The sequence below is a fragment of the Aphidius gifuensis genome, linkage group LG3 (assembly GCF_014905175.1).
Source record: "Aphidius gifuensis isolate YNYX2018 linkage group LG3, ASM1490517v1, whole genome shotgun sequence".
Classification (NCBI taxonomy): domain Eukaryota; kingdom Metazoa; phylum Arthropoda; class Insecta; order Hymenoptera; family Braconidae; genus Aphidius; species Aphidius gifuensis.
The window spans coordinates 8,004,586-8,114,572 of NC_057790.1; the positions used below are offsets into that span (position 1 = coordinate 8,004,586).

At 27.1% G+C, this 109,987-nt stretch overlaps 5 protein-coding genes and 1 long non-coding RNA gene across 8 annotated transcripts; 4 read left to right on the forward strand and 2 right to left on the reverse strand.

Moving 5' to 3' along the window:
• Positions 1–15,430: 15,430 nt before the first annotated feature.
• Positions 15,431–22,683, forward strand: LOC122851823. The gene is made up of 2 exons (XR_006373745.1): positions 15,431–15,526; positions 22,344–22,683. It is a non-coding gene; the product is annotated as an uncharacterized LOC122851823 (long non-coding RNA).
• Positions 22,684–22,984: 301 nt separating this feature from the next.
• Positions 22,985–76,692, forward strand: LOC122851822 (DNA N6-methyl adenine demethylase). Of its 2 annotated transcripts, XM_044151291.1 has the most exons (10): positions 22,985–24,726; positions 51,968–52,042; positions 60,190–60,462; positions 65,057–65,294; positions 65,385–65,623; positions 65,921–68,597; positions 68,945–69,120; positions 69,239–69,592; positions 69,688–69,915; positions 70,006–76,692. In XM_044151291.1, the coding sequence occupies exons 1-10, from the start codon at positions 23,584–23,586 to the stop codon at positions 72,673–72,675; spliced, it is 8,073 nt and encodes a 2,690-aa protein (XP_044007226.1). In that variant the 5' UTR covers positions 22,985–23,583; the 3' UTR covers positions 72,676–76,692. The 2 variants fall into 2 exon arrangements, with proteins under 2 accessions (XP_044007226.1, XP_044007227.1); XM_044151292.1 differs by lacking the exons at positions 22,985–24,726; positions 51,968–52,042 and adding an exon at positions 56,071–56,562.
• A 2,056-nt stretch (positions 76,693–78,748) lies between these two features.
• LOC122851824 (L-ascorbate oxidase-like) lies at positions 78,749–82,975 on the reverse strand. 2 transcript variants are annotated; one of them, XM_044151293.1, is made up of 9 exons: positions 82,633–82,975; positions 82,232–82,545; positions 81,446–81,656; positions 81,074–81,354; positions 80,769–80,892; positions 80,351–80,586; positions 80,085–80,271; positions 79,517–79,951; positions 78,749–79,391 (listed from the first exon to the last, which is right to left on the reverse strand). In XM_044151293.1, exons 1-9 carry the CDS (start codon positions 82,700–82,702, stop codon positions 79,045–79,047), a joined length of 2,205 nt encoding a protein of 734 aa, XP_044007228.1. In that variant the 5' UTR covers positions 82,703–82,975; the 3' UTR covers positions 78,749–79,044. The 2 variants fall into 2 exon arrangements, with proteins under 2 accessions (XP_044007228.1, XP_044007229.1); XM_044151294.1 differs by lacking the exon at positions 82,633–82,975 and having other exon boundaries at positions 78,885–79,391; positions 82,219–82,399.
• Positions 82,976–85,027: 2,052 nt separating this feature from the next.
• On the forward strand, positions 85,028–87,142 carry LOC122851825 (SAC3 domain-containing protein 1). Its single transcript, XM_044151296.1, has 7 exons — positions 85,028–85,276; positions 85,367–85,558; positions 85,679–85,840; positions 85,920–86,147; positions 86,238–86,378; positions 86,440–86,629; positions 86,738–87,142. Exons 1-7 carry the CDS (start codon positions 85,218–85,220, stop codon positions 86,858–86,860), a joined length of 1,095 nt encoding a protein of 364 aa, XP_044007231.1. The 5' UTR covers positions 85,028–85,217; the 3' UTR covers positions 86,861–87,142.
• LOC122851826 (mediator of RNA polymerase II transcription subunit 4) lies at positions 86,198–88,559 on the reverse strand. The gene is made up of 4 exons (XM_044151297.1): positions 87,980–88,559; positions 87,437–87,843; positions 87,193–87,309; positions 86,198–87,055 (listed from the first exon to the last, which is right to left on the reverse strand). The coding sequence occupies exons 1-4, from the start codon at positions 88,045–88,047 to the stop codon at positions 86,889–86,891; spliced, it is 759 nt and encodes a 252-aa protein (XP_044007232.1). The 5' UTR covers positions 88,048–88,559; the 3' UTR covers positions 86,198–86,888.
• A 344-nt stretch (positions 88,560–88,903) lies between these two features.
• Positions 88,904–90,991, forward strand: LOC122850832 (F-box/LRR-repeat protein 2-like). The gene is made up of 3 exons (XM_044149894.1): positions 88,904–89,054; positions 89,280–89,743; positions 89,835–90,991. Exons 1-3 carry the CDS (start codon positions 88,904–88,906, stop codon positions 90,894–90,896), a joined length of 1,677 nt encoding a protein of 558 aa, XP_044005829.1. The 3' UTR covers positions 90,897–90,991.
• Positions 90,992–109,987: the final 18,996 nt, after the last annotated feature.

The following is a 109,987-nucleotide window of genomic DNA, read 5'->3' on the forward strand; positions in this document are numbered from 1 at the left end:
TGAACAAACGATTGAGCACCTTCTCCAGGCAAATTAAAACATCAAAGAAGAAAAAAAAAAAAGAAAGGAAGTAGAACAAGAAGAATAAAAAAAACGTTGTTGCAACAACATTTTATATTTTATTCATTATTTTTTCTTTCTATTTGAGCTAAGTAAATTAAAATATATATTTTTATTTTTTATATTTACATGAGAAAATATATACCTACACTCATATCAATGTGTAAATAAAATTAAAATTGCCTTAATACATTGATGGAAAAAGTGCACTTGATGTGCTGCACTTTTGTTTCAAAAAAAAAAAAAGAAAATAATAATAATAATAATATATAAAATGAAAATTTACAAAGTAGAAAAAGGTTAAAAGATTGATTCTATGCACAATGTACGTGGATATTTAAGAAGTAAATGTATATGTGGATTGAAACACGAATAAAGGGATGGTGTATGAGTTGTTGATGAGAAGGCAGGGGAAAAATGCTTGAAGGGTTTCTATTATGTGCGTGTGTGCACCCCTATATACGCATCTCGAGTTTTACAATTTTTTTATTTTTTATTTTTACTACTTGGTATTATACTATACAGGTCTTGCCAATATCTGCATATACGTATATATATTTGTTATATATACCTGCGGGTCTTGCACTTTGCAATTATAATCCTGAAAGTGGTACTGAATTGTTACTATGCTGTGAGGTTAATCATGCTACAACTTCAGCTTCTTATTTTTTTTTTCCTTCTTCTTCTTTAACAAGGATTGGAGACCTATTTTTTTTTTTTTTTTTTTTCATTATTTTGAGCTCCTGGATAAGAGTGCAAATTTTCAAGTACACTTCTTAGTCTCATGACACTGCACCAAGGGGTTTGACTTTTTATTTATTTTTTTTTTTTCATATTTTTATTTCAAACGCCCTGGAGATTTTTCCTGGATGTCATCATGATCCCTGTGAGTTTGAGTTGACTCTGTCAAGAGCCAAGTCCTCTGGCTCTTTAAATCTTCAGGAAAATGAAAATAATAAATTTTGAATAACATAATACAAAATGAGAAAATAAAATACAAGAAAATTAAAAAAAAACTTGAAAGTTAAGAGTAGTGTTTTTTAATATTTTTAAGTACTCAAAAAAAGAGGAAAATAAAATTTACCTGGATTAAAGGTATATTTTTTATTTTAAAAAACATATATATGCGAGTGGATATATTTTTTTTTTTTATATTTATTTACTATTTAGTTATTTACTTTTTTTATTTCGTCGACAAGTGTCGAGTTCAGTCTGGTACGGATAAAGTCACGAGCAGTAATTATGAACGATAGGGTAGAGGAGAATCTAATTGTGATTGATGGAGAGACGGAAGATGAGGGAAAAGAGGTAGGAGGATAAACGGAAAATAAAAAAAAAATAAAAAAAAAAAACAGGGAGATGACTTCCTTTTAATCTCGGGGTCTAACCCTTACACTGTCACATTGGTATACGCGATTTCATTACGTTCATGAACATTGCTTCAATCTCAACAACATCACGATGATATAATGATTTTTAAACTCATCATACTTGAGAGTTTAAATTAAATATAAAAAAATAGGAAAAATAAATTTTACTTTTTTCGTAATCATCATACTTTTTAAATCAACATTTATTTAAATATTATTTTAAAAAATTACAAATTAATTTGACTAATTATTATTCAAGTTATAAAACTATCACAAAATTTGATAGTTTTTTTTAAATTATAATTATAAACTTTAAACTGTATTTGAAATTATTTAAAAATTTATGTAAAAATTTTAGCGGAAAGAAAATTCAAAAAAACATGATAGTATTTACATATTTCCTGCTTTGAGAAGGTTGATATTTTGCCTTTGAAGAATAATTTCAAAACAAAATTCAAAACATTTTATAAATTCCATCAAATTTTTCCAAATTCAGTGACATCGTGTTATTGAAAATAACATGTTAAACATAATGAAAATTTTAGAAATTTCGTTTTTTTCCACAAATATATTTAGTATAGTAAATAAATTTTATTTTTTCATCATTTTCATTTTATTTATACAGTTACGTTCACGACCCTTTTCGTGCCCAAGTTGAGATTTTTAAAAATATTCTCCCTATCTAGTCCCTCAACCTTCTCATCCTCATCCTCAAATCAACCAACCTACGCACTTATCCACACTTGTCCTCGTGGCAAACTAGAGCCTCAAGGTATATTTCTACACATTTTCTCTCACCAATATTTGCTAATTCTTTACGCCTCTGTGGTTCAATCACATATATAACTATCCAAAAAATCATTTCAAATATCTTTTCCCATATTATAAAGAAAAAAAACAATTTAAAATCAAAAATAAATATAGAAACAAACTAATAATTTATTGATTTACATTCAGTCGAGTAAATTGGCAGTTTTAATCGATCGAAACCAACACGAAAAAATTGTGTATAAATTCGTGAACTAAATTTTTTTTATTTCAAATAAAGAAAAAAGGCTTTAGTTGCGTACGCAAGTGTAATTTTTAGTGGATAGTGAAGAGGGTGGCTTTTGTGGCGCGTGCAACGGCCTCGTGCTGTGTATGATAGTCCATCCATATGTATTCTTGATGCTGCTGTTGCTGATCCTACTACAACTTTACTCATTTTTTGCTTTCAGTTTTGCTCTACTATATAACGTAGTATATATATATATATATATTTAAAAGTGAGGAAGCGGCTTTTTCACATCGTAAAATGGGAGAGAGAGAAACGCACCAATGTGCGTTGCGCATAACCGCGTTGTCACCATGGCAACTAGGGTTGGCAGTGGGTACGCATTGATCGCAGAATCCCAGTGCGTTTAGAATTTCGAGTTGAGTTGAGTAAAATAAGACAAGTATATATATATATATATATATATATATACAGATGAAGAATATTCACATATACCATGTACTTAGACAAGTAGTGGTGGTTATGATGGTGGTGGTAGTTCAGAGAGCAATCTTGTCGAAAATATCCGACGTACCTATATATTTTGTAATATACATACATCCGCATGTGTATATGAAGAAACCAAAAAAAAAAAAATAAAAAAAGGAGAATGAATGTAAAAAAAAAAAAATGAAAATGGTCATGTTAGAGCAAATGAGATGGAATGATGAAAATAAAAGAAATTTAGTGTATAAAAGAGCGCGACAATTAAAAAATATTATTTTTTAATTTTTTTTTTTTTAGACAAAATGGCAAGTAGTTTTTTGTATTTTTTAATTTTTTTTTTTTCAGCTCTTAAATACTCATGCACACATGCGAAATTATAAAATTTGTTTGTGGTTTGTTGAAAATCATAATGAAAGCAGAATTATTTTTTTAATTTTTTTTTTTTTGGACAAAAAAATACAAAGAATTTGGGATGGAAAAAAAAATATATGTATGTTAAAATGTAAAATCATAAATTTAGTATTGTGATGACTATTTATTTTGGAAGAAGGATACATTTTGAATTGCTTTTTTTTTTTGAAAAAAAAAGTTGTAAAATGTAAATGTAATTCATATTTGGTCTAAATGTTGAGCTGGAATTTTTATTATTATTATTTTATTTTTTAACAAAAAAAAAAATGTTAAAACTAAAATATAACATTTTAATTATAAATATTTGATTAACATCTATTTTGAAGCTTAAAAAATGTTCAATTTACATTTTTTTTTCCTTCAAACTATGTGGATTTAAAAAAGCTCATTTTCGATGATATTTAAAAATGATAATTTTCATTCTATATAAATTATTCTTTAGAAAAAAATCATCTCCTGACGAAGAATATTAATTTTACAAAAAAAAAAAAAAAAAAAGATATTTACAACAATGAGAAATATTTAAAGATGGTTTTTGTATCTTTTAAGCATCGAATATCGATTTGAATTTTATGAATAACAGAAATTTTCATAAAAAGTTATTTTGCAATTATTTTGAACGAATAGCAAGTGAAAGCGAGATGTTGCAAGGGGTTGAGGGTAAATAATAATTGAAAAGAATATAGAAATAATAAAAAAAAACAAAAATTTTCATGTAGAAATGACGATAAAAAAAAATACATATATTTATTCACAAATGCAATCAATTTTTGTTTTTGTTATTTTTGTTATTTTATAGTATTCATTTTATAAATTTTATTATTATATACTGAATTTTATGAGAATTTTTTTTTTTTTAACAAGGGGGAGGGGTTATACTCGTTGCATTTTCGATCGATTTTACTCGGGCGACTAGTATAGTAGTAACAGTAGCGTCATCGTAAATCGTATGGACCCGGGTCAATTTTCAACTTTTGAAGTTACGTGGAGCCGGTTTATTCACTGGAAGATTCAAAGGCTGAATAACTAATGTATCCACCAATACAATCATGAACACATAAAGTATAGACACAATGATATTGAGAAAAAATAAAAAATAAAACTCGACTGGATACTAAAGTCAGTTTTCATATACAACAATGCACATTCACAAATAATTTCTCTCTTGTACATTTACTATAAAAAAATGTAATAAATGTATCGAAAAAGCTTTTTTTTTTTTTCAAATTTTTCACTGTCAAGTGACTATTTTTTTTCTGAGAAGAAAATAAATTTTCTATACCTGATTTTTTGTCTTGACGTGACTTGAATATTTGAAAAAAAAATATTCTCAATTGAGTTTTATTTTTTTGAATTACAAAATTTGGATATTAATGTTTATTTTTTCCCTCAATTTGAGCATCAGTTGTTGAGCTTCAAGAGAGATATTTTATATTTTTAAGTATCAAATAAAATGGGTAAAAAAAATAATAAAAAGTGAGAAAAAAAAAATAAATAAAAAGTGGATTGAATGGTCGATTCATTGGTGGTCAACTACCGGAAGAGCACGTGTTCAATTTCCGCCAATATATAGACGTGTAAAAAATCAAAAAAAGGAAAAAGGGAAAAAGGAAAAAAATGAGATAAACACGATAGAAAAGTAAAAATAAAAAAAATAAAAAAGTAAGAAAAGTACGTGCCAGTAAAATTTAGGACAGCTGGGTGATGGAAGCTATATGAGAGATCAAGAGTGTAAGAGAAAGTGTAAGGGTGTGTTTGTATAAGCTAGGAATAAAGGTATAGAGGTTAAAGCATTGAGAGAAATGGAAAATCCTAACACGTTTTATTTCCTCTTTTGGCGCGGAAAATACGACGCATGGCACGTGTGAGGTATTTTCACGAAGGGATTTTCATACTACTGTTGGCGCATATAGTTTTTTTTTTTATTTTTACACCCTCTCAACTTTATTCTCGTTTTTTATTCTTTTATAAATCTGAAAGCGAATTAACCCTTATTCTTTTTCTATATAACAATTGTTGTTATTATTATTTTTTCAATTTTTAATATTTTTTTCCATAAATACTGTTGCACTTAAAGAAAATAGATTTGCTATTTTTAAAACATTTTTTTGCATATGATAAAAAGTATATTTTTTATAAATTTTGTCCACTTTTTTTAGATTTTCAGAGACTTATTTTTTATTTTCAGAGAATTTATTAATATAGCCAAAAGTGTATACCTATGGAGAAAAAAATCCTATGTGGACATTACAGTTTTTTTTTGTAAATTTGAACACAAGAACGAAAAAATATAAAATAAGGGTGTTCTGTTAGAAACTGTACTATATTATCAATTTGTATTCAAGATCTTCTTAAAAAAATTTGTTTTTGCATTAATAAATTATAAATATAAAAATAAATTAAACATAAATGTAATGGTAAAATTAATTACAAATCTAAATTAACTTGATATGATTTAAAAATATAATTATTGTTGTTATAATGCCTATTTTTAAATTTTTTTTAACGTATAATTGTGATGAGTTTTTTTTACTAATTGTTTACATTTTTGTCATGGAAATTGTCTAACTTTTTCTGTATTATTTTCGTTGTATTATTTAAGAATATATGTACAATGGGTTAAAAATATACAGATGTATCTTTCTAGCATAATTCTAATAATAAAGATATGTTTCTTCAACTTTAACACAATCTTTTCGTGACACTTACACTTTTTAATAACTAATAACTAGTATGATAATATTGATTGTCGATTGACGACTATTTACTCACGTTAAAATTTAACTTTTAATAAACTGTGAATGTTTTTTTCATTTGAGTCATCAGCAATATTGACAATGTACAAACAATTTCCATGATTATTTGAAGCTGCACTTGGTGCAATACACTGTGTTCTGGTTCCACACAGTGAAATTTTGATGAAGCTTTATGTTTTTTTTTTTCTACGTGGTTAAAGTGAAACACTGATGCTTTCCGCGATAAAATTAATCAAGTCATTTCAAGTCTTAAACATCTGTTAGAACATCTGTAATGTTCTGTAATGAATCCTGTTTATCCTCAATTTTAGAACTTAGATCTTCGAAAGACTATAAAATTAAACTCGAAAAAAGCTTGCAATTCGAAAAAATATCTCTCTATATTAATTGTACAATCAGTTGTTTAAAAAAATTAACTAAAAATATTTTGAATCAAAAACAAATATATGCAATAAATAACAGCTTTTCCTAATGTGACAATTAGCAAAATATAAATTACTCTTATTAGATGTTGTAGAAACTATATATATAATGCATGAAAATACATGTGTCTTGTGTGTTATCATGTCCCCTATTACTCTTGTTGAATGTTGGACGCCCTTGGCCTTTTACCTCTTAAACTTACTCGTCATTATTGTCGCTTTCTTCGCCCTCGCAATATACTGTAACATAGTTCCATTCGACTAAACTCAAATCTTTATCTGTTCTATTCACATCTCAAGTTCGCAATTTCCTCATTGACATTGCTTTTATTTTTTTATCTTTTTTTCCTTTTATTTTCCTTTTATATCCATTTCAATTGACAACTGTTAGTCACTCTTTTTTCATTCGTCTTCATGTGATGAAGATATCTTCAAAGAAAAAATCAATTATTACCATACGATTAATAATTCATGAATTAAATAAATTTGTATATTATATGTATAGAAAATAGATAAATAAAAAAAAAACAATAACACGCTTATAATGAGACAAGTCGACAGATTTTTTCACACATCATCTGTCGGATTTTTTTTTTTTTTTTGAACAGTTGACGAAGCTACCTTTTTTTTCTTATCTTCAATCATTTTTTTTTTGAGAAATAAAAGAGTGTGTCAAATTTCGAAGTTGAGTTATTCAATTTTTATTTTTGTTATTTATATATTTTCATTTGAAAAAAAAAAAATAAATATTAAAAAGCAAAAGGGAAAATAAAGAACAATAAAGGTATAGATAAATAAAAATTGATCTGACACGCGCCAAAATTTGAACTTGAAGATGGCAGATGTTATGTTGCTCGTCATTCAGTTGAAAATTTATCATGATAAGTCGATGAAGAAAAAAAAAATGATTTCAAAATTTTTTAACATTTTATAATTTTTTAAAAACTATTATGTTTTTTTTAACAATTTATAAAAATATATGATTTTTTAAAATACAAAAAAAATTTATACATTTTATTGAAGTTTTTTGCTGATTTTAAGGGTGGGTGGTTTTTTTTTTCTAATATTTTTTTTCCAAATAATAAATGAGCATCGATATAGGATAGGGGTAGAAGTTATTCACAAATCTACTCCATTGAAGAGGGCACGCGTTATAATATTTCAGGGTTCCCCACGACCCCCGAGTGAAACACCTAGACCTCGTGTGTGTTCCATCAGAAAGTTTCACCCTCGCCCGGGGGTCTTACAACTGTGCGTACATATATTGAACGCAATATTACGTTTAATACGTGTGTAGATTGAATATGCACGTATATATATACCAAGTTGACTTTTCGTAGACCCCGAAAAAACTCATGGCACCCTCTTTCGAGTGCTTGAAAACCACTATTCACTATGAACCGAATAAGATGCAAGGTGGATTTTTTTTTTTACTTTTTTTCATTTAACCCCTTTTACGTCTTGACATTTTTTTTTTTTGAGCTTTAGATATGTATTTTTTTTTTTTTTTTTAAATATTTTTGATGTATGTTTTTTTTACTGCAAAAGCAATCGTTTGCATTCAAGTAGCCACAAAGTAGTATGAGGGATGACAGTAGACAGAATTTTTTAAAATTTCCTTTGATGTTGGGAGGTTTGTATGACACAACCACTTGACCATGGCTTTTTAACCACATAAAAGTTTTAGTTTAACGAATGTGTAGAAAAATTAATTGTTTTTTATGAAAATAAAAAAAAAAAACACATAAAAACCGCATATAAAATAAATTACTATTTAATAAAAACAATAAAATATATTGTTTTACATTGAAAATAAAAAATAATTACTAAAAATATAATTAAGAAAGTGTAATAGAGTAAATGACTATAATAAAAATAAAACACAATTGAAATTAAATTAAAATAAATAATTAAGCAAAAGACATATTGAAACATTAAAATGTTATAAACCACTAATCAAAATTAATAATTAAATATTTGATAAACATATATATAGAAAATTGTGACTCTATTTTTTTAATCAACAATTTAATGAAATGAATTTTATTTAGTTTGAATTTCATTTTGACGAATTTATTTTTATAAATAGATACATTTGCAATTGAATGGAGCATTAAATACCCATCGATTAGGTTTCAAAAAAAAAAAAAAATTTGGATCAACTGAATGTGTGATTCTTTTGGGATCAAAAATATAATAATGTATATACATGTATAGTTTATAATACGAGAGTACAGAGCAGGATATAAATAAGAGGGGGAAGCAAATATAAGACCCAGGTGAATATCCCGCACTAGACGATTTTTCATTTTTCGATGCTACCGAAAAACTTTGACAATGGACGCGTGTCACTGAGGCTGAAGCAGCTGCATTTGCCACTGTTTGTCGCAAACACATGGCAACTACGATGACGATGAAATAAACTTTGTAGATCTCTTCGCGAGATCAAAGCTCCCAGACATTATTTCTCATTTATTTTTTTTTTTTTCAATTTATTTATTTATTATTTTTTTATTTTGCTTAACGTGTACTTGTTTTATATAGTTGCGAAAGACGCAAAGTATATATAAGATCGAAAAATGTATACACAAAAAAAAAAAGCAAAAAAAAAGCAAAGATAAAAAAGGGGGAAAAGTGTATTGTAATAAGTGAACAGGTGATGGTAAAAACATGTTTTACTGTTGAATAATTATTTCTTGTCTTTTAATTATCAGAATCGTACAAACTTTGTTAAAAAATAAAAAAAAAACAAAATTATTTCCTTCTGTTGATTTAAATAATAGTAAATTTAAATAAAAAATTATTACTCTTTTTTTTTCACTTTACTCATTTCTACTAATTTTTTAGTTAAATGATCGAAAATTATTAGAAATTAAAACAATTAGAACACTCAAAAGATTTTAAAATCACTCAAGGAACATTTATAATTTTTGTATAACAGAAATATTTTTTTCATAATAAAATGTATTCTATTTTACTCCACATGTATTTATAATTTTTATGATAACTTTATTCGTTTTTTAAGTAAAAAATTTCATTTTTTTCAAAATAATAATATCAAGATGTGATAAGAAAGTAAATTTATAGAAAAGAAGAATTTTAATATTGACTATTATAGTTACTATTAGAAATAATAATTTATAATATAATCCCATATGAAATGTATCAGCCGAACAATAAATTAGAATTATATTTGGTATATTTTTCCGGTTGAATTTTTTTTTTTTTCCCTTTAATAATGGCAGCTGCATCGTTTTATATATTTATATGTGACGTCACATCGATACATGGTATATTCTGAAGATAAGATCTCGATCCCAAACTGTGTTTATAAGGAAAAAAATAAATAAAATTATATTGTATCGCGGTTTTGTTATGTAGAAAGCAAAAATGTCAGGTATACTTATATATATAACTCATTGAATTCACAAGCTAAAGACACAGTTAGTGTGTTGCCAAAAAGGTTTAGTAAATAAAAGTTTATATATATTTGGAAAACAAACTAAAGACTTTTAGTGTAGTATATATATATATCGAGTGACTTTTTAAAACAAAAATCGAAGCTCCAATAAATTTATAAAAATAAAAACATAAATTTTAAGATGGTCTTCGGGGAATCAGCCGATCGATTGAAAGTTATATACAACTTGGCTCTTCTTTCGTGTTTAAACTTAGACAAGTATTTTGATACAAACAGTATCAAATTATTGCTCTATTTTTTCTCATTTAATTATAATTTCTTTTTTCGAAAAATTTCAGCTTCTGGTAGTCTCCAATAAATTAAGTTGATTAACCAAGAAAAATAGCATAGCTAATATATTTTTTGAAATAATTTAAAAAAAAAAAAAAAAAAATACAGTTGGGGGCGTCATGCTCTTGCTGTAAATCAAGAAAACTTTACAAACCCACCCAACTTTTATTTCTATTTATTTTTATTATTAATTTGTATAAAGGTTATTCTTTATTTCTTTTTTTTTTCTAACTGAAAAGTTTTTATTTAGATTATGACTTTTTCCATTTATCTAGGTTTTTAAATATTGAATATGGCTTATATTTCCAACGTTGGGAACCTCTGTTACAATGTGCGCACACGCAAACACAATAGGACATGGGACAAAAACTTCAAGGCATAGGTTTCTTCATTCTTTACCTGGTGATCGTCAATATAAACTGATTTATTTCAGCATCATTGTGTCCCTTCGCATCTGTTCGCAGTTTTTTTCGTTTTTTTTTTTTTTTTTATTTATATTTTATTTTTTTTCTAAACAATTTTCCATGGGAATATAAACATTTTACCTGAAAAATGTCTTGACAAGTATTTTGCATCAATGGGATACAAAAATACATTGAAATTCTTGCGATCATATCAAAATCGATTGTAAATAAATTGTTGTATTTTAAATTTTAAAATCTATATATATTATTTTTTGTTTTTATCGTTTTTTTTTGCTCATAATTTCGAAGGGTTGTAAACTGAAATAAATTTAAAAACAATAATTTAATTTAAAAAACGAAAATCCGTGACAATTTGCAATTTACAATTTTAGTAATTTTGTATAATATTACGAAGCTTACCCGGAGAATCGAGCTCCACCCTTTAACCTTCGAGTTCCTTTCCATATTTGTTTTTTTACGCTATGAGTTCTCCTTTTTCCCTTTAGAGCAGTTTTGTTGGCCTTGGGTGGTAAAACACCCTCAACTCTGCGAAAAGTTATTTAGAACTCACTCGGGACATAAGAAATTCAGCATACCCCCGGATTTTTCACAAGGGACTTAAAAATAAAAGAAAAAAAAAAACATGCTCTTAGTTTTGCTCTTGATAAACTTAATTTGTATTTGCATTTTGCAAATTATATATATTTTTAGTTTTATATACTAAAAATATAAATTTTTTAAAATAAAACGAATAAATAAATATTAATTTAATTTATAATTGCAACATTATTTTGTATAAATAAAAATTTCAAAAAAGTTTTGGCACTCAATTGGAACTATGATAAGAGCAAACATTGTATAATTTATGTTTTAACGACACTTGATGTATAAAATCTCATATATTCTAGTCACAGCAAAATAAAACTGATCAACAATTTAAATAATAAAGCTTATAAAATAATTGAAGTCATGCTTTTTTTATATTTCTTTAAAATTTTTATGTATATTTTCTATGTAATTGAGACTTCCATAGAAAAATCCAAGAGCAAGTTGCAAAAAAATACCAATGATGACTCACCATGTTGATAAAATTTCAATTTATTGTCAATTAATTAACAATACACAGCACATTTCTAAAAACCTTTGTAAAACAATTACGAGATATATACAGTTTTCTGAGCTATACATAATCAAAACGTTGAATAAAAATATTTTATGTAATAAAGGATATAATTCTTGCGAATAATATATAAAACAACATGCTTTCTAAAAATAGAACCTATATTCTCGAAGACAATTAAAGGCGCAAACAAGAGAGTATGAAATATGTCAATTATATTGTCACAAACAATTCATATATATAAAGTTCTATTATATCATTAACAACAATAATAATATCACTACCATTATTATTTATTATTAAAAATAAATTTATATTGAAAATCAAATTCCTGGAAGTTTATTAAACATCTCCAATTATCGATAAGCATTATAACGTCGCCTGGAGAAGCTCATTGATTTCTGTTCTGTAATATCACATCATCAACTCTGCTAGCAACCCTCTCTAATATTCCAGAAGCAAGAGATTAATATCCTCATTAAAACCATCTGATTTGCAAATAGAAAAAAAAAATAAACTCGCTATATATATGAATTGATAAAAATTGTATATAAAAAAATAAGTAAATTTATATAAATATATAACATCAATACAATTAAAAAAAAAAGCTTATAATAATAATAATTTTTAATAACGATTTCAATTGAAGATGAATGATAATAATATTATATAAAGTCCAATCACAAATTACGTGCATTCATCCGCGATTAATCCACAAGTATATACATCATGTAGAAAAGCGAGAGGGTTAAAGTAGTAAACGATATAAAGATAAAAAAATAATAAATAAAGAAATAATAATAATAATAATAATAATAATAATAATAATAGTGTGTGATTTAGTTTATGTTAAAAATTATTTAAACTCACACACTGTGTCTATACAGGATCAAGGCCGCCGCGGTTGATGCATCATCTCTTTTTTCTCTATGTTGTCATTTGAGGAGAGCACGTTTGCGTATATAAAAATGGATGTATGTATATAACAACCCCTCTTAAATATAATATAGAAGAATACGCATTAATTTATATATCTGCATACGCATGGTATAGGCTATTGTCATGATAATTAAGTGTAGTGAACCAGAGCTTTAAATATAAAAGTATAAAAAAAAAATTTTTGGACCAGATCTTTTTGCTTATAAATTTATTTGTGGCAGGAATAAATATTATATGTGTGTGTATTGCATATTTAATAAATGGAATATAAATTTTTTTTTTTATTTTTTCTTTATACAGTAATCAAGTATACATGCGGCCACATTTATGTGAGTCGTCGTGTCAGTGGTGGTGGTGATGATGATGTGCATGCGTGACCGGGTCTTGCTAGCTGCTAACAAATGCAGCCAGGAAAATCTACCTGGGAAAATCGGACTTATTTCTGATGCCAACTGACTGACTGAAAAAAAAAATATATAATTTTATATATATATGTGTTAATATGTGCAGACCAAGAAGAACAACACGCACTGCATGTGTATAAACGGATTCAAATTTTTATCATGTCTCATTTTATATACCCTTTTATTCCATTTTTTTTTTGTATTATATATTATTATAATTTTTCATCTACCTTAACGCCTTTATATTGTACGCATTATATAGTCGAAATGTTGTTATTATTTTTTGCCAAACTCCGGATGCACAATCCGTATGAAGCGTTAATGTTAATTACATATAATGTGTGCCACGGATTTTCTTGTTTTGTGGAAATGAGAAAATAAAAAATATAATTTTTGACGTCTTGATTGTTACGTTGGTGTTGCAAATTAATGAATCTCCATAACATCTGGATTATAAACTTTATAAAATTAATTTTTTCATACTTGTTGGTTTTTTTTTTTTTTTTGTGTCTTTCCTTTTTAATGAAATGTTTTTTATCAAGAACAACGTGAGAACGACTTGTGAAAATTTAAATGTTTTTTTTTTTCATTTTTAATAACAGAAATTCAAGTTGGATATAATTATAATGGTTTTTTTTTTTTAAGGCGGAAGATATGAAATAAAAAATGTTGAGCCGAAAATGTTGTTGAAGCATATGGCATTTTCCATGCTTCATAATGTCCCAACACTAACACATGTCTGTTGTGTTACATGAGGGTATTTATATATCCTTATGTTGAAATGAGAAGAGATGAAAAAAAAAATAATATAAAGTATATATTTTGTGTTATTTTGAATGTAATACGGTAGCTGGTCTTGACGTTGTCACCTCGGATAAGCATCTATAAACCCTCATAATCATCACCAGTATATACATATATGCTTTAATGTTCCCGAGATATCTTGAATCTCGAAGAACCTGGACTTTTGGGCCTTTTATTCAAACTCTTTTTCTTTTTATCTTACGGTATATATTTTTTATCTTTCGCTACCAACACTTTTCAAGCGACCAAAATATAATAATCTACAATTACAGAACTTTTTTTTTCAAGAATCCAATGTATATTTACAATTTAAACTTTCTAACTGGTATTTTTTTGCAACGAGTCTACTAAAATTCAAACTTATTTGTGTTGTAATTGTTGATAAATTTTGGTAATTGACCTTGAAAAATAACAGTAAATTGAGCAACAATTTAAATCGAAATTGTCTTTCAGTAATTGTTGATTTTTGTTGTTTTTATTGTTGATCAATTTTCGAAATTTATCTCAAAAATAAGTCTGCATTTTTCCAACCTGTTGCAAATAAAAAAACTATTGAAATTCTGTCTAATTGTAAAAGTAGAATCACTTTTTTTTTTTTTTTTTCATATATATAAGGGTTGCAAAAAAGGTTCCCTTCACGACTGTAGTAAATTCAATGGAACAAGAATCACACATAGGTTTTAGTGAAAGAAATTTATCATCAAAAAAGTCTCAAATTTTCTCCAGATTTTTCCAAAATTTCTCGGTAAATTAAAGGTATGTTTTTTAATGAATGAAATGCGAAAAAAATCTCTAATTTTTTTCTAGTTTTGTTAATGATTTTTCCAGAAGTCTCAATTACGTTTAGCTGATGGAAAAATTCCGCGAAAATACGGTGAAAATACGGAGAATTATTTTTACCAAGATCAACTTTTTTTTTTTGATTTTCTTTTATCACACTATTTTGACAAACGATTCCGCAACGATTTCTCTCTGACTTCCTTTGATTTTCCGTAATTTCGGAGTCAAATCACGATTCATTCATTATATTAAAAAAACAACAACAACATTAGTTATAAAATGATTAAAAAAATAAATAATTTACCTGTACAGCCATGCTGTGACAATAATAAAACAAAATAATAATAAAAAAGTAAAGGGGGTATGTTTTAGCGGGGCATATCCTGCAGACCGGGGGTACAATCGCGATAAATTGTGTATATATTTATAAAGTATACATATAAAATATATACCCCTATCTCTTTTTAATGTTTTTTCCCTCTTTTATTTTCTATCCACGCCCCACCATCATCATTCGTTCTATAACCACCGCTATTGCAACCCCCTTACCTCCTCTTATCATGACTCTCTTGATTCCCTTTCCACCATGAATATACTACCACCTTACTGACAAAACCCCATATAATATAAGTCCTTATATTTCTTCCCGCCACATGAAAAAATACACCGGGACAACAAAAACGATAATAACCGAGCTTAACCGAATATTAACGAATCAAGTTAACGCGGGCCAGCTGCAATTTCATTTGGACAAAGAATACGTTTGGATTGGCATACAGTGACTGCGCGGCAAGCAACACAGCACGGCTCAGCCCGCAACCAAAGGTACAAAAATTGTTGTTGTTGTTGTTGTTGTTTTTTAATATATATTTATTTATTAATTATCATCGATGATAAAAAGTGTATACCAAATTAATCATTACTTTAATGGATAAAAAAAAAAAATTAATTAATTGTTTTAAAAATAAATTATTATTATAATTTGAAGCAATTTTTTTTTACTAATTATTATAACAAATATATATTAAAAAAAAAAAAAAAAAATTATATTGTCGTGTTCAGTGAATGGTTTGTCATTATTTTTATATTTTTCATGTATACTCATTATTTTATTTATATTTTAAAAATTATTTTTCATTTCGGAGCTTTTGGAGTAATAATATAAATAAAAAAATGTGTGTGTTCGCGGGGGATCGTTGCGAAGACGGGCGTAAAAAAAGAGGGACGTAAAGGGCGGCATGGTAGATGTGGAGGGGAAATAAATACGAGGATAGAATAGTGGAGGTGCGCGCGCGGGCGCGTGCTAAAGTTGCTGTACTGTGTTGATCCCCGAGGAGAGACGAAAGAGAAAAGAGAAACGACAATTTAGTATTCCACGATCCGGTGTTGTGTGCGTGTATGTTTGGCTGTGGTGTAAAAAAAAGGAAAAATAAAAAAAAAAATAAATAAATAAATATAAACAATAAATAAATAAATAAATATTTAATAAAGTTTTTAAATTTTTTTTTTTTTTTTTTTTTTTTTTCGTTTGTTTTTTTTTTGTTTTTTATGTTTTTTCATTTTTCATTCAATTTTTTTATTACGTGATTAATAAATACATAATTAGTTTATTTTTTGACGTTATTTTTAAATTAATTATTTAATACGCACACACACATGCACGTGTGTGTATATATATCAATAATTGTTTAACCGCGAATTAAAAAATCTATGGGTGAAGTAAGGAATATTACAAATTATAACATTTGACTGATAACGACATTGTTGTTAGTTTTTTTTTTTTTCTTTTAAATTAATAATTGCATTGTAGTTGCTCGATATGCGGGTGAAACGGTGTGTTTGGTTTAAAAAAATTGCGTGACAACTATTACACATCTATAAAAAAAATACTAAAAAGTACGGGTAAAAAGTATAGTTGTTTTTTTACTTAATAATTATTAATCGTCAGCCAATAAGTGACACAACTAAATAATAAAAATGGATTTTATGTGTTTGTGAATATTTTAAACTACTTAATATTTTTTTATGGTGTTTAAATATATTTTTAACCTAAATTTTTTATGAAAAAAACACGACGTTTTTATCTACAAATATAATAATCAAATATCAAGTCAATCAATTGTGATTATTTTATCAGGGTATTTTGTTTTTTCATACAAATATTACTGTATTTATATTTTCAATACGTATATAATTAACAAAATTTAATTTTGGATTAAGTGATGGTTTTTTTTTTTTTATAAATAAAATAACGTTGATCACGTAAATATGTATTCGGGAATAAAAATGAAAGTGTGGATGTGGTATGATGATGATGATGATGATGATGATGCAGAGAAGACAAGCAAGGATGATATGTAGAGAGTGCACTCCACTTTTGCTTTCGTTTTCTTTTATATACAACACAAGTATACAATGCATGTGAATAGGTTTGTCTCATTCTGGTGCATTAACACTGGATCCAATCTGGCTCGGTTTATTCGCGTCGTTCCTGTCAACGTAATCTTGTGTAAATGTGGATTGAATGCGTGTGTACAAGCCAAAAAAAAATAGGGAAGATATACGTACATCAAGGCACAGCAAGTGTGACGAAGATATGATGAGGCTTTTTATATATTTCTTTTTTTTTCTTCCCCTTTTTCATTTTTTTTTCGCACTGGTGCATATGCATACCAGTACATACGTGGAGCTTTTTTTTTTTTTTCATTTCAAAAAATTCTTTTTACGTTTATTTGGGAGCAAAAAATATCGACCTGTGACTCATGCTGGATAAACCCATAAAAATATATTTAAAAAATGATAAATTTAATATTATTTTTGGTTGACAATTAACAAAAAAAATGATAAATATCATTTGCAAGCTTGATAAATAATTGAAACATCATACCAAAAGTTGATTGAAAATTAAATAATAATACATTTTTTCTCTAGATTGATAAAAAAAAAAAAGCTCAAAATTATTATCTCGAGGTCATGAAAGAGAATAACGCGATAGAAAAAAAAAAAAAAGCTACTGTTTCGTAACCGCAGTCAATTTATTTATTTATTTTTCTCCTATCTTTTTTTTGTTTTTTGTTGTTGAACCCTTTTTTTTATATTTTGGTAGTCGTCTTCTTTCATTCGTCGTGTTTTTGGGTTTATATCTTTTTTTGTTTTCCAAGAAGCAAGACGACTTTCGGCACAGTTTAGATCGTGCATACAGTGGAGGTCTTCTTGGCGAGAACAACGGGTACCGCGATGAGATTTATGGTCTCGCTGGTCAACCTGGATCCTTTCGCGATTCTTTTCGGTATTTTTATTATTATTATTATTTGTTTTTTTTTTTTATTATTTTCATGCAAGTTGTGTATTGCCAGGGTTCCGGAATTGTTGTCGATGTTACGAAAACGAATTTTGGCTAGACTATAGTAATAAAAAAAAAATAACTAAACAACTTGAAGTTTTTAATTTATACATTAGGTAAAATGGAGCAATATAGGTTTTACATGATTTTGTTTGTTGACAGTATGCATTTGCCCTTGATTATATTTAAACCTACATCAATTTATCTTATCTATTTTTATTTTTTTTTATTTATTTATTTCACCTTGGTTAATATTTAATAATCATGATTACCACAGTTTTTCATGTTCACTACAATGAAAGCAATAATTTACAAAAAAAACAAACAATTTTTATTATTTTTGGCCATAAAATGTCATATGATAATTATACGATTTAATTTATCATTTTTGTTTGTTTGATTTTGAATAATTTCCTTTGCTCCATTGTCTTTTCAAAGGTTTTTTTCTCTTATATATATATATATATATATATATTTTTTTGTAATTCAAAGCGAGAGCAGATCGAAAGAGTAAAGTTGTGTTAGCCAGGCACCGGATGTGTGTTTCGAGGCAACGAGGTAACGACCCTGGATTAACTTCAAACTCCAGGCTTTTTTACTTCTGTGTATATATACCTAGTTGTTTTTCACCATGATAAATAATAACCAATGAAACTCGTTTGTTTTATTAAGTTTTTTAAATATTATATTTATATTGTGTTCATGATTATTTATATGACATGTTCATTTCCTTCCACACATCAAGTGAACTTTTTTTTCCCAAATCAAATACGTTCAATGTCAACAGACAAAATCATGAGAGACATCAACCTTGTTAATATGGAAAAAAATAATATTAATTACAATATAAAAAAAAAATTTTAAACCAATTAAAATATATATAGATTTACTAGATGAACATGCCTTCGGGATTTTTCGTTATTATTCGGCTAACATTAATCTGTGGTTTAGCGAACCAATTTAAGTATCAGTCACGCAATCGACGCAATTTTATATCAACTATATATTTCAAAGGTGTATGGGTGGATTGAAGGGACGATAAATTTATTGTGTATATATTATTTTATGTATAAAAAATATCAACAGTATATGTGTGTATGTTATTTTGTTAATATTATTTACTGAAAATTCCGCGTGTAATATAGAGACATGCGCATCATCATCATCATCATCGTCAAAATGTTGACGGATACCAAGGGACCATTTTCAACTTAATCACACATACATTTATAATATTACAACTACTATCATAATGTATGTTTTTTATATACAACATTTATGAATCAATTTTTCAATCAATTCGTATTTTTTCAATCGACTCAATCATTTACTTTATTTCATTAACTATTTAAATTCGTCAACAAAATTTTTTTTTTTTATTTTCATTCTCTAAGTTTAACATAACATTTTAAATTATATTTAAATTAATTTTATCCTTTTTTTTTATTTAATATATATATATATATTTCAATTACTAATAAATTATAAAATATTAAATTCATTTACAAATTTTTTTAAATAATAATAATTAAAAAAAAAAAAAATCTTTTATTATTATTATTATTATGTGTAAAGGGTTGAATTGATGTGAATGTATATACGTAGGTAAAATATTAAGGTTTCTAAACTACCAAAAACCACGTAGTAGATTTTGGAGTAGTAAAAAAAAAATTCCCTGTTTGAAATACATGTGAAATTGTTATTGTGCGCGTGCGTTTATATGTGGCTGAATTGTAGGCTTTGAATATATAGCCAACTAACAATTTATATATATGTACTTTTATAAGTTCATATATATATACACCTATATATATATTATAATGGTGTTTGAGAGTTTTGGTTTTGTTGAGTGAAATAGTATTAGTGAGACCTTGAATCAAGCCAGCCTTTGTCGCGCGAGACTCTCCATCGCGGCACCACGAGGTCGGCGAAAGTCTATATACGCGAAAGAGCTTTTTTTTTTATTTCTTTTTCATCAGCTATTTACTCTTGTAATATATATATCAAACAATGTACTTGATAATAGTCTAAATTCATCTATCATTGATTTTTTATTTTTTTGTATTTTCATGTTTTTTTTTCATTTTAGAATTTTAAAATTATTTCAAAGCATTAAAACATTAAATTAAATAGAATGATATTCTAAAAATTCACTGAAGGGTTCTTCAAAAAATCTATATACCAAATAAAGACAATGAAATATTCTTTACTAATTGATTATTATAATTATTTTAAATTTAAAAAATTAATTAATATAAATTTTTTTCTTAAAATTGTGCATTTATCATTGAGACAATATTTCCAGGAAGCACATTTGGAAATGCTTGTAATAAAGTTGTGTTATATGCCAAAAAAAAAAAAAACACATGTTAATATTGGACATAGTATGTCTTAAGGACAAGTACTATATAATATAGAAAAAAAAAAAAAACAAAAAAACAAACAAATATTCAGAGGCAAAGTCATTTCATTCGTTGCACTGGGTATATAACACGACAAAGCGTGCACTATTATAATGGGCCTTCGCATATCTGCAATCCTCGCAAATGTGAACGACCAAAAGAGAGTCTGTATTGAATTTTTCGTGTATTTGCTACGGTCGATTCAGCGAAAGTGCATTGCTGCTAAGAACCAGCTGCTTTGCAATATACACACAGCCAAACTGCCCGGATCTTTGCCCCTACTTTCCTTTTTTTTTTTCATGTACCACCATTCTACACGCTTTTTTGCTCGTTAACGTTAAAAAAAAATATTGCCACTTCTCTATAGGTCGAATTTTTTTTCTTTGTCCAAGAAAACCTTATTTTTTTCTATTTTTTTAAAAAAAAACCAAAAAAAAAAATAGAAAGCGAAAAATAACAATTATTTACACAACTTTTTTTTTGTCTTGTAAAAATTTTAAAATGAATATATACATGCTTTTCCTTTTTTTTAACAATAATCTTAATAATGATGAAGTGTTATATTATCACAAAAAAATAATAATAATACTAAACTATCAGTCACGCTGATATCGTCGCGACGAATGAGTTTTGCGACCTTTAAAGACTAAAGTTCGCGATATATTTGAATTTACAGACATTTTATTAACAGCTAAAGAAAAGTTCAATAATCCCTTGTTGTTTTTGTCATAAAATTAACACTAAAATATTAATAATTAATATATATATTCAAGTTAAATTTATTACCATTACAAATTAACACCTAATTTAATAATAAAAAAAATGCATTTTGATGCATTAACATGTACGATCAATGCTGTCGTGCACAGTGCGTGTACATATATATTATTATAGTATACACGACATACAGAATGACTATTCTAGAGGGTAAATATCGACCAGCTTTGGCATCGTGTATTTTGAGAGGGGTGTGAGACACCATGTACACACCAAAAACGGGTCGATAGTTGGTCCTGGTCGAGGGCTATTCCGATTGCCAGTCATGGCTCTAAACTATGGTAGAAAAAAATATTTTTCAAAAAAATATATATCAAAAAATATATTTTCATTCATTATATCTAATTTTATTATTATATTTTTTTATTTGTTTAATTATTTTTATCTAAAAATTTATATAATTATATGTTGATTTGTTTTTGGGCAATTTAATGATGAGTAAAATAGAGAGAACGATAGTGAGGGGATATAGATAAATTTAGTAGTTCTAAATACGATGGTTCTAGTCTCGAATAGCGTTTGTTTATGTCAAAGAGTGAGAGCGTGAGAATAGGTGGGCAGTTGTGAGGAGTATATATAGTAGGGAGGACTCGTAATAGTAACCTTGAGGGAAGAACGGTCGAGAACGCGTGGTCAACGTGCGCGGAAGCCCATCACAACACACGTGGGTTTTATATGCGATTGCGTGCTCTGGATACGTCTTTTTTACCCGAGCGACCCACTGAGAAGACACCCGACCGAGAACATCTTCAAGCAATAATTTAAACAATATGTTTAACCTGCTTTTTATATATATGAAGACAAAAAAAAAGGAAATAAAATATTTTTTATTATATTTTATTATTTATTTTTACAAGAAATGAACAAAATATTCAAATATCATTATTCTGAACGCATGTACATCATATGGATAAACACTAATTTATTCTATTTATTTTTATTTTTATATAGGTATTATCAGAGTAGCAACACAGGAAGTGTTGTAGCCATTTTAAAAATCACAAATTGCCAGACAATTTTTGAATTTATTAAAAAAAGATTTAAATATATTATTAGTAATTTTTTTGTTTGTTTGCATATGATAATGTTAATTAATTTTGTTTATTTTATATTTTTACAGATCGTACAAATCAACAGCCTTCAAACAAGCCACATTAACCTCAAGTGATTTATATTTTCTTACGAATCGCGAATCACAAAACTAGTGTCTATATTTGTCATTTAAAAAAAAAAAATCCCAAAAGCTTAAGTTTGAAAAATAAAATTGAAAGAAAATTAATAAAAAAAAATTGAGATTCATATATTGATATCTTAATTTTAAGTGTACAAAATTTTATTTAAATATATCAGATACAAAAAAAAAAAATCCGACAGTGCCAAATCAAAAGGATTATGAACAAGTGAATAATTATTGTAAAAAAAAAAAAAAAGAAAATTTAAGAAATAAAAAATCAAATTTGTGTCAAGAGGATCAATTAAATACAAAACGAGTGAGCTAAACCATAAACCAAAGAATCTACCATTTTCTACTAATCACTTCAACGAAAGAAGGGCAATTGCTCGAAGACAGTGGAAAAATTAAAATTAAATTAACAAAGTTCTCCGCACACCGTTATTAACAAAACAAAAAATCAAGCTAGTTACACAGTCTAAATAAAAAAAAAATACAAAAATTTTAATAAGCTTTAAAAAGCATAGGAATTTATAAATAACATTATAAGTATTTTACATTTTGTACAAAAATAAAAAATTAAACTAAAAACAATCAAGAAAAAAAAAACTAAATTTTATCAAATTTTAATAAAAAAAAAAAAACCATAAATTGTGAAGAATTTCGCTCAGGAAAATAAAAGTGTTAAAAAGTAATAATTAAAACAAAAAAATAAACCAATCTACTTCAGTTCGTAGCCTAAACCTGTCGAGTACAAAGCAAGATTAGCAAGAAAACAAAGTGGAGGCCCGTGTCTAGCTCAGTAAAAAAAAAAAAAAATTTTTTTTTTAGATAAGCAAGTGAACCGTAGACTTTTTTTTAAAAAAAACAACAAAATACATAAGAAAATCTTCCAAAAAGTGTTTTAAAAAATTACGTGAATTCTCTGATTGACATCCTGTTAGAAAAAAAAACAAAAAAGAAACCACAACACAAATCAGAGTTAAAAAAAAAATCCAAGTTTAACAAAATCCATTATCGAAATTGCCCAGAGTCACAAAAAAAAAAAAAACGGTGGTGAATACAAGACAAAAGTGTAGGATTAAAGGCGGAAAAAATTATTTAAAAAAAACCAATAAATAAAATTACAAAAAATAAATAAAAAAATTTACAAAAAAACGATGACGGATTTAAGGATGCTGTGTAGAAGATGAGCGTGGAAGTGAAGAAGGAGCCGGCCACCGAGAGGGTGAGCCCTCCGGCGGCATTAATTGCATCACCATTAAATACTGGTGATTCAATACGTAATTTGCCGCCATTCAGTAGCTTTTCTGGTGACGTAACAATGGATAGTGGTACAACATTGACAACATTACATAGTCAAGATATTGGCTTAGGATTAACATCACCGTGGGATTATTACGAAGGTTTAACTGGACGTTTAATTGATTCACGTGGTGAAGTTGTATTAGCAAGTCAATATCGTCCTTGGGAATCAAAACACGGCGGTATGCCACCAAATAGTGAAGGTTTACCTTCATTCGCAAGTCAGTTTGCACCACCAAGTGAATCAGAACCACAATTAACAGCATTAACACCATTATCACCAGCATCAATATCACATTCACCACCAGTAACATCAGCTGTTGGTTTACCAAGTTTTCATACACTTGGTTCACCATTACCATTACCACCACCACCATCATCAGTTTTACCACAATCATCATCAGTTGTAACACCATCATCACATACACATACACATCGTACAAATGTTGGTTATCCATTAGTACCAGCACCAGTACAAGCACGTGAAGTACCAGGTTTACAACAACAATTACTTGATGAAAGACATATACAATTACTTGGTCCAACAACAGTACCAACATTTGCACCACCACCACCAGGACATCCACATCATACTGTATTAACTGTTGTTAAACAAGAATATCCACAATTACATCATACTAATTTTCAAAATCCAATGTCAACAGTACTTGATTCATCACCAACATCACGTACAATTGGTGGTGTTGATGGACGTAAAAAAGAACGTAGAAAAATACGTGCTGGTTCAATGGAATCTGAAGATGGTGGTAATGTTGAAAGTTCTGGACAAGTTGCTGCAGTATCATCAACAGCAAATCGTGGACAACATCATATGAGTGGTAGTATGGGTGATAATGATAATGATGGTAATATTGGTGATAAACCAACTAAAAAAAAACGTAAAAGATGTGGTGAGTGTATTGGATGTCAACGTAAAGACAATTGTGGTGATTGTGCACCTTGTAGAAATGATAAAAGTCATCAAATATGTAAAATGCGACGTTGTGAAAAACTTACAGAAAAAAAGGTGAGTCACACAATTAACATAATACAAATTATTATTATTATTTATAAAAATTTAAATCAATTAGTCGCAATTTAAACATACATTAACTCATTACAAGTAGTTTATTATTAAATTGCAAGAAAAGTGTTTGTTATTACATTTTTTTAAAAATCTTTTTCTTATTAAAATAGAGTTATTATTATGTTTTCTCACGAAGAATCACGATATGCGTGGTTTACTCTAATTTTCAATGGAAAATTTTTTAAATGCAATATGAAATTTCCATTTTTAAAATGCGTGAATAACAAGTGTGTATATATTATATACATATAAATGTATCAATTTAGATATGGGATGTGTGAGCGTGTGAACTGTATATATTTTGTTGTTGATGCTTTTAAAAAGAAAAAGAAATAAACATAAAGAAGTTGTGTATGTATATATATATACATATAAATAAATATATTTCATAGAAGTTTAAAAGGGCTGTTAAGTCAGTGGGTGGTAATGGTATAGGTGGGTGGAAGAGAGAGAGGCTATTTGAAGTTTAAATGTTATTGTTGTTGTTAAAGAGATATTTATCTGTGTGTATTATATGAGTGGGGAGTTTGCGTGAACTTGGCCTCGATGTTCGGCCTGAATGTGCCAAAGAGGAGGAGGATGAGGAAGAAGAATGAGTGAGTTGGTTGGTTGGTGTGGCAAGCAAGAGGGGTGCCCAACAAAACTGGGGAAAAAATTGAGGGTTGAGGGAAAAGCTTAGTCGGAGGGTTGAGGGAAAAACAGCCAGGAAAATATATATATATTTTCCCAGAGGGAAACGGATAAAACGAGAGAGGTGGTTTGTTATTGCCAGTGACATTGAATTTGGGGTTGGTAGGTTGCTATTCAGAGTTCACGATATTACAACAACCTACATTTACACGTGTTTCTTGTTTACCTGGTTATATAATTGTCCTTATTATTTTGGATATATATATCTTATTGATTGTTATCACATTAAATATCAATAATAATTTTTTTATCATCAGTATTTTATTAAAAATATATAAGGATAATAAAATTAATATAATTTTATTTTTTCATTTAAAAATAACATATATATTCAAAAGTATAAATTAAATTATAAAAATTTACATGTTTGAGAAATGATATTGCTACAGGTCTTTGGCAATAATAATCGAGACAAGTGACGTTTATCGTAGAACAAGTTCAAGGCTTTGACATGGGTCACAATAATCATCATTATTATTGATCAAATTTTTTGAATTTAGTAAAAATTAAAAAATATATTTTATATTAAAAAAATAATAATAATTTTAATTATTTATTTTTGTCTTAAAATAATAAACAAATAAATTATTATTTATTTTCTAATTTTACATTCAATTATTTATATTTATTTATTTATTTTTTTTTTTTTTTGTAAATATCATAAAGTCGATGTACGAACAACGATCGCGTGTATAAACAGAATTTTTTTTGCAAACAAACAAATCAATTATCCCTGACGTTGTGGTACGACGTTTGACCCATGACTCACACATGAAATATCATGTGCATTAAATGTATAAACAATAATTTTAAAATAATAAATGAAAAATTATTTTTATATATCAATATAAATTTATCATTGATACAAACACATACGAATGATTTTTTTCTTTGTTTGATGAATTTCGTTAAAAAAAAAAATGATAGAAAATAAAAGTTTTATATATAAAGAAAAGGAGCAAGATGTCATCTTGAGTTACAGCGTATAAATCAATACATATAGCTAAGAAAAAGAGTTCAAGCTCAGATGAAAAGAAGATAAAAAAAAAAAACTTACAAGTTGAAGAAAAGAAAATAAAATACTAGTAGGCTTCCGCCTACGTAAAAGAATAAAAAGGGATAGTAGTAGTAAAAGTAGTAGTAGTAGTAAGTATAGTATCAGACAGAATGACGGATGATACGGTTATGACAATACGAGGAAGAGGAAAAGGGCCAATATACGTACTATATATTTCGACCTCGCCGTCACAACAACTAAACTCACCCTACTTTTTGGTCCCTCTTTTCCTTCTTTTACTCGCGTACTCTTTGTGGCTCCACGTGCAGCTCGACGAGTATCTTACAACCCCCCAGATATTTTGGAAAGAGGGAGGAAAAAATAATAAAAATAAAACGCACGCGCCTACACTATCTACGTATTACTCTTGTTCCCTCATTTTTTGTGCTACATAATATATCCTCCTCTTGTTATATATATACATGTATATAGTATTTACATGTGTACCTTTTCTTGAACTTGAGCTTGTTTCTTATACCTTTTACCAATGATATTTTATTTCCAAATAACACACTGATATCAGTGGCACACAAAACTTTGTTTTTTTTTTCATTATTTATTTATTTATATATATATATATTTTTTTTATCAATAATCAATATTTTTCTCTCGTCTGAATATTATCTGTTATTTTTTTTTTCGAAACGCATTTATCACTTGAAAACTCGTTAACACAATTTTTTTTTTCTTTTTTATCTACTTTATATTTCTTGTCATAGTTGGAGATTTTTTTTTTTTTTAACATCAAAAAATTTTTAAGGTAGATAAATTAGAATTTAAAATATAATGCCAAGGGGCATTTTGACAATTTTCAAATAATCTGATAATAATCGTTGTGGGGATGATGTTTCTTGAATATTTTTTACCACAATATCGATAATTTATTTTTCAACTATTTTGATTTTCATATAGTGGATATATGTGTAACTTTATATACGATTTTATCAGATGTGTAAATCACCGTTATCAAGGGTATTTCAGTGGAAAAAAAAAGTCTTTTTTTATTTGTTAAAATAGCTTTAGTCATATCTGTATTTTGTCAGTCAAATTTAAGCTCAACATCATCATTTTAATCCTTCAATTTTTTTGTTCAACTTTTTTTTTCTTTATTAATTTTCATAAATATTCAAATGTAATTATCATATCTTATTATTATTTATATATACATATTTATAATATTATAACAAATGTGGATTTTTTTTTTCTTTAACATTTGCGAGTATGGCCGTCACGGGTTTGTTGCCCTGGGACACTGATAACCCTGAAGAACTCGGCAATACAAAAACTTGTTATCGGTCAAGTTATCGCTTCAAGTAAACACATCGTCGCAAAAACTATTCAGTCTCATTTCGAAAACATGATATCGTGATTAATTTTCAAATAAATGTTTACGGAAAATGTTAAGACGGTCGACAAATTATTATTTAGAGAATTTAAATTTTTTTCATCAATCTATATTACATATTGATTATTTATATTTTCTATTTGTTATATTCTTTTTGAATTTGAAATTTTTTTAATATAGAGCTTTGACTTATATATTATTCTGAAAATATCTTTATTTTCAATAACATATAAACATATTTATCTGGAAGTTGAAAACAATTATTTATATAAATGTATTTAAATTGCTGAAATATATTTTCACATTTTTTTTTTTTCTTCAATTATTTGTGTGAATTAACATTAAAAATAAGTTTTTAACTAATACTTATATCTAATAATTTTATTAACATTTTTTAACACAACTTTGTTGATAGCAAAGTGTTTTTTTTTTTTGTAGTTTGTGATTACTAACAATAAATTACTAACATGATTAAAAATAAAAAACTAATAAACTTGAATTATTAATAACAATAGAATTAAGTTGTTGAAAAAAATTACTAACCAACTAATAAAATAATACAAAAGTTAAAATTGAATATAATAACAAAATTAACAAAAACATATTAACAAAATGATTAAAATTTTTATTTTTTACCAATGTGCAAAAGTTTTAATAAAATATTATTAACGTTCTTATTATTACTAACATATTATTAATAATAATTTCAATTTTATAACAAAAATACACTTTGAATGGATAATTTTCTCAAAAGATTTTTCATTTTAACAATAAGGTATTTTATAATGAAAAAATGATTTTTTTTTAAAAGTTTTGTTATAATTATAGAAGAAAAACTTTATTATATAGAGAAAAAATCTTTTTGGAAAAATAACCCATATAATTATAATTTATGAAAATAATAATATACTAAACTAAGATAACCATAGAATAAAGTTTGAATTGAAGAAAAAAAAAAATTCAAAAGCAATTTAAAATTCCAGTTTATTTAAATTAAATATATTCGCTTGATAATTCAAGTTTTTTACTATAGTATATTGCTAAGGACTTTCTTATTTTCTCATTTTTTCCTATAGTTTTTTTTTTTTTTTTTAATTTTTTTTTTGGCTTTGTAACTGAATACTCGTCTCTACTTTTTTTTTTTGCCCTTTTTAGCCTGTCGCATACATGGTCGCTCTTTTGCCACGAAGCATTGCATAAATAGGGATATCCTCTTTCTCATTTCTTTATTTATATTTTTTTCAAATTTTTTTTTTTTTACTTTCATGGGCTTCTCCGTTTCGATCTAGCAAAGGAAACCGGAACTGCTGTGCCGATACGAATTATTTGCCAATACCGAAACCATGTTCAGTAAATATAACCTCAAAAAAATAATTAAATACTTGTTGTTTAAAAAAAAAGACAAATGTAATTTGTCTTTCAAAGTAGATAAAATTCATACATTCAGTTTCATTTCCGATTTGAAAAAAAAAAATATTACTAAAAAACTCGAAATTATTCTCTTTGATTCAATTGTTTAAGTATGAAGATAACCAATTTAATAAATTATATTTAATACGTGTGAATTTACAGATTTTTTAGAGACGCACAAAGTTATCTGAACATATCCCCAATATATGGGAATGTAATTTCACATTGCAATAAAAATTCTAGAGTAAAACGGAGTACTAAAAAAAGAAAAAAACCGAGAAAGGCAAAGTTATCCGGAGAAATACTTCCACCAGGGTATAATAAACATAATATTTGAGCAAAATGTTTGCTTAGAATCAAATAACTCATAAAACTTCAATTTTTTTAACCATTCCAATCTAGTTATACTGTTAATTACATAATATAAAATGAATCCCCTATTATCATGAGGTTATGTTGAATCAAACCGAGCAAAGTCAACGATATTTGACTCATAAATCACACACACATGAGCAATGGAGCCACAGTCGTTTGGCCAAACGTAACTAATGTTGTGATTGGCTGTCACTACTACAGTACAAGACAAATTATTCGAGCTTTTAGTTAATAAACTTGTGCTTTCGTTTGATATTATTTTCAACCTTGAATTATTTTGTTCTATTACTGACAATGTACTTATCGAAAAAAAAAAACAAAATCAATTTATCCAAAATTTATTGAAAAAGACACGGTGCGAGAAAGTATGTCTTGAACGTCGAAATCTTTATCAGGAAAAGACTTTTCCTCTTGAAAAAACTCACGACTCGATTATCCGACGTTAAATGGCAAAAAGGAAAAAGACTATTCTAGCATTACACTGTCAATCGCATACGTATTTATATTTTTAATAAATTTTCGTTAGAGGAAATTCAACACCAACGAAATAATGTATAAAAAGAAAAAAATATAAAAGTATATATATAAACAATAATAATAAAAAATCGAAAATTGAAGTAAAAAGGATATATAAAGGGTGTGAAAGAGAGTCATATATATATATATATATACTCTCGATTGTATATATATACATTTTTCTATACCTATACATATTTCAGGATTAACCCACCCTTTATTATTATTATTATTATTATTATCTTTTCGATTTGGTGAAAGGCGTAAAGGTCGATCGATTTGGAATTATCAAGCTTAGACAAATAATAAAAGTTCATTTTCACTGGGTGTCGCATTTCCACAATGTCTAATAAAAACAAGCCCACAAAATGAAGAATTAAAAAAAAAATATATACATTATTAAAATCAATACTGTCAATTTATAAATAATCCATTCGAATTAATTGAAAATAACAATCATAATAATATTATATTTATTGATGAAAAGAAAAAAAAAAATTAAATTGCGTAGAAAATTTTTCAAGCAATATATTTTTTCATTTTAAATTTAAGTAAGTTAAAAATAAAAAGGAAAAAAAAAAAGTCTCCTATAACTCTATATATAAAGCGTTATAGGAGAGTGTTTCCTCGAGTCGATATATCGATCCCCGCCCCTACTCGACATTTCCTGCCACGGGAACAGGACTCCCACAGGATGAGTCACAGCTTCCCCGGGTATTTGCTATTGCACTCAGGCACATAGTACAGTAAAATCATTTCTCTTTTTCTTTTACCACCCCCTCAATCGCTCTTTCCCTGAAGCCATCCACCCACCCACCCCTTTTTTATCCTCTCTCTTTCTCCCTCTTGTTTTATCTCTTTCATGACCAGTAGCAAATACACTGCGTAACGCGCCCCCGAGCGCACGCAGAAATGCGTTTCTACTACGCACTCGATCGATCGCGTGTTTTTTCAAGTTGTCGAGGTGCCACACGTACCACCAAGCCATGAGGTGCTTGGCAGGAGGAAGGGGCAGGGGGTGGTAGTTACTCCATCTTTAGCAATGCCTTCTTCTTTATCTCTTTCACGCATTTTTTTTTTAAATGAAAATAAAAGAGATAAATACAAAATGCAGAAACAAAGACTTTGTCTTTGATTTTTTTTTTTTTTTTTCTATTATTTTTCTGTTTCCTCTCAGAAAGAAAAGATGAAGTAAAAGAAAAAAAATTTTTTTTTTTCAAAAAAATAAAATAAGGGAATATATAAAAGGACGCAGGACATACAAAATTGTAAAGCCAGTTTTACATTATTCAGTACGTGTGCCGACATTGTATGTATGTACGTGTGGATATTTTTTTTCTTTATTATTTTTTTTAAATTTGTGTGTATGTGTAGGTGATTATTGCATATATATACATACTTTTGGAAGAAAAGAAAATACCAAGCAGGCAGCATAGCATTGCTTCTTGGTTCCTCTGAAATCAGAATTTTTTTCATGTCGCGAATATTTTCACTGGGATTTTATAATTCTTATGATTCTTTTTTAAAATATACAAAGTATAATAACAAGCTTTCTTATCGAGAATACTGCATATTTTTATTTTTTTCTTTCAACTTGCATACATATTTTTTTGCGGGTCTCTTTGTGTTTGTTTTACTTTTTTTTTTTTTTTGGTTTTGTTTTTTCTCGTTGAATACAGTCCTATGCAAAGTCTCGTCGACAAGCTAACACACATATCTGGTGATAAGAGACAATGATAAAGATTTTTTTATTTTATATGGGTATACGTACTTTTTAAAATATATTATCCGAAAAAGTATAATTTTGAATATTATTAAACATCCACTTTTTAATTATCCAAACGTTTGATTAACATTTTTTCAAAGTTCGATTCGAGTTAATATGAAAATAATATCTCTTGAATATATTTTAACAATGTTGATGTCTAGCTACACTAGTGTTAACAGAAAATTAAGTGCATAAACTATTTTCAAAAACAAATAACATCCCTTAATTTTTTTTCCAAGTTCAATGTGATCTTTTAAACAGTGGGAAAAAACTTAAAGTTAATTCATACCAGTATATTTGATATTCAACTGCAAAATAGTCTTTTAGCGAAATAACAAAAACTTTTTAACTATATATATATATAAAAATTTACACTGAAAAATATATATGTAAATACATCCTTAACATGTCACGTGCACGTGCGTATTTACTGACGCGCATGTAATGACAAGGTGGCTTGATACTGAAATATACCAAATTCAAGTATGCAATTACCACTGAAAAATGCAAAAATTCGTCACGGTTCACAATATTGAAGCGATGTTGAATGTAGATCATTTATACATAAAAAAAAAATTACAGCTGTACAACAAAAAAAAAAATCCTTAAACAACAACAATAATAAATTTCCAACTGCAATTTTCCCAACAAGTAAAATAGTGCGAATAATTACTATATCAATGTGCAATTAATTTGAAATATATTTATTGAACTTTTGAATTTTTCTTCTTGGAAAAAAATTATTTTTAACCCTTTTTTTTTTGAGTTAATAATTTGAGGGTTAAATGACCTTTTATATACCCAGAGTTTTGCTGAGTTGTATAGTTTTTTTTCTTTTTTTTTTTGTCTGCAGCTGTCATTTTCATGGCCAGTGGAACAAACATATATTTTTAGCCAACAATTCTATATATAAAAAAAATTAATCTAATGTACCGTCAGCCGAAAAATTCAATTGATGGTCTAACGCTAATATAAATCGATCATTGCACAAATGCGTACTAAACATTATTGAGTAGGTATGTACGTATGTATGTATATATTTAGTTGAAAATGTATAGGTGAAATCGAAACTCCAGTTTGCTTGGTTGCTTTATCGCTTGATCCAGCCTCTTAAGAACTGTCGATACTCGATAGAAGAGATGAGGCTGTGGCTGGTTGAGGGTTGCAGGCCAAGATGGAAAAAAAATAAAATATAAAGAAGGGAAGTTCTTCAAGCTGTGCTATATATATATATATGTTCAGTTATAGAGGGGATAACATCGCGGGAAGCCTCGTAAGGATATAATCCGGCTAGATTCGTCGTATCGATTTTCGTGGTGCAGCAACAACATTATAGAGAGGGCGCTCTTTTTCATATATAATTTTTTTTTTTTTTTATTTTTTAAAACATACACTGATGTGTGCGTGCGTAAGTGCGTGCTGCGTGCTGTCCCGAGATATATCGCTTCACTGAATATAATGCCCACACCCGTGACTCACTGAAAAACCGGAGACTAAAAAAAAAAAAGTAATATTAAATTTTAATATATAGCAAAAATTTTTTTAAAAATTATATGATAATAGACAGAGGGAGAAGTGATATTTTGATGGAAATATTTATATTTATTTCAAATTTATGAGGGTAAAATAAATATTAATTTACAAAATAATTTTTATATTCAAAACTATTGAATTTTTGTTTTGTTTTTTTGGTTTCTTTCGAAATAATAAGTTAATATTAAAGAGAAAAGTTAAGCGATCGAACGTAGTTTAGTTTTTAGTATATATGTATATATACAACAAAACAGGGTTGAAATTTGGCAAGCAAGAGTGAAAAAAAAGGGGGAGGGAACAGGGTGAGAAACACTCCCGAGGGCTGAATCGTTTCTCGAGGAATTAGAGAAAATTCAAGGCTTCTTCGATGCCGTAAATTAGGGGAGCCTTAGGGCCTCGGATTTCATTTCTTGAATATCACAGAATTTTCAGTTCAATTTCACCCAATTTCTTTCTATTTTTATTATATATTTTTATATATTTTCAAAATTGTAATTTCTTTTTTCATTATTGCTATAATTTTCTTTGAATTTTATATTTAAATTTGATATCAAATTGCAAGTAATAACTTTAAATTAAAAAATTATTTAAAAATTGGAAAAAAAACATGTTTTTTTTTTTTTCTTTTTTGACACGCGATATATATGGCAAAAAAAAAAATGAAATAATTATATCCAATGTTGTAATATAAATACTGTATAATAAAAAGCACGTGCTATTGATGATACAGTCATTTGTTGTCCCTGACCACTGCGTTTTCTTATTCCATTATTATGTCGCAATTCTTATAAAAAATTACGCACAAACATACACTAGTTATAATATATTTATTATATTTTTGTTTGGCTTGTATTGGCCAGTTGGTCAGAGAATTGTTGCTTGCATGACTGTTCAACACATGTGTATTTATAAATATATGTACCATCTATATATAACATTGAAGTACCAAGTTTACAATAAATATATATATATATAGTTGTAGGATGGACGAAACAGGTAAAAAGGAGCTTACAGCTGTCGAGCAGCTGCTCCCTTTCGATGTCCTACATACATCGTCGATCAAGCCGTCGTCCGTACAAACTCGAATCACGCATATATATATATATATTCAAAATTTTTGCATACAATAAATTTTCATTTTCTTAAACTATTATTATTTTTATTTAATATATAACTATTGTAGTATGTATTGAAAAAACAATTGTATAAATTATTATTTTTATGTCAACTGAAAATTAAATTTAGAAAATATTTTTACACTAAGTTTTTTAAGGTGGATTATTATTATTATTTTTATTGAAAAAATTATAAATAAATTATATATAAATTAAGTAAAAAAAAAAAAAATTATGATAGGAAAATTCATTGATGCAATATTAGACACGATGGCGACGCGAGAATTATGTTGCATCTGATTGACGGTTTTATTATGACGTCATATAAATAAATCTAGTTTGTGAATTGCATCTCGGTACCTAGCGCAGCCATCGACCATAATCATATAACTAATCAGTTGAGATTGCTTCAAATAAAAAAAAATAATACAAAATTCGAAAATAAAAAAAAAACTGTTTTATACATAATAATCTCTTTGAGGCAGAGTTTGATTTTTTTTATCTTATTTTTTCGATAATTATTTATGAGATGGTTATTATTAATATTGCAGTGATACAGCTTTTTTTTTTTTTTTTTATTTATTATCCGTATTATTATTATTTAAAAAAAAAAATACATCTTCTTTTGAATTCAGATGAACGATTTTAGTCTCTCGAATAAGCGCATGTATATTTAAAAAAAAAAAAAAATTGTTAGCCATAGAAAAAAAGGTCAATTCTCTTTCTAGCAATTTTTTTTACAATATACCATCCCCTATTTTTTTTATATTTTATTTTTTCTACTTGAAATTATTCCATGTGATGTATAAGTGAACTTGTGTGACCATAACGATTTTCTTTTCGACTTCTGAACAACTTTGTATGTCTCTCTAAAACATTAAAAAACCATATAAAAATATAATGTATGTGTGTATGCAGCATTTGTCGATGTGTTACTGGCCAAAAGCAAAACTAGAAAGAACATGATTTATTCGCGCCACAGGGGTAAACCCAAGCAAAAGACTTACGTTACTTTTGCTCTGTATATATATCTCATATTTCTTTTTTGGACATCATACACACATATACACATGCATATGTTACACAAGGCGACTTTGAAGTTTAATCGATCATAAGGAGTATGACTGAATTTACAACTACAACTACATATATAGGAAAAATTAAACCACTCAGAAATTTGACGCCTAACGAAGTAGAAAAAGTAATAAAAAAAAAATGTAAAAATATTATAGAGAGAAACAGAGAGAGAAAAATAAAGAAACCTTTTGCTACTGCTGTGTCGTTAGCCATAAAATTTTCCCTTCAAATTGCAAATTTCTAATTTTCAGTTGATAAGATTTACTCGTTGGCTTTGTTGACTGCACATGGTATATATATACATATAAGAAGGGAATATATATAAAAATGATGCTTACTACATCAACGATGATGTAGGAATTATATTACAAATCCCTGTAACGCAATTGGCTTTGGAGTTTGAAGCACAGACTGTCCCGTCTCTCTCTGTATATATAAAATATAAAACTGCACATGTGCGAGTGATTTATACATATATATAATACATTTTAACAATTGCTAATTCTAATTTTAATCTTTTGGCCTCTCTCTTTATCTATACATCCCTCTTAATAACAATTACAAATAGCTATTGGTTTTATTATTTGCAAGAACAAATAAAAATTGAAAAAAAAAAAAAAAAGACGCATCAATTGCTCTAATAATGTCAACATCTGATTTATATATTAATGCATGTTTGTATATGTGTGTGAATAGGTCCTGCCATTTGCAAGGATATAAGCCTATATACCACACCTACAGCCATTTTAACCCCCGCCACCTTTTACCCTTACTCCCTCAATCGATCAACCCAGGGTTTACCTTGATTTATGTTCCACACTAATTACACTCATTTACATGAAGATCGATCAAGCTGCTTGAACCAATTAAACTTGAAAACTTATTATTCCTTCTGCTTTTAATAATCCCTGGTATTATTATTTTTATATTTTTTTTATTTTTCATTTAATTAATTTTTTATTTACATGGAGAGAAATTTCAATTTTTGATCATTAAAAATGTTTAATTCTGAGATGTTATAGTTTAAAGCTTTTTGTCTTGTAAAATTTGAATGTTAAAATGCATTTTTTAACTGATCTAAAATTTGAAGTTTTGAACATTTTTTAAAATTATGGAGTATTGATTTGACACATAATTGACCTCAAACATTTTTTGTTTTTTGTTTGTGTAGACCATAGTTAAATTCTACAATTTTTTTCAACATTGTAAATAGAAATTGTCTTATTTTCTATCATTGGAAAATTTTAAAAAAGAAATAAACAATATCGTAGCTTTCGTTATATTTAAAAACTATAAATTCAATTGTTGTTTATTAAAGTTACAAATATATAAATACAAACCATATAATGAAAGGATAATATAATTTTAAATTGAATATAGTATATCAAAAATACATATCTGTGAATGAAATTTTAGAAACTAGATCTTCATACAGCTGCTGTGACAAGAATTTAAGTACCATATATGAAACCGGAAGCCGTCAGCCATCTTGTTTGCACAGTTGCTATGGTAACCCATGCGCTAGAAGATCCTACTCACTGTTTTTTTTTTAAAGGACGATACAATATCACGTATGACAAACTAACTATAACATCATTACATCAAATTTTTATTCTTTTAAAATTTATATATACATTTTTTCCTTTAATAATAAAACTTATAATATAAGGGAGAAATGTTTATATTCCCCATTGCATTAGGCCATCAATTGTTAAAATTTTTCGACAAAAATCACGAAAAATTTTTCATTCAAACCATGAGATTTTACGATTAACCATGGATACTGATTTTAGATTTATAAAATTTATTGGTAAATTTATGTTTTATATATGAGATTCTCCCTTATTTTTCATTGACGTCTGTAAAAATGTGCGTATGTCGGCAGATGGTGGTTTTTGATTGCGATTAATCCGATTACTTTCTTTTTTTTTTTTTTCTTTTTAAGGGCCCCCTTTTCTGTTTCTCTATCTTATTCTCTACGTGAAGTAAATTTATAAACTTTTGTTCATCTCAGAGAAATAATATTTGTCTAGTAATCTTTATTTTTTGCTTTGATAAAAATTTATAAATATATTGCTCATTGTAATCATTTTGAATGTCTTATCAAATCCATAAATCTTTATCGAATAATAAAATCTAAAAATTATATTGATGGTCAAAAAGGATATATATGTAAAATGTAATTTTATAAATTTTAAATTTATAATATTGTTTCATTTTTATGGCTTTTTTTTTTTTCGAAAACGAATAATTGTCTCAGATTATTATCAACATTGTGGCTTTTGTGTTTGTTGGGTTATGAAAATGAAATAAAAGTTTTTTTTTATTTTTTAAAGACAATTGGTTCAGGACATCTGCCGGCTGTTTGATGACTGATTGTTGATGGTATGTCCTCGTTAATCTCAAGGAAATGCACCTTCATTAACGACCATCAGTTTCTTGTTGGAGGCAATGAATATGGTGCATTTACCTTTCGTATATAGTTAATTTTACTATATATCTATATCCTCTGATGGAGGTGGTTGTGTTTTTTTTTATTTCTTTTTTTTTTTTGTTTTCGGGGTGCTTTAAAATTTTTTTTTCAGCCGCATCGAATTGCTCTTGTACTGGTTTGTATATAGCCGAGAAAACGGGGCTTTCGACTCGGACAGATGTTTCATTTTTGCTTTTAGATATGTAGTTTAGTTATGGGCCCAATTTTAGTTGATTTTATTCGTGGCTACTTTTAACACTCATACGTATATATGTATGTTCAAACGAGGACCACGTGTGAAGGAAATTCATTTCCTTTTTTAGTGCTTTTTCGAAGATTTACGAAAAAGAGACAAAAAAAATATATATATAAATGTCGGAAGTCATGAGAAGTACATATGACAGCTGCATCCAACTTGAATTTTTTTTTTTTTTTATATTCTGAATCTCATATTATTTTATTTAAATGTTGTGATGATAGAAAAAAAAAAAACATTATTTTACTTTTTTATTTGGAATAAGTATATATGTTTTTTATTTTTTTTAATGTTTCAATTTTTATAAAATAAAAAAATAATCCATTTTTTTTATTTTTCCACAACGCAGAATCAAATCAATCTAATGGTAGATGAAAATAAAAAAATATAAGGGAAAAAGAAATTTTTTTATTTTTTATTCCATGGCTTGGTTGGTTGTTGATGTGGAAGAGACAATGATCGACGGGATCTGAGGGTTTTTTATTATTTATAAAGAAAAAAATTTTTTTTTTATATTCAAATAGTTTTTTCATATTTTGAATGAATTGAAAAAAATTAATTATCCAAATTCACGTGTATATATTATAGCAAGTTGAATTTACCACGGTGTTCATAGATAAATATATGTTAAAAAAATAAAATAAGCCATGAGGATGATGTTGCCTTGGCCTGCTATGCAGCTGTCTCCAATTATTATCTTCCTGACCTGGGTTCCATCCCAGTTTCATACCTGAAAAGAAAATTTTTTCCTTTTACCTTTTTTTTTTTTCTCTTTTTTGCCTTTCCATCCAGTTTTCTTTTTTATAATCTAACATGGGTGCTACATAATTTTTTTTTCATTTGTAAAAAAAAAGATCGTTCAAAAAACAAGTCACCAAGTTTTAGCAGTCAAAAAGTATCCCCGTTTTTTTTTTATGACTGTAAAAAAATACAAAAAAAATTGTTATTGATGAATTTGGTTGTTGAAAATAATTTCGACTGTTTTTCGATTTATAAAATTTCTAAATCGAAAAAACAGCTTAGGAAATAATTAATTTTTTTTCTATCCCTATAATTATCAATTTTCCAACTTCTAAGAAATTTCTTTGAAAGCTGTTGTTCATTTTAATACAGAAAATTTTTAGCCAAACGTGATTGAAATTTTTTCTCAGTATAATAATTATAATATAACTGTTTGATATGTTGATATCCCAGTTTGCCAACATTCATAAATGAAAAATGGAAAGTGATAGAGAATGTGAATAAAAAATTTATTAAAATGATGGAGAGTAATCCTGTAAATATATGGACCGACGGTGTAAGACCGTTACAAACTCATCGTTGATTTTAACAATGGCAGATATATTTTTATAGCGATTCACCAAGCCAGCTACATCAACACCGACCGGTTTTCCAGGCATACATTTGAACATCTGCCGTTTCATTTCAGTTTGATGCCGTCTGGGCCTCTGTTCTTTTAACTTTTTCTCTCTCTTTTTTTTATTTAAAAAAAAAAACAAATTATATGAAAATAATAAAAAAAAAAAAAAAAAAAACTGTATATTATATACTCACACGAGTACTAATGCACTCGTTTTTCACACGTAATGCAAAAACCGTTTAACAATAATAAAATGATGCATGCTGCACTCAAGTATATAAATAAATAAATTCTCGTGATATCCAAGTTACACAGTTAAAAATTTAATGTAACAGATAATAATTTCAACATCAAATTTTTTACACATTTTTTAAGTTCTAAAATGTTAGTTTAAAACTTTTTAGTTTTTTTTTAAATGGAAAATTTATTACAAAATTTTGAGTTAACATAAAAATAATATTCCTCAAATATATTTTAAAATTTTCATTGTGTTAATTCAACACAAACGATCGATGTTGGATTAACACAAGAATTGAAATTTAGACCATCGAATTTATGTTAATTTTTCATATTTTTTTCTATTATAAATCAACCGCTAATACAAAAGTATAACTTGATAATAAAGCATTGAAAAAAATAAAATTTGAAGGTTGAATAATCATGTCATAGAAGTAGACAAAATAATAATCATTCAAATAAATTTTTACACCAACAATATATATATATTTATATCAGTACAAATTACAACTCAAATTCATACATCACAATTTATCCTGAATACATGTAATTTTATAAAACATGTAAAATTTACATATTAAGATGGACGAAAACGTTGGTCAACCACAAATGCATTATTAATATTTTATAAATACAACACGCAAACCTTTTAATAAATTTTTTACCTCAAAAAATAAGTTAAAAAAAAATAATTGGAATCTTTAATTATTCATATATTTTACATGTTATAAAGCTTTATTTTTTTTTCTTTGAATTTTTCAATATAATTATTTAAATATATATATTTTCTTCTAAATTTATTTATTTTTGTTTTATTTTTTTCTATTTCTAAAAGCTTACTTTGAGTGTTTGAAAAATTATGTACAATTTTGTTTGGATTATTTTACAAATTTTTCAAGAGATTTCCGGTGTCCCCTGTCTTATTTTCTTGTCTTAAATTTCCTTTTTTTTTATATTCATAGTATTATTTTTTGACAAAATTTCTAAATTAAAAATACTTGACAAAACACGTACGCATGTTAAAATGATCCATATATGTATATACTAAGTTGACAACTGTTCGTGATCACAGCTATTGCTTTTATATCCATCAACTTTTGCATTATGCATTGGCACGACTGAAAACCTCATCATGCATACGTCTAACAGATCATTAATAGTATTTATTTGCTACTCTTTGATTGCAATTAAATTTATTTTTTAACATCAAAAGTTATTAAGAACAAGTATACAAATAAATATTTTTAAATGAATATAATTATGGTAATTTAATTAAATCATAATTGATAAATTATCAATAAAACTATTACTTCATGAAATTTTCCAAGTAATTTTTCTCAATGTATATAAATTTATAAAAAATATCAATTAATATAAATAAATATTTTATCCGGAAGGCAATTCAATCAAGTAATACGGGTGATACTTAGTCAAAAAAACGTGGGAAATTTAAAAGATGTATCTACCCTTATGCATCTATCAACAACCAAAAACTTAAGATTTTTATTTTATATATAAATGTGTATATATTATTTTTTCTTTTTCTCTCGCACTCTTTGTATATTTATACTTTCAAAAATTTACACAGTGATATAATAATATATATATAAATCCAAGATTATCTTCTTATCCAAATTTTTGTATATATGCATTTGTTTGTCATGTCTTTTATCTTCAAGATAATATTTAAAGCTATAGTACTTCTTGAAGAAAAAAAATATGCCTCAAAAGTGTATCACAAAAATTTCTCTAAAACATAATTTTATCATCTTTCTCAATGATAATAATAAAAAAAAAAAAAATTCATAAAAAAATATCTTGGTAAATTCTTTGGATATAAATTTTTAAATTCAGGTGGATCCTTTATTCTTCCCTCGTTCATGAATCATTCGAAAAATTTAATTAAAATATTTAGAATTCTTGGTAAATGATGGTGTTGCATTGTCAAGAATTTTCTCATATATATAATAAAGTGTATGCGTATATAAAATAATAAATTAATCATTGAATATAAATACTTGACTTAAAAAAAAAAACATATGTATATATTCAACTAATTATAAGTATTTTAAATTGACGAGTAATTTAAAAGTTATGAATCTTGACATAATAAAACTGATAAGAAAAATGAAAAAAGAAAAAAAATTAATAATTTTAAGTATCCCAAACAGCAGCAGCTGTCTGCTCTGAACAAGATAGTGTCACCCTGCATAATAATCGGTTAACAGGTTTTTATGAACCTGTAACGGTAAACGACGGAAGCCGCACTCAAGCAAACCAAGCAATCCATGGCCATGCCAATTTACCATAACTCTTGTGTTGTGGCCCACGACAACACGTTCATTTTTTCAATATACATATACACATATATACACACTATTAAATATTATTGCCATTTTTTTTTTTTTTTGATATATACACATGTGCTGATGATGATAATGATGATGCTGATGACGATGTTGATGTTGATGATTATAATGTACTTGTTCATAATACACGCACATCAAGTAACAACATTAAATTGATTAAACCTAAAGCAATCATGTATATGTGTATGGCTCAATCGTGGATAGTATTAAAATCCTGGGAACAAGACCCCCCGACAAGAGGTTCCCGAGTGCAACCAATGAAAATAAAAAGGATGTCAGATTGGTCGCGACGTCGGAAGTTACGGATTAAGTTAGGAAGTGGACTGTTAGTCGGTTTGGCTTGTATTAATTTTATATATGTATATATATATATTTAAGAGTATATAACGAAATAAAATCAGTTGTGTGATATATGATAAAGACTCGGTAAATATAGCTTCATTTAAATCACTCAAAATGCTTAAGTATTATCATCAAGAACCGTCAATTTCAGTGTTAATAAAAATAAAAAAATAATATATTAATTTCATTTGACTATAAACATTAATAAAAGAAATAAAAAAATATTTTTTTATTATTATTCTTTTGTAAAATATATATGTGTTGATTAAATTCTTTATATAATTTTAAATATTATTATCAATTTAGTTGGTTAATTGGGATAATTGATTTATAATATTTTTGTAATTTTGGCATTTTGTTGTCTGTGGTCATCGTACGTAAGTTGGGTTCATGTCGCGACAAAACCCTCAGGCGGCATCGTCCTCTCGGGGTGTGAATAGTAGTGGGTGGATGATATGGCTGTATTATACGAGTCTGAGGGTAAAAACCTTGACCCAGGAAGGCAAAAAAAAAAAAAAAGGCTTGTTCATCCCACCCAACAACCCACTTTACTCCTGCTTGAGAAAATCTTGCACGCGATCATCAATTCAACCATGTGGCCATTATTAGAATTTATTTTTTTTTTCTTCTTCTTCTTTTTTCTATTTATTTTCATCTCTTTTATTTCTCTTTATAAATTATCATCTATTTGCTCTAAATACTCATCATCCGGACTAATCGTGTTTATGATAATTATTTCAATAATTTTTTAAATTAACTATAATCCTCAAATAAAAAAAAATAAAAAAAAGGTCGCTTAATATTATTTCAACCGTGACAAATTTTTATTGATGATTAATTAATGCATAAAAGCATATTGAATGGATTTGCAGCAATATGCCAGCAACATCTGTTCCTAGACGAAAAAAGAAAAAAAAAAAGAAAAATAATATATAAATATTTTTTTTGAAGGGATGAATAACACGATGTGTGTACAACTTGTTTGGGAAAAAAATTTTTCTTTTTTTTTCTCATGAATTAGGTTATTATAAATAAATATTTTTAACGTAAATTTTTTAATCATTTTGATGTTATTTTTAATCCTCAAACTGTCCTCTTGAAGATTATTTCCAGATTCATAAACAAAAATTAAATTATGCTACTAAAATTTTGTTTTTGATTTATAAATTTTTCAAGAGCTTCGCCAGTTGTTTGTTTTAAAAAATCCAATTTATACAACATTGCTTCTAATTTAATTTTTAAACTTGTCTCATTTTGTAGCGCACAGTGTTGATATTAAATTTTCTAAAATAATAATTATTTCAAGTCACAGTGTTGCATATAAAATAGACACAAAAAAAAGCTCAGTCAATATAAAAATTTGTCTATAAATTTATTCATTTTTTATTCCAGTTTTTATAAGTGAAGTTTGTTTTTGCTTGACCCCATCAAAACCGCTGACAAAATGTATTCATCAGCTTCAAAACATTAAATCTGATTGTCTTGTTATTTGTTATTTTTCCTGACACCCATAAGCCAATGTCCCGCAAACTTTCACGAAGAGTCAAGTGGATCTGATGAAGGGGTCTATATCAGGATACATTCAAAGTGTATATAATGTACATGGTATACATATCGTTTGTTAAACAACGACCCTCTTACTTTCTGTGTGTCTCGAAATTTGTGGAAAGACCCTTCGTGCAGTTATACAAGAGAGGTGTGCAAGAAGGGCGTTGATGTTATGACTATTATCGGGGTCAGGGTTACAAATGGGTTAGGGAAATCCTCCGGTGGTTTCTAACCGATCAAATGCAAAAAAAAAAAATAACCACTAAAAACATTTCCAACAATATGTGGGTCATAATCCTCCATACAATAGACTGATTTTTGGTAATTTTAAATGGACATTATGTATGACACGTCAACTGAGTGAATCCTTCGTTTCATCATTGGGGAATTCGGTGGTTATTTTATTTATTTTTTGTTTAAGAAGTTGACGTCCTTGAGTTTCTGCCTTACCTCAATATATCCAAAAGACCAATGTCTAGACACAAAACCATGCCGACAATAGGGCGGTCTTCTCTTTTTTTCCGATGGCTCGTGCCTATATACTTCCTCTTATTTTTTTTCTCTCCCTTTTTTTGTTTCCCCCCTCGATGGGGGAGTTAAACTTCTCGAACACTGACTTCAAGGGGTCCCCATACCAAAAACACGAAGAAAAAAAAAAAAAAAAAGGAATACTCAAGGTAGTAAAGGATAAAGTAAAAGAAAAAAAAAAAGCACACATGTATGTGTTGACGTAAGAGAAGACTTGAAATAATTATCTGTACGCTCGTGCCACACCCTCCCACTAAACACCTGGTCAGTCTAGACTATGCTTACAAGACAGTGTGCATTATATTCTTAAATGTCAATTTTATTAAGAAGCTATTTTTTTGGATTCTTCAATGATTCCAATCTAACATAGAGATACATATTTATTAAATTTTCTTTCTACATGTTATTTGAAATAAATAATGGGACTAGAAATTCTTTCTAAATTGATGATGATGATGATAAGATTGATCATCCTATTCTTTCGATTGAATACAACACTAATAAATATTTTTTTTTTTCTATTAGTAAAACACCTGGAGAAAATTTAAATTTAAAAATACATTTCTATTAATTTTTGGGAAGAAAAAAAAAAACATTTGATGGCTTAGAAATAAAATTGATTATAACTGACCTAAGATAAATTAAATTAATAGAAAAAAAAATTTACAAAATAGTTATTTTGTATATCGAATATAGTACTGGGGTGTTTTATTCTACCCTTATATCGTATCGAAATATCAAAATCCCAGACTCGTTATGTGCTCAAAATAAAGTCAATGTATATTATGTCACCACCCTTTTTTTTGTTCTTACTTGTTTCCTTTTTTCTTTATTTATTTTTACTCTCATGTTTGCTGGTGGTAGTGTATATCGTTTGGCCTACGGTACCAGTAGTTGAATCGAAGCCAACAAGAAACCGGGGGTGGGCAATCTGGGGGTCATGAATGAAATCCCTCCTGGATGAGGGTCGACTCAGGGGTATATGACCCTCTTTATCCATCTCTCATGGGGCTCCCTTCTTCGACTTTTTTGCCAAGGAAATATGTTCTTATATATATATATATATTCAAAACAATAACATGTCCACGTGGACACTGGTAAATCCACGTGTCTTTTACCAAACATGACAACACGTGGAAAATAATAAACAACCCTACAGTTATTTTTATACGTATATATATATATATATATATATATATATAGTTTATATTTTTATTTATCAATTCTTTTTCATCAACAAAATAAACTTTGTTTAAAAAAAAAAATATTATCTATACATTTATTTGATTCTGACAAGTGTCATCTTAAATTTGTATCAAATTTAAAAAGAAAAAAATAAAAAAAAAAATAAAACATTTGGGCCATGTGCTGGAGATCTGTTTTTCATCTCGATTCTTGATCTTGTTGGGGCTGTCATCATGCACCCTTTTAGTCACGGTGGTCCACATGTGGTTTTAATATAAAAAATACCAAAAAGCAGGATTAACAAAAACAACGAAAAAATGCATTTATTCATATCCTGGAATTTTGTTTTTTTAATTGTCATAAATAATGTTTGAGATTAGTTGATATTTATAAATTGCATTTGCATTTTTGAAAATATTCGACGACCCTTACTTGTAATAATTAAGTTGATATTTATAAAACTTCATTTTTTTTTGAATAATGCACAATATTGCATTATTATTCATCATTTCGTCTACACGCATATATTCATGTCACTTTTTTTTTTTAAACACATGACAATGAAAAATATAATCAATAGCTATATAGCATTTTAAATATATACCATTTGCAAATTATTCTATTCCAGGATAATACGAATAAAAAAAAACAGCAAGAATTTTAGAAAAGATTGTTTGAATACTTTCTTCATTCAGTCATCTTAGGTCGCGTGTTTGAAGTCAACCCATCGAGCTTTTGCTACCACGAATCCCAAAATACTAAAAGAAATAAAAAATATTTTATTCATTTATTATTTGTTTTATATAATTCATTTAATAACAATTTCTTGTTTTTATTTCCCATAAAACAATCATTAACATGCAATATAATATGTAATCATTTTAAATTATATTTTATCAAAAATTCAAAGAAATATGCTTGAGGGTTGTAAATATAATATTGCACACGAATGCCTGCTGCCGCTGCTATGTATATATTTTTTTAAAATTTGTTAATAGAAGTTTTTAAATGAAAAAAAAAAAAAAAAATTGGATTATTCACATAAACACTCAGCGTGTATTCGTAGTAATAGTTTGACAGAAAAAGGCGTGCATCCTGCTTACTAGTATATATATTTTTTCATGGCTTAAGGGCGTAGCCACGACGTTCGACGTGCATATAGACACCCTTAGCCCAACCACCACCACATTCTTTTTTTTTACAATTTATTATTTTTATTTATTCTTCAACTCACTTAGACACATATCGTATTTATCATGTCAACTCTCTTGTGAATCATATATATAGTGTACCATGATATTTTCGAAAGGGGCCAGCTGCAGAGCGCTCGAGCGAAACCGACAGAGAACGACGACTGCATATATATCCACAAATTCATATATATATATATACTTAGGAACGTTGTAAAAATAATTATTAAAGCCGTTACCATATATACCATTCGGGGCCACTCTCTTTGCGCTTATGGGTTGAGGTAAAGGCCTCATCCGGAGCCAATTGTCTCTTTTGAATTCATTTTAGACTTTTTCCATCGTAATAATAATTATACACATGGATATTTCCCATTAATTTTGTTTTTTTTTTTTTTTCGTTATTTTTTTGTTACCAATTATATATTGGCTTGTTTAACTAACAAGTCATTTTCATTTATTATATATATTTTTTCTTTTTATTTGATACATTGTTCAATAAATTATAATATTATTTTGAAGGTGGTTATTAGTTTGTGTATTTAACAAATAAATAATTAATATATATTATTAAAAAATATTTAAAGCATTTTTAATAAATATTTTGGTTGTTTTTTAATAATAACTTTTATATCTATAAAATTATTTAACTTTAATTGTAACATGTTTAACGAAAAAAATGAATGAGGGTGACCAAGATAGAAAAAAATTTCTAAATTAAAGAAACCTTTTATCTAATCAAGTATTTCCTGTTATTATCACGATCATTTTTTTAAATTAATTGTATCTTTGTATAGTAATTAAATAAAATATTTAACCACAAGCTTAATAAATAACTTGACATTAATTTATACTGTCAAATGGTGTAGTCAAATTTCGCAATTTTCTTTTGTATATATTTTTAGAAAATTAATGATTATTTTGAAGGGCAGAAAAATAACTTAATTTGATACCTTTGTATATCCATATTTTCGTAGGGTTTTATTTATGATTGATGCATGTGTTATGTACAGTTTTGCTTGAAGAAAAATGAATAATCTTCTTTTGTTAATTTTCGTTATATATTTAAGTGTGTCGAAGTTTCAGTCTATAGAGTATTAATCAATTTTTTTCCTGCACCAATGCGGGTATAATATATTAAATTATTATTCTCAGTATGTTGTACAAGTTATGTGGCTATGTGTGATGATCATTGTGTATCGTTTCTATTGTATACTGATATTTAATCATTTTTCTACAATATTGCAGCGTAATATCATGAACCCTTATGTGACTTCACACACAGTTGTGTTCAAGTGTCAGGACAAAATTTTAATTTCAAAATATTTAATTAACATTTGTTCTAAATTTAATTTTGGATTGACATAAAAATAGTACTGCCACTCGAATATATTTTACAAATTTCTAGTATTTATTTGACACATAATTGATGTTATTTTGGCATTTTCTTTGTATTAATTTAATCGACAAGGCTATAGTGAATTGAATTAACACAAAAACTAAATATGGAACATTCTAAACCTTGAATTGAAAACATAATCAATATATCATTTTAAAATTTGAGGGTTATTTTATTTGTTTTATTGTACAAAGTAGCATAAGGGATATTGTTTTAATTTTTATTTTAAATTTTCTTATTCTGATATGTTTTGGGAGGAGCAAAAGAGAAAAAGAGGGGGGTCGTTGACCGCGATTTGGCGGGAGGATTAAAAACACAAACCTTTGCCTTCCGGCGTTTTGAATTGCGGGCGGTAGAGTTGTAACAACCTGTTCTAACCGTCCATGGATGTCTAATGAAAGCAACGGCTCTTTAGGCAACGTTGACCATCTGTTGTCTATATTTATTAAAATGTATTGGTGTATTTTTTTTTATTTATTTATCCAATGAAATAGCTTGTTTTGTAAATTTAAGTCAGCTGAGTCTCGTGTCTGATCCTTAAAAACTTTTGCGGATAATAAATTTTCGACAAAATAAACACATTCATGGATTCTTTCTTTTTTTTTTTTTTTCATTTTAATAGTCTCATGACTCGGCTAAATTTTATCAGCTGTTACCATAAAAAAAAAAATTAATTAAAAAACAACATTGTTTTTTATTTTTTGTTCATTCAATGCGCAATGTCACTGTCACTCTTATCTCATACCCTATTGTCCTGATTATATTTTTCATGAGCTAAAACGAGGTGGTCTTGAAAAATAATAATAACAATAATAGTAATAATAAACATGGGGTGAAAAGAAAGACACAAATATTCTGCTTTAACAAATTCGCTATGTCACAGAGTTTAACATTTTTATTTTCTCAGTTGTGGGATATTTTCAATTGTTCATTCGTTTATATCATCAAGCTTTTTTTTTTTTTATTCTTTTTTCGATTTTTGTCTGGCACAAAAATGCATTGTATTCATTGCGTTTTGTCACTGTGAAATGCGGCAACAGCTGTTCTTCATTGATTCATTTTTTTTCTTTTTTTTGTTGGGCGGTTTCGATCAGTGATCGATTGTCACAAAAACATACAAATACATGAAATATGACTTTTTCAAAATGAAAAAAAATATATATATTTATCAAATAATGATTTTATCTGAATTTTATACATTCAGCTTTTTCATAATAATATATTTGAAAAAAACAAAATTTTAAAAATTGTTAAAATTATAGTTAAAGAATTTTTCAACTCCGACAATATCAATTTTTCGGCATCTGACGAACGATATGTTGTAAAAAAATTTTTATTTATATTATTATATTCATTGAAAAAAAAAAAAAAATTTATAATTTACAAAATATTTTAATTAGCTTATCGGTATTCAATCGTTGACAGCTGCCACGCAACACAAGCTTCTAATTGGCTACCGTTCTTACGTCCAAGCAACGTTCCATCCTCCATGAATCCAGTTTTTATTTTGAAATAAATAAATACTTTATCTGAGTATATATGAAGTACATGTATATATATATTGTTGTTACTCTTTATGTTTAATTTTATTTTTTTTATTTTTTTTTCGATTTAATATCCAACCATAGAAATTATACATATTTTTAACTGGGGACAATATACAAACATATATCGTAATATGTTGTCGTAAATGCAAGATAAATATCGGGCTAAAGAAACGAGCTCATGTTGACTGTCGATGAAGGGACGTTAAGTGCACAAAACACCAAGATTCAAACAAGATGATAATGTCTTTGAGTAAAATAATTTTTTATTATCCCTTTTTTATTTTTTTTATTCATGCAATTTTGCATTGTTAATTGATGAAAAATTATTCTTTATATATATAATCATAATACTCATTTTAAATCAAAGAAAAACAAAGTGTAAATATACATTCAATATCTTGAAGTAGTGTCGATATATTTAGATAAACATTTTTACATTTAATTTTCTTTCTTTTTTTTTTATCTTTACAATTCAAATTTTTTCCATTTCAAAGACACCGCACAATTGGCTTTTTCTATAACGAAGAATACCACAGAGGGTTGTGCTTAACGAAACCTATGAAATTATGAAACTATGAAAGAAAATTTTTAATATTCCAGTAAATTATTTACGCTCTATTTATCAACCCCAAAGTGCATTGAATAAACGCATCTTCTTTTGATGTATCAGCCTAATTGATTGACAATTGTCTTTATGTGTGTTATTTTTTTTTTCTTTTATGAGAAAGTTGAAAATTATATCTTTAATTGTATACATATAGGCTCATGTGTTAAATAAACCCAATAAAAATTAAAATAAAAAAAATTAACAAATATAAAAAAGTTCAGCAACTTTTGCCCCAAAAATTTTCATACTTTTTTTTTGTTTTTCACGCACTAAACTTTAACTGTGTGGATAAAAAATAAAAAAGTCACGAGAAAGAGAAAAAAGAAGGGTCACGGGGTGAAACTTATGATAAGGAAAATAAAAAAAAAAAGAAAGAAAAATATATTTCACCCCTCTTGGTGGAGCGTAGGTGTATTTATTGCTACATGTATAAACTTTTGCTTTTGCGGAAGTTAGTCAATGTATATACAGTGGCTCGTGGATAATATGTAATGGAGGGATGAGTGAGGATATTTATGGGAGTGGGTTAGCAAGGTGGTTGATGTAGGCACTTGGTTATCGTGGATGAGACTAACGCTTACAAGGGAATTATACCTCGATCATCCATGCGTGTATATCTATCACCGAGTTTTACAATTTTATTATTTCCGCAAAATTTTATAACGCCAGTGACTTACAAATCTTTTTTTTTATTTTCATTAATTTTTTTAAAATCACGTATTGTTGAGAAAAAATAAAATAATTCAACAATTTTTAGCAATGACAAGTTAAAATATGCGTATGTTATTTCAAGTTAGTCATTGTTAAATTTGTGGGATAAAAAAAAATGAACTTGAAACCTTATAATCAATACAAATGAATTTTTTTTTTTAACAATCAATCATTACGTTACAGCTCACTGAATACTTTTATTACTGCGTAATTTAATTTTGTGTTGAGCGCGTAAAAAAAATAATCAATTTTCATTGCTTTTGTGATTTACGCTTGCGCAATATAATTTCAAATTTTTTTGTTATTCATTTTTTTAAATTAAGAATTTTTTAAATTGCCTTTGGGAGTTTAGGTAGAAGTCTGTTGTATCTACAGAAGTAATTAAAATAAAAAACTGTCGGTAAATGAGTAATTATTTACTGTTGATAACAAAGATTTTCTTCAATATTTTTTTGGAATTTAAATTTTAAATGCTCGATTTATTTAACAACACACACGCACTCATGAAATATTATTAATTTTTGTGTATTTTATTTGTTACAGCATTTGTATCACCTGCAGACTGGAGAAGGTGCATTCAGAGAACGAGGCCGAGGCCGAGGGAAGGGTACAACGAGGGTAAGTTTCAAATAACAAAAAAAAAAAAAATAAAAATAATCAAGTTTAAAAAAAACAATACAAACTCACTTGTATTTGTTGTATTAAAATTAATTGTTAAATGTATTTGCACATCGTTAAAATATGCAGAGTTTAAACGACAAGTTAAAGACGTCGTATATAATACAGCTCAACCGCACTTGAGATATACATGTATATATTGTGTATATAAACTTGTTGTAAAGCCCGAAAGCAATGCTCGGTTTGCCTCAAGAGATACTTGAATACACTCCTTAACTTTTACGATCATTTTCCTTATCCTATTATTACATTACATTGCATATATATCACCATCAATTTTGTCGTTTTTAACGACAGGTTTTTTTTTTCTTTTTAGGCATCTCCCCCCTTTTTCCCCCTTTTTTTAATGTACAAATATAAATAGAATAATATAAATGAAATAATATTTTTACCATAATTTTATTCGCAAATAAAATTTTCTTCGTGAAACATCATATAATAGTGAAGGAAAAATATAGATATATATTTTTTTTTTAATGAGAAAATTGAGGGGGTTGGTACTGGGTGGAGGCTGTATAGAGTTTGAGAAGTGATATTAAACAAGGCGCTATATTGATCGATGCGTGGTGCGCCTGACTATTCACTAACCGCCATGTTTAAAATTTTCACTCCCACTAACTGCATCTCCAACGATTTTATTTTTTAGTTGGTTGGTATTTTTTTTTCATCCCAAAACAACATTATCTTTGTTCTTCCTTTTTATATCTTCCAAAACAAAACTAGCAAAAAAAAATTGTCTGAAAATTTATTTTTATCTATATGCATAATTTTTTTATTTGTCAAACACGTTTGAAACATGATATGAATATTTTTTTATGTGGATATATCGTTGCATATTGAAAGTAAAGAAGCGTAAGTGCTAATTTTTGCAATTTTTTTTTTAGAAAAATAGACAAAAGTAAATAAAAAAATATTTTGACAAATAAATTTGCAAGATATTGATATAGTAAAAAAAATTACAAATTTTTTAAGACTAGATATGTTTTTTTACTTTTGAAAAAAGCTCTTTTGACACTTGTGCTTTTTTTTCTTGACTTTCAATGGAATGATTTTCTTTTTCACCTTGAAATAATTGTTCAATATATTTTAGAGAGATAAAATAAAAATCCCGTCACTGCCAATTATTTATGGATAACTATAAAATTCACCAACTGCATAAAACCATCACCTGCTTTTTCAACAAAAAAAAAACACAGTCCCCCTTTTTTATATTTTTTATACTCTTCAACAAATTGAAATTAAAAAAATTAGCTTTTTCTTTGCTAAAATTAATGATGCCTTAAATTTATTCTTTTGTACATTACCATTGAAGGTTTTTTTTTTTTAAAATCTTTTAACCATTCGGTTTGGCAGTAGTAAAATAGGATAGGATAGAAAAAAAAAAAGGGAGGTATTTATTATGTTAAGTGTATGAGTCACGATGACAATCAACCCCCAATTCTCGATGACCGATGTAAGTTCACGAATTATGCGTTTCAATATTTCTTTTGATGAAAATTAAATACAATACAAAATGATAGTACACGTGTGTTCAATGTTCTGTATCTTTTATTATATATTTTTTTTTTTTAACATCCAAACGAAGCTCGATAAAATCGAGTCTTTTTTTTATTTATTTTTTGTTCAAACTCGATAAAACCTGATTTCGCTTGATCATGAATAGAAAGAAAAAAAGATAATAAAAAAAAAATAAATATATTTTATATATATGTGTGAGTTAAAAGACATACATAGAATTGAAACGAGATTCTGGAATTTAAATTGAACATTTTTCGTAAACTCTTAAGGGCCGTAGAGGGAACGGAAAATTGGGAAGTAAAATTGAACGTTGAAATTACGTTGGTTTTGTTTAATCAACGGTGCAATTGTTCGCTCAATTTGTAATCTCGGGAGTTTTCAAATTAAATTAAACTCGAATGGACCTGTACGAATGAAGTAGATAGAGTTTATAATATATATATAGATATATGAAAAAGAGATATTGCACATAGTGTGTAATTTCATTGTGAAATTTATAGTTTAGGAAGTCTATTTGTATCTCTTCCAACGTACATTATTCTTATTGATTCATGGTTTTATCAACAAAAAAAAAATAAATATATATATCATATAGTCAAGACGATTTCACTTTCTTTTATATTATATGTATACGTTTGGTGGTTTTGATGAAAAAAAAAAAAGAAAAAAAGCTCTACTTGGTAAGTGTTCAACAAGGTGTACGTGCAGTGTCACTTTTGAGGGTAACACGTTTGAGCAGGCTTTTGTGGAATATAAAAGAGATAAGAAGAAAAAAAATATATAAAAAAAAAAAAAGGAAAGAATAAAAGAATGAGAGTTGAATGAATGAAAGTGACTACCGTTTTTACGGATGATAAAAGCCAAGGGTTCTTTAGTTGCGGGACAGATAGCTGAAGCAAAGTACAGCATTTACAAAACTTATATATAAAACGTGCTTTACAACTTGTTGCCGAATTTTCAATTTTTATATGTATCAAAAATATTAATATGCAATTGTTTTTTTCAATTAAAAGAACATACTATTACCCCTCAGTTGAAAATTACAAAGCACTGCATATATATGTATACGGTAACAGTTGAATGTAATGAGGGTTTTTATTATATGCAATTTTAAACCTCCCTACATTTCACCCTGTTGAAGATAAGTATCAAGAACAGAGATGTTTTTTTTTGCAAATTTAATTTTCTACAAATTAAAACGAATGATTTTTTTTGATATTTTAATTAGTTTTCAAGTTATTTGCGTGTAAATAAATATAATCAAAATTTCTATATTTTGTTTGTATATGGACACCGACACAACCTTTTTTTAAAATTATATTACCATTGCTAAATCCAAAATGACTGGTCTGTGGATGTACCAAATGTTTGTGACATCTGGCTAGAAAAATTACGAAAAAGTTTTTGAATAAATTTGAGTTCCAAATACTAGCTTGAAATTTTACTGAAGAATACAAACTCAAATGACAAAAGCAACGTTTACTAGCCATTCAAAAATATTTGTTACTGGTATGATTTTTCTTGGTGTAAAATTGTAATCAATTATTTTGATAAATAAACTATATTATTAAAGTTTATGATGATAAATTTTGGGTACATCTGAGTATCGCATGAGGTCGCTGTAAAGTTGTCTCATCCTTGTTATAAAAGGAGCAAATGATTTAAAATAAAATACCAAGAGGAGAAGAAGAAGAAGAAGAACGCCAATACTGAGCAAAATTGACACACCATGAAACATTGACGGGAGGTAAAGAGAAGTAGGTGCAGGATAAATATATATATATACATGATTGAAAATGTGTGGTAGAGGATGATGCTGTTGTGGACCAACAAACTGGTATGCTTGAAGCACGATGCTCTTATGTATGTATGTGTGCTGGGGGTACATGAATTGCGAGTGAGGTAAAATTAAGGTATGGTAGAGGGTAGAGACCAAAAGAGAAAAGAGGCCCCCTCTTGATGGAGTAAATAGTGGGGTATAAAATTGAGGCAAAAGAAAGAGATATCAAGAGAGAGAGAGTGAGTTCAACTGATAACACACACTAACATTTTTGCTATACAGACATGACTGTGTTATACCAACACTATTTTAAATACAAGAGAGGGAAATGAAAGATATAACTGAGGGACGTTTCGTATACACGCGCGCAAAATAGTCGCGCTAACTTGGGCGAACAAGCCGGACGTATTTTAAAAATTTCATTCATTTTATTTTTTTCGTATATAAACAAATTGAATATATATTTCAATAAATTATTTAAAAGAAAATAAAAAAAAAGTAATTATTTTTTATATTACATATTATATTTTAAATATACATGTATTATTGTTTTTTTTTTTTTTTTTTAATTTAATTATAATTTTGTAGTTTTTAATATTTTAAAATTAATTTACAATTATTACTCGAGGAGGGATTAAGTTTTTTTTTTTTCAAATCATTTCAGGTGACTTGTGTTGATTTTAATTAATTTTTTTTTCAATTAAATATACGTTTTTATTTTTGTATTAATCATTGGTGTGATATCCTGGAATTTGAGTGAGGAGATAGTCATTGGTAGACAAAGGAAATTGTTTGGAGGTTTTTTTTTTTCATTTATAGAGGGTGGAAAGAGGAAATATATAGTGGGCAAGTGGAAGAGTAAAAAAGTAATAAAATTCGTCGGACAAGAAATAAGAAAAATCTAGAAGGGCACGAAAGAAGTTGAGGGTTGAGGAAAAGGCAGAAGACATGAACACATGAGAGAATTGAACGTCTTTTTTTCCGTCAAACAAATCCAATGTGTGTTGCTGTGTAGACGTACTGTATATTTACTTGTCTTATACTTTTTTTTTTACTCGAAATTTAGTGCGACGCGGCTCAGTATAAATCATCATCTAAAAAATAATTATATTTTAAATATTTGCCTGTGAAATCGTGAATAAATTTTTGATTTTTATTATCGGTAAGTTTTTTTTTTCTTAATTTCTATTTTGATTATTTTTTCATAGTTTTGCGATTTAATTAAAAAAATACCAACTCATTTTTTACAATCAAGTTTTTATATTGGATTTTTTTATTTATTTATTTTATTTTTTTTTTTTTTTATATAATAAAATTTTAATTAAATTTTGTTTTTTTTTTTTTTTTAATATAATATCTGTGGATTTATGCATCTTGAAAGCAGCAAAGTTGAGCTGGCCGGGAATCGATTTTACCACGACGAGACTCGACGACGTCGACGTGAGGAAAGGTGGGCACATTCCACAGGGAGAAACAGGGGGAAACTCATTGTATAGACAATCTCTCCTTCCAAAAAAAAAAAAAAAATATAAAAAAAATAACTTGTCTCCCTTTTCGGCTTCAAGTCGATTATATTCTCAATCGTTATATAGTCTGAAGTATTTTTTAACATTTTTTTATTATCCTTTGCGAAAAAAAAATTTTTTAACCATGTTTTTTTTATTTATTTCCTTTTTTTTTAACTCTTTCGAAATTATTTTTATACATCGTCACCCATAGGAGGATTTAACATTTTTTTTATAATTTTTTTTTGCTTTTTTTTCACAAATAAAGCAGAAGACACGACTGAGAGAATATATTCTATAAGTTCAGTGAACGTTGTCGAGGTTGTCTTTTTTCAATTTGGCACGCGCGGGAAAATAAATAATTTAAATAATAGATATCATTTTCGAAAAATTGAAAAAACATAAGTGGTAAAAAAATATTTTTCAAAGTCAAAAGCGATTGATATTTCCAACTTTATATGGTAACTTTATTTCTTCATAAAATTCAAATAAAAAAAGCACTGCAAGTACTGAAGTTACGCACCCTTTTAACTGAAGCATCAATATGTCATTATAAAACTTGTAAAAAACTTGATCAATTTGAAACTCAAATTGAAACTTCTTACACTAATTAAAGCTTTATATGATTAAAAAAAACTGGAAATTTTTTGGCTTTTTTCTACTTGAATGGATCATGAAAAACTAAGGATTATTCAGGGTATAAAAGTGTAACATTGGTGACTCTATATAAGTGCAAAGGTGGAGAACAAGCTGGGTAAATTGACACTCAACACACCGTGTTGAAAAGTAAAAAAGAAAGAATGTATAAAAGAGGAAAAAAAAGATAAGAAAACGACAAAAAAAAATATATAGAAAAGTCGAGAGTCTCAAGAGGCACTCTTCACTTGATTCGCCTCTTTTATTTTCATACATTTATATCACCTAAAATTGAAACTGAAAAATAAAGTATTTTAAAACTAAAGAAAAAATAAAAATAAAAGCTATTGACTATCTATAATGAATTAATTATTTATAATATACATACAAAAAACAAAAATAGAAATTGTTTTTTTTTTTTTTTTCAACACAAAACACGTGGATTTTATTTGTGGCAATCCACGTGGCAATGTTTCCTTGGGGGAAAGGAAGTAGACCTTCAAAGTATAGTTGAAGAAGGTCGACAGTGGATGAGATGAAACGATCAGCACAGATAAACACTTGGGTACTTTGACTTGTACCAAGTTGGCTTGTTGTTCAACCGACAAGCCCTCAAGGAGTAAGTCTAGCCTTGCTCACTTTAACCTTTGATACTTGATCATCACCTAAGGGAATTTCCCCAACTCTCTGTTGTTTAACCTTTTTTTTTATTATTTTATTTTATTCCAATTTTTATTTTCTCTTTATCCAATAAAATAAAAAAAAAATAAAAAAAATCTGATAAATCATATCAATGTTTGAGTAAATACTCAAAACCCCTATTTCTCTTGACAATAATAAAAAATAATAATAATGCCTTTATTTATTTATATAAATTTAAAAAATTTATTTCAATTTTAATTTTCAATTATTTATTTTTCAACTATACCATGAAGAAAGTTGATGGAATATGTTAATAAGACAAACTAACTCAGAAAAAGAATAAACATTTGGTATAAAAGTGAATTAGCAATTCGAAATGGGCATTGTATTCTTGGCTGGTGTGGTACTCATCGTCGTTCTCATCATTCGATGAGTATCCTTGACTTAATGAATTTTCAACGCTTTATGGGCGAGGCATTTTGCACAACTCTCCCACCAGTATATATAATATACCTGTTTTAAAAAACACTTCTCCACACTTTTTTTTATTTTAATTTTATTTTAATCTTCAATTCCATAAATTTTATCTGACAAAAATTTACACATTAAACAAATTATTTATTTTTTCAATTTAATATTGTATTTCGCACTGTATCGACTTTTTGATTTATTTTTCGATTGAGGGGAGGAACTGTTGTCGTTGATTTAGAAGCCTCGTAAAACCAATATCAATACGCACGAAACCCATGAAATGTTGAAACTTTTAATCGAAATAATCGTAAAAAATTTATTATTTTATTAATATAATAAATTATTATTGTTTATAAGATTTAACAAATTATTTTTTATATTATAAAAGTTATATTTAATATATTCATTTATGTTTTTTCTTTGTTTTTCTTAATTTATTTATTTTTTAAACATATTAAAATTGTGCATTCAAGGTGGCCCTGACTTGTCTTGGTTATATTACTTGCTACCAAGGTTTACGATGTACAAAGAAAATTGCAAACTTCAGAATGTAATTTTAAGATAAACGATAAATTTGTCGAGGTCATAATGGTGCTCAGCAAGTTTGGGTCAAATTGAAATAACTTGAATGAAAAAAAAAAAAAAAAAAAAAACAATTTTCGTTAAAAAATAGATCGAAAAATAAATAAAATATTAATGAAAATACAAGAATGCATGTCATAATCGAATTCCGACGGAAAAATCGTTGGATGGTTTGTGCTTTGGGCGACATGCGAATTTAAAAATTTTTTTTATACTAAATATATAAAACAATGAAAATAGATTTTTGTATTTTTGAATGTAAAATCGATTAATAGTTTTTATACTTGAAAAAATATAATATAAAAAATAAGTAACAATGTTTGCTGATAGTTTAAACTTTCAAGCTTTGTTGTATACATGTATATTTATTATTTTATATAAAGTGAGAAGGGGGAACCATAAAACTTTAATAATCCTCGAAGTGGCTATCAATATCGCGCACCTGCACCCGAGAAATATTATACTTTATCATCTCAATTTAAAACTCAATTTCCAGTTAAATTATATTGCTTAAATATTAAAAAAAATAATTATTATTATCAAAATTTATCTGTAATATATAAAGCATTTTAATTATTTATTTATTTTTCTTTTTAAATTAATAATATACTCAATTTTTTAAAGTTTTAATGACTTGCTTTTTTTTTTCATTTCCTTTTCAAGAGACAAGGAACAATAAGAAAAAAAAATTTATAATAAATGAGTTTTAAAAAGAGAAATAATTTATCAAGGTTTCAAAAGTTTTTTTTTTTTTTTTTTATGATAAATTGGCCAAGTTAAATCGAAGAAAAATATTCATTTGAAAATTTTGTCTTTTTTAAATGTGGAAAATATTTGTGATAATAAAATTTTTGCTATTTAAAGTTTTTTATAATTTTCTAGAACGTAGAAAAAATATTGTTTTATATTATAAATTATAATCATTAATATGGATTTTTTTTTTTTGCTTTCAGAGTTATCGAAAGATTGCTAGACAAGTTAGTACACCAGACACAGCTCCAGTTGGTCTTAGTAGTCCTCAAGCAGGAATTGGTGGACTTCAACAGCATCAGTCACAACAACAACAACAACAATCCCAACAACAACAACAACAACAGCAACAACAATCACAACAGTCAATACACTCAGATCCCATGCAGCAAACTAAAGACAATCTTAATTCAGCTGGAAATCAGCAAACAGTAACACTTAGAAACGGAAATCCACCACCACCGGTTGTATCAATGGTAAGTTATCAATATAAATTTTACAACAAATATCTATCTAATCAGTAATCAATAATTTACTAAAACGAGAAGCTTATTTTGTCTATAAATTCTACATAAAAATTATTTGAAATCATAAAAGTATTTTTAGTAATTTTCAATAGAATTTTTGTTCTTGGAAATTTATAAATATATTTTTATTAAAATAATATATTGTCATATTTTATACAAATGAATGATAATAAAAGAATATCTATTTATTGCCAAATATAAAAGCATTCATTTTCTATTAATAAATTCTATTATCGGTCGTGAAATTTTTCTCATATCACCATTTTACTTGTCAGGTTATTAAAAGCTCTCTCATTAAATATACAACTCACAAAAAACAAGAAAAAAAAAAAACTGAATAATATATAAAATTTTCCAACAAGAATAATCAAATTTACATTGTTAATTTTATAAATAAATTTCCATTTTTCAACAATTTTTGCCATCTCGAAAATTAAACTTCAGCCAGTCTACTCTAGAATTTACATTTTTTTATTTATTTTTTTTTTTTGTCTCTTGTTCCTGGTTGTCCCTGGCAACCTTAAGTAATATTGGCCTCATGCATAAGAAAACTGCAAAGAACGTTAAAGGCACTGTGGTTACCCTCAATCAAACCAATATATTCATATTTTTTTTTGTGTTTTTTAAATTTAGTTTTTATAAATTTTTTATTTTTATAAAAATGAAATGTGCAATATGCCTATATACTTATATATCTACAAAATTTTACAGCCCTCTTTCCCTTTTTTTTTTCGTGGCAGGGTTTTTGTCTCGCATCATCCCCCTTGACTCTCTTTCCTTCTCGATTTTCTCTCTTTTGAGAATGCGTATACTTTTTCTCTTTTATTTTATAAAACCGTCTTTCTCTTCTCGTCGCTGCTTGGCGGTTCCTGTTCCTGCGGGTATTGATTCGCGTTGGCGGTCACCGCCCCCGTCGACGTCTGCCACTGGTCTATCGTATATACCACCCCCTTCTTTTACTACCTTATATATATATGTCAGATAATTCTTTTTAAAACCCTTTTCCTTTTTTTTTTTTTAATTTTTTCCTCAATTTCTTTTTAATTTTTTCATTATTAATTAATTAATATTTTTATTTTAGTTTAATTTATTTTTGATTGATAGTCTATGTTTAAAATATAATAATGTATTTATTGTTTCAATCAATTGAAATATGTTATTATGGTAGATAACCGTAACCACAATACTCAAGTGGAAAATTTTACCCCAAAAACACAAGAGTATATGATATGTATATTGGAAATTGTGTTGAGCCACTAAAATGTGGTTAAAAAGGGGTGAACATGTGACAGTACTTTTCTGACTTTGTTGTATATCATTTTTTTTTGTTAGAATAAAAAAAAAAAAATTATCATCAAGAATTTTTAATTTTTTTTATCAAACAAAAAGAATTCAGCTTGAGGGAATTTGTCCAAAAGTCTGACTACATACCGAGCAACACCCCTTAAAATAAGCTGGCATACCCAGGTCAAAGTAGATACCTTATATACCAGCATTTACTTTACTATTTGCCACAACATACCCTCAACAACAGTCTCGACATACCAAAATGAAATTCAATGTTAAATTCTGCTACCCTCAACCTCTTCTAATTCTTCTTCAGCATACCATCCCTCCATGTAAAATTAACGTTTTATTGTTTATCCAACTGTCAACTGTTGATTGTTGTGTTTCTCTGGATACTTTTAAATTACAATTAGATTGTTTTTTATCAATTAATTTATTAATATTTTAAATATGTTCAATTTTATTTTGTCAATTTACGAGATCATAATATAATACTACAATTTGTAATTACTCGATAAAACAAAATGTCATATGTTCTAATTAATTTTTTTTTTCTTCCAATTACGTTTTTAAAGTCATTGTTGAAGAACAATTGTTGTTAAACTAGAGTAATATACATTTAAATGTCCATTGAAGGAAGTTTTATTACTAAAAAAATTGTGGTAGGTCATGATGTGAAGTATAATGTTTTTCTCACGAGCTTTATTCTCCATCATGAGCGACATTGAAGAGGGAAAAAGGTCTACTAACCACCTCTGAAATCTATACATATATATAACACAAGTCTGGACGGTATCACTAACTGGGTCTTTGGCTCTCTTTGCAAGGGTGGCTAAGGAAATGGAAGTGTTTGAGTACACTTGGCTAGACACCCACTTTATTTCTATATACCTCTATACACCAGCAATATATATATATTCTTCTTTTCCAATGCTGTCACTTGCTATCACTCCATGACCACAAACACCAATTCATATAGCCACTTGCGGCAACGAGCTTGTCCATTTCAAACAACACATTTACTATCACTATACCCTCTTTGTATTTTCATCCCTTTTTTCGAGACCTTGAACTTTATCTATGACTTTATTACTTCAAAGTTTTTTTTTTATTTTTTTATACACTGACCGAATCTATTGGTTTTTTTATTTATTATGTTTTCTTTTTTTGTGTGTCGATACAACTTTTGAGGGCTTCATTATCAACCAATTTTTTTCCCGTAATAATAACCCAAAATTGAAAATTTAAATATAAAAAGTTTAACTTTTTTTTTGCTTTTACAAAATACATAAACGAAGGAAAAAATTAATTTATCTTATTTTGTATTGCCTATATATTTCGAAAAACATCCATCGAAATTTCATAAAATTTTTAAAATAAATTATTTTTCTGTTAAAATAATAAATTAATTTATAAAATACATATTTTTTTAATTAAAAAATAAATATATTATTTATAAAATTTAATATAAATATATTTTTGGTAAAATAATATTGTAATAACGTGTTATGGTTTATCGTGCTTGTTATGTGACATCCGAGATTCAATTAGTGGACATTGAATTATGGTATGGTAATCCCTCCCGGGTGTGTTCTAAGCCAAGAACGGAAATGAATTTCCCCGGGTCGGTTAACACTCTCATGAAAATTACCAAAATCCCTTGGCTCAATCTACACTCATGAACAAATATAAATGTCTTTACGATGAAAATTTTTTAATAATTATTACTTGATAAAATTAACTTGATTATTTGAAATCAAATTTAATCAACATAAAATGAAAAATTAACTAATTATAATAATTATATATGATAAATTAATATTTGCATTTGAAAAGGTCGTTAGTTATTGATGGTGATGATGGTTACCAGTCGACAATAATATAACAGAATATATATATTCAACTAATATTACCAGTTCACCATTTTCATTATTAAAGTTATTTCAAAGATATATATAGATATTCAGATATGAATAATAAATTGTTTCAAACTTTACATAGTTGATTCTCAGATTTTGGTTATACTAACAATGGACATTGAAAATTAGTTTTTACTTTGTTTTTTTTACCTCATCATTTCTTGCTCCTTATTCAAGCAGGAAACATCTTATTAATTTTCAACAACTGAATTAAATGCATTTTCATTATTAAAATAAATTAAATAATAAAATTTGACTGAATTTAATATTCTCGAATATTCATGAAATGCATAATTTAAAGTAAACATAAACGAGCTGTGAAATTAAATATTATATAAAAAAGAAAAAAAATATTTTCTCGTCAAAAAAATATATATATTTTTTTAATTTTATCATTTATATTTTACTTTATATTTTAATTATTAAAAATTTAATTTAAATTCATCGAGACGAAAAACTTGGTTTAAAAATAAATTTTATCTCCTCGTAGTTGAGATAATTTTTTTTTTTTTTTAAACATTTTTAGCAGTGAATAATAGTCACACTCCAGAGAACATATATAATGGAAAATTCTTGTTTATTATTTTGTGTGTGTAAAGATAAAATACAGGTCGTAATAAAAAATATATAAAAATGAATATAAATAACATTAAAAAAATAAAAATTACATTTGAATGTAACTATTGTCATTGCGTTGAATTGGGAGGGTTGGTGAGAAGATATACAAACATTTTTAGATATTTTAGTGTGTGAAAAGTTGTTGTTATTTTTTATTACTTTTTTTTTTTTTTGTGTTTTTTGGTTGTACGAAATACGAATGAAGTTTAAAACGAGCTGAATTTGTTGGTAGATGGTGGATGATTGTGAAAAGTAATAGCAACTCGCAAGAGAGAGAGAGATAAAAATTATTATGCGTTTAAATAAAGAAGTAAGCGAGAAAAATATATATTAACAGTGAGATAAAAAACAAATGAATGAGAAAAAGAACAAAGAAAAAAAGAAAAAGTGGGGAATATTTTTGCTAGTCGGTATTATGTGGACTTGGAGAACCAAAGCTCTTTCACGTTGCCATAAATTTTCACAGTGCTTTTCACAGTTTTCCCTTTTCACCCTGGATAAAGTGAGATGTATATAAAAAAAAAAAAAAACATGTATATATTATATACAGTGAGTCATGGGGTAAAGAAAAAAAAATACTTGTCGAGCATCAAAGACAGTAAAAACTTTTGAACGAAATATATCATTTTTTTATAAATTATTTTTTTATTGTTTTCATATTTTTATATTTATTTCTTTTATCAAACAAAAAGATTATATTATTATTTTTTTTTTTTCAGTCTCCGGGTGTAATGCCATTTTATGGAGATACTGGTGCGGGTTTTCGACCAGCACCTGGTTTTGCAAATCCAGTATGGCATCAAGGTGTAACACCAGTTGGAGCTGTTACTGTTGATGCAAATTCTGGTGCCTGGCCATCTCAACAATTTATTCAACAATTACAAGCACCAAATCAAATTGAGGAACTCAGGTATCACACGCAGTACAGTGCGGCGACACCCTATCATCCCCAGCCAGGTAAATAAAGTTTTAATAAATGATTTTCAATAACCAATGACTAAACGAATTTATGATTTGTAAAATTAATGTTTTTTTTTGATGTTTCAGTTACTTACCAGCAACAAGCATTTATTGCCACAGATCAGTCGGCTTTTCAACGTGCTGGTAGTACAGGACAATACACAATCACGGGACAACCATCACCCCTAGTACCTATCACACCACAAACGGGCGCCCCACCACCCCAACGACCACTCAACGGTCAATTCATGGATCCAGCATCAACTGCCGGCCAACCCGTGGGATATGAACCTCGTCAGGAATACGTCAACGGATATCAGCAACAGGTAAGCTCTCCCTACCTCTCCAAATCTTTTGAATATTTTGTTACAATTTAAACTAAACAAAATTCATAACACAATTCCTAAATCATCGACTAAAATCACTAAAAACAAAGCCATAGTTATTAAAAAAAAAAACTCTCTTTACTACTTTTATCTTGGGGTATTTAACTAACATAAAAAATTAAAATCCAACGGAAATAGAAAAAAAAAAAAAAAAAAAAAAAATACTAAACTCCTCGGTATGGTGTGGTAAAGGTACGGATTAATTTTAAGTTACAGATCGAATGATCCTCTTTTCAGGACGTTACGATGGCACCGCCGCCCTCGACAACGCCCACAAGTCGAAGTAGTTCAGTTCACATGGATGGACAACAACAACAGCAACAATCAAATCAACAACAAAATTCACAAAATGATACACAAACTAAGGGATTTACAACAATAGGAACAGGAACTGTGTCGGGAAACGAGATGCCTGGGTATCCACATCAACCGGCCCCACAGAGTTCACACAACTCTAACGGATATCCAGGCTACATTGAGTTGGGCCAACAGCAACAGCAACAGCAGCAACAACAACAACAGCAACAACAGCAACAACAGCAACAAAATCAATGGCAAGGTCAAGGTAATAATCAACAACAGGCCCAACAACAACAAATGCCAAGACAAACATCTATATCAGATGCAAGTCAATCACATTTATGGTCTGATACAAGTACAAATTCAAAAATGGAAAATTCAAATAATGGTATAACATGGCCTGACAATCATTTACAACAACAATTACAAAAATCATCAATTGTTAATGAACAAAATATACAAAATCAACAAGAATTATCAAGACCAGGAAGTCATATGAGTTGGGAAAATAATAGTATAAAAGAACCACATACACCACAATCATGGACTGAACAATCTGATAATTCACAGTTGCAAAATCAACAACAGGCTAATTGGCCTCAACAAAGTCCAAAAATTCGAGATAATCAAAATTCCAGATTAACACCGTCCACTCAACAACAACAACAGCAACAACAAAATCAACAGCAGGGCTGGCCCCAGCATTCACCAAAAATTACAGATCAACAACAACAACAAAATTCTAGAATGACACCATCGTCTAGTCAACAACACTGGCAACAAGGCAGTCCTGAAATACAAGGAACAAATAATAATTCAAGATCAACACCATCAGCATTACAACAACAAAATCAAATGTCCTGGCCGGACACACCAACTAGTCAACCAAATTGGTCACCAAATAGTATGAAAAGTGATGGTAGTCAGCAGCAACAGCAGCAACAACAACAACAATGGACTGATTCACAACCAAGCCCAAGAAGAACACCAGTTGTATGGCAAGGACAACAACAAACAAATCAAGATAATAATAAAACAGATAATAATCAAATGAATTGGTCACCAAATTCAACAGATAACAATACAACAACAAATTGGGGACAACAACAACAAAATACAAAACAAGAAATGCAAAATTCTGATGAAAGAATTACTTGGCAACAACAAAATAATGATAAAACAAATAGTTATCCAGATAATAATCAAGATCAAACAAATCGTGTTAATCTTAATTCACGTTTAAAATCAATGATATTAAATAAACAACAACAGCAACAGCAACAACAACAACAACAAATGCAACAACATCAAATGAATCAAGTTGAACAACAGCAGCATCATCAACAACAACAACAACATCAATTAAATCAAATGAATTCAAATGTTGGTTCAAATGATTATCCAACAGATGATAGAATACGTGATTCACATGAAAATAATGATAAAATACAAGATAAAAGAAATGAACAATATTTAAATCAATCAGGAATGATGTCAATGACACAAACAAATGAACAAATGACCGGTAATTTTTTATTGCATAGCCACCACCACCGGGCCGATAGTTTGCCCGGAGGTGGTGGCTTATGGGAGTGGACAGGAGGTGGTGGTAACAACAACAACAACAACAACAACGTGACAAATAATAACGATAATAGTCATAATAATAATAGTAATAATAGTAATAATAATAATGATAATAATAAATGTAATAATGCCGATAATCAAACCACTCAAATTATACCAGAGACTGGTATAACAGCAATTCAAAATTTTATGAAATATCGCATTGATGATAAAAATAAAATATTTGATAATGAAGATAATAAATCATTTCATCAACAATTAGGTATAATATCAAATGATGATAATACTGATAATTTAACAATTAATAAAAAATTAATATATGATAATGAAAAAAATCAATTAATTAAAACACAAATTAATCATAATAATAATAAGAATAATAATAATAATGATAATGATAATAATATTAAATCTGATGTTGTTATATTTGATTCAAATATAAATACAAATATAAAAAAAGAAACACAAGATTATTGTCAAAATGATATAAATGATGATAATAATTTAGCTAAAAATGTTATAATTAAAATTGAACAAAATGAGGATGATGATATTGAGTATAAATATCGTGGTGATGGTGGACCAGCAAAAGTAATAAAATCAACAGGATCATGGTGTTGTCGTCGTGGTGGTACTGAAAAACCAACAGTTGAACATTCACGTGATGATTGTTGTCATGGACTTCAAACACGTGATGAAATAATTGCTGATTCAGAAAATTTAACAAATGATGATGTTAAAAATGAAATAACAAATATAAATGAAGAAAAAATAACAACAACATTAGTAACAACGACTCTTCAATCATCAACAACAACAACAACAACAACAACAACGACGACAATGACAACGATAACAGCAGTAGCAACTTCAGTAGCAGTAGCAGCAGTAACAACAACAACAGCAACGACCACTGCAACAACAAAAACCAAAACAACAGCATCAACAATGACTGACAACAATGATAAATCGAAGACTAATGTCCGGATGGAAGTACCTGAATGTGACTGCTTTCCAGCTGATAAATGTGAGTTGAAATTGTGTTTACAGCACAGCAACACTAACATTGAGAGAACACACTAACAAATAGCTTTCAATAAACAACAACAACAACAAAAAAAATCACAAAATATGTACAAACGAAACAAACAAATAGGTAAAATGAAATTAATGGATGGTGGTGGGGGTAGAATGGGTTAATTTAAAAAAAAATTAAAGAATTAAACAAAAACGAATTTGGGAAAAACGGTAACATCGTCTTATTTTTTTTGTTTAATAAAAATAACATAATTAAACAATGTACAAAAATAAAAAATATAAAAAAAAACAAAAGAGTCGATGGTTATAAGTAAATTGTGGTTAAAACCACCAAAGGTCCACCGGAGCCTGGGTCATTCTACACACACCTTGGTGCTGCAGCGAGTCTATTGGATCTTCGTAATGATCTGGAGAGAAGAACAGGCCTCAAAGGCAATGCAATTAGATTCGAGAAGGTAGTTTATACTGGAAAAGAGGGCAAAACCACTCAAGGATGCCCAATGGCTAAATGGGTAAGTTTGAAATTTAATTATTTATATCGATTATTAATTTTTATTTGTAATTGACTGTCTACCGTGCTATATATTATATATTGAATTTTAATTAATAATTAATTTTCTATTCATATAGATACTTAGACGTTCTGGTTTTGAAGAAAAAATATTATCAATTGTGAAACATCGTCAAGGTCATAAATGTGCAACATCATGGATTGTCGTTGCAATGGTTGCTTGGGAAGGTGTACCAACACATGAAGCTGATAGAATATATTCACTTCTTTGTCATAAATTAAATCGTTTTGGTCTTCCAACAACAAGAAGATGTGGAACAAATGAACCAAGAACATGTGCTTGTCAAGGTCTTGATCCTGATAATTGTGGTGCTAGTTATTCATTTGGATGCTCTTGGTCAATGTATTACAATGGATGTAAATATGCACGTAGCAAGACTGTTAGAAAATTTAGATTGTCAGTTAAATCTGAGGTAAGTTTATTTACTTTTTTAAAAATTTTTAGTTTATTATTATTTATACTTGTCGAAGAAATAATTATAAATTTGTTTTGTTTTTGTAATAATAGGAAGAAGAAGTTGAAGAAAAAATGCATGTACTTGCAACATTACTATCACCATTGTATCTAAGCCTTGCACCTGATGCATTTAACAATCAAACTCAATTTGAACGTGAAGCAGGTGAATGTCGACTTGGTTTTAAACCAGGAAAACCATTTTCTGGTGTAACTGCTTGCATGGATTTTTGTGCACATTCACATCGAGATTTACACAATATGAACAATGGTTGTACAGTGGTAAGAATATATATTTTATTCATAAAAATAAAAATAAAACTTGTTTCATGTTAAGCATTGATTGAATATTGATTTTTTTTTTATTGAAAGGTTGTTAGCCTTACAAAACATCGATCAGTATCAAAACCAGAAGATGAACAACTTCATGTATTACCACTCTATATAATGGAAGACACTGATGAATATGGATCAAAAGAAGGACAACAAGAAAAAATAAAATCTGGTGCTGTTGATGTATTAACGAAATATCCTTGTGAAGTACGTGTACGTTCAGTACCACTTCAACCTTGTCGACGTCATGGAAAAAAAAGAAAAGAAGAAGAACCAGAAATATCATTGAGTAAACAAAAAGATATGCCTAATAAAAATGATATTAAAATACCAACTGTTTATCAAGATCAATCACGAGTTCAATCTCATTCTAATCATCCTCAACATCAACAACTTTCTTTAGAAATGGCATCAATGTTTGAAGGAATGGATGCACAACTTCAAAGTTCTCAGGTATCATCAACAGTTCTTGACAGTCCAGTATCAATGTATCAAAATTGGGGCTATCAAAATCCAGATCAACAATGGAATCGTTCGTCTGCTTGGCTTGAGCAAAGAAAAAATAATTGGTTAAATCCTTGGGGTGATTATTCATTTGGTAGTATGGAAAGAGATACAAAAGTTGATCCTGATAGTACGAGTCTTGATGATACACGACCAAGAAGTAATATATCTCAAGATGATCATCGTCCAAGATCACAAAATTTACCACACTCAACAGTTGAATCACCTAGAAGAAGTTCACATCAAAGTACATCTGGTTCAGATGTATCTTATGCAGCATCACCTCGAGCACTCTCAACACCTCATGATATAAAAATTTCATCACCAAGAAGTTCTGGTTATCCTGGAACACCAAATAGTGGTATTGCTCATTATAATAATAGTTCTTGTCATAATTGGAGTAGTAATAATATTGAACAGAGCAAACAAAAAAACACAACACCAAGAATTGATTATCCACAGTCATTAAATTTAGATTCTAAATATGTTTGTTCAAAAATTGGACAAAATTCACAATGTACAAATCCGTCAAATAACATAAATCAACAAAGAATGTCATCACCAAGAGGAGCTGACCCTGCTGTTCAAACATATGTCAATCATTCAATGCAAATTCAAGATCCAAGATGTACTGTTCCAAATACCAGTAATATTAATAATTCTTCAAACTCATATTATCATCATCATACTTCTGCAATGCATTCTGGTAATTCACAGTGTCAAATACAAAATAATCAACCACAAACTTTATCAAATAATCAGTACAATTCAGAACAATTTACAATGTATTTAAATGATATTAAAAATCGTCAAAATTCAAATATTGATTTAAAAAATTTTAATTATCCAAATACATCAGATACAACTGTTTCAAATTGTGCTGGTAATTGGAATGCATTAAATACATGGAGTACTGAATTTTCTAAAACAGAAAATCAAATACAAATGCAAGAGAATATAGTACAAAAATCAACAACAACATATTCAGAAACAACATCGAATAATCCATCACCATTTAGAGTACCAAAAGGTCGTCCACCGTCCACACCTGAACGGAATCAAATACCGTCCGAAAATACCTATCAAAATTATAATAAAACATTTTTAAAACCACAAGAAACAAAACAAGAAATATTATATCAATCTGATAATTATACAAATCATAATCATCAACATCAACGTAATTCAGAATATAATACAATAAATCAACAAAAAAAACAAAATATTGGATGGAATGAAATGAAACCAGTACAAGATATTCATGGTATATCTGGACTTGGTCATCATGGATTTCCATCACAGTATGGATATCCATCATATCCAAATATTGATAAGTCATATACAAATAATTGGGATGGTATAAATTATCATCAGCCATATCAACAATCAACTGAATATTCACAATTGTATCATCAACAACAAAAAAGAGATCATCATCATTATCAAACACAATATCCATATCAATCAGTACCATCATCAGCTTATCAAAGTATTAATTCGTCTTGGAGTAGATGGGAAACACCAAGATGGGATATTTATGGATCATCACCATATTATCCAGTTGTACCAGCAGAACCATCACCAAAATCCGAGCCACTTGGTGAAGTTGCTGATTTTGCTAATAATGAAGAATGTTTTAAAGATTCACAAATGGGTGGTGTTGCAATTGCTCTCAGTCATGGTAGTGTTTTATTTGAATGTGCTAAACATGAAATGCACTCAACAACAGCATTAAAAAAACCAAATCGTTTAAATCCAACAAGAATTAGTCTTGTATTTTATCAACATCGTAATTTAAATAGACCACGACATGGCTGGGATGAATGGGAAGAAAAAATGAGACTAAGAAAACTTGGTATAACACAAACAACAAAAACAACAACATCAGGAACTACAAATACAACAACTCAATCATCACCAATTACGACAAGTAATTCAACATCAACAACGACTATTAGTGTTCAAGAAAAACAACAACAAAAACCAAAACAACATGAAAAACAAAAAACACAATTACCAGAAGCACCGCCACCACCACCTCCACCACCTCCACCATTACCACCTGCTTTGCCGCATATTGGTGGTGGTTCAAATTCACAATTTATGCTGAGTTCACCAACGTACACAACTATGACTTGGACAACATTGTTCCCCATGCATCCTTGCATGATTACCGGACCTTACCAAGAGGGTGGTATTGGATAAATAACAAACACCATCATCGTCCTCTTTGACAAATTTTAGTAAACCAATAATTTCATATTTATTTCAGGGAATAAGAAAAAAAAAAAAAAAAAAAACGAAAAAATTAAACAAATAATGCACTGCCATTTATTTATTTTTTTTCTTAATATATAAATTCTAAAAAAAATGAATAAACTCGAGTATATAATGGGAAAACAATAATAACAAAAATAAATTTATAAATAAAAAAAAAAAAAACAACAATCCAATGTGCTCGATTATTAGAGCTTCCTGTTTTTTATATTGAAAAATAAATTTTTCTAGTGTGATAAAATGATAAACTGTTGAGAAAATAATTAAATATTAAAAAAAAAAAAAAAAATGTTGTATAAAACAGATGGTGAATAGAGGGTGACGAGTGCACGTCTGTGTACCGACAAATAAAAAATAATTTAATTTAATTTGTCAATCTACAGATAATAACTATTTTATGAGCAAAAAAAAAAAAAAAAACACATATCTCACAGATTTATTTCCATTAATTTTTTAATTATTTCAAATTAAAATTGAATAATTAATATATCTATATAATATCGGTGCACAAATAAATAAAGACTTTAAGGAAACAAAAAGAATTAAAAAAAACGTGCACAATGACCATTTTGTATATTTGAAAGGAAAAAAAAAAAAAATAATGACTAAATGAAATTACACGATAAAAAGTTATCACACTTTTAATTGATGATTGACGGTAAAGCTAATATTATTTTATTTCTTAATTCTTTGTACATTTTTTTGCTTCGTTGATATTTTGTATTTATTTTTTATCAAAAAAAAAAAAAAAAAGGAAAAAAATGAAAAAAAGAAAAATGAAAAAAAAATAATAAGCACGACTCTTTTGTTCTGCACATAGCCATCATACTGAGTTTTTAAAAATAACACGATGATGATAATAATAAATAATAATAATTTACTAACTACTCGTCAAGTGACGTTTGAGTACAAAGCATCATTTTCTAACAATCATTAACACAATGCGAAATATTTCGATTTATTTTTCTTTGCAGAAACAAAAATTAATAATAGTTAATGCGCAAAGTCTAGTTAATAAATAAATAAATCAATTGAGGTACCTCGTAGATTTTTTATGAGTAAAGAAAAAAAAAAATCGTCTTTTTTTTTTTTTGATTAGTTTTTTTTTTTTTTTTCAATCATAAAACCTTGACTGTCTGATGTTTAAATAATATGTAATGTTTTTGAGTATATATATATATATATATACAAACGAAAAAGAAAAAATTTTATTATTATATTTTTTCCGCAAAATATGATCGCTATTCTATTCAAAAATAAAATTTACAAAAAATGCCAAATGGCTAAACATGATGAATATAATTTAAAGAAAGGATATTTAAAAAATAATCATATTAAGTGAAAAACGTGACACTTTGAATATTTAATTTATTTATATTATGATAAATACTTGTATATACTAGGTAACTTTTCTTTTATATATATTTTTTCAAAATACACGTACACAAAGACAAAACAAAAAAAAATAATTAAAATAACTTTTTTTTATTTTATAAGTATGTCCAATGAGCATTTAATCTTTAGTCAACATTCATGTTTATAAAAAACTAGTGAGGATTAATATTATTATTTTATACATATATGAATCAATTATTGTTTTATTTGTGAGAAGAAAAAAAAAATGTTTATTTCATATTATTTATTTATTTGTCACAATATTATTTATACATGATATTTAAAGAAAAAAAAAATGATAACTTAATCAATTTTTGGACGAAATTTAGCTCGATTTTAGATAATTATTATTGATTGATTATTTTATTATAATTAGCTTTACACAACGTCGTTAGAAATTTAGTGATTACAATAAAAAAAAAACATCACTCTTGTCATTTTTAATCTCGATAAAATAAATCTTCGAGATTGAAAAAATTAATTTTTTTTTTTTTAATGTAAGAACGGCAAATCCTGCTGACTCCTTATCCCGCCTGGAGAATTATAAAAACCATTAATATATTATCATTCATTATAATAATTAGTCATAAACTCTAATTTAATTGATTATTTCTTAATTAAGTTTTCGACAAACAAAAAAACACAAATACAAAAAAAAAAAAAAGTGTTATTGTACTTCTATTTACTGAAAGAAAAAAAAAACAATTATTATTATTAATAATTTAAGACGGTTACGGCATAAAAATACTGCAATACCAAAAAAAAAAAATAATAATATTGTAAATTTCTTTTTGATTTTTTCTTTATTTAATCAATTGAAAATATTTATAACAAAATTTTTTGGGTTATTAACAGTATTTTTATGCCGACCTAATCTATTCCAAATTTTCGCTATGCTAAGTTCATAATTATTTCATTTTTATTTAAAATAAAATGCGTAAGGACGGACAGAGTGAGAGAGAGAAAGTGTGTGTGTGAGAGAGAAAGATATTCCAATTAAAATACTCATTTTTTTCTTTAATTTTCAGTTATTTTATTTTAATTTTTTCAACTATTGTTTCTTTTACTTTTTTATTATAAATGATTTTTTTTTTTTATTAATAAATAAATTTCCCAGTCCATTATTAAATAAATAAAAAAAAATACATGAATAAAAAAATGTTTGAATTATATTGAAAAACTGTTATTTCTAATTTATTATTATTATTTTCTTTTGTTTTATAAAATTATTTTGCTTGAATTTATTTTATTTCTATTTGTTTTCAAGTTTATTTTTTTGGTTGTTTTTTGTTCGGCGGTAATTTCAACATCATTCGTGAACGTGTCCACAGACAGTGCACTCTTCCAAAAATTCTAAGGAAATAAATATTCATAAATAAATTTTTAAATATTTAAATAACATTTAAATCACACACGACGATGCCAAAATAGTTATAAAGGTAAAAAAAAAAAAAAATGAAAAAACTTTAGAAAGTAAATTATTGTAATAATTATTTAAAAAAATATAAAACTATCAGAGTTTTTAAGAGTGAAATCATTTAAAAAAGAAATAATATAAAAAAAAAAATGTTTATCAAGATAAAAATTATTTAAAAAATTTAATTAAAAAGACAAAAAATAGTTAAACAGTTAAATATTGCGATAAAATGTGAGATAAAAATAATAATGGTATTTAAAAAAAAAAAATTATGGTTTTTTAAAAATGAAGAGTGTATTTTTTCTTCCAATGCCAAAAAAGATACCATTTTGTTTTATATGAAAAAGAGGTCATGGAAAATCAAGAAAAAAAAAAAAGAGTAAATAAATAAAATATGTTAATAAAAAAATAATAAAATAAAACAAATGGAGAAAAAAAAAAAAAAAAAAAATTAAGTAGTCTATAGAGAAACAAACGTGTTTAACATGCAAAAAAAGAAAAATCATAAAGAAAAATTTTTCAATGTGTGTCTCGTAAAGAAAAATTGTCCGCCTTACAAAATATAAAATAGTAGATTAACTGAAACAATACCTGTAGTTTACAATAACAAAATTTTCAAAGAATCAATAAAAAAATATGTAACATAAAATCTCAAGTATTTACAAAAAACAAAAAGTTAACAAAGCAATGAAAATTGGAACAGAATGTCCTCCACTGTTTTTTCAATTTGATTAAACAAAAAAAAATAATGCTTCAAGGTAAATTCCACTTGGTACACGTCGTACCATTATAATAATAAATATTTAAATCTACACGCGAAAGTATATTTTTTGAAGAATGATTCAAATGAAATTCAATGAAAAAAAAAATAAAATAAAACCGAATGTTGTTTACGTATGCAACCAGGAATATATTTATATTCACCAGTATATAAAAAAAACGTGAAGCAATGAATAATAAATTTGAAATAAAAAAAAAAATATAATACGTTAAAAATTTTGTGATTATAATAAAAAAAAAAAAAAATACTGTGTATCAATAATTCAAAAAATTAGTATTTCTGGTTGATTTTAAACAATTGTAGGATTGTAGGTGTGTATTGTGGGGTGAATAAATAAATAAAAAAAAAAAAATATAGAGTTATATATAAAGTATAATATAAATAAATTACGAAAATGAAGGAGCTACACAAAAGTTTGATTATAGTAAAAAATATAAAAATAAGAGAAAAGAAAAATTATGCGATTAAATGTAAATATAATCGCAAAATAAATGATTTAGTTATGAATTAATATAATTGACAATTGATGTACGTTAATTTTTAGATAAAAAATCCACAGTATATGTCATAAAAAATAAAACAGAATGAGATTAACAAAAAAAAATATTAATAATTATAAATAAATACATGACAATTTTGTGAATAAAAAAAATATCTAGTTGAAATTGATTTAGTTATTTCCTTAATGCACTCCATCAGGTAAGCAATCACCCTCCACTTTGTTCTCATCGATAGAAGGATCTTCAGTCTCCACGTTCAGTTACTACTTACTACGTCTTTTTTCAAATTACTACCCTGGTGGAAATAATTTTTCCGTAAAATTCCGGATATACTACGTGAAATTCCGGAAAATTCCGAAAAGCTTCGTATCACTCCGAAATTGGCTCATTAATCTTTTAGTCGTTTATTTTTCTTCATTTAACACAGTAATTCGAGTATTTTGGAATTGCTACGGATTTCTCGTATTTTTTTGAAGTGATCCAATTCCAGAATAATCTCGAGCAATTCCGGAATAATCCGTATTAATCCGGAGCAATGCCGGAGAAATATTTTCACCAGGGTAACTTAGTTATAACAGGTCCCTGGGGGAAATATTTCTCTACCGTTTGTCCGCAATTTCTACGCCATTCCTCTACTTTTTCCGAAAATGACCCATGGTGGACAAATTTCTCCAATTTTTCTCGACCTAAAATTTATTCCGACTTTTCTCCATCTTTCCTCCAACCTTTTTCGAATTTTTTCGGTAAAAAATTCCTCTTTTATTTTTTGTATGTAAACTCTTATTCCTGTTTTTTTTATTAATTTTTCTATTTTTTTTGTTAGTTTTTTTAAGCCAAAACTCCGGTAAAAATTCGGAGATATCATAAAAATAGTCTGGAGATTACTCCGTAACTAGGTCTGGAAGTCTCAATTGAGTAGAAATCCGGCAAAATCTTAAATCTGGAACGATTTGTTCTACCAGGAGAATAATTTAAAAAAAAAGATAAAAAAGATAAACTTTTACAAAAATATGAAAATATTTTCATAAATATAGATAATTATGTCAATAAAAAAGAGGTAAAATTAAAAGATAAATTCAAAGAAAATCAATTAAATTTAACAAATGAAAATATTCGATTCATTCATAAAAGAAAAAAAATTAATGGTAAAACATTATGTTTAATGGGTAAAACTAAAATATCTGATCGGATAAAAGATTTTATCATAATTCCAATAAATTTGAAAAAACATCAAAAAAACATCAGCGTTGACTACTCAAAATTGTAGTAATTGTAATGAAAAATGCAAAGTAAGCACAAATGTGAGATCGTTATTTATATTGCGGTAATTGCCATATAACATGGGACCGCGATATAAATAACATATAAAAGAAGATTTAATGTAAAAATAAGAAGAATATCTAAAAAAAAATCTCAAAAGATCATTCATATGTACAGAGTGAATCATTTCATTGTTTGGTTGTATGAAAAATAATAAAATTTACGTATATCAAAAAAAATATGTAAATGAATATACATTTATTTTTTTGCTTGTACAAAAAAAAAAAAAAGATTTATCAATTAACAAATAGTTGTTTGTAGACCTTATTTAACAAATAGAATTTTTTTTAAATTAACAAACCTTTTGTTGGTGGACCTAAATTAACAAACTGAATTTGTTAATTTTACCAACTATTTTTTACTGTGTGGTAGAAATATTTCTTCGGCATTACTCTGTTTTTGGCCCATTTCCTGAGAAATTACTCCGGCATGACATCAATGACGGAGAAATGTCTCAGGAAATGGGCCAAAAACGGAGTAACGCTGGAGAAATATTTCCGCCAGGAATAGTACTGATTATACTGAAGAGCCCAAACTGCTTATGCCATAAAAAGCTATTAAAACATATTTTGAATAAATGCAACTGGATCCAGTAAATAATTAATTTTTTATTTTATACAACTTCATCGTTTATTATTTTTTAATTTACACAAATGAACGATTAAATAAATAAAAAATTCCAGTTGGAATTATAATGTATAATCTAATCTTATTATTTGCCTGAATCTCATAAATTTTATTATACTTATTAGCAATACTATTATTATTATCATTATTTGAAAAAATAAAAAGCTCCTTATCACTTAATTATCAAGACTAGTGATTAATGATCAATGAATACCGAAACAATACTGAGAATTTAAATCAGTTAGTAAATATTAACATCAATAAAAATTAAAATTAACAGTCACAATAAATAATAATGTAAAACTGATAATTTTAAGACAATGCTTAATGACATATTGACCATCTGATGAGCTCTTTAATGTTTCAGCAATATTTCTTAATAATCCATTGACATCATTTTCACTAAACAAATCATTTGTTGTTGTTTTTTCATATGTTAAAATTTTTTTCGATGAAATTTCTGGTGGAGCTTGTGGTTTCCAGTCACCACAACGAGGAAAATTATCTGGTACTGGTGGCATTTCTTCATGTGTACCTATTTTGAAAATCACCATCATTCCAACCATAGAATGATGTTCTAAATGACAATGCATCAATGAATATCCTGTGAAAATTAAATATAATACATAAATAAAATAGACTATTTTAGTTTCAAAGACAAGCTCAAATTTAACATTTGTTTAAATATACTTTTACTTTCTGAGTTATTGGTGTATATTATTTATTTACCAGGATTTGATGCGTGAAAGCGAATTACAGTATAACCACCATCTGGTACAGTAACAGTGTCCTTGAGTGGTGCTCTTTCAAGACGACGTTTTATTAGACCTAAAGAATCAAGTCTTTGAACTTCCTTGACAGTAACATTTTTTCCAACTTTTGCCATTGCAACAACACGAAAATTATGACCATGAAGATGAAATGGATGGTTTGCATCAAATGTAAAACCTTCATCAACCATTATTACCTCAACAACACTGTTCAATTTAACTTGTAATACATGTGTACATGAACAAAATACATTTTTACAATTTTTAACACTACTTGAATTACAAAATTGATCTTCTTTTATTAATTCACGTTGTGATAATAATGGAAAACTTGGTAATTTCATTGTTATATGATTTAATTGAGGAGTATAAACTCTTCCTTTTTTACTGTTAACTGAAAAAATAAAATAAATTTAATTGTTTGTTGCAGAAATTAATAATAATTATGTAGTAATATGTCCATGAAAAAAAAAAATTGTTAATAGATTTTAATTTTAGATTATATTTTTTGTAGAATATATTATCACCTTGATGAAATCCATAAAGATCTTTACGATGAAAGTTTGAGTTGTCCTTGTCATAAAAATCATAAGACAAATAAAATTGATAATCAGGCTCACGTGTATTTGATTCGTCATTTGGTTCGAGTGATTCTAGGAGTGGCATGCTAATTGAGTCAAGTGATTCAGTGCCTTTATTTAGAGAATTTAATTGCTAAAATAAATAAAATACATATAAAATTATCCTATCATAATATTTGAATCTAGAAACAAATAATTAGAATAATCATTACCAAAATTGTTTGATTTTCGAAACTTGGATGTGACAATGGTATGTCATAAGCGACATTATCATTTGGTTCATTATCATCAGCACCTTGATAGCTTAATATTGCAACTTGATGAGCACTTGTAAATCTTTTATCACAATCCATTAGTCCCCGGAATCTCATCCAATAGTTACCCACATCCTGATCCATCATGATAATAAAATCAAAACGTTCACCCGCATACGTAACAAATGACTCAACTAAATGAAAAAAAATATTAGCAATAAAAGTGCAAAATAAAAAAACAGGATCGATAAAAAATTTCCTCATAATAATTTATAATTCAGCAAAAAAATAAACAAAACACGGATGTATTTTTTTTTTTTAATTAAAATCTTTTTTTTTTTTCTCATAATTATTGTAATTTAATGTAATATGATACCTTCAACTGGTTCAATATTATTTCCATCTGTAGCGACAATGTAAATTGTATGATTATCAACTGACACTTCAATTGGACAATTTAAAAATTCTGCATTTATCAAACGAAATCGATATCTAAAATTCTAGAAAAAAAAAAAACTACAATTAAATAAATTAAATATGTAATATTTTATTAACATATAAATGATTTAAAATTATAATAAAAATGTAAATTATTATATAATTATATTTATTAAAAAAAAATCAATAAATTTATGTGTAATAATTTACATACTTATTAAAATAAAAAATGGAATATTTTACCTGTTGAACATGAAATTTTTCGAGTGGCATATCTTTAAGATAAGCATCATGACTATCATTTAATTTTTGATAACGTCCTAGACCATTGACAAGTAAAGTTGGTGGTTTATTATCACCATCAGAATGATGATGAGCTAAAAATTTATCAACTCCACTTTCATGATCCCAATCAAGTATAATTATCGTGTGTTCATCAAAATCATAAAGATCATTAAATGGATCTTTGTCTTTTGGTATTCGTACAATTAATGATCCAAATACTCCATCACTTCTTTGAAATCCTTTTTAAATAAATAAAAATAAATGAAAAAAAAAATCAATAAACATATTATGAAATAAAGAGAACGTGAACTGGTCTTGTGATTAATCAACCTGAATGTGAATGCCAAAAATGTGTCCCAGGTGTGGCTGCTGGATAATGATATCTGAATGTTGCACCAGGTGGAATTGGACACTGTGTAACATAAGGTACACCATCCATATATGGTGTTGTCCTGTGATGTTGACCGTGCCAATGTAAAGTTGTACTTTCAGCAATTAATGAATTTGTAACATCAACAATTATTCTATCACCTTGACATACCTTCATTAAAATTAAACAATTTAAAAATTGATAATAGGTATCATTTATTAAGTAAAAAAAACAAGGAAAAAAAAAGACACTGATAATTATAGTAATTAAAAAATATTAATGTTATAAATAATTCGATTAATCAATAATAAATTTTAATAAAATTACAGATATATATTTAATGACTTTTAAGAATAGTAAAATAAATAAATAAACAAGTCTAGTTTATTCATCATTATCATCATTTACGCACGAGTGAGTTGAACAATGAGAATTCTAACCCAAGGACATTATTATATTTTATTTTTTAAACTTTATTATCAAGTTAATATTGTATAATATTTATATATATTTCTCCTTCACCTTGTTAAATCATTACCACATGATAATACTTTATATGAATAATCATGTCTCAACGGACATTTATTATTATTTAAAAAAAAAAGTTAAATTATACATATAGAGTGTTATTTTTATTTATTTTTTATTTGGCATTGGTCTTATGACTCTAGACTTATTGCTACATAAGTATAGTATAAGTGTTACTATTGCAAAAGAGATGATTATTACATACCATGTTAACATACCTCAATTGATGGTCCAGGCATTTGACGATTAACAACTTGCATTGAACGTTTAATACCATCAACAGGTATACAATGTGGACGATAACAATCTGTTATATTTAATGGACAATTGTAGCATGCTTTACTCATTGATCGATAAGACTCAACGTTAAATGAATAGTAACAATCCATGGGAATTTCATCTTTGACGCAATCACGACGACAGGGATGTTTCAACCAATCAGTTAAATCAGGCTCATCCAAATAATCAAAACTTGATGATTTTAATATTGTTGGATCATTATCATGATTGTTTGAATTTATTACTACTGCGGCTAATTATTTTTAAAACAAAAAACATTACAATTTTGGTAATTGATAAAAAAATTATATTCATTTATTTATTTTATCTTTTTTTTTACCATCAGATTTTAACTGATTTCCAGCAAATATTATAAAAAATATCACAAAACTATTGACACTTGAAAACATAATTTTTTCTATTATCAAAATTTTTTATATAGATATTTTAATAATTAATATAATTTAAAAAAAAAAAAAAAACAATAATTTATTTATTTATTTTATTGTGGTTTTTTAATGTACTTTGTTTATTTAATCGGTAAATAAACTTGACATTAAAACACGCAAAATTTGATAAATAATAAATTTATTCAATGATGATGATGATGATGATTGTAATGATGGCAAGAAGCCTGGCGGCATACTGACGTGATTCTTCTTTCACCATCACCGATGTAATCGAAATTTGTCTGCCTTGAATGTTTCCCCCCTGCGAAAAAAGAAAAAAAGAGAGAGAGACGTTTTAAATTCTGTATTTTCTTATGTATATTTAATTGACTTGAATCATTTTTATAGCAATCGTTTAATAATTTTTAATTAACTAATTAATTTATGATTATTATTGTTCAAATTTTTGGTGTTGATATATCGAAATTGTCACAAAGCTAAATGTTTATTTGCAAATAATAAATGAATGATAAGAAATTATTTATATACCTTTTAATTCTCATTGTAAAATTTATTATTATTTATTTAATTTTTTTCCTCTTTTCGTTATTTTAATTGTGAGATTTATTTCTAAGAAATCCTTTGTAATCCTTCACCTCAATTTTCATAATGCTTTTTTAAATTTATTTTTCTTTTAGTTGATTTTATAAAAAATATAAATTAACTCTCAAAAGGATGTGAATGTTTAAAATGACTTTTAATTATAATGGAAAAATTAAAATTTATCAATTGATCGGATAAGTATGTTATTTGTAAATAAATAGTGTTTATAATTTATTTTTTCGATTCTATAATATTTCATTCTTAAAGTATGAATATTTAATTATTTAACAAGAATAAAGATTGATATTAAAAATTAATATTATAATTTCAATTTACAAAAAATTACAGTGTCTATACATATCTGTAGTGTAATCTTTATAATCTCAGTTATCTTTATAATCTCATTACAATGTTAGTAACAATTAAAAAATTAAAAAAAAAATCATTTATTATATTTTTTATCAGACTTAAATTTTTTTTCTACGTATATTAATATGTTTTCTCGAATATTTCATCTTGAATGTTTAACTCTAATTAGTAGATTTTGTAATTATCTATTTGCAGATAATTTTCAATTTCCTCAACATATTGTCATCTATACTATTTCGATTTTGAATTTTTTTGTTTTTGCAATTAACAATTATTATTAATTTTCCATACAGTTTTACTTTTTGTGAATAATATTTTAACTGAAGTTCCTGTAAGAGTTTTAAACGACTTTTTAATTTTTTGCCAGAAGCTTGTGTTTAATTTATAATCTATTGAGGTAAATGTTAAATAATATTTATATTTTTAACACATACACAAACGTATAAAACATTTTAAAAAACCAGTAATAAGTTTCTTATTATTATTATTATTATTATTATTATTATTATTATTATTATTATTATTATTATTATTATTATCTTAAACAATTTGAGCTTATTGCTTGTACAAATAATACTTGTTCACAAAAATTAATAATTATATATTTTAATAATTACTTTAAAGACTAATGCAAAAAAAAAAACTTATATTTTTAATACCTAATTGGCTAAAACAATTATTTATAATAATTAAATAATAACCAAGTTTTAAAATTGATAATTAAAATTCCTCATATACGTGGAAGCTACTCGTAAATTTTAGACTTTGACAATGTAGCTAAGGAAAAAATAAAGAATGAAAATAAATATAACATGATTACAAACGTCAATAAACGCAATAATAAATGCTATAGACAAAAATAATTATATTTAGAACTCAATACCAAATATAAAATAATTTTACCAAGTAAAAATAATTTTTTCGATTACATAATTACGAGTAAATTGGAAAACACTTGAAGGAATTAAAGACACTTTTATCGATATTAATCTGATTTTCCTCAGAATAAAATTCGGAGAAAAGTGCAATTAATCGCAGATAATTGAAAAAAAAGTTAAAGAAAATCGCAATAATTATTTTCAACAGGGTAAACTCTATTTAATCGAAAATAAACTCTATTCGATTATAACTTAACTGCAAAAATTGTTTATAAATTAAAAAATATAAATTTACAAAAAAATCTAATTAATATTTTCATACAAAAAAATGGCCATTTTTTTCTGTTTAAATTTTCTTACTTTCATTTGTTATTTCAGCGATTATCGCTGACTTGGTAAATTTTTTTTAATCGTCACAATGAAAATCTGTCTTTACGTATCTACAAACGTCAAACTGCGTCAAACACACACACAGTCAAACCAAGTCAAAACATAGGCAAGTCAGTAGTCACATAAACATGACATCAGTATGCATGTGTGGAATGATCTTATTTTTCAAGGCCAAATAACGTAAACAAAATAGTAAAATAATATATTACAAGTTGACTAAGTATATTTTACATGAAATAATAGCAATTACCAGATTGTAAATTATAAAAAAAGAGTTTAAAAATAATTTAAAAATCATGGATGTTGCTGTGATTGGAAGGTGTTTCAGCATGTGTCCTGAAAAAGAACGTATTATGTATGTTATTGTTGTTGTTGTTGATGTATATTTTATTTTTTATTTTAAAAAGTTAAATGTAACAAATGTATTTAATTAATATTCTGACAGGAGAGAACGTGAAGGACTTCTACATGTTTTGGAAATTGATGAAAAAACAAAAAACCAAAAAAGACCAAAATGTGATCCATCTAAAATTGTAAAATGTTATAGTAGACCAAGTGCTGGAATGTTCATGACTGATCCAAATCAACTGAGACCTGGACCAGTTCTTATGGTGACACTTAGATATTTATTATCAACGTATGATTATTTTATCAAACAGTATATTCAATAGTTGGTTTTTGTTTTATTAATTTAAAATTCAATTGTTAAAATAACAATTGAATTTTATTTTTTTTTTTTTTCATCTACAAATAACAGGGTAGTAACACGAACTGATGTTAAATGGTCACGAATTTATGAATTTGTATTTGATAGAATACGAGCAATAAGACAAGACATTGTCATCCAGATGCTTGACATACCAACGAGTATTCGTCTTTTTGAGCCAATTGTTAAATTCTATATTTATTCAAATGAAAGGTATTTGAAACAATCAACATCAAGCTGTTTTATTTTGTATTTTTTGTCCTATTAATTAATTGTATTTTTATTTTTTCAGATTATGTGAAAAAAGTTTAAATGAATTTGTTCCAAAATTCAACAATGAACATCTTCTTGAGTGTATAAAACAATTGTTAGTTATGTATGATGAATATGAACAATATAATGTTGATAAATCATCAATGGAAAATAACTGCAGAACAACAATTGAAGTGTTATATATTTTACTACACTTGGGTGATCAAGTTGCTCTGAGAAGAGGTTTAAATTTACCAAAAAAATACAGGTGATTTATCAACATTCATTTGCCTTTCACTTTTCAATAATAAAATCACGTGTTTTAAAAAATATATGTATTTTTTTAAATTGCTTACAGAGAAGAACCATACATTAAAAAGGCACTTAAAATATCTCTTGCATGTCACGTGAAAAATTACGCAAGAGTATGTCGTGAAATTAGAAAATTACCATCACTATTTAGCATCGCAGCTATCAGAAATTTGCAATACATTAGAAGGTATTTGTCATGAATATTTAAATTTACTTAATATTTAATTTTTTTTCTTTTTTTGTTATAGAGATACTTTTGAAATTATGAGCTGTTCTTATAATAGTCAAAAACAAACATTTTCTGCTTATAAATTAAAGGAAATTTTATTATACGAAGACTTGGGAAACTTAAAAAGAGATTGTGATTTATTTGGTTTTAATTTTAACAATGGAAATGTTGCATTTGAAAATAAAAAATTCAATAGAAATATTTTAAATGTAAGTATTTTTTTTTTTTTAATGAATAATTAGAAATAAATAAATGAAAAATAAATTTAAATATTTATAAATGATAATGAAATTCTTTTTTTGTTTTGTTCATTTTAGGCTCATCCAGAACAACATATACCAGATGAAACTCTTCACAGTTTTTTACCAGCCATACTTTTATCAAATGAAAATTTGTTATTAAACGAAAAAAACAAAAAATTTACAGTGAAAAAAATCTAATTAATTGTAAAACTTTTTATACTAATTATTATTGGGAATCACTTGATGAGCTGCTTGATGAATCTGTTGACATAACTTCAACATCTTCATTTTCCTGTTTATGAGTATTAATGGCAACACTTTGTCCACCCATTGACATATGGATTTCCCCAGAAGGATGCCAAGCAAACTGGTTTGCTGATGACATAAGTGGTTCTGTTAACAAAAAAGAAATAAATAAAATTGAGTGAATAAAAAAAAAAACAAACAAAAAAGCAATATAAACATTTCAAGGATAAACAATGTTGTTATTATTATTGTTTTTAAGGAAAAACCAGTGATAAATATTATACCTGCTGGATGTCCTGTTCGTTGAAGGTCAGACGTTATTCCCGCATGTGAACCAAGCATTTGACCATTTGATGGTGATTCATTTAATCGACCCAGAACTCCAAGACGCATTTCAATGTCTAAATAAATAATAAGAAAAAAATATTTATATATAAATTAATCATCTATTTTTAAATATCAAAATAACAATATTTTTTTTTCTTATTATTGTTTTTTTTTTAACATAAAAAAAAATGTATTTATTACCAGTTGGATATGGCCTTCTTGGATCACCCTGTTGCCAACTTAGTGGTGCACATATTGCATTTGATGCACTAATTCTATGTGAAAATTTAATGAGTTCTTCAGATGGTACTGGTCGTTTATTAGCTCGTGCAATTGATTGTAATTTTTGTTTAGCTTGATAAATTGCTGTTGCTAATATTTGTTCAGCTTCTTTAAGTTTTTTTTGTAATTGTTGAATATCTTGATCTTGTCTTTCAACTTCAGCTTTCAATGCATCCATTCTTAAATTTGTTTTAGCCTGTTCATCAGCTCTTTTTAACATGCTTTTTAATTCATTGTCCTTTACAACTAAAAGATCTGTCAATTGTCCATGTTCTATTGTTGATAATTTTGATGTTTTTGGAGCTATTGTATTTTCAATCATTTCTCTAAAAAATTAATGTAAATTAAAAAAAGTTTTCTATTATAAAAAATGTATTGTTTTTGTTAAATTTTTTATATTAAAAAATATTTTTAATTTAAAAAAATATAAACAACAGTATAGGTTATGTTTACTGTACTTACTTTGCTATAAGTTCAATATCATCGACAATTGATATTAACAATTCTTTTGTACTTTTATTACTTGCCATTTTTATATCGATATGATTATAACATTAAAATAATTATCATCACACTATAGTTTTTATGTTTAATACTAAAAAAAAACTACAATACACATTACATTAGTTTTTAAAAATGTAAATAAAGTATTCTTTCTCTTTCTAAATTTGCTAAAGTGTCACTTGGGCAGTTGGGCTGCGTTCCGAAATCGTCGATTCAGTCTTCAAAATAGTGAATTTCAGTGATTTTTATTTTCTTTGTCGTCTTGTCGTGGTAGCTAATTAGCTTATAATAATTAATAATGAAACCATGAAATATTTCCACGTATTTCCATTTTCTAGTCTTCTTGAATGAAACTGGTTAACCGACCAGAGAACCTGGCGACAGTTTCAAGACAGCATTACATATTTTAATGTTTACATATGTTTTGATACGTTTTAAGGCTATTTTTTGAGCTTGGTTTTGTTATTGATAGAATTTCAATTAATTATCATTGATTGTTATTGATATAAACAAGTAGACATCATATTACTTGATCAATCTCTCCAGTTATTACCACGGAATTCAGTATAGTCTCACAATTTAACTGTGAGTATAATTTTGTTGATTTATTTTTACCAGTGATTTATCAATTTTTAATCGATCAATATTTTGTATTTATAATGATTTTAGTTTATTTTATTCTGATGACAAGATATAATTTTTTTACACGTATGTAATTGTATTAACATATTTACATCACTGAAAAAAAAATGTTTTTTTTTGGTTGAATATTCATTTGAGGAACAAAAAAATATTTTTCTAAAATAATAAATTAATTTTTCAATTAAAATAAATAATATATATAATATATATACATTTTTTATCTTTAGGATTTTATTCATGATGAGTGTAGAAAAGATATGTCATGTGGAGGAAGAACAATCCTCTGGTGATGTTGACCAGAAAATAGATCTCATCAACACTTTGAGTTATGATGCATTAGCTAAAATATTTATGCAGCTGCCAATACATGAAAGGATTGTTATGGATCAGGGTAATTATTAAAATGAAGTTTTAATTTATTTAATATAAATACTATATTCGTATATTAAAAATTATTATATATAGGATATTATCGTAGATGTAAATCTTGATATGAAACTTTTTTTAAAGAACGAAGTATTGTTAACGTATACAAATTATATATTCTTTTATAAAAATATCTATAAAAACGTTTTATAAAATTGTCTATATAAAGCTTTGTCTCACGTGTTTTTAGTTTGTTCTAAATGGAAAGAGGCCAGTAAACTAGCTTGGTATGATATTAAAAAATACAAATGCACATCAACGTCATCAACTGGTCTCGCTTATGATAAACGTTTGTTGATACAATCAGATGTTGAGAAAATACTTTTGCATTGTGGTATTTATTTGAAAGAATTATCTCTTTCAAGAATTCGTAAATCAAGTATCTTGCCAATCATTGGTGATCACTGCAAAAATTTAACAAGACTCGAATTTGGATTAAGCGAGTATCATATGAATACAAATAATATAAATTACTTCGTTCAAGTATTTAGACAGTTGGACAAATTAAAAGTCGTTCGAATACAAGTATATGCTACCTACGACAACCGCGTAAAAAAATTTTCCATTGAAATAATCGATAGTCTTTCAGAAGGAATTGATGAAATTCATATATTTTTTCCCAAAGTACTTGAGAATACATTACCATTTTTTTTCGTGAGTTTATCACTAGTAACAGAGTACTTCTAATTGAATATACATACACAACTTATAAAATTTATTTAAATCAATTTCTACACTTTTTCAGAATTTAAAAAAGTTTAAAAATCTTCATAGTTTAACATTAAGTAGATGCGTTATCGACGACATGATTGCAGAAATATCAGAAAAGCAAAGCCTTGTTTATCTCAATCTTGAAAAGTCAAAGACAATAACTGGAGATTTAATTTTTATGTTCAATCGGCTTGTAAATTTGGAACACATCAAGATAACTTCATACTTGGTGTCTCCTACCAACAGTCCAGGTTTACTCTGCACTTGTATTTCCAATACATGCAAAAATTTGAAGCATCTTGAAATTTCTACTGGTTTTTATAACTCAATTGATGTTTCAATCATAAACTGGGCCAACCTTAAAAATTTAGTGTTTCTCAATATTTTTTGGAAAATTACTGATGAAGTAGCAATTAAAATTGTGAATTATTGCAAGAATTTAGTACATTTATGTATTTCTCGATATAGTGATACCACTGAAACAGCATTGAAAAAATTAACAAAATTAGAAAATCTTGAGACTTTCAAACTCGAATTTTTGCAACTCAATAGCAGAGTAATAATCGCAATTTCAAACAATTGTGAAAAACTTAAACATTTAAGTATTCTGGGTTGTACTGTAGCCAAATCTATTGACGATGGTGAAACACGTTCTTCTGCATCTGCTCTTGATGATTTATCAAAATTACAATATCTTGAACATTTAGAGCTTACAGGTATTAAAGACCTTCAAGATAGTACTATTATTGCTATCGCTAATAAATGTAAAAACCTGAAATATTTAGGTATCGGTGATTGTCAAGATATTACTGAAACCGCTCTCATGGCTTTAACGAGCATGGAAAACTTGAAAAAGTTAGAAATTCGGCGGAATCCTAATGTTACAAACAACTTTATTGTCAAATTAAAAGGATTAAAATTGTTGAATTGCAAGAGTTGTGAAAAACTCACTGATGCTGGCTTAATTCAATTTATAAAAAATTGTCCAGATCTTGAAGACCTGATTATTGACGTCACAAATATTACAAAGGATTTTGAAAATGCTCGTAATAAATTAAACAAAAATCGTATTTTTGATATTCGCGTTAAAATATAAAGATCAACTTGAATTACGAGCTGGTTATCTATTTACTGTATATCAATAGTTATCTCTTGTTGCGTATTAATTAATTAATTAAAACGATTAATTAATTGTCATATACCCTTTTCTTTTATTTTCGCATTATTATTTTTGAAAAGCTTACAACTGGAATTGTTACAGTAATATAAAATTTAAAAATGAAAATATAATTTTTCTAAAAATAGTGAACAAAGTATTATTAGTATTAGGATGTACATAATTAAATATACTTGAAACATTTAAGGATGTAAATTGCTTTTTTTATGAGTAATATTATACGATATGAATCGATGTATCGAATAAGAAGATGCTACATTATTTATAACTCATTAATATTATCCGGAATTATAAAAAATAAAATTTTTCTTTTATTTAAATAATGAAAATGTTTTTGTTCGTACAGAACAATTATTTGTATAGTAAATGGTGCATATGTAATTACAATGATTTTATTATAACATTCAAATGCATTTAAAATTTTTATTTACAAAAACAGTAACCTTCAATAAAAAATTATAATTGTCTGCCGTTCACAGGTAAGCCAGGTAAAAAATCGATTATTTAAACAATTCGTTCACACATAATTTTTTATCAAATACTTTTAATTTTATTATATTAACTTAATTTTAAAATGGCAGCTCAATTAATTGTTGTTCAACCGAGATATTAATTTTTGAATAGTGAAAAAAACACGAATTATTATTATGCCGCTATTTTTTATTCCCGTGTCCTCAAATTTTTTATGGCGCTACTGATAAAAAATTTAACCGATTAACATAAGAAAATAGTTATTTATATTAACGATGAATATTTACAAAATTTACAAAATTCAAAAAAAAAAAAAATTAAGAACAATTAAAAACAGTTGATTGAAAAAACCATGTAATTTGTAACTGCAGTATCACCGTATTTAATACCAAATGGGTGTTCTGTATGTTAAAGTACGGTATCAAACTGAATTTTTGATACGATACCGTATTAATACCAAATACACCCCTATAGATGTAAAAAATACGGTATCAAAAGTTCAACATTGAGTCGCGCTAGTGTCAATTTTACTGTCCGCCATCTTTTTTGTACCGAACTTCAAACATTTTTAGTATCAAAATAAATGAAGCGAATTAATTATTTAATTATCAAGTCTAAATAATTAATTATTAAAATTAATAACATAATTATTTACAGACAATGAACAGACAAAAAAATATAAACTAACCTTGTTTGCTTATGCCACAGTATATTTTTAATTTAGATTTAATTATTGGAAATTAAATAATTCAGTGTCCTAAAATTAATCAAATATACGAATAAATTTTATAATAAAAATTACTAGTGTAATTTATAATTTATTTAAACAATTATATTTATAAATTATTTAATTAAGTTATTACCTATATTGTATCATTTATCCTATTTCTTTGGGTTTTTTTTCATCAACGAAAAAAATAATAATAATAATAATTGTTTCCACAATGGCTGATGCCATGCGCCACTGCCCACTAGCGCCAAGATGTACAAATTTTTGATACCGTATTGATACCGTATTTTTACATGGGAACATCGGTATTTCGGTATCTGTATTTGGCGCTTGGTATTAATACGGTATTTAATTCATATAATTAAATACGGTACCGTATCGACTCACATCTCTACTCAAAAAACCGTATCGCTATGTGGTCGCCGCATAATTGAGGGGCGCTAGTAGTACACTATTACCCCGGTAACGTGCGCAACTTGGATCGCTTTTTTTTTTACAATGCGCACAATACAAACATACTCTGACAAACACTAAATAGAGCATTATACAGCTCTCAGGATTTTTATAAAAATTACTAATTTATTTAATTGCCATAATAATTTAAGGCATTACCAGTGTTGGTAGAAAACAATGAACTATTGCTGAAATTTTTGTAGTAAATTCTTGAAATAACAATACGCAATCTTGAATTTTTCGTTAATTTTGTTGTAACTACTTATTTTTTAATTAATTGTTAAAGTCGACTACTTTTTTAGAGGTTAAACATAGGGTCTTACGGAGAGCCAAGTTTAGTTTTCCATTACCTGGTTAGCCATTTTGAGAAAAACAATTACAGATTTACCAAAAACTAGAGATTTATAAAAGAAAAAAAAAGGAAATTTTTGATATAAAAATCAATAGGGCTTTGAGACCTCTTTATTTTACAATAAATAAAAATAAATTTTTGTTTTTGTCTAAATACTTGAGTGGAAGTGAGAAACAAGATTTTCTCCTTCTTTTTTATTTCTTTCGCACTCATAGAAATATTATGTTTCTAAACGCCATCCGAAAGAGGTCTCTAGATATGCGCGGGTAACACCTTAAAAAGCTATATTGAGAAATGGGTAAAAAAAAGATAAAACCGAATAAATTAATTTGCCCTCTAAATTAACTCTTTAGCCATTCGCCAATAATATTTTAATTTGCGTTATAGAAAATATTGTAAAGAGATTCATGAAGACTACAAATCAATATATTTAGTTTAACCTTCTCTTAGATACCTTTAAAAAATTCATTATAAATCATTTGATCTGACAAGTGAGCAAAATGACTAGGCTATTTAATATTTGAACAATTTTTTTCAACTTCATAAATGGAAGATTTAAAATACTAAAATTTAAAAAAACAAAAAAAAATATAGTCCATATTTTTTCGACTGATATATTAAACTTGAACAATTACTTTAATTTATAAATTAACTAAAAAATTCATATAATATTAATTTGTTCTTTTACATATAAAACTTAACAAAGTTATACGATTGAAATTTATTAAAAATCTAATCCAGCCTTATTATTATAATTTTATAAATAAAAAAAAATTATCAACTTATTACAACATGATTGGGTTTGGAAAAAACATTAAAACCACAATTTTTTAAAATTAAAATTATTGTGTCAAATTGTTTAGTTACATTCTTTCCTTATAGCTGTTTTTGCGGAAATTAATTTATAAAGAATCTATTGGCAAGCACCCATTGAAGAGCACCTAAGAAGACTAGAAATACAGGAGGACTTACTCCCTATCTCGCCTTTATATATGACCAAAAGTTGTGCTCAGAAGTGTGAAAGACGTTGAAGATATCACATAGTGCGACTGATATCTTGATATATTTATTCAATAATTCATAGTTTTTTTATATCAAATTATTTTTTAAAATAAAAAAAATTGGTAAGTAGAAAGTACTAATTTTTTTTTGTTCCTATGTCAATAACATAATTTCATTTTAAACTTATGATATAATAAATAGTTTCTGTAAAAAAAAAACACGTGGTAAAAAAAAAATTTTACGAAATTTTTTAGATTCACATCAGTTTGTGACAAATAGTTATTTCCAGGCTCAAAATAATTATTTGTCCGCCCCAAATATGACGTCTAGTTAATAGTTAGGTCTTTTTATACATAGAATACGATGGTATAACTATTTTCTTATGTTAATCGGTTAAATTTTTTATCAGTAGCGCTACAAAAAAATTGAGGACACGGGAATAAAAAATAGCGTTATTAAGATACGGGCCATTCAAGGCATAAATATTAGTTCGACAATGAAGCTGGGAATCAACCTTAAATTTTATTTAATTTTTTAAAATATTGCTTATTTTTTTTTTTATATCACTTTATTAATTTGATAATTTTTTTTTAGTTTGTCTAAAGTGGAAAGAGGCCTGTCAATTAGCCTGTCAATTATCAAAAAGTATAAGCTAGGTGAACCAGTTGGTCGCACTTATGATAAACGTTTGTTGACTCCATCATATGTAAGAAGATTACTATCAAATTGTGGAAGCTATTTGATAGAGTTATCTCTTTCGGAAAATTGCAGTTCAAGTCTTGCCAATCGTTGGCTACTTAATACTGTAAAAATATTACAAGACTTGAACTTGCAATGAATCTATCTAGAGTAAATACATATGATTATAGTCAAGGATTCAAGAATCTAGCCAAATTAAAATACCTAAAAATAGAACTGTCTGGCTTGGAAGATCGTCACGGAAAGAAATTCAGATCAAAAGTGATTAATCTTCTCCCGAACGATATCAATGAAATCCATTTGCACTGATAAAAATTTTTTCCTTGATTAAGAAAAAAATTACTTCGTTCTAGGAAATTCGAAAAAGGTTCAAGGCCCTGTTGTGTATAAAATAAATATTATATTTCAACCCAGATGTATTTATTATAAATAAAAAATTTCTAAAGTTCAAAAAAAAAACTTGAATTTCAGTTTATAATGACTGATTATTGAAAATTTTCGTACTCCCCCATAAGAAGGACTACTTGAAAGAAAAAAAGAAAAACATTAGCAAATAAGAATTAAAACCTAAATCCAAGTAATTTTACCCTTTAATCGAACGAAAAAAGGTTATTGCCACAGTTTTATAAGACTAAATATGTTTATTTTATTTTTATTCAATGTACGTGATATTTGAGAATTTTAATATTATTTGGGTTTTGACTTGAAATTACGTTAGTATATTAATTTATTCAAATGCTTGTGCACTGGTCATAAGTGAATCTCTTATTCGGTCGCGGATTAAATAGATAGAAAATATCTATGATGCAGAGAGCTGCTACGACCGAATTAGCCCTTAATGGGTTGTGTTCGTCTCTTGAGCTCAAAGAGAAGACTGACTTCTTTCCTTCAAAAGAAGCCTATGGAACCTGGAGCTGTCGGCGGATTAAACGGATAGATACTTATTTCCCAATGGCAAAAATATGTCCGTCGACAGTCCAGGAGTCCATCAAATTTTATGGGGTGAGCGCTCATCCCTTAGACATTGTCTACAATTATTCATGGTGAAGAAGGAAAAGAGCCAAGGTAAATTGTTTTACCTTGGTAAAATATTTAGAAATTCACCATGACCAAGCTGCAAACATGTTTAGAATAAATGTTTGACATGTTGCCTTTTTTTTTCTTATTATTTTTTTTTTACATTTCTCTTTCGACGAAACAACCCATAACTATTATTCTTTTGTGCTGAAATTAAATTTTTATTTTTTTAAAATGATAAAATTTATTTCAGTAATAAAAAAAAAAAAAAAACCAGATACAGAAAATATTTTTCTATCCGGAGAAATATTCTTTTTAAATAGAATCAAACACTTTTTATGGAGAAAAGGTTTTCCTTGTTTTTTTTTGAAAATCATTCCCGGTAATGTCATTTTTTCTTTATTTTCCAATGATAATAAAATAAAGTTGGTACAAAAAATTGATAAGTAAAAACTAAAATTTATAATCTGGTGTTTTTCATTCTGTATTTAAAAAAATTAAATAAACGTTGCAACAATTTTTTGCCTGGACATTAAAAATGTGTTTTTCAAAATTGAGAAATATTCCCTAAATCCAAGGAAATCCATATTCGTATTCAAGTAAAATACGCGTTTTGGAAATATTTATTTTTCGTAATAAATTTTTTTTTAGTTTTATATCAAAGATTTCAGAATATTATTTATATAAAAATTACCATTGATGAATGGATCTTGCACATTATAAATTATTTTTTTTTTCTTTAGATTGATAAACTTGATTCCATAAATAAAAAGCAAGAATATAGCATACAGTATTAATATTTTCATTTGAAAAAATTTTAAATGAAGCTAAATAAAATGCGCTTGTTAAAGTAGTATTTTTTTCCAAATCCAAGGAATTTCATACTTACCGAGTAAAAAATAATTCCTAAATCCTAGTCAAAAATCTTTCTGAAATTTATCTTCAAAAATTCATTTAAAAAAACGCTTTCTCAAGTAAAATGGAAATGATCATATTTACGTGAAACTCGTCCCTAAATTCAAGGAAACTTATTTTCGAATTGTAGAAATAAATTTTTATTTTTATAATTATATTTTTTTTATCAAAAACTTTATCGCTTCCCCACAGCTGAAGGTATATTTGATTAACAAATAAAAAATATCAGTAAAAAAAAAACCGTAATTCTCAGGGACACTATATTTCAAAGTATATTTTCTTGACTGTATTACGATTTTAAAATTGTTACGATTGAATTGCAGATTAAGAATTCCAAGAGAACAGTAATTCGCAGAAAGCAATCGAAACGACTATTGAAATTCCCATATTTGAGGTGCTTCAAAACATGGTTAAAGTTGCCTGACAAAGCAAGTCCAAAAATTGAGTGGGTAGAGTCGCTGATGAGCGAACTCTGATTAATATAAACTTTAACTTTAACTTTTAAGAATTCTTTATTTATCCATACAAGTACATTAATGTTTTACACGTGTTCATTACATTGGTGTATTGTTACATATTAGTTTCATTGTTTTATTTGAGGTTTTATCTTTTTGTAGATGTAACGCAAATTAGATGTAAGTTTTTATTTATTTAAAATTATTAAAAATGAGTGTTTGTGTTAATGTTTAGCCTAACATTTTTCATAGGAAAAAATATTCATTAAAACCTAATTGGAATTTGTTGATTAATATAGTTCAGTTCAGTTCAAAATGTATCTTTATTCATTTATTTTTACATATATCAAAATTGAGTACATGGTTTTACATTGGTTTATTTTGTTCCCGTTTCTTTGTCGAAGCTTATCAATTATGTTTTTATTTTGTTTTGTTTATTTATTGTTTTTAATTATTATTTATTTTGTTTTAAATTATTAATGGATGCAAAATTTGAAAAAAAGATCACATGACAAGTTTGTTGATTAATATATAAAAATCCAGTGGCACTTGAAGATTTAAGTTAGACTTTTAGCTAGTGAAAAGTTGCGAAACAAAATCGCAACCTATCGTACGAAATCGGCATTGTCAAAAATTCATAATTTTCCATCAAATCTAAGAAAAAAATTCTATTATTGAATTGGGTTGTAAGCTTCCTAAAAAAAAAAAAAATTCAGCACTTTATTATAAAAAGTCTCAATGTAAAGTTGGATACCCTAAATCTAAGTTTAAAATTCTCAATATTAAAGATATTTTGAACAGACAAAAAAAAATACTCAAAAGAAAAATATTTTTTTAAAAATACTCAAAAGAAAAATATTTTTTTCTTTGAAGGTTGATTTTCTTACGTTAAGAAAAATAAAACTTTATATTCATTCATTCAACATCATAAAAAAAATTTTTTTGTACAATATTTATGGTCGTAAAGCAAAAATTGAAATTCTTTAGTACATATGCATGTTCTCAGAAAAAAGTATTAACCAATTGGGTCTTGTATTGTCAAACCTGGGCTGATAGGAAAAAAAACTTTATGCAAGGAAAAAACTCCTAAATCCAAGGAAAAATTTTTTAAGAAGAAACAATTTTTTTTTCTAATTATAGAAAAACAAAAAAATATTGTTTGTATATTCTAGTTCATTAAAATTAAAAAATGGCACACTTTTTTGATTCTAGATGAAGAAAAAATCAATTATAAAAAAATTAATTTCTATCATGTAAATTATTTGGAAGACCCAGTAGAATAATTTTATTCTGGAGCATAAAAAATGAAAGATTATAGATAGTACACTACTACTAGATTGATGCAAGGAAAAACTTGCATATTAGGTGCAAATTTCTAAATCCAAGGAAAAAATTGGTAAAAACCAAATTTTTTCTAATGTCAAAAAAAAATAAAGGAAGTTATTTATGTTATTATTTACAACTAAAAAAGGCACAAAGTAGTCATAGTAGCAGGGAGAATCAGCCCAGGTAGCATGACTTTCCGTCGGTAATAATGATTGTTTTGTTACCTATTTGAAAATTCGCAACACTGTTACTTTCTGTTAGAGAAAATACAACAGACAATTCAATATTTATTTAAACGATAAATTGAACGTTTATTTAAACAATGAATTTAGGATTAATTTAAACGATTGATGGAACCTTTATTCTAACAATATTATATTAATATTAAATTCATTGTTTAAATAAAACGTTCAATTCATTGTTTAAAGAAATGTTGAATTTATTGTTCAAATTTTTGTTGAAATTTTCGTTTAAATAAATTTCGAATTTATCGTTTAAATAAATATTGAATTTACTGTTTAAATTTTTGTTTAAATAAATATTAAAATTTTCGTTTAAATAAATGTTGAAATCATCGTTTAAATAAATATCGAATTGTATTTTGTATTTTCTCTGGGACATTTTACAGGTCATTTTGCAGGACTTTCAACGGGACTTTTTGCGGAACTTTATCGGGACCTTTTTCCAGGACATTTATTTATCTGGGTATACAATTATTAATTTAAAATTTGATTTTTAACAATTGGATGAAAATAACTAATAAAATCATTTATAATGGCCGAGTGATGATCAAAAATATTATTTTTTACACATTGAATTTTAATAGAATAATTTTTTATTTTTTTTTTGAATCATAAATGCAAAAATTCATTATAAAATATATCAAAAACTTTTTTTCTCCTCCATTAGGATAGACATTTGCTAAGAGAAACTATTGGTGAACTCTCTGGTTTTATTATTTTTCAATTGGATATTGTAACAATATCAGCAACAGTCTGTAAAAAATAAAAATAGTAACATTTTACAAAATATTTATAAGTAATTACATTCAGTATTTCATTAATTAAATTTTCACGTACTTCAAAATGTGTGGACTACATACTCATGGCCATCAGTAAGTTTAATTATCTTACGTGGTTTGTAAACTTTCAAATGATCTTGACGGACAGATCCCCACGTATCAGTTGTTGTCACCATTGAACCTTGTAAATGTTCTGAAACGGAAATTTTAGGAAAAACAAGAAAAAGAAAAATGTTTACAGAAAACATTGAGGTTCCCGAAGATGACAACACTCAAATAACTCCTAAAGGTAAAATAAATGTAACAATAATTTTCTATTGTTTTTTTTTATATTTTTATCAAACAGTTTACATATCCATAATTAAATAAATATTTTTTATATTAATAGATGCCAATGTCATAAAGAGCTTGGAATGGTTAAAAAGTAATAATGATGGACCATCTTTTGAGTTAACAATCGTACATTGGAAAATAACATTTGAATGGCGTATGATTTGGATGAAAAAAAATGCCAAAAAAAATGTTGTCAAATTTTATCAAGAATGGCCTCAAGAATTGTTTTTTTAAAAGTTTTCAACAACAATACATAAAATTAAAAAAAAAAAAAATTTTTTTTTTTCGTTCAAATTCGTCCAACATCTAGTCAATAGCAAGTCAACAGCAGATCAATAGCAAATTCGTAGCAACTCAATAGCTAGTCAATAGCTAATCAATAGCAAAAAAAAAAAAAAAGTACAAAATACGATATTTATCATTGTTATTGTTTATTGTTGTTGTTTAATTGTTTATTATATTGTTTTTTTAAAAGTTTTCAACAACAATACATAAAATTAAAAAAACAATATAATAAACAATTAAACAATAGCAATGATAAATATCGTATTTTGTACTTTATTGACAAGCTATTGACTGTATTAGTGCTATTATCTGCTATTGACTTGTAATGACTAGATGTTGAACAATTTGAAAAAAAATTTTTAATTATATTGTTGTTAACTTTAAACAATATAATAAACAATTAAACAATAGCAATGATAAATATCGTATTTTGTACTTTTTTTTTTTTGCTATTAACTAGCTATTGACTAGCTATTGAGTGGATGTTTCATGTCATTCCATTCTCGCGGTAAGTTTCCATAAATTACCAAAACTCAGACAACAACGAATGACAGCTCGGACATAACCTAAAAAAATTTAACATCATTCTTCGCTATCATTATTGAGAAATGACATCGAATCACGCTATAATAATGTGATAGGAACATTGTTAATTTTTTCCTTAATTTATGTAGATCAATTTAATATGTTTAGTGTAATGTAGAGCCTTTGTAATCCATAATTCTTTTTGCTATTGACTTGCTATTAATTTGCTATTGAATAAGCGCCCATGCCATTAATGACTCTTCCGCTAGGGAAGTGAACATATTTGGGAAATTATATCACAGGGTTCATATAAATATGATTCTCCATACTCAGGAAAAATACCTGGACATTTAGTTAAACCCTTGAAATTACTTGTGGATAAAGATTATTGATTTTTTTTTTTTTTTTTAAATTTTCTTACCTTTTAAAAATTCAACATATTACTTTTTACTATTAATTATTAAAATATTAAGTTGATAAATCAAATAATATATTTAAAAGATACAAGTATAATCAATATTAAATTTTAGAAATATATATAAATTTTTTCTTTTTCTTATAAAATATTTAGTAATTTTATATTTTTTTATTAATACAAAAATAAAATTAAAATATCATGAGAAAATAATTTATAAGAGAAAAAAAAAAAAAAATGTTAACATTAATTCAATTTTAACTAAATTGTCCAATTTTAATATTCTAAAACATCCAAATTTCATGATTGACTAATTTTCAAAATTAAGTTGACTGATAATTGATATGACGTCATTAAAATTAGAAAAATTTAATTCATTCTCTATTAATTCAACTGATTTTGATATTCGGCTAATAAATCCGTTAAAAATAATCATTCAATTTTTTGAAATATACTTATAATTTAATACTTTTTACTATAAAGTAAAGGTTTTTTTTTTTATTAAATAAAATAGTTTATAATAATTATTCATTACAAATAAAATTAAAAACAAGAAATTATCACAAAAAACACTTTATATAATTTTATAAATTTTTTATATGTTTTTTAATTTATACTGTAAGTTTTATTTTATCAAAAAAATGAAAATCAATTTTATAGTTAAATATCAGTGTATTGGAAATTTAGTTGTCTTAAAAATGTAAAATTTAATTTAAATATTTGCCACTATATTTTGAGAATTTTGTCATTTCAGGGTTTACAAATCAAAGCAGTCATTTGATTGATTCGTTAAATTTAAAATAAAAACAAATAATAATAAAACATTTTTATTTTTCGGAAGCAGTATAGAAACATTTTCGAGTAAATAATTTTCTCGTTGTTATTTTATGAGGTACAAATTTCGAGTTCGGTGGTCGAAATATGTCGATTAATAAAGCAGATAGACAATTGTTAATTAACATTTTGGAGTAAATATTTTTTTTTTTTGTTATTTTTCAGTTATAAATTTCGGGCTTGGCGGTACAAATTAGTACGAATTATTTTGTGTTTGTATTGCCTTGTATTTCCTTGTTCTACTATTTAATTTTGAGATAAGAATCAACACAATTACGGTACTAAATAGTGCTAATTAAGACGCTTCTAATGAGTATCCTTGAAAATTTTTCTAGGACTTATGCAGGCTAGGTTCACGCACTCCCGTCTTTTCTCTTTTTTTTTTTCCAAACTTCAAGAGGCAGAGAGACGCGCTGCAAGCGCATCATGTAGACTCGTAGTATAAAACCGTGAATACTTCAAATTCCTACCGTTAGTGATGTATATTTTCCAACTGATCGAGTTATTCCTTGAATTTAGAAAATTTCAACCAGTGCAGAGTTTTATTTTTTTTTGTTCTAGTATTTTCTAAGTGCGACCCAATCCCTGTTTTTTTGTTTTGAAAAAACTATGTCCTACACGAATAGCCCGATATCCGTTTTTCAAAAAGTCAATATTTATATCAATAACTTTTCTACGTTTATTAAGCGGAAACCTAGTGTGTTATTTATGAACTTCAATAAAATCAAGCATCGCACTATACATATTTCGGAGTTTTACAATCGACCGTAAAAATTTTCATACCAATGAATTTTTTCCTGGAATCTAGGAAAATTCTTTTAATAACCAATTTTTTCGCCAACTTTTTTTGGATCGTTTCATTACAAATTATATTTTCATTTTCTTCGTTTTAAAAAAATTGTATTCCACTCATTTATTATCATCATTCTCTCAAAAATAATAAACATTCATAATTTTTTTTTTATTTTTTCAATTCTAATTGAGTAGCGATTATTGTGTAATCTCTGAATTTCAATAAGATTTGATATGAAAACATACATTTTTTTCATTCTTTTACTTGAAAATGGAAATTTTTCTTCTCAAAAATTTTTCCCTTGAATTTAGGAAAATTGTAATATTACTAATTTTTATCTTTTAAAGCTCTAGTATTTTTTCGCTACAAATCATTAGTTATCATTGAAGCTTTGAGAAAAATCTGTCTGTTTTCTATACTTCAATCATTTAGTAATAAAAAAATTTAATATTCATACCAATAATTTTTCGTTCATATGCATTTCATAATCAGTCAGGATCTAATCTCTGAAATTAAGTATTACGTTGTAAATTCTTTTTATTCCCACGATTGAAAATGTAATCTTTTTTACTAAAAAACTTTTTCCTTGAATTTAGAAAGTTTTTCTTTTTACTCAATTATTCCTTTTGTAGTTCAGTAAGATCCAATTCTGAATTACATTTTATTTCACTTTTGATCAAAATTAAAATTATTTGTCTACAATTTTTCATCGCTTCCCCAAAAAAAAGTAAATACTTCCAAAAATAATTCCTTTTCTACCATCAATAAGCGAGTGCATATTGTTTTATTTCTGAATTTTTATAAAATCAAGCTTCGCACTATATGTATTTTTAAGTTTTGCAATCAAGCGTGAAAATTTTTATACTAAAATATTTTTTCCTTGAATCTAGGAAAATTTTTTTGGTACCCAATCTTTTTATCAATTTTTTTTTGGAATCGTTTCATTACAAATTATATTTTCATATCCTTTGTTTCAAAAAAAATGAATTTCACTGATATATTATCATCATTCTCCTAAAAATAATAAACATTCATAAAAATTTTTTTTTTTTCAATTTCAATTGAGTACTGATTATTGTGTAATCTCTTAATTTCAATAAGATTTAATATGGAAACAAACATTTTTTTCCATTCTTTTACTTAAAAATGAAAATTTTTCTTCTCAAAAATTTTTCCCTTGAATTTAAGAAAAATTGTAATATTACTAATTTTTGTCTTCCATAGTTCTAGTATTATTTCACTGAGAATCATTGTTTATTATTCAAGCTTCAAGAAAAATCTGTCTTTATGAAATACTTTATTCATTCACTATCAAAAAAATTTAATATTTATACTAATAATTTTTTTTTCACGTTATTCAGGTGAGTTTTCAGTGTATTATTCTTGGATTTTAATAATATTAAGTATTACATTATATATCTTTTTTACTTTTACAATCCAAAATCAAAATTTTTAATTTAACAATTTTTTTTCTTGAATTTAGGGAAAATTTTCAGGTTCTGAATTTATACTCACTAAACTGTATTGTTTATAATTTGCGCCACATTTTTTGTTTCTTTTTTTTTAGATTATGTACTTTCTATAATAGTTTTTTTTTCTCATCTTTAAATACTTATGTTCTGCAAAGAATCACATTTATTCTGAAAGTAGTGAGAGGTCAAGTTAGTTAATTTTCACTTCTTTCCAAGAAGTTTTTCTTTATTTCAGTGATTTGTATATTCATTTGGATAAGAAATCATGTTTAGAAAAAATTTATTCAATTTAAGTGGTGCTGTTTTTTCAATTGAGCGGAGTTTTTAAATTTTATCGAAATTTCTCTTAAACGAAGTATTTTACTTAATTTCAGGGAAAATTTCATTGATCAAGGAAAAAATTTTTAACAGTGTGGTTCATAAAGCTAGCAAGACTCCCAAGAAACCAGTGAACTTTGTAAGTAAAGTTTTTTTAATATTACACTGAAAAAACGTTCCCGCTGCAGGCACGGTCTATTAGACCGGTAATGGTAGACCGCTACCGTAGCAGGATGTCCATGTAAATCCACAGTAAGCACTCGTATATTCTCGGTAAACTGTACTGCTGTGAGAGCAGTACAAAGCACTGCTGTGGCAACTGAATGCGCGCATCTGTATGCGCGGTCATATACGGTTCACGACTTTGACATCACTTATAGGTTAGGATTGAAATTTGGCATTTTATTAAATGTTCGATTAAACATTTCTTTCAATGTTAAATTAAAAAATTTTTTTTTACGTTAAAAATTAAATTTTTTACATTTTTAATTTACCATGTAATATTATTTTTATGCTATCATTATAGTTAATGCAATTTCTTCGTTTATTCAATAAGTTAATTTATTATTACTACACGGTAAATTAATAATGTAATTTTTTTTTTTTTTAATTCTATATTCAAATAAAATATATTTTTTTTATATTCTTTATTCATATTTTTTTATAATATACAAGATTTTAAAATCAATTCATATTCAATAATAATAGTAATATATAATTATATTTATTAATAATTAATATTAATAATATACATATATATATACATACATACATATATACATCATTTTATTTATCGAATGAGTCTTTACGTGTCATACAGCTATTCTTTGTACTGCTAATACGCCTGAACTCATTGACAGTAAAATGTTCGGCTGCAGCAGCAGTGCTGTACTGCTGTGAGAGCAGTACAGAAATTCCAAGTTGGTTGTACTGCTCTCACAGCAGTACAGCGCTTCGCAGTCTACTTTACTGCTACGGCAGCAGGAACGTACCGTGCCTGCAGCGGGAACGTTTTTTCAGTGTAAACACTAGTAATAAAATAAATGCATTACAATGATTCTTAGTTATTAATTTTTATTATATTTTATAATTTTTTCAGAGTTTGGAGAAATTCATGAAGCTTCACAGTTTGACGTTGAGTGGCTGGATTTTGGATGGCATATTGAAAAAATATCGAAAAAAAAATCACTTGTTTATCTTGACCTAAAAGATTCTTCGATCACCAGAAATTGTTCATACAAAGATCCTCATATGTTTAATGAACTTGTAAATTTGGAGTATATTAACATTTCTGACAACTGGAAAATACTTACTCTAAATTTACCAACAACAATTTTTAATACATGCAATAATATTAAACACGTGAACGTGACGTTATGGCCAAGTCCTGATTCAACTGATATTTTTATTAACAACTGGAAAAATCTGAAGAAATTGGAACATTTAACTATCCGCTGGACAATCACAGATACCATAGCAATAAAAATGGTGAAATATTGCAGAAATCTAAAGTACTTGGATATTTGGAGTTATAATATCACACAAAGTGCTCTGATTAAATTGACGGAATTAGAAAATCTTGAATATTTAATTTTTCCTCGCATGGAAGATCTAAGTGGTGAAGCACTACTGGCAATTACAAAGAATTGTAAAAAACTTAAACATCTTGCTATCCCCAACTGTATTATTAATAAAGATAATCATGATGATGAACCAGATACTCCTTTATTTATTTTTGATGAGTTATCAAAATTGCAATATCTTGAATACTTGGACTTGTCAGTTATGGATGATTTACAAGACAGTAGTATTATTGCTATTGCCAATAATTGTAAAATTCTAAAACTTTTGGATATAAGTTATTGTGAAAATATTAGTGAAGCAGCTCTTATGTCTTTAACCAGATTGGAAAAATTGCAAGTTCTAAATGTTTCTGGTGTTCATAATTTTACGGATAATGTTATTATGAAATTAACAGGATTAGAATGGTTGGCGTGTTGTGATTGTGATAACCTCACTAATGCTGGTATCATTCCATTTATAAATCATTGTCCAGATCTTGAATATCTTTATCTCTACTCAATCAATATTACGATCGATACAATCATTGCTGCTAATGAGGCAACTAAAAATCGTGTTAATAATATTGTTTTGTCTATATACTCTGTAAATAAGGATATTATAAAAGCTTCGGAGTCGATAACTACATCTAACCCGAGTGGAAATTTAGTTAAGGTTCTGATCAGAACCGGATCAGGGAACCTGATTCCTAATCAGAACCGGATCAGAAATCCTGTTCAGGAATGGATCAGAATGTAACGCTGTTTTTTAGGATTCTGATCAGAATCGGATCAGGAAACCTGGCCAGATTGTAAGGTTAGAGCCAGGATACCTGACTAAAATATAACCAGGAATCCTGTTCAGAAACAGATCAGAATGTAACGCTTTTTTTTAGGATTCTGATCAGAATCGGATCAGGAAACCTGGCCAGGATACCTGATCGGGAATGGAACAGGAAACCTGATTTGAAACGGATCAAGTAAATTAAAAAAAAAAACTGTTTTTCATTATTATTTTTTTTCTACTAATTTACTGAGGCAATGTTGATGATGAAACAGATTGAACGACAAGATTTTATTATACCTAACATAACTTAAATTATCTAACCACCGACGGGACGCGAACTCGGAACTTTCAGATTACAACTACGTTTTTTTTTTTTTTTTTCAAAAAAAGTTTATTTCTTTTAAAAGTTAAATTACATTTTATTTTGTTTTAATTTAGTCTTAGAAAAAACTTAAAAAAGGGACTATACAATATTTACAGAAGGGGTGGGATCATGTTGAAGACGCATGGCTTGGTGGGTCCAGGCAACTCGAGTTCAGGCTGATTATTTTATCTCAATGGATGATTTGTTGATGTCGTTCTTGATGTGATCACTGGTTGAGTTTATGGAAATGGTATTGATGATTTAAATGTTGGGAAAAAACCGAGAGGCAAAACCAACATAGCTTTATTTTAGTGTTGTGTTTAGATGGTGTTGTTGATCGTGTTTGTGTGATATTTTAGCAGCCTGTTTTCAAGTTGCTTGATGTGTTGGGCATCTTTTAGCCACCAGTATTTTTTAGTGTTCAGTCTGTGGTTGTCCAATATGTCTATATCTGGTATTGCTGTTGAAAATTTGTATTTGTATTTATTTTCAACTGTATCTCAATATGTTAAGGTTATTTTTTTATCTCCTTTTTTTCTTGGCCAGTGGTATATTACTGGCACATTATGGTCATTTTGGATTAAGCCCATGTTATCTAGCTTGATGAATGCTTGAGGTGTGTAATATGTTGTTATTTTCATTTTATTTATTTCAATATCAGTTGGTGTTGTTAGATTTTCAATTAGTTTGTTCCTGAAATGTATCAGTTTGCTGTAATAATCCCTTGATAATTTGATGATGAAATTGTTGATTCTGGTGATGTTGGCCAGGTTACATATTACTTTGTTGTTGATGTAATGTTTATAATCAGAGCTTGCTGATCTATAAGTTGCTAGACATGCCCTGAGACATTTTCTTTCAAATATTCTGAAAGCCTCCATCTCGTTTGAACTGGTGTTCCACCAGATGGGGGCCGCATATGTTAGAATTGGCCTTATTAGCAGTAAATAGCAGATCACCTTGGCTCTAAGGTAGAGTGTTTTGTTATAAAACAGTTTGGTATTTGCTCTGAAGGCATTTTGTGCTTTTTTTAATGCTTCATCAGTGTGTTTAGTACCTCTGGCTAGATGATCTAAATGGTAACCCAGATATTTGACAGTTTTTTTATGTGGTATTTCTGTGTTTGTGTTGGTGGTGTTGTTGTTAATCTTGATGGAGAAGTTTTGATAGTTGTTTCTATTGATTTTTGATAGCTTTTGTGCCAGTTTGTGGATTAAAATTGTTTCGCATTTTTGAGGGTTGATTTTTAAGTTCCATGTTAAGTAATAGTTGTTGGTTTTGTTGACAAGAGATTGCAGATCGTCTTTAATTGATGGTAAATTATTTCCTGCTACATATATGACTAGATCATCTGCAAATGCCAGTGAATACGTGTTGTTGTTGTTGTTGTTGAGATCAAAAGAGTTGAGGATGCCACTTGTTAATATATTATTAATAGTATTGGGGAATTGACAGTTCCCTGTTGCAATCCTTCAGTAATTTTTTAAGTTTTTGAGCTTGTGTTTGTACCATCCCAAGTGATGAATGATTTATTAAGTATCATGTCACTTATCAAAGCAATCATATTGATTGGAAATTTTTTTTCAATCAGAATATAAATGAGACCATTGATCCATGCAGAATCAAAAGCCTTTTCAAGGTCGATGAGTGCTGCTGCTATGAGATGGTTGTCTTGAAGATGGTTATTTATGTGGTTTAACATTACATTTATTGCATGTGTTGTTGAATGATGGTGTCGAAAACCAAATTGGTTGTCTGGTATTATTTTATTGTCATTACAAAATGTGGTGATTTGGCTGTTGATGATGCATTCGTATACTTTACTGATTGCGTATGTTAAGCTTATTGGTCTTGTGCTGGCTGGATCTTGTCTTTACCTTTTTTTGGTATGGGAAGAATTTTGGCTGTTTTCCAAACTTTGGGGAAGTATTTGTGGTTTATTGCATTGTTGAATAGTATGGTGTAGTTTTTGATAATTGAGAAAGGAAGATGTTTCAGTATTATTGGTGGTATATTGTCGAGGCCACTTGAAGTTTTGTTTGGGAGCTTTTTAAGTATGTGAATGACGTCGCTGATGGTACATAGGTGCAGCTTGTTGTTTTTATTTAGATTACAACTACGGGCCGTAACTAGTGATGTAAAAAAAATTTTGTGACCGTCATTGGACGGTCACGTCATTCGGTCCGTCAGAAAAAATGACGGGCTGAAAATTTGTGACCGATTGTGACCGTGAGATTTCTGACAAAACTATGACATTTTATTTTCTGACGGTCAGTTTTACAACTATATAGATGACTTAACAATGACCGAAAAATAAATGACATTACATACGACAACATTGACGACTGACTGTTATTTTAGAATATTTTCTCTGATTTTTTTCAACTTAATTTATAACAGATTTTTTTTTTTTTTTTCGAAAATGACCAAAATTATGACGAAAAATTTTCTGACGGTCAATTTTACAACTAATTAGACGAATTTTACAAAAATGACGAAATTATGACGAAAAAAATTCTGACGGTCACTGACGGTCATTTTTTTAATGACGTGACAGAAAAAAAAAAAATGACGGTCATTCACATCACTAGCCCTAACAAAGAGTGGGTATAAGCAGAGTGAAGCCATAGATGATTTTTATCTCGGAAGTGACGGAACCCTCTTATACCCACTCCATACGGTGAGCTCGGAAGTGACGAAAACCTCTTATACTCGCTCCATACGACGAGCCCAAAATGTCGGACTAATGGGACCTCGGTGGCTTCACTCTGCTTATACCCACTCTACCCTAACACGCTCGGCCATGCCGTCTATCGATGATGGATTGTAATTTTTTGCTCTCATAAATTACATCAGCTGAAAGAAAACCTAAATTAGAATTTGC

Excerpts from the sequence above, each read along its gene's own strand:
- LOC122851822 (XM_044151291.1), top strand. The coding sequence starts at position 23,584 with ATGAGCGTGGAAGTGAAGAAGGAGCCGGCCACCGAGAGGGTGAGCCCT. Across the intron at positions 60,463-65,056 it reads CACCACCGGTTGTATCAATG|TCTCCGGGTGTAATGCCATT; the intron begins GTAAGTTATCAA and ends TTTTTTTTTCAG. Across the intron at positions 68,598-68,944 it reads CTGCTTTCCAGCTGATAAAT|GTCCACCGGAGCCTGGGTCA; the intron begins GTGAGTTGAAAT and ends AAACCACCAAAG.
- LOC122851824 (XM_044151293.1), bottom strand. The coding sequence starts at position 82,702 with ATGTTTTCAAGTGTCAATAGTTTTGTGATATTTTTTATAATATTTGCT. Across the intron at positions 80,893-81,073 it reads AAAAATTTCATGTTCAACAG|AATTTTAGATATCGATTTCG; the intron begins GTAAAATATTCC and ends TTTTTTTTCTAG. Across the intron at positions 79,952-80,084 it reads TCTTTATGGATTTCATCAAG|TTAACAGTAAAAAAGGAAGA; the intron begins GTGATAATATAT and ends TTATTTTTTCAG.
- LOC122851825 (XM_044151296.1), top strand. The coding sequence starts at position 85,218 with ATGGATGTTGCTGTGATTGGAAGGTGTTTCAGCATGTGTCCTGAAAAA. Across the intron at positions 85,559-85,678 it reads CTTAGATATTTATTATCAAC|GGTAGTAACACGAACTGATG; the intron begins GTATGATTATTT and ends TACAAATAACAG. Across the intron at positions 86,148-86,237 it reads AATTTACCAAAAAAATACAG|AGAAGAACCATACATTAAAA; the intron begins GTGATTTATCAA and ends AATTGCTTACAG.
- LOC122851826 (XM_044151297.1), bottom strand. The coding sequence starts at position 88,047 with ATGGCAAGTAATAAAAGTACAAAAGAATTGTTAATATCAATTGTCGAT. Across the intron at positions 87,844-87,979 it reads GATATTGAACTTATAGCAAA|AGAAATGATTGAAAATACAA; the intron begins GTAAGTACAGTA and ends TTAATTTTTTAG. Across the intron at positions 87,056-87,192 it reads ACGAACAGGACATCCAGCAG|AACCACTTATGTCATCAGCA; the intron begins GTATAATATTTA and ends TTTTGTTAACAG.
- LOC122850832 (XM_044149894.1), top strand. The coding sequence starts at position 88,904 with ATGAGTGTAGAAAAGATATGTCATGTGGAGGAAGAACAATCCTCTGGT. Across the intron at positions 89,055-89,279 it reads AAGGATTGTTATGGATCAGG|TTTGTTCTAAATGGAAAGAG; the intron begins GTAATTATTAAA and ends ACGTGTTTTTAG. Across the intron at positions 89,744-89,834 it reads ATACATTACCATTTTTTTTC|AATTTAAAAAAGTTTAAAAA; the intron begins GTGAGTTTATCA and ends ACACTTTTTCAG.